At 33.8% G+C, this 139,983-nt stretch overlaps 18 protein-coding genes and 2 non-coding genes across 28 annotated transcripts; 6 read left to right on the top strand and 14 right to left on the bottom strand.

Annotated features, from left to right (window-relative positions):
- Nucleotides 1-2,952: 2,952 nt before the first annotated feature.
- LOC118062188 (ethylene-response factor C3) lies at nucleotides 2,953-4,268 on the bottom strand. Its single transcript, XM_035075904.2, has one exon. The coding sequence runs from the start codon at nucleotides 3,796-3,798 to the stop codon at nucleotides 3,112-3,114; it is 687 nt and encodes a 228-aa protein (XP_034931795.1). The 5' UTR covers nucleotides 3,799-4,268; the 3' UTR covers nucleotides 2,953-3,111.
- An 8,219-nt stretch (nucleotides 4,269-12,487) lies between these two features.
- LOC118062189 (ethylene-responsive transcription factor ERF098-like) lies at nucleotides 12,488-12,922 on the top strand. Its single transcript, XM_035075905.2, has one exon. The coding sequence runs from the start codon at nucleotides 12,488-12,490 to the stop codon at nucleotides 12,920-12,922; it is 435 nt and encodes a 144-aa protein (XP_034931796.1).
- A 4,246-nt stretch (nucleotides 12,923-17,168) lies between these two features.
- Nucleotides 17,169-17,615, bottom strand: LOC118062280 (ethylene-responsive transcription factor ERF098-like). The gene has a single exon (XM_035076006.1). It carries the CDS (start codon nucleotides 17,613-17,615, stop codon nucleotides 17,169-17,171), a length of 447 nt encoding a protein of 148 aa, XP_034931897.1.
- Nucleotides 17,616-19,451: 1,836 nt separating this feature from the next.
- On the bottom strand, nucleotides 19,452-22,699 carry LOC118062190 (hyoscyamine 6-dioxygenase). The gene is made up of 5 exons (XM_035075906.2): nucleotides 22,328-22,699; nucleotides 20,805-21,148; nucleotides 20,437-20,693; nucleotides 20,004-20,322; nucleotides 19,452-19,853 (listed from the first exon to the last, which is right to left on the bottom strand). Exons 2-5 carry the CDS (start codon nucleotides 21,012-21,014, stop codon nucleotides 19,605-19,607), a joined length of 1,035 nt encoding a protein of 344 aa, XP_034931797.1. The 5' UTR covers nucleotides 21,015-21,148; nucleotides 22,328-22,699; the 3' UTR covers nucleotides 19,452-19,604.
- A 4,313-nt stretch (nucleotides 22,700-27,012) lies between these two features.
- LOC118062192 (protein KINESIN LIGHT CHAIN-RELATED 2) lies at nucleotides 27,013-30,761 on the bottom strand. 2 transcript variants are annotated; one of them, XM_035075912.2, is made up of 3 exons: nucleotides 28,960-30,761; nucleotides 27,978-28,249; nucleotides 27,013-27,380 (listed from the first exon to the last, which is right to left on the bottom strand). In XM_035075912.2, exons 1-2 carry the CDS (start codon nucleotides 30,642-30,644, stop codon nucleotides 28,006-28,008), a joined length of 1,929 nt encoding a protein of 642 aa, XP_034931803.1. In that variant the 5' UTR covers nucleotides 30,645-30,761; the 3' UTR covers nucleotides 27,013-27,380; nucleotides 27,978-28,005. The 2 variants fall into 2 exon arrangements, with proteins under 2 accessions (XP_034931803.1, XP_034931798.1); XM_035075907.2 differs by lacking the exon at nucleotides 27,013-27,380 and having other exon boundaries at nucleotides 27,711-28,249.
- Nucleotides 30,762-31,684: 923 nt separating this feature from the next.
- LOC118062193 (autophagy-related protein 9) lies at nucleotides 31,685-38,168 on the bottom strand. Of its 4 annotated transcripts, XM_073409553.1 has the most exons (12): nucleotides 37,673-38,168; nucleotides 36,742-36,824; nucleotides 35,590-36,237; nucleotides 35,153-35,473; nucleotides 34,854-35,076; nucleotides 34,081-34,260; nucleotides 33,764-33,970; nucleotides 33,592-33,669; nucleotides 33,429-33,499; nucleotides 33,195-33,305; nucleotides 32,247-32,884; nucleotides 31,685-32,213 (listed from the first exon to the last, which is right to left on the bottom strand). In XM_073409553.1, exons 3-12 carry the CDS (start codon nucleotides 36,162-36,164, stop codon nucleotides 31,984-31,986), a joined length of 2,634 nt encoding a protein of 877 aa, XP_073265654.1. In that variant the 5' UTR covers nucleotides 36,165-36,237; nucleotides 36,742-36,824; nucleotides 37,673-38,168; the 3' UTR covers nucleotides 31,685-31,983. The 4 variants fall into 4 exon arrangements, with proteins under 4 accessions (XP_073265654.1, XP_034931804.1, XP_034931805.1 ...); XM_035075913.2 differs by having other exon boundaries at nucleotides 31,685-32,884; nucleotides 37,673-38,167; XM_035075914.2 differs by lacking the exon at nucleotides 37,673-38,168 and adding an exon at nucleotides 37,281-37,473 and having other exon boundaries at nucleotides 31,685-32,884.
- A 2,237-nt stretch (nucleotides 38,169-40,405) lies between these two features.
- LOC118062194 (CDT1-like protein a, chloroplastic) lies at nucleotides 40,406-44,054 on the top strand. The gene is made up of 7 exons (XM_035075917.2): nucleotides 40,406-41,150; nucleotides 41,239-41,358; nucleotides 41,447-41,684; nucleotides 42,102-42,731; nucleotides 42,955-43,156; nucleotides 43,242-43,332; nucleotides 43,505-44,054. The coding sequence occupies exons 1-7, from the start codon at nucleotides 40,546-40,548 to the stop codon at nucleotides 43,560-43,562; spliced, it is 1,944 nt and encodes a 647-aa protein (XP_034931808.1). The 5' UTR covers nucleotides 40,406-40,545; the 3' UTR covers nucleotides 43,563-44,054.
- A 135-nt stretch (nucleotides 44,055-44,189) lies between these two features.
- LOC118062281 (WAT1-related protein At4g08300) lies at nucleotides 44,190-45,606 on the bottom strand. Its single transcript, XM_035076007.2, has 6 exons — nucleotides 45,404-45,606; nucleotides 45,205-45,267; nucleotides 44,973-45,089; nucleotides 44,655-44,886; nucleotides 44,424-44,571; nucleotides 44,190-44,308 (listed from the first exon to the last, which is right to left on the bottom strand). Exons 1-6 carry the CDS (start codon nucleotides 45,604-45,606, stop codon nucleotides 44,190-44,192), a joined length of 882 nt encoding a protein of 293 aa, XP_034931898.2.
- Nucleotides 45,607-52,883: 7,277 nt separating this feature from the next.
- Nucleotides 52,884-59,193, top strand: LOC118062195 (transcription factor bHLH155). Of its 5 annotated transcripts, XM_035075918.2 has the most exons (11): nucleotides 52,886-53,834; nucleotides 54,029-54,199; nucleotides 54,449-54,533; nucleotides 54,707-54,748; nucleotides 55,270-55,329; nucleotides 56,123-56,242; nucleotides 56,579-57,643; nucleotides 57,754-57,855; nucleotides 58,237-58,368; nucleotides 58,494-58,619; nucleotides 58,806-59,193. In XM_035075918.2, exons 1-11 carry the CDS (start codon nucleotides 53,734-53,736, stop codon nucleotides 58,884-58,886), a joined length of 2,085 nt encoding a protein of 694 aa, XP_034931809.1. In that variant the 5' UTR covers nucleotides 52,886-53,733; the 3' UTR covers nucleotides 58,887-59,193. The 5 variants fall into 5 exon arrangements, with proteins under 5 accessions (XP_073265432.1, XP_034931809.1, XP_073265430.1 ...); XM_073409329.1 differs by lacking the exon at nucleotides 54,029-54,199; XM_035075919.2 differs by lacking the exon at nucleotides 54,707-54,748.
- Nucleotides 59,194-64,710: 5,517 nt separating this feature from the next.
- Nucleotides 64,711-66,544, bottom strand: LOC118062196 (1-aminocyclopropane-1-carboxylate oxidase homolog 12). The gene is made up of 3 exons (XM_035075920.2): nucleotides 65,831-66,544; nucleotides 65,407-65,728; nucleotides 64,711-65,083 (listed from the first exon to the last, which is right to left on the bottom strand). The coding sequence occupies exons 1-3, from the start codon at nucleotides 66,376-66,378 to the stop codon at nucleotides 64,829-64,831; spliced, it is 1,125 nt and encodes a 374-aa protein (XP_034931811.1). The 5' UTR covers nucleotides 66,379-66,544; the 3' UTR covers nucleotides 64,711-64,828.
- A 2,413-nt stretch (nucleotides 66,545-68,957) lies between these two features.
- LOC118062197 (uncharacterized) lies at nucleotides 68,958-71,511 on the bottom strand. Its single transcript, XM_035075921.2, has 5 exons — nucleotides 71,325-71,511; nucleotides 70,387-70,501; nucleotides 69,572-69,661; nucleotides 69,356-69,454; nucleotides 68,958-69,243 (listed from the first exon to the last, which is right to left on the bottom strand). The coding sequence occupies exons 1-5, from the start codon at nucleotides 71,390-71,392 to the stop codon at nucleotides 69,142-69,144; spliced, it is 474 nt and encodes a 157-aa protein (XP_034931812.1). The 5' UTR covers nucleotides 71,393-71,511; the 3' UTR covers nucleotides 68,958-69,141.
- A 3,029-nt stretch (nucleotides 71,512-74,540) lies between these two features.
- On the bottom strand, nucleotides 74,541-74,625 carry LOC118062303 (small nucleolar RNA Z102/R77). Its single transcript, XR_004689724.1, has one exon. It is a non-coding gene; the product is annotated as a small nucleolar RNA Z102/R77 (small nucleolar RNA).
- A 72-nt stretch (nucleotides 74,626-74,697) lies between these two features.
- Nucleotides 74,698-74,786, bottom strand: LOC118062304 (small nucleolar RNA Z102/R77). The gene has a single exon (XR_004689725.1). It is a non-coding gene; the product is annotated as a small nucleolar RNA Z102/R77 (small nucleolar RNA).
- Nucleotides 74,787-75,142: 356 nt separating this feature from the next.
- LOC118062198 (uncharacterized) lies at nucleotides 75,143-79,964 on the top strand. Its single transcript, XM_035075922.2, has 8 exons — nucleotides 75,143-75,396; nucleotides 75,474-75,749; nucleotides 75,901-76,100; nucleotides 76,204-76,554; nucleotides 76,681-76,881; nucleotides 77,043-77,113; nucleotides 78,002-78,141; nucleotides 79,532-79,964. Exons 1-8 carry the CDS (start codon nucleotides 75,357-75,359, stop codon nucleotides 79,888-79,890), a joined length of 1,638 nt encoding a protein of 545 aa, XP_034931813.1. The 5' UTR covers nucleotides 75,143-75,356; the 3' UTR covers nucleotides 79,891-79,964.
- An 8,604-nt stretch (nucleotides 79,965-88,568) lies between these two features.
- Nucleotides 88,569-90,394, bottom strand: LOC118062199 (LOB domain-containing protein 16). Its single transcript, XM_035075923.2, has 2 exons — nucleotides 89,758-90,394; nucleotides 88,569-89,255 (listed from the first exon to the last, which is right to left on the bottom strand). The coding sequence occupies exons 1-2, from the start codon at nucleotides 90,046-90,048 to the stop codon at nucleotides 88,905-88,907; spliced, it is 642 nt and encodes a 213-aa protein (XP_034931814.1). The 5' UTR covers nucleotides 90,049-90,394; the 3' UTR covers nucleotides 88,569-88,904.
- Nucleotides 90,395-93,938: 3,544 nt separating this feature from the next.
- On the bottom strand, nucleotides 93,939-97,087 carry LOC118062200 (deoxyhypusine hydroxylase). Its single transcript, XM_035075924.2, has 7 exons — nucleotides 96,774-97,087; nucleotides 96,105-96,238; nucleotides 95,771-96,009; nucleotides 95,551-95,689; nucleotides 95,139-95,265; nucleotides 94,438-94,556; nucleotides 93,939-94,345 (listed from the first exon to the last, which is right to left on the bottom strand). The coding sequence occupies exons 1-7, from the start codon at nucleotides 96,937-96,939 to the stop codon at nucleotides 94,310-94,312; spliced, it is 960 nt and encodes a 319-aa protein (XP_034931815.1). The 5' UTR covers nucleotides 96,940-97,087; the 3' UTR covers nucleotides 93,939-94,309.
- A 2,672-nt stretch (nucleotides 97,088-99,759) lies between these two features.
- On the top strand, nucleotides 99,760-103,625 carry LOC118062201 (bet1-like SNARE 1-1). The gene is made up of 6 exons (XM_035075925.2): nucleotides 99,760-99,833; nucleotides 100,044-100,124; nucleotides 102,124-102,274; nucleotides 102,996-103,052; nucleotides 103,130-103,189; nucleotides 103,336-103,625. Exons 2-6 carry the CDS (start codon nucleotides 100,111-100,113, stop codon nucleotides 103,423-103,425), a joined length of 372 nt encoding a protein of 123 aa, XP_034931816.1. The 5' UTR covers nucleotides 99,760-99,833; nucleotides 100,044-100,110; the 3' UTR covers nucleotides 103,426-103,625.
- Nucleotides 103,626-108,015: 4,390 nt separating this feature from the next.
- Nucleotides 108,016-109,277, bottom strand: LOC118062202 (protein LATE FLOWERING). The gene has a single exon (XM_073409001.1). It carries the CDS (start codon nucleotides 108,992-108,994, stop codon nucleotides 108,437-108,439), a length of 558 nt encoding a protein of 185 aa, XP_073265102.1. The 5' UTR covers nucleotides 108,995-109,277; the 3' UTR covers nucleotides 108,016-108,436.
- A 14,507-nt stretch (nucleotides 109,278-123,784) lies between these two features.
- LOC118062204 (F-box/kelch-repeat protein OR23) lies at nucleotides 123,785-126,819 on the top strand. The gene is made up of 2 exons (XM_035075928.2): nucleotides 123,785-124,081; nucleotides 126,367-126,819. The coding sequence occupies exons 1-2, from the start codon at nucleotides 123,903-123,905 to the stop codon at nucleotides 126,656-126,658; spliced, it is 471 nt and encodes a 156-aa protein (XP_034931819.1). The 5' UTR covers nucleotides 123,785-123,902; the 3' UTR covers nucleotides 126,659-126,819.
- A 9,177-nt stretch (nucleotides 126,820-135,996) lies between these two features.
- Nucleotides 135,997-138,423, bottom strand: LOC118062206 (transcription factor bHLH3). Its single transcript, XM_035075930.2, has 2 exons — nucleotides 138,106-138,423; nucleotides 135,997-137,845 (listed from the first exon to the last, which is right to left on the bottom strand). The coding sequence occupies exon 2, from the start codon at nucleotides 137,755-137,757 to the stop codon at nucleotides 136,243-136,245; it is 1,515 nt and encodes a 504-aa protein (XP_034931821.1). The 5' UTR covers nucleotides 137,758-137,845; nucleotides 138,106-138,423; the 3' UTR covers nucleotides 135,997-136,242.
- Between the last annotated feature and the right edge of the window lie 1,560 nt (nucleotides 138,424-139,983).

Genomic DNA, 139,983 nt, shown 5'->3' with positions numbered 1-139,983 from the left:
ATCTTCTGATTTGAGAACCAAGTGGTTTTATTATAGGGGACCGAGCTTAAAATTTTATTTTATCTTACCTAAATTAAGATAAGATTAAATTTGAATCTAAGACTATTTAGATATGTTTGATTAATTTATAAATAAAAAAAAAATAGTGTTTTAGTACAAAATCAATGTTTATTATAATTAATTTAACATGGGCTACAAGGCTGGTCAAGGCTTACACTTTTTTTATTTATTTATTTATTTATTTATTTATCATGAAGTCTCATCCCCTTTAATTATTAAGAACTCAAACGATCTGGCATAACAGAAGATGAAGAGGGAATGATTGATAGGGGACTCTCCTCTGTATATTCTCCGAATCCAAATAGCTAGCTAATTTACTAAGAGCGTGGACAAAAGAAGGAAAGTCATTTCCTAGGTGAATAATGTCACCGGATGTTATCCTAAAAAGTTGACCAAAAATATAATGGAATTTTTTAATATATGACTTTATTATTTGTAAATACTTTCTTTTTTAAAACCCTTACTCCATTGAGTTTTTTCTTGTAATTTTGGTTTCATATTAATTATTTTTATTATCCAAAAATGAAACTAGTATTGAATCATTACCGGTCTTAATCCTTAGCTCTTATAAATGAATAATAGAATCATTTAATATGTGATTTTATCTTTGTTATGTGTAAAATATTTTTATGATATAATAATTTTCTCATTACAATTTTATCTCTAAAAACAATCCATGATATATGAACAATCACTTAGCATATCCTAAAAGGTTGTCTTAACAAGTAATAAAAGCGAGATTAATGTATGACTCTTTATTTTATATGTTGTAACCCAAGATTTTACCCCATTTCTATATATATATTAAAAAAATTTAGAAAAATTCAAAAAAATATGTATTTTCAATAAATTTAGTTAATTTTAATAATTTTGGTATTTTTATTTAATTTTTATGTGTTTTAAAAATAAATCATAAAAATAAAAAATAAAATAAGGGACACTCTATTGCCCTTTGGATTCTTGTTCATATTGAAATTCTTCTGAAAACTTTTACCAACCAAAGAAATCTACTGCAGTAACCAAAACTGATTTGATCTACACAGATCCGGTTTGGATAATAATTTTTCCTCCTATATTATTTTTTTTCTTTCTTTTTTCTGAATGAATTTCTACTCCTCCTCTGATCAGTAGTTTCTTTTTTTTTTCTGATTTGAACGAGGGAGAATTTAGCTCACTGCTATAAGCGTACGAAGGAGTATCCTTTTGCCACAAACTGTTCATTTTGGGTCTTGCCACACACACACACTTTGGGCCTAGGCTTTTCTTTAAATAAACTAAAAAAGGGCAATGCCATGTTGGTTTTTGGGTCTCACTAGATTTGATTTACTTGAAATTTAAGTAAGTTAGCTAGTGGATCGCTATCCTTAATTAATATCCTGAAGTTTAAGATGAAAAAATTTATATTGAATCCTCCAAATTTTAATTTGAACTAAATTTACCGTGATATGCGATGTGTCGAATCAATTTTTTTTTAAAATGTTATAAAAATATAAAGGTATTCCTAACATATTTAAGGGTAAATTTTTTTAAAAAAATTCAACTACAAAAAATGATAAAAAAAAAATCTGTATCAATCAAGTTAACTTTTAAAATTTATGATTTTGATCATGAGATAAAATAATCCATGAAAATAAAAAATAACCTAAATTAAAAATTAAATAAAATTAAATAAACAAATTATTATTCCAATAAAGAGTAATTTGTGAAGAGGGACAAAGATTTCGCCTCCTCCATTCATTTTTGTTAATAGATGATAGCAATGGTCTCTTTGTATAGCTATTTTTTTTTACTGGCTATAAAATATCTTAATGAAGTTATCATTTTTTATAAAAAGAAAAAAAAAAAAAGGATAGCAATGGTTTGAAGTTCTTATTGCCATTCACAATAATTTGCAGCTTCTGGCCTATATTAACGAGACGTCAGAATTTTCTACGATTACTTCAAGCGAAGTCTGCTAATCTGCTTATAAAGTTTTGGTACCATCTCACTTGCTAGCTGCATATTTCATGGTCCGGCGGTGACCCACCTGATTTATATCATCTTTGTTTTGGTTTATTTGTCGTCCGAACTGTCATAGCTCAGCTTTGTTTGCATCCTATTTTCAGTCTTCTTCCCTTTAATTCAATGTATATATTGATTCTAATTCATTTTTTAAATCATATATAGGCAACAATTTTCACCAGCATAGTTATGGTAACTCATTGCACAATCCACTCAGAAGGGCATATAATAGCTATAGTAGTCTAATATTTGAGAGAAAAATCTTGTATCAATTTCCTTTTTTCACCAAAAAAAAAGTACGTGCTGTAATTTATAAAACAATTTGTATGATATTTTGAATTATCGAACACATTTCACCAGCATAGTTATATAGACACACACACACACCTCGCTACCAAAACAATGAGCGTGTAGGGCACATTGTTTTCTTTTCGACCAGGTAGAAGCAAACGAAGGGAGTTGAGAGGGAAAAGTCGTCACATAGGTTCACTTTAGTGATCAACATACAATATCAGATCTTTGATTTTGTCAAACTGGTCCATAAAATGGCCACTTAATTAACACCAGCTTGGATCTTAAAATGAACAAGTTCGTCAGAAAAGGAAAGAGATTTTTGATGCTTGCTTTGTTTGGACTTCGGAGTCATTTTTTGTATGTTTGCTGCCCTTCAAACTGCAGTAATTAATTGATGGGGAGGAGATAAAGGCAATTGTGCAGGGTGTTTTTTTTTTTTTTTTTTTTTTTTTTTAACATTCCATCATTTTCCACTTTATAGAGAGAATCTTGCTTACATTAGAAATAAAGTAGATTAAGAGAGATGACTATTATATCCACTATGCAGCCCATGGCTCCCTCGGCCTTCTAGTAAATGAAAAGGAAACAAACTTTACGTGGTGTTTAAAAATTAGGATTAACAAGGGATAAAAAAACTCATGCCACGACATACCCCTCTCCTCAACTTTGGAAAAAACAAAAAAAAAAAACTAGAGGTCTGAAAAGAAGAAAAGTATTGACAAATAAAGGAATTAAGGAGATGCTAACGGTCTGAATTCACCAAGAATTAGAACTGTCACATGAATTCAGAAGCTCTTCCAGGTAGTCAGCTCCCAAATCCTCCAAAACCACCACATTTTGTGGCCTAGAAAGAGGTACTTGATTCACTTTAGTTTTCCTACTCTTTGATTTTCTTCTCATGGAGTGTTTCCTCTTCAGTGCCACCACAGGCGAACACCCATCTTCACATCTATAATTCATGTCTTGAAGTGATTCTCTCACCATCTCCACCGGAAAATTGAGAACAGCCATCGAACCCCGCATGGAAAATGCTGCTTGATCATACGCCAAAGCAGCTGCCTCTGCACTGTCGAAGGTCCCTAGCCAAACCCTGATGCCATTCCTTGTAGAATCCCTTATCTCTGCAGCATACTTCCCCCATGGCCGCCTTCTAACCCCTCTGTAAGATTTCTCTCTCTTAGCCTCCTCCTCTTCTTTCGCATTTGAAGTCACTTCCTCTTCCTTGATTCCACTTGAGGAATTAGATTCTGAGGATTCCTTGGGCGCTCCATTGGCTAAAGCATTAAAAAGGACCATTTCCTCAGAGTCATTAGTGTTAAAGGGAAGTGAATTGCTCTGGAAAAGAAGTTCATCCCATGAAAATGAATCAAAAGAACCAAAAGAGCATTCAGGGGAGAAATCAGAATTTAGGTGTTGATCATGGTAAAACAAAGAAGATTCCATCTGAGATTTTTGATCGGACAATCAATTGATGGTCTATGACTTCTGGGTTTCGTTGCACTTGTTCCTAATTGGCAACCAAGTTTTTGTCTTGAAAATTTTCATCACCTAACTAACCCTATATATACCAGCAAAAAAGGGGGCGATTTGAACAAAGAAATAATTAAAAATAAACTTGGGAAAGATTTAAATAATTGAAATGATAAAATAAGCTCTAGTACATAGAGGATTATAGAGTATTTAATAGTAACAAGCAAGCAATGTAGTACAAGATTTGGAGTGGTGTTCTTGATCTTGTTAGTAATTGGGAGGACCAGATTAGGAAGGTTTAGAGTTTTTTAGGCACGTGAGTTTAGTGACGTACGGCGGCGGGGGTGGTCCCATAATCGCTCGTTCATGTCATCACCTTGCCGATGTCACCCGACCTTGTAGGCATTTCTAATTATCCTTTCCACGTGGCAGCATTTCTTCAAACAAAGTGGCAAGCTTTTCATCGTCATTGGATGTCTTGGACAGTTTAGCTTAGCATTGACAGTTGAATGTTTTTCACTGCTATACAAATCTTGAATTTTGAGTGGTTTTCTGGTACTTCATAGTTGTTTAGTTAAGTGATGTATATTGTCTCTCTCCACAATAACAATATATATATATATATATATATATATAGCTTACGTTCAAGTTTATAGTCTTAATGTTTTTTCCGGTATAGAAAATTACTCATTTTTATTACTTCAAGCATGAAATTAAGAAAACTTGAAGTTGAGGAAAAAGGGTGTGGATAAAATTTTATGAGATGAAAGATCACGATTTGAGGATTTTAGATTCAAAACTCAATTTGAGCCTCTTTTTAAGAGTTTTTTTTTTTTATTATTATTATTCAACGACAGGGACTTCTTCAAATTAGTACGTTTGTGTGTTAATTGATATTAATTTTTGTGGTTTCCAAATATTTTACTTCGATCATCTTCCTTGGAGCAGGTTTTACATGCGTGTGAGGGCATTTATGTAGACATTGTCGTGCATCACGAAAGCATTTCTGATGCAGTTTTTTCTGTACCACTCGTAGTGACTTGGGTCCCTCGTCCCTGAGAAACGATGGGAAAAGAAAAGGAAGTAGAGCTCTCAGCCAGAATTAACTCAGAGAGAGAGAGAGAGAGAGAAATGGTAGCCAGCTAGATCGGACAAATTCATATCCAAATCACATAAATTTAACCAACAAAACCATGACAAGAATTCAATTAACATACTGCAGTACCTCTTCATTACGGCATAAACAAGGATGGTGTTAAGAGTTTCGCACACTAACAAGAAATTAGAGGAGGATTCATGTGAAATTAAGGACAAATCTCCGCCTCTAATCGTTAATTATCGATGAAATGATGTGCAGATGCAAGTGTTATTAAAGTCAGGGTTTCTTGTGACAAGTTAAATTTGAAAAGACTGGCAATAAAGAGGACACGATATGAAGGATCCATACAATGTGTTACAGAGATTATACTGTACATTGATGACGGGGAGCAGATACAGCCCCCCTTTCGTGAGATTTCTTGAAACCTTTCAAGGCCTTTAAGAAGACAAGAAACTTTTTAATTAATGGAAATGGTTGAATTTTGAAAGTCCTCCAAAAAGAAAGGGTTGCTAAAGGTTGATGGAGACAACCATTTAATTTTCAGTCGAATTTATTATCCAAGGGATATCCCACGGCCACATATGAGGATATAAACAAGGTGTATTTACGTTGAAATTTATTCCAGGATGTTAACTAATTTTGCAAGGGGGCAGCAATCTATAGATAATATTAATTATTTTTTTCCTTCTTTATTTTTATCTTTTCTTCTTAATTCGTTTCATCTCTCTTTTAATTCACAGATCTTGAAATACAGAGTGGGAGAAGTATTCCAGTCTATATTTAGTAGTAGAAAAATTGATGAGTTGGATAAATAATTAATTTTTTAATTTAAGTTAATTTGATATATTTTTTTTATCATTAAAATATATGATGATTTAATATAAAAAAACTCAGATAATTGGTAAGTAGTCGCAAGTGATCATGTCTGGTAAGTTAGAATAAACGATAAACATGACAATAATAGGTGATATCTAATAAACCAAGTGACTTTTAGCTAATATCGAGTCACTTAGTTTATCAAACATGATCATCTGCTATCAATATAAAATAATACATATTAAATTAATATAAAATATTAATAAAATTATGTAGAGGCTTGGAAAAGTTTCTAGCAAGTGTTGAATTCAGACTCATTAGAGATGAGAAATAAATTTAAGTGTGTTTTCTGTATTCAAACATATTATTTTAATATTAAATTTCCCCATCATGTTTATGTTTCTTTTCCCTTTCAATATATTTCTTAAATCGTAAATTCTAATAAAAAAATTTATTAGTTTTTATTAGTTGTAAATCTAATAGAGTAAATATATTTTAAATGTTTAATTATATATAGAATAATTTGATATTTATAAAAACTAAAAATTAGTATAAAAAAATCTGATAAATAATAAAGTAATTTAATCGCTTATAAAATATATGAAAGGGTTTTTTTTTTAGTTTTATAAAAACTAAATTTAAACCAAATAGATAAGGTGCGCCAAAAGGCTAGAAATCAACCTTTATAGCACCCCTTTTCACTGTTGGATAAAAGTCAACATCCAAAATAAAACAAGATTTCAAACTTTTATTACAGGTATTATAAAACAATCATTCCTGTATAAATATCTAAAACTCAAATAACTATAAATATACATAGATTAAATAATATAATTAACATATTAAAATTTTATTTATAGAAAACTATTAATTGGAAATATAAGACTTAAATGAAGAAAATATTGATAACGATTTAAAAATAAACAGATAAAGAAATTTCTCCAACTGCAATGTCGGCTGTCACCGTCGCCATCATGGGCGGCTTGTAGTGTTGCTTTGAAGGGCCATTGCCCCTCAAAATTTACGAATATGCAATTTTATTAGTCCCTGTACATAATTTTTTTTTCATTATGATACTTTAAGAATATTTATTTCCTTACAATGATATTCAAACTTGGGCCTCCAAAAAAATGTATCAACGACCCATCCTTGGCCTCAACATGATGGCATAGCTATAAAACTCACCCCAATCCAAAATTAAAGTTACAGATTGGAAGGGTTAAACTATAAATTTGTAGGTGGACCAAAGTTTATTTAGACTTTTTAATAAAATAATTTTATTTTAAATATAAAAAATTAAAATAATTTTATTTTAAATAAAAAAAATTAAAAAAAAAACATTGGTCAAGTCACCTAGGCTTACAGGCAAAGCCAAGATTTTTTTAGGGTGGACAAGATTAGAAATATTTTTCCAAAGTGGAAAAAACTTAAATTTTACTACTTGTGGTCTTAAAATTTAAATTTTTCAAGGGGAAGCTAGGGGGAAAACAAAATCTGTGCAAGTGTTCCTTGGTCCTTCTTAGGTTGTAAGTTGATATAGTGAATCATTCAAGTTTAATTAGATTAATTTTTTAAGTGGTTCAAAAACAAACTTAACTTAAAAGTCTTGGGTTGATTCATTGAATAGGTTCGATAGCTATATATGATAAGGTTATGTTCGTGTTTCTTTATTTTATTATTTATGTTGTTATAATTTTTTTTTTGTAATTTTCACCATTTTTGTTATGGTGATAATAATATGATTTGGTCTCATTTTAGAAAAAGAGTTCAATTGTTATCACCGGACATATTCACTTAGAGTTTTCTTTTATATTGAGGCAGGGACGCCACGACTCAAGCTCTTAGTTTGAGTCCTTGTTTGCACTAAATTGATCATTGTTCTTCCACAAGGTTACGATGGAAGTCCTATCACGTGAGAGGGACACGTGTATCACAAACACCGTAGAGTGGTCCTTGCATAGCACATCTCTGGAGTCTGGACTACTCGGCAGCCATGCACTCACTTATCCTTTGGTGCCTAACGATTCATAGTACATAGTCACTTCTATCGCATTAGATTCCCAATTTTATTTTTTTTTAAAAAAAAATTCTATGGATTGTCACTGTTTCTTCATCAAAGCCTCACTAATGACTGGGTGCTGCATCTTGGAGTTTTTGTGACCAATCTCATTCAATGTTGCCGTCAGTCCGGCGCCGGCACCACAATCAACAGTCAAGCCTTGGATATATATGGTCGGAATTTCTTGTTTTGAAATAGATTTATATCGTCAGAATACTGGTACCAGTGCGGTCACTTTTGACACGTCCACCACCAGAATTATTTGAATTTAATGTTCAATTGTCCATGAGCAACAACTTGTATTATATAATACACCCAACTTGCTTGTTGGTGTCATTAATGCTAAGCCAGTATTCGTTCAAAGTCCGGCCGCCCTGCTCATATTATCAGAGCTTTAACCCCTTTCTTTATTTTTTTTCCCCTTTTATAAAGCGTAAATAATACAAAACATAAATATTTTTTAAAATGAAAAATAGTAATTCATTCAAAAAATATTGGCAAGTGTCATGTTCTGTGTCCTATTTCATTATCTTTCTGTCTAAGACCATTATATGAGTGATAATGCCAATTCCTCGCAACTTGTTTGGTGATGGGGCCGGAGGAATATTATTGTGAGCTCTTTTTTTGAGCAAGATGCATGAATCCGATACTTGAACCAATCATCTCCTTAAAAAAATGTTTCCTATATATACAACGTGTCTGAAATGTGAAAAGTGTTTGATTCATTGATTTTCCTCTGTTCATCCCTGTTTTCTTTCAAGCCATGGCAGTATGATTATTTTCCATTATTTTATTAATTTTGAGTAAGTGCAAATATCTTCAATTATTAGCCATACTTAGCGAATTACATGGAGAATTAAAGAAGAGCTGCCTAAGATAAATTTTTATTTTATAAAGTGAGTTGAAAGAGAAATGACAACTTAATCTTTATCCACACTAGATTTGCGAGTAATGACTAATTATACGAATTGGGCAAATTGAGTAGGGAAATAGGTTTTAACTTTTAACTCAATTATTTATCATGAATTTGTATATTAGCTATAATTACGAAATAAAAAAGAGATTGTGCGTAAATAGCTTAATCTTATCACCAAGTATCACCAAGTTGGTATCAATATTATTTCATGGTATATTTACAATACTCAACTTGAAATTAAAATGATTCAAGATTTAAATTATGAATCAAATGGATTAACTTGAATCAATCTAAGTTTTTTTAAAATTAATCAGGTTGAAAAATAAAGTATCATATCAATAAATTATTAAATTAATCTATAAAATAGATAAATCTTATAATTATTTTTTAATAACACCCCCTACCCAAAAAAAAAAAAACCAACAACATTCATATTACATTATGTCAAAAAATTATCTCAATTCAATAATTTAAATTTTTAGATGAGGTTCTAAAATATAATTTATATTATTTTTAATATATTAAAAAAAAAACAAGGACCACACCGACTCCTGACGACAATCACTTGCTTTATACAATACTACAGTCAATTGTATGCCCTAACGATGAATTAGGAAAACATCAACATTACTCATTAGGGTAGTTATTTTAAACATTAACTAATCTATCAAATGATCAGGCTGCCTACGATTCAGAATGCATAGCTTGTTTATAAAATTGATTTCTCAAACAAACCTTTTCAAGTAAAAGGAGGAAAAGAAAGAAAAAAGAAAAAGGAAAGGAAAGATGAGGGAATAGAATCTAGAGCCATATACAGCAGAATTAGGTGGACGTTTGGAACCGCACTAAAGTTATTTATGTGAAATGTCATAATAGAGTAATATTTTGAAAAACGAGGTTCAAATATATTTTTCAAAGCTATCAACTTATAGTTGACTGCACGTTTAACCATGTAATAATCATACTTTATGCCCTTTTATACGTGGGGACAACAAAATCAGGTTTGGTGTAAAATGGGGCACGTCATTTCAATAAAAGCTACTTGACTAAGTGCATGCACAGCACAGTCCCAAGGTAATCTAAGCATTAATAATTTTAAAAAAAAGAATTTCTTGGAGTTTCTAAAGAGTCGGGGGACTCTTCAAGCTCGAGAACTTGCCAAGAAATCTCTTCTGCTGTGTTTTTCTTTCGCCGTTCTTCTCATATCTGAGCACCTTCGTCAAATTTGCATCAAATTAATTCTGAAATTTATTCTAGCTAGCCTCTAATTACTAGAAGGGCATGCAAATCCGCTCTTTCTTGGAAGTTCCTTGGAGAGTAAGAGAAATGAAACACAGTCCTAGGGTTTCAGTCAAGGCAATCAAAATGGACCCTGGAAAAAAGTCTAGCAGAGGCCCCAGTAATGTCCCATTCATGAACGCATCTTATTCAGCAGTTGAATTTGTCGTCAAGTTTTCTTCACTTGGAATTCTATTACCGTTGCCATTATGAAGGTCTGAAAAATATTTTCCATGAGTATTATCAAGTAGATTTAACGGGTAGGAGGAGTTTGGGAAGACGGAGGAGAATATATGATCTTATTCTTTTTCACCAGCATAATGATATTTTACTTAATTTTTCACCACCATAATGATTAGACCCATCTGAAATTGATCAATTTAAACTAATCATTCAGTCCTTTTTGGATATATATATATATATATATATATATATATATGTTCCAATTTGATTGGGTTTTTTTTATAAATATATAACAGAACCGAAAAATGTTCACATCTAAAAAGTAAATGCAGGGGAGTTCTTTTTCCTGATGCTCATGATGAGTTTCTTTCTTTGGGCTCTTGAATAAGCAATTAGAGTTGCGGACTATAGTCTATTGTTGATCTCATTTTAATTGTAAATTTTACATTACAGTGGTGATTTTATTCGTAAATATTTTAAAATTATATTTTTTTACATATATTATCATTTTCTAATTTTTTTTATATGAGCAATAAGGGTTAAAGCCACCTGAAAATAAAAGGAGGCAAATTGCCCCCTTATTTTTTTTTTCAAAATATTTTTTTATATTAAAATATTAATATAACAACATATATCTTACAAAAAAAAAATTAAACAAAAAAAAAAGGAAAGTAGAAAATGATATGGCCAGAGAAAAATCATAACTTAGTGGGTTTATATCTCAACAGTTTCTATTTTTTTTATTATTTTTTTGTCAATTTCTTTGCGTATTCTTTGAAATAGATTGGTTCTCTATTTTTTTTTTTTCTTGATTTACTTGTAATTGACTATATTTTATATATATAATATTAAATACCCATTTTTTTGAAATTTTAGGATTGATATGATTCTTGAATTGTTAGTATCATTTTATTTTTAAACTCTCTAAATAAAAAATTTAATTGGAGTTATTTCACTTTTTTTTTCTTGCATTTTAAAATGAAAAAAAAACTGAAATTTTGTATCTAAATTTTAAAAACATGCTAACAGTCAAGCCCAGTCTAATCTCCAGCTAAAACCCTGGCAGAACTCTACCAGGCCCAAAATAGAATAATCTAAAAGCATACTTGATTCGAGCCACGTGTGATGTTACCATACGTTGAATTCATCAAAATTATTTGGGCCACGTGTGTGGCCATCACAAGTTGAGTTCATCGAACTTCTTGGGCTTGTCACCCAAAAACTTCCTTACATTCAGCCATCAACCTCGGAAGTAGCCTCAAGCTTTTATCCATGAAGATCAAGGAGCTAGCTAATTAATTTAACATATAGGTTTCTTCATAATGAGAGGAAGGGAATAGCTATGATTAAACATTGGTTAAAGATGCTTAGATAGCTAGTTATGATGTGTTTGGTACTGTAACGTAGTATTTTTTAAAAGTGCTTTGTGGTATTCTATACTTAGTGAAATTGTTATATATAGTTATATTAACATTGGTTTTTTCGTTTGAAAATTTATTAAAATTTAATTTTTTTTATATTATATATTAAAAAATATCAATTTAATATTTTTTCAACTATGAAACATACTTAAAAATAGAAAAAAAAAAGCACTATACTATCAAACAAATACTCATTGAGTATTCCAGAATATTGAATTTCAATTACTTATTATCACCGTTAATTTATTTTCAAATTTTAAATTGTAATTTGCGCAATAAGTGAATTTTGTAAATGGTAATGTAGTTTTATGGTATTAGGCAAATTGCTGTATCAAGAAAAGAACAAAAATCCATGGAAAATTCAAGAAATATTATTTTTTTTTAATATATTTTTTAAAATAAAACTATTACCACGGTAAAAAAACAACCCCCTCTTTCAAGAAATGGTATGGGAATGGACAAATTTTCCGCAACAACTTCTCAAACAAGACCAAAATCAAATATTGTTCTCGTGGTAGTAGAGGTTTTGTGCATGTAAGTGCTAATGATCAGCGCAGACTGAGTGGAACAAGTCCTTTCCGAACCACAGAAATTCTCACAGAATCCACCATCATGAACCTACGTTTTATTGTCTGCCCAAGTCCATTGAACATAAATCATGCAATAGTATATGCAGCTAGTGGTGCCAAAACGCACTTCCATGGAATTAAAAAAAGGACAAGCCTAATCCACATCTGCGTAGACCACGAAGTTTCCTAGAAACTACAAGATCCAACCGTCAAATAAGACTCGCATTGACCGTCGAATTCATGATTTATTTATAAGTTGCCTCCGAATTTGAAATCAAGCTCGACGTTCGTTACTTGGCTCCTCTTCACTTCGAACACAGAATGGAAACACGTCAAGGAGAGAAGAGCACCAAGAAGCAAGAGAGAGGACGGGGGGAGAATGCGTATAGGGGAATTCGCAGGCGACCTTGGGGTAAGTTCGCTGCCGAGATACGTGACCCAGGAAAGAACGGGGCACGTCGTTGGCTAGGAACATATGACACGGCGGAGGAGGCGGCTCGGGCATATGACCGGGCTGCTTTTGCCTTCCGGGGACATTTAGCCATTCTCAACTTCCCGAATGAATACCAACATCAGGATCCAAGCTCTGCCATGTCATTTGCTTCTTCATCTTCGTTCTCCACTGCCAATCCTGTGGATTATGGCCATGAAGCTTCCTCTACTGGCGGATCACAAGAGGTTATAGAGTTCGAGTATTTGGATAACAAGTTGTTGGAGGAGCTGCTGGGAACGAATGATCCCAGCAGGCAGCATTAGGGCCATTGATGAATGTGGATTGTCACTTTGCCATGTCACCCTTCAATGCAATTCTTTTGTTTTGTTCAATATTGTTTGAATCTAAAATGGAAATAAACATATTTCAATTGTTGTTTTGTTTGTCATTTGTAACAAAATTACGTTCCATGTCAAGTTATAAGCAACCCTCTCCCCCACCACTCAGAAGAATAAGACGAGCAAAAGAAGTGGTCTGAAACCAGGGACTTCAAAGAACATTGTTTAATTAGCATCTTCTTTCCTTTCCCTTCTCTGTTTCCGGTTATTTCATCTTATAAATGCTATTAATTTCTGTTCATACAATAATTAAAACTTGTTATAAAATTCATCTAATATTTATTTTTACATAATTAATATATATATATATATATATATATATACTTGTCATAAAATTCCATAATCCACGGTAACAAATCGTTCTTTCCATGCTTTGAATTTTCTCAACAAGCTAATTGGCAATCTTCTGAATTTTCTATGAGTACAAAATAATAATAAAAAAAATTTCCCTTATGAAATCTTTTCTCTCTCTCTCTCTCTCTCTCTCTCTCTATATATATATATATATATATATATATATATATATATATATATATATATATATTAAAACCACATAAAAAATTATAAAGTTTTGATGAATGGGATGATCAAGAAAATTTTTCCGTGCAAGAATGGATTTCAATTGCTTTGAATTTTCCTAATCAAACTAGATTTGGTCACAACAAAGATACATACATTTTAAAATCATGCAAGTATTAATAATTTATCATTCCATCACTTTAATTATTACTAAAACATCATGATTTTGTTAAAATAAGTTTTGATTTTAAACCAAATCCCCAAGATTAAAAGCCATTGAAATTGTGTTATTGATGAAAATAACACTAAATTATTGGTTAATCATGCATAAGAAAGGGTTTTGAAAAAAATAAATGAAACAAAACAAGTCAAAATCATGTAATTAAAACAATGTTTTTGGAAAAAACACATAGAACAAATGAAAAAACTCAACGTGAGTCCAAAATATGTGGCTCTCAGACCAGATCAAATATGGGCAAACCAAAAACACATATATGTTGGAAATCATTCAAAGATCAATAATCTAGTTTTCATTCACTTTGATTATCAATAAATCATCACGATTTGATCAAAATAGGTTTTGGTTTAAAACCAAAATTATAGGATCAAAAACCATTTAAACACATTAATGATATGAATAAACATTAGATTATTGGTTAATCATACTTAAGAAGGTGTACGTGCAAAGAAATAGACCAAAATTGGTTTAAATCTAGGGATTAAGGTAATGTTTTTTTTCAAGAACATGAAAAACATTGTTTAAATCTAAAAAAAAAAAAAAAAAAAACCCAATCATGCCTAGAAATTATAGCCACTACTAAGCCCAAAAATGAGTCTTTTTAGCTTCTAAAACATGCTCTTTTTTTTTTATGCTAATAAATCATAATACCATACACAAACATGTTTAAATAATAAAAAAAAAAACTAACAAAAATCATCAAAAGATCAAAATCAAACAAGATGTACCATATTTTAGTCATTAAACATTCAATTTTGAGTTTTCTCCTCAAATTAAATTTTCTTTGGTAATAGAGTCTTTATCAGTAAAAAATATAATGTTAAAATTTTTAATATTGCATATTTGATCTTTCTCAACCAGTATTTGATAATTTCTTAAGCGTTTTGATATACTCTTCTCACTAATATTTTTTTAAAAATTTTCTTCCAATATTTTATAATTTTTTGTATTTTCACTTTTTTCTTTATTTTTTATTTATTTATGTGGAGTCCCCCAAAATGGTAACAACACTTTCTCTTTTTCATTTTGGTTTTTTTTATCTCATACAAGGATGTCCACGGGTGAAAACATCAACTATTAACTAATGAATTAAAAAACACTCAATCAATACATTATTATAAGTTTAGACACTAGAACAAAAAAAAAAAAACTTAAAAAAAATTAAATAAATAAGAATAAAAGCAAAAAGCACTCAATTAGAAACAAACTTAAAAGTTCATGCATGTATGATAAAGTTCATGTCATCATGACGTGAGTCAATCCAACGTCCATGCCATAGTAGAATAGATGTAATCTAATAGAAATATTTGATTACAAAAATATTTAAAAACCCACATACTTCAATAACAAAAACAAAAACACTCAAATAAAAAAATGAAAATTTTAAGAATTAAAAATGTTTTTAACTCCATTTTACATCCATTGTACATGAATTGGGTTGGCCAGGATGGCCCAAACCTGTATCCAAAACACAATAATAACTTATAGCAATAAATCAAAAGTCTTTTATGATGGTGTGGAATGACACAAAAGGATCGATCAATTCAACCAATTCCAACTACTTTAAGATTAAGGCTACATCGTTGTTGTTGGTAGCGATGTCACATGATTACGTTTGGCTGATTGGTCATCATTCTTATGTTGCGAACATGTTTATGATATGATTATGATAATCTGAGGAGCAGATGATTTCACTGGGCCTTCGATCTAGTTTATGAATAACATTCCGTATTAACTATTTTTTTTTAATTATTAATATAAATATTTAGATTAATTTACATATATCTTAATTAATTTTATAAATTTTAAAATTAAAAACCACGTAATATTTTATTGCTATGAGGTTGGAGTTGGAGTACTAGCTAGGTTCTTTAAACGACAGAACCTGTGATATACCATATCGAAGGTGAGACATGCAGGCTAGCTAGATGCTTAGTTAATTTTGAATTATGTCATGGTACTGCGATCATATTGCCTCCCTTCAATTTTGTCATCGTAATTACGCCATCTTATGCTCATGTAACTCTTTTCTTTTTTTTTCCTCATCGGTGGGTAACTCTTACGATTTTGACTTTCTATTGCTTATGTAACTTGATAGCTAACCACTGTGCTTAATTAAGTTTTTGCTTTGTAGAATCTCAAGGTGGACCGTTGGTGTTTAAGTAGTTAATTTTGTTTAGCCTAAATGGAAATGTAAATGACATAATTTATTGGACATTGACACGCGGATGGCTGTAGATCCACACTACCATTAATTTGGCAATTGTTTGGTCCATGTAAGAACTTCTCTTTAAATATGAAATTCTGCTTTAATGTTGATCAATAAAGGTTCTTGCAATATTAAGAAATTAAGCAGTGGTTTAATCATTCCAGCGCCCAGCAAGATTAGGGACGTGCAATTAACAATATCAGCCTTGCAAGTTGCATCAAAATTAGCTTTCTGAAACATCCTTGGCTAGTGCCACGACAAGCGCCTAAAATTGTGGTAAGTCTACTGGTCCCAGAAGAATATCTAATCATATTTTTCTCAAGGTGGGGTTCGAGGAGCAGGATTTGGAGGGTGATTTTATTTTTTTTCCTCATGAATTGCTATTGGCACACCCATCGTGTGTAATGGCACAGCTTTTGTAATTTGGGAATTTTTTTTTATATAATAATCAAAGTGTATTTATAAAAAAAAATAGTTATTTAGAAGATGATCCCGAAAAGTGATTTGTGATTGACATGGAATTTACTAAAATCATGTTTAGCCTTGTGTGTAGTCAAGATTCAAGAGTAATAAGGCTATTTTGTGACATATATATGTTCTGTTCCCGATTGCTTTCTTTTGGTTTTATTGCTTTATCCCAACAGGCCCTCACTGAATTATTATCATTGCCTTTCATAGGCTTCATTTCGCTTATCAAAAAAAAAAAAAAATTTTAATTAATTTATAAACAATTGAGCTAATATATTTATCAGTCCTCATTTCTTCTAAATCGAATGATGTCTTCATATATTTATTAGTCTTCATTTCTTCTAAATCGATTTAAAAAAGAACTAGGGATTCATTATAAGAAAGAGCTAATATTCTAATAAAATTAGATCATATTAGTTAAAAATATTAAATGAATGGTTTTTATATTGCAATCATTTGAAGTGGTTATCGCAAGAATTATTATAAAATAAAAATAGAAAAATGATTATGAATTCTAAATGATTCTTAACAAGTGTTTAAAGTATTTGTTAGCCGACTCATGTAAGAAAAAACCTCTGGAACTCATGTTGTATTAGCTACATCATGTCCTTTAACATAACTGGTTATTAGGTAATGCCCCACCCCACCCGAAAAAAAGAAGCTCATAATTTCTTTAGGCGGGAAAGTAGTTCTTTCCTTTCATATGAATACATTAGTTTGGAATTTGATGGCAAGATTCACTCTGATTTCCTGGTATTTTCTTTCTCAAAATCAAGAAGGTCCTCCAGTAACTTGTCATCCAAGTACTCAATCTCAAAGACTATTTTGTCTTGTTCTGTCCCACTTCTTTCGGCATTCTGTGGCATTGAAGAAGATGACAAGGATGATGATAACAATGGTGATAACGATGAGGAAGAGGAAGCTATATCAGAATCAACCTTAGTTATAGGATATTCCCCAGGGAAGTTGAGGATCGCTAAACGGCCCCTCATTGAATATGCAGCCCTGTCATAAGCCCTTGCAGCCTCTTCTGCTGTGCTAAAAGTCCCTAGCCATAACCTTGCTCCACGCCTTGTTGAGTCACGTATCTCCGCTGCAAATTTCCCCCACGGCCGCCTCCTAACGCCTCTGTGTCTAACTTCTTCTCCTTGCTGATTGACCTTTCCTACATTAGGATCATCCATCGTTGTCTAGATTGTTGAATGAATATGCAAGTGCTAGCTTCGACTCTTAGCGTTTATATTGAGTGGCAAATGCACTTCACCAATTCTGATAAAACAAATTATTAATAAACAGTCCATGGATGTGAACTTATTCAACTGCCAAAGATATGACGGGGATTGATTTTGGCAGTTCAACGTATATGGGTGATGCAGCTGATGATGGCTTCAGCTGAGAGGAGAGGATCACTCCTCTTTTTTCTTTTTCACTTTTGGCATATATTTGTCCAGATCTCAAAGTAAAATAATGAGGTTGGTGGGTTAGGTCATGTAGATTTTGTTCAATTCACTGGTTTCTCAGATTATTCATGTTTTTTACCCTTTTCTAAGAGCTAATTTAATATTAGTGTTTCTTAATCAATTGTTTCTAATTACTGAGAATGGAATAAGTTAAACACAAAACAGATTCTCCTTTCTAAGTATTTTAACGTAAACAAAATTATTTCTTTTAAAAAAAAGTTAAACATTACTATAAAAATAAAAAACGCCGAGGGAATATTGTACATTAATATAGAAAGGCTTACTTATTCAATAAAGTGAAACTTGACAAGAAATGAAACCAAAACGAAGTTGACGCTACTGGATAAAGGCTAGTTGAGGTCAGTGGTTTACATGACTGAATTTATAGGGTCTGCTGAAATTAATGAAATTAGAGAAAGAAGCTGTGTTTATAATTGAATGAAAAGAAGAACTGGAGAGAGGAGAGAGAGCGTGCCCGATAAATTAATGAAATTAAAAGAAAACGTCGTAAGAAGATCACTTTAGCAACCCTCCATTAAACATGAGGGAGTTCAATGAAGACCAGAATGTGTGCAATTTACAAGTCGTGAAGCAAAAATGGTGAAAATGCTATGTCGTTAGTGATTGAAGGAGAAAGAGCGGAGCACAGAGACAATGGCTAGAGATGAAGAACACTGCTCTCTTTTCCCGCTACTTCACACTAATCTAACGAGTTGAACAGTGCTCGCCGGTGCATCCACGTTCATATGCTTTACCGGAGCGAATAACTAGCTAGCAATTTATCTTTTTCATCCGGGGGTGATGTGAAAGGTTTCATAGCAATATTGCATAGCTCCAGTACTACACTCCCTCTTGCTGTGTCATCCAAAAACTCCAAATGGAAAAGTATCAAAATCCCACCAGAGGTTTCGAAAGTTCCAAAATCCCCACTCAAATTGTAAACTTTTAGGAGTTTATATATATATATAGCCCCCCAAAATAAAAACTACATATTCCGGGCTTCCAACGTTACAACTCTGAAATGTTCCATGCTTGCACTGAACAAGATATCACCAAACAGGCCCTTATAATAACCCTCCCCAAATTTTATATTCCCGTCGAGCCCACTCATTATATGACCAGAATAAGCCCAGCTGCTGTTTGTGTCAGTTTTGTTATTTTTTTTTAATATTTCTAGATTTTATGTTATTTTCATACTTTGTAGTTTTTCTATTAGTGTTTTTTTTTTTTTTTTTTTTTTAGCGATTATGAATTTTTTTCTTGTTAAGGCCGGTCGGTCTGAGATATATTTAAAGACTTGTGAACTTTTTAGGAAGGGCCGAACTTGTTAGACTTTATTTTTAAAAATCAAATTAAATATTTAAATTTCACGTACAACTTAAATTCAATTCATGATTTATTACATTTCTTATATTTAAAATAAAATGCTAAACATGCAACTTAGAAAATATATTATCACTTAAACAAAACTTAATTCTTATTCTTTTAAGTAATTTCAGTGTGAGGGCATGCTCCATCAACCAAATAAAAATAAATCTTAAATTAGATCGCGAAGAGTAATTAAAATACTTACCGGATTTTTTATTCAACGGTGCACAAATTATTATTTATTTTATTGATACATGAGTGAAACATACTTCAAAAAAAACAGGTAAAGGACAAAGATAGATGACCATCTCAGCCTACATTTGTCTTTCTTGCACCAACAACTGGTCAAGCTCGAAGCTTAAAATGTTCCAATGCATCATCATCGCTACCATTCCTGGTAATGTAGTTGCGAAGAAATTCTATGTACTGAAAGGCTCTAAAGACTTGAGGATTGCTTGCGTTGACAAGAGCTTTCGCAGGCTCTATCATGATGTCATCACTAGGATTAAAAAAGAAGGCAGCACTTGTCCGAGCAGTCCTTGAATTTGTCACAGCTCGATGTTCAACACTTTTCAGCTTGTTGTTGCTCATAATCTATAGCACAACACCAACTAAGATTTTTCAGAAAATATAATCCAGAGAATTGCTTAATTGACTTCAAGTCACTCTTAACATCGCTTTTTTTATGATAAAAAAAACAGTAATTAAAACAGTACTTTTATTATATATACGATCGAGGTGTACCTGCAACTGGTAGCCTATGTTAACCACGAATGCATTAGGAACAGGTTCAACACCAATCCATTCATTATCCTTGAAGATTTGAAGCCCACAAACATCATCTTGGAGTAAAATGGTTATGAGATTTGGATCACAGTGTTTAGATAATCCCAGAGCTAAACTTGGGTCTGGGCATGGCGGGTAATGATTGACTGACAGAGTCGTAACTTCACCTAGCTTCCCCTCAAAATACCCGGACTCTAGCCCTAGTCCTTCACAAACCAGCTCCAATATTCTTGGTGCCAACTTCGTCACTTCAGCTGCATAACTCCCAACGATCTGTCTGTGAAAGTTATGAAGGTAAACTTAATATGGAGAATTTACAATTACTTTCCTGCATGCAGTTGTGGGACGAAGATTGACATAATTAATTGATATGTGGGATTAATTACTTTACCGGTATCTAGTTGGCTTTACCGGCCAGTCAAGAATGCATTTCTCCAGAGGATGGCAGTCGTGTTTTAAATTGTCACGCCATAAGTGAATATCTTCGGTGGCATAAATTAAGCTACTCGGGTACAGTTTACAGTGCTTTTTTGATCTTGCGTCCTCGGTGTAGAATATTGCCTTGTCCTCCGCAGGCAGCTCAAAGAATTCCTTAAACATTCTCATTGTGTCTTTCATCAGATCTTCAGGAACTCCATGATTGACCACCTGTGATTTTATGATTGCAAATATGTCATTACATTCATATTCACGAGCTAGATTAACATTTTGAGGCATAATCAATGATTAAATCAGAGATAAATTATTGTTTGTACCAACCTGAAAAAATCCAAACTCTTGGCTTGCCTTCAAAATCTTCTGTGAAATAGCTGCTCTATTGTCACCCGCTGCTTCATCGAGATCTATTACGGGCACGAACTTGCATGCAGAAACAGGGAGCTTCCCCGGTCGTTTTTCTGGTGGGAAAATATACTTCTCCGGCAACGACTTGATCTGAACTTGATTGTAGTTCGAGATGAGCTTCTCCATTAATTACAACGTGAAATTTTTTGTTGTAAGACAACAACTATAAGTTTGATGATTTGTGGAGAAATAGCTTAGCGGTGCCTCTACCTTAAAGCATTGTGCGCCTTATATAAGGTCTTGTACCTGGCGGCTAGCTTCTGTACGTAGCAATGAAGGAAAAGAAAACACGACAGAATTATTATTATTATTATTATTATTATTATTATTATTATTATTATTATTATTATTATTATATACTAGTTAAGAACCTGTATACCATTGAGACAATTATATACAAGTTAGAAAAGGTGATTAAAAGTACTTTTGAAAGCATTTTGTAGAAAAATACTGAAGTAATTCAAGATCATACTCGCGGTACTTCCTGTTCAATTCACTAGTGAATGAAGCCAAATGTATTATTTAACAATTATCATTGAAAATTTTATGATTTAAGTGATTTAGAAAAATAAAAAAATCTATGAAAAATAAAATTGAAAATCATATCAATTTCAATATCAATATATATCATATTACACGTGATTTCATTTAAATAAATGAGATATGGGGAGTGGTGAATATTTTTAAAATACTAGAATATTTTTTCTGTTTTCAATATTGTGAAGACTTGTATATAATCGAAAGCTTTAATGGGCTTATCATGAACGAGCATGCAAGGAATTATGCATGCATGTTGCAGACACCAGCACAATCCAAAAGCTCAAATCATCTTATTAATTCGTGTAGTTCTTTTCTCATTAATTTCACATTTACATACATATGTAACTCAACAATATTTATATCTTCTCACGTATGAGTCTTTCCACATTAAATAAAATTCCTCCTAGCAATAACACAAGTACAGCAATTGAATCTCCCTTCTTCATAAACCATTGAATTATGCATCCGTCTTTATTTATTTACTCTTCGAAATATTATTAATAAAAATAAATACAAGCTTTTCCAAGTCATCTAGATGGTCTCTAGATAAAAAAAATTGGCGATGCTTAGACAAAAGCAGAATGTTTTACATCGAAGTCCACATTAACTGGCTGCGGTGGAACTGGAGTTGTGTCCTATGCAGGAGGCTGCTTTCAAGAGAATGCATTTAAATCCCTTGACCCATTCCCTTGGACAGCAACTTTTTTTTACCAATTTCTATTACATTTTCAATTCAAACAACAAAAACGGGAGAAAAAAATATATATTGTTGTGATATCACTATTATATGTAATTATTCTATTTTATTTATTATATTTTATTCAGCAGAAAAAATATGTACTTTTCAAAAAAGATAAAACGATTATTCACAATATTTGAAAAGATAAGACTAGAATTACCTCGAAGCAGCAGAATAAAGAACTTGGTATTTTCTAGATTCAAGGCCGTGATAAAGCTGGCCGTAAGGTTCTTCTCATCACCGGCAAGCACTTCCCTGGTAAGGACAACATGCAGTTTACTTGAGGTATTTTTGGGGATTTATTTCTCTCTTTTTGCTGTAAAAGTAACCTTTTTTGTGGGGTTTTAGCTCGGGAGGTGAGCGGTGAGGTGTTGAAAGAATACTTGGAGGAGAAAATATATCCAAAATTAGAAGAAAAGCCATTTTCGGTGGTGTATATGCACACGGATGTTCAAAGGAGTGAGAATCTCCCTGGGATTTCGACCCTTCGATCAATTTACGAGGATATTCCTATCAAAGTCAAGAATCATCTTGAATCTATTCACTTTTTGCATCCGGGCCTTCAAGAGTGGCTCTTTCTTGCCACTCTTGGTCATTTTCTCTTCAGTGGAGAGTAAGATAATAAGAGTCTTGCCTTTTCTGAGGTTCCCCTCATAGCCTTTTTGACCAAGCTCCACTCACATGGAAAGTGCTTAAGGTTTTGGTGCATGATTCATGGGTGCTTGGCAGGTGTTAATTGCTGGATTAAATCCCCAAAAATACCTCAAGTAAACTGCATGTTGTCCTTACCAGGGAAGTGCTTGCCTGTGATGAGAAGAACCTTACGGCCAGCTTTATCACGGCCTTGAATCTTGAAAATACCCAAGTAAACAATGATGATTGGGATTAAATGATTAAAAATATTTGGTCTCCCTTTATGAATTACAAAAAAGATCATAATTTGCAAGAAGAAATCAGTTAACTAAAACATATAACAAAATAAGATTTCATTATATACAATGTCATTTGTATCTTATCAAGTTAGCATGCCAAGATAATTGCATGAACAAGCATGTGGGAAAGAACTTTCATAAGATGTGATGATGTCTTTTTAGCATTGCATAAGAGAGCTAAGTAGTTAAGCAATCTTTGTAAACAACAAGTTTAAAAATATTGTTGCATGTACTTTTATTATTTATTTATATAATTTAAATATTACTCAATATTCAATTGAATTTATTATTACATGTAATTTTTTTTGGAAGATTATAAAAAGAAGATGATTTCAAAGTATAAAACGGATCAGAAAAATCATCATTTATTTAATGAAGTAATTTGGTGTGTTGTTTCAAGAGAAGTTATAAAGGGTAGGGTATATATTGCATCTCATATGTTAAAGTCTATAATCAATACGAGTTTTCTTTCACATCTTTACTCGATAAAGTCATCATATCCTAATTCATTTTATCAAGTATTGCAAAAAAAAAAAAAGATGATTTTATTTTTAAAATGAAAGAACATATAGATTCCATGAAAAAATATCTTATTAATAATTTTAAATACCATGGTAAAATATTAAATATAAACCAAAATATGCCAACACCTATAGCCCCATTAATGCCATCGCTTGTTGTCTCATTGTCTTCACATATAATGACATTTATAGATACCATATTTTTACTAATATATCAAACTAAGTTTCGACCAGTATATTATGGTTCATTTATACAATAAGCTTAATGATTGTATTTTTTTTATTGTATTATAATTTATTTTTATTAATGTAAGTTTAACTGAATTTCCAATTATATTCTAATTCTATTTTTATTTTACATATTTTTATTGATAAAGTAATTTTAAATATTAATATATATTGTTTATATATATATTCTACTGCTTTCAAAATATCCATAAAAAATTGATAAATCAGGAAAATTTTCTTCAAGATGCAAAACTTTTTTCTCTGACTTGAAAATTAAATACTCTGATTTGATTGGATAGCAGTACAATAAATTGCTCCAGATTGAGCATTAGTTTAGGACTTCTGCATCTAGAAGTTTGAAGCCTATATGACTGGATGCTGCTGGTCTACGACGCTACCTAATTAATTAGTTAATCGGTAGATAAAATCAAGTGTCATTATTCCATAAAGAATTTCCCATAAGAGAAAAAGGGTGGCTTGAGATTGAATTTCAGTTGATCCAATGGTCAATGGATATAAAAATTAATTAATGCAGTTGCCTAAATTAAGCTGGATATGTGCACGTAGACCCGTGCATCTTTTCTTCATGCTATAACTAGCAAAATAAATTCAAGTAATTAAGCCTAGTGCACTGCAATAATAGGCTTTCTTCTTCTCATGTTAACAGTTTTTTATCAAAAGTCTCTCGTTGATCCTTAAACAATTACCACAACCAAAACTGGGTAGAAAATGTTTTAAAAAATAATAACCTATTATATTTTAGAATCTCACTAACAGTTTAAACCAATGGAAATTAAAATGATTTTTTAACATGATATTAAAATCATAATATTAAATAATCATGAGTTCGAATCTCATTATTCTTATTTTTTATATAGACTAGCTCTGAGATGGTATCTTTTGCTTAGCCTACAGCTAATTAACAACTTAATTAAAAAGACTCCTGAGTGGACAAATTATTGTCTTGATCATATAAATATGATAATTAAGGATTTATTTGAGTATTGCAACGACTCTTTCCCTTCGAAGAGAGAGTAGTTTTGCGGTCACAGCAAAGCTCAAGCCTATTTACTGCATGATGAGAGGAAAGGGTGACTCGTCTGAAGAAAGAACAAGCTCAATAAGGAGGTGGAATGGCTCTGAGTAGCAGTTAACTGCTTCATTTTGACCTGTTTTAATTAGTGGAAATTAAGTATTTTATTAAGATTCAATGAGTTAATTACCTGTGTGATTAGAGAGAAACACAAAGTAAAAATTAATTAACATGTGTGGCCCTGGCATCAACTTCCTGGCAAGTTATGAAGACAATATTGGATGTTTTGGATTCGGCTTGTTGCGAGTTCTTGTCTCGACTCGGGACAAAAGTTAAAATATACTTATTTTATTAAATAAAATATTAGTAATACTTATTCTCTGAAGAAAAGTAATATTAGGGCTACGGAGAGGAAAAAGAAATGGCAACTGTCTTGACACTGACCCACGGTATAGTTTTCTACAATGAGTTTTTCCAAACGTTTTTTTTCTTCGGGAAACAAATGTAATAGTTTTTTAAATGATTTTTGTTTTCCTTAAATAAATGGATTGTTTTTCAAATTAATTTAATTGGGTGATCAATATATCTAATACCAGGATTATAGATTGTAATTAGATATATTCAAATATAATTTATTTTTTTATTAATATGAATGAATATCTAGACTAGTTTACACACACTTTAATTATTTTTATGAGTTTTAAAGTTAATAACTATATAAGTTTTCAATGATATTATATTAACAATTATAAAATTTAAACTTAAAATTATAGAAAAAACAAACCATTTAATTTTAATTTTTTATTGCTAAAACAACTATCAGATAGTTAGATTCAAATATAATTAATTATACATAATAAACATCCCTTATGCATGCAAACCACGACACAAGGTACTAGTAATTACGCCGCCAAGGAGATTGTCGCTATTGCTGGTCAAATAATTATTTTTGTTATTCGGCCACCTGCTTCGAAATTCATCAATAGAGAGGCAAAACAGAGACTAATCAATTGTATTTGGGAGAACAATCAATGAGTCAAGTCATAGTTTTTTTTTTTTTTTTTTTTGCCTTGTGTAGTAAGGTTCTTTTCAAAGTCTTGCTAGTGGAAACTGGACAGACTATTAACCAATAATAATACTTGAAATATCTTTATTCTTTCACTTTATTGAGAATTTACATTCAAAAGATTTAATCAATTTTATTAATTGAAATGTTGACATGAAGTTGGATTTAGTGGACACTATTTTCGTATTTTCTATTTTTTTATATAGAAATAATAACATTTGAAGTTATATTATTAATTTAATCAATTAAGGCCAAACAGAGGTTCGAAAAGTAATAGGCGGACCCGTATAAAATAAAAAAAGAATAAAAAACTATTTAATTTATTTCCCAAAAAAAAAAAAAAAAAAACCTCTATCTACAATCCAAGAATCAGTGAGTTGTACTTAATTCCCTATTGTCTCGTCCTTGTGATCCCAAAAACAATTTAATTGTTCCTTAACTAGCATCGATCATCTTCAATTATGTAGTGTTTTTTTTTTTCAATAATACTTTTTTTTTCATTGAATATTTCCATCTTGCTTGCTTCTATTTTTTCTTTTTAGATAATCATCAAAAGAATATTAAAAAGACTATAAAGTCAATAGCCGAAGCAATATACAGGAAAAGAGCAAAACAGAGAAAAAAAAAAAAAAACAGACTTAAAGTAACAAAGAAAGATAATAAAAAAAATAAAAAATAAAATCAATGTTGATATGCTACAACAAAAACAAAGAAAAAAAAAGAGGAGAAGCTAAATAAAAAATAACTAATTAAAATTTCTTATTACACCATAATTTGATGTCGGCAACAAATCTTAAAAAATCATTTCTTGTATAAGTAAAGTTTAAATCTAAAAAATACAACTAAATAACAACCCGATGAAGGATGGTAAACAAACAATTAAACAAGCTTATAATTCTCTCTTTAAAAACATTATTATTCCTCAACAATTAAATATTAGTCTCCAAGTTAATCTTTGAAACTTGCACTTACCTTATATCATTTCGGACCTCTACAGTACCAGTGAGTCTAGTGTGCTCGGGTATTACTTCCTTATCCATTATTCTTCTATTTATTAAAATAAGATTAATCTGAAAATAATATAAAACTGATGAAGGGCTTAATTTATAAATGAGTTTTAAAATACAAAGATTAAACATACAAGTTTTGGAATCATGAGGACTAATTAATTAATTAGCCAATCTTTTGTTCGGGTGGTGTCATGAAACGACTCCATAATAGTCGTTAAACGATGTACAGCCCAGCCCAAACCCAGTGAGGATAGACATTACACAGAGCCAACCCACGTCCCATTGTGGCCTATTGCATCATCATCATCATCACGATCTTCCAAGTGAAAATTTTATACTACAGTAACCACGTATAATCCCCTCCGTCTCAATTGCAACCCTTGCTCAGCAAGCATCATTCCATGTGCTATTGCCTCAGCAAAGCTACATAAAATTCACAAAGTAGTGCAGACACTAGAATAAAACAACTTCACATCATAGCCAGATGAAACTCCAGAGATTCTAACAGCTACAATTTCTCATCCTCTAATGGTTTTTAGGGTCCAACTGATCACAAAGGAACAGACTGAAAACTCAAAGTCACCAATACTCAATATTTAGAGGCATACGTGGAATAATCATATTAAGTTAGGTAAAAGTTGTTAACGATAATGGCGACACTACATGGAAAGCATGATTAAGCCTCCATTTAACATGGATTTATGCAGGGGCGAGATAACTTTACAAGTTTGTTTGAAGAAGGAACTTGGTGGATGAAAAACAAAATAGAGTAATTTCAGTCTTTATCAGGCAAACACAACCAAAGAAAAGCACGCATCCCCAAAACCAATTTCGTATGAAACTGTGTCTGTGTTGCTTAAATAACTAGAATTATACAAGTACATGTGAAAATAAGGGGAACAAAAAAAGCACCACAGATAGCAATAATAAATTATCATATCCACTTGTAAGAGAAAAAGCTAACCGGAAAAAGAAAAGAATGGCTGGAAAGAGAAAAGCTAACCAGAAGCAGAGATGTACCTAAGTGCTGGATGTTTATCAGACTACGTTATGCTTGTTTGATTCTGGCTGAGAGGGATGTCATGATGTAAGTTTCTTCGTTTTTTCCAGAGGGGCTACTGTGAGGCAAGGGCAAGGCTTTTGTAGGAAGCTGATTTGTGGATGCATCACGAGCTTTTGTCTTTAGTTGTTCCCGAATTCGACGGGCTTCCATTAGCATATCATGTGCACTTGGTCCATGACTTTCCCAGGCATCTATTGCTCGCTGCTGGAATTCAATGGCAAGGGTATAGCTGCAATATCCAAGAAAAAGTTTTTAGAAACTATGAAATTCTACTTTGAGATCGAAATCTAAAACAAAACAACCTTAGATGACACTAAATTCCATGCCATTTGCAAGCTGCCCCGATGAATGAATGAATGCATGCATGCTGACATGACATGCTTAATTGCACCAGAAGTATTAACTTTAATTACCACCATAAGTAATAACACAATCAACTGTTCCAGATTCTTCATAAAAAAGTAAATTCATACTACTATAAACCTTACCCACAAATGATATGACGATAAAAATGTATTTTTTTATCTACCAAAATTGAAAAAGATAATAATTTATTAACTCGCTTGTGTAACAGTTGAGTCAATAGAGAATGTTCTAATTTGGCTTGTTGAAGGCTTTTGAGAAGGTAGATAGTGGAGAGCCAGAGGTCCGGATGAAAAAGAAATATTGAGCACTTGCTCAAAATCAAAATTTCTTGCATATTCACATGCCCTTTGAGAAGTGCATGCATTCTTGCATACTCACATGCTCGGCCTGCCATGTATGATTTTTTTTTACTTTATAAAGGCTTCATGAAGAGGAAGACAGCATCAAACCACTCATTTTAGTCAACATAACAGATGTGGAATAGCAACCCAATAATGATTTTCTCAATGAATCAAAAGACATGCGCTTGCAATAAAATCAGGAACCAGGAACTGAGGACATATTAATTCTTACCTTCCCATGGCACTATATGCTTTCGAGAGATTCTGGTATGCCTCAATTGAATCTGCATGATGAGGACCAAGAGCTGCATCCATGATGTCCTTTGCAACTGCAAACATCTGTGCAGCTGACTGTGGTCTATCCAATTCCAAATACGCCGCCCCCAAATTGTTGTAGACATATCCAATTCCAAAATGTTTGGACCCAAAGCTCTCCTTCAACATTTCAGCAGCACTCTCCAAGTAAGGAATTGCCTGAGTCACCTTACCTGTCAACAGAAGTAACCACCCAATTCTAGCAGAAACACTTCCTTCTGAATGCTGTTCTTGTGGGAGCTTCTCGAGCATAGACTGTGTTCTCTTTAGCAATGAAATTGCCGTTTCAAACTCATTCATATTCTCATATAGCATTGCTATCTCTGAGTATGCCTCAGCAACTTCAACTGGAGAAGCTGTTTCTTTCTTGTCAAGAATTCCACAGGCAATTTCCAGACACCTCTTTGCATCTGCAATCTTTTCTAGATGACATAGTGCCTTTGCCATAGAGATGAACACTAATGCTCGAGTCCCGCCATCTTTCTCTGTCTGCTGGACAACACCCTTCAAAGTATTAATAGCCTCATCATACTTGCCCAATGCAATCTGCATATTAGCAGCATCGATCTCAGCATGAAGCAATTCTGATCGTAGACCCCAACTCTTCAAAACCTTCTGTGACAGCACATTCTGCTCCAATGCCTTGTCATGTTCCTCCAACCCACTATATATGACCCCGAGAAGCTTCCTATCATATGCAACCTCCACAGAATAATCCCCAAGTCCACTCTTATGTATATCCAATGCCTTCAAACCAAACGGCAAAGCCTCATTGAAATTCAAAACTGCAACATAAGCCTCTGCCAGTTCCCTATTTGCCACACCCAATTCTTTACTGCCTTTATCCATAGTCATTTCCTTGATCTCTAAACACTTCTTAAGATTATCTATGGCCTCCTCTCTCCTCCCCATCGCAGTCTTCACATTTGATAACTCAAGCAGCACAGCATGCAACACTGGCCTAATATCCTCAACATTAGTAGTCCCCTCCTCCTCCAGCCTACCCAGTATCCTCTTTGCCCTATTTAAATACCCTAAACTATCATTAAACCTTTTTAAACTATAACTAACAGAACCCATTAATTGTAAAGTCATAGCAACAAGAAAACTAGGCTTATCATCACCAATATCAAGAACTTTCAAAGCTCTAGTAGCAAAAGTTAAAGCCTTTTCAGGGTCCTCACCTTGTTGGTCAAGTTTAAGACCAATTTTCAATAAAGCCAAACCAAGTTCTCTCTCATCAAAACAAGCCTCCATATCTTTAAAAGCTTCGAGCATGCCCTCAACTGTCGCTGCAGACTCAAAAGCCTCTTCAATTTGAGATTTTTCCTTGATTTTCTTCTGCCTAGAGGAGATTTGAGGAGTTGTTTCAACAAGGGTACCACTATTTCGAGATGGGTTTGCTTGGGATTGGTGGGGCTTGATAATAAGGCCATTGGTTTTGGTGCAGGATTTGAGATTATTGGTAGGTGAATGAAGTGAGAAGTAGGAGGGTGTGTTTGTGGTGTTAGATGATAAGTAGTTTCTGGTGAGAAGAGGGGTTAGTGTTTTAGGTTTTTGGCGAGTAAGATGAGAGAGAAGTAAGATTGAAGCTCTTTTCATGGTGGGAAGTTTTGTGAAAAATGGTTTCTTTTTTGTTTTGATCTTGGTTTCAAATTCAATTGCTTAAACCTTAAAACCCTTGCACCGCACCAAAACCCTTTCGAAGATGTCTTGTTTCCCTTTCCCCCTGTCTTGTCTGTTGACAGCATATATAGAAGAGGGGTAGATGGAAAGAGGCTCCTTTTGCTTATTAGCATATTTAAAAAAAAAAAAAAAAAAAACAATATATATACTCACACACACATACAGAAAGAATAACAGGTGAAATAATATAGTTTTTATATATTATAATTGAAAAATATAATATTTATAGTTTATTCTATTCGTGATATTCAGAAAAAATATATATTAAACAGAGAGAGAAAAAATTATTAAATAAAAAGGAGAGGAGAAAAAAAAAACTCCAAGATATATCTAAATTTTAATTACAACACCATCAATATTACCAAAAAAAAATTAAATAAGATGAACTCAACAAAAATAAATATAAATATCACTAATAATATCCTGAGTGAGCTATATTTATCATCAAAGTAACGATAATAACAAATACAGTTGAGTCACTACTTAGTGATTTTATTAGTATTGTTAGATTTATTTTTTTGAAATCTTTTCAATAACATGTTTCAATTGTAACTTTAATATGTCTTTTTAAAAAAAAATTATTTCTCCTCTCTCTTCTATTTAATATTTTTTTAAAATAAGCTATAAATATCATGTTTCTTTCTCAATCACTCACATGTACAAATTATATTATTTTACCAATTATTATTTTAATTATGCTATTACAACTTACTATGCTAATTTTAAAATAAAAATTCATGAAAAGAAAAGAAGGATTCTTTGTGTCGTGTTGAAGAACTGTTTCGATCTGAGGTATTAAAGTAGAATCAGGGGTTAAATGAGTTAATTCAAATTGATTATAAAACCATCCCTAAACAATATTATTTCAAAATTAAAAAAAAAATATTTAAAACAACATCATTTATATATATTTTTTAAATATTTCAAAAAAACTTGTCAAATTGAAGAAACGAATCTTATATGCAACTGCAAAGAAATTGACTAGTTGATTAGAATGGGATTTGGAATGTATCAATGGATTGCATTTGTTTTTACAGTTTCAGGAGGCTTGCAGTGACATAGGAGTCTGTTACCTTCCAAATTGGGACGAGGCCTACTTGAGAATCTAACCTCGTGATGAATCTTATGTACAACAAAGAATACATGGTTTCCTCTTTACACACAGAAGAAATTACAGTCCATCTTCGGAAACCCATATGCATTCCGCAAATCTAAAAACAAGAACCCCTCAAACTGCTGAAGAGGTAATGGACTCTCAAAAGCTAGGGGGCTCTCGAAATGCAGGGGGTGTGTCAGGTGGTCTGCTATAAATGTCATCAAAAAGAAGACTCACACTCCTTCCCGCTTCAATGTCATCATCCAAATAAGTGGTCCGGGCCAACCTGTTCGTGCTTCTCCAGTCCAAGTGTTGCTCATGGTCCTCTAAGCTTTTTTCCGATAAATTATCGTAGTGATTTTCAGAAGCATAGCGGTTGAAATCAGGAGGCTCGAGAAAACTCGCTTGGTGGAAATCCGGAGGCTCGAGAAAACTTGCTTGGTGGAAATCAGGAGGCTCGAGAAAACTTGCTTGGGGCTGCGCACCAAATGGGCCACTTCTTGCCCACCAATGGCTCCTAGTAGAATGTGCAAGGTTGCTGGAGTCATGATGTTGAAGCACACTTTCCTGGAAGAACGGGGCAGACGTAGAAGCACCCAAATGAGACTCTGAACGGTCCTGGTAATTGTGACCCCAGAACTCTTCATCATATCTTGCTTCATTTTGTTCCAAGTTGGATGGCGTCCAATAATCCCTGGAATGCTGTTGCTCAGCTGCTTCAAATGGTACTGCTGTGGCATCTTTCGTGTTGTTAGTTGAACTATGAGGTCGAGAAGTATAATACCAATCAAGAAGATAAGGATGATTCCTATGATCTATATCAAGTAGCCACAAAGAACCCAGCTGAAAACCGGGAGTATTAAATGGCATTTCCCTTGAAAAAGGAATGTTTCTATCACCGGGGCCTCTGAAACCGGGGCTCCCTCGCCACATTCTAGGAGAAGAGTGCGTGTGTCTAGCTCCCTGTCCTTGCAAATTTTGGTCCCTAAAAGTTCTAAGATTTAATAGAAACTGCTTTCCCTGAATGTTGGGTTCCCATGAAGCATAGCTACTCTGAAAACTGCAAAATACAACGATGCAAGATGAGGAGCAAACACAGGGAACAATTAAAACAAAACTACCAGCAGGCACCTTGCAAGGCTTACAAGGGTTTATTTCAATTTCCAAGAGAGGACATAACAGTGGCAAATTTACAAAATAGTGATTAACATGCCCAGAATGACTAGTTCCCTTTAAGGAACAAATACAACAGCATCTCATCCTGAGAATTTTGTTGTGCGTGTAAAGCAAGCACAAGGACAGTAACACAAGGTTTCAAAAAGCTTATCAAATTGAAGAAAGAATCGACAATTAAAATGCTAAAATCATACCTCAAAAATGATTTCTCCATCTTCCCCTGACAACTCCTCTGGGAGCGAGGTGCATTGTAGGGTGAGCCATAATTGCTATTTCCATGGTTTTGAAAATCAAAAGCACTAAAACTGTGACAGGTCAATAAAGTCAAGGATTGAATACCGTCAATGTTAAGAAACAAAGCTAAAATATGGTTTCGTATCTAATTCCTTAAGGTTTCAGAATTTTTAATATAAGAACATGTGACTCACCTGCAAACATGGCCAACACCTTCAACATCCACTGTGAAATCTGCAATGAACTGTAAGATGTCATCCACGCGCTGCAAAAAATCACAACAAACCAGCTTGAAATTAGCCAACTATATGTCAGCTATAACTAGATAAACAGTCTATCAGGAGATGAAATGGATACCTTTGGGACAACAAATAAAAGCAAGAATGGAGTGAGGAAAATAGAAGCCATCTCCTCAAGTAACATCATTCCAGTATACTGCATAAAAACCATAAAACAGTTAAAATGGATCAACACTGCATCATTAGGGAGGTCTCATTTCATATAAATGCATGAATTTCATCTGCATTACCTGAAATAAGGTTTCAAACTCCATACGGACCCTCTCAGTATTTTCTCTGCCCCGCCATTTCTTTGGCATATAATGTGTGTGCTGGACCACCATAGACATTGCCCCTTCTTGATCAAGGACCTGGAGCTCTTCTGTAACAGCAGCCCGGCTGATAGCTGTTATAGTTCCAAAAACAGCAGCATACCAAAGCAAGTTGCGCCCGAATATCTGCAGAATTTAAAAGACTATCATGAAACATACACATTATCATCAATTATGACTGCCAATTTTGTATTATTTAGTATCTTTTTAAGATAGTATAAGTGCGAGTATATTACATGGCCCTCTAGCAAAGATTCCTCCAGAAATGCAATGATGATCAGGATAGCAGCAAAGCCTCCAGAGACAAAAGAGATGAACTTTGCGATTATTGAAATAATAGGTGAAGGGAACTGCTTTAAATAATCTGAAGCATGCATCGCACTGCTACTGATCCGATGCTTGAACAAATGGTCAGCCTGCAACATAAATACATGCCATCTTAATTATAGAAGTGTTCAGGGAGGTGGATTCATATCTGAGAAATGATTTCAAAAATTGCTAGTACCCTCATTCTTTTATTGAAATAAAGCTACATTATGGAAATGGACTCTCATCTCGTGCATGAAAATGACAAATAGAAGAAAGTTTTCTTGTAACAAAATAAATCTAGCAATCTAACATGCCAGAAACAAATTAATAGATTTAAACAGGCATAGCCCTCGTTCATCCAATAATTAACAAAACCCAACAATATCTTGCTTCTGTTCATTACAATGCCATCAAATAAATCAAGCACTGTTTCATACTCATGAGAAAAATGTGTTATCAGAAAAAAACACATCCTCTTCTGACTAGAAGCAATATTACAAAACCACCAAAATATGTTCATCTTATCAAGAGGTTTTGCTAGTTTAATAAAAATATAAGACGCAAGATTTGAAAAATAACTAGAACACATTCAGAAATTTGCACTCGACAGATATCCTTGCCAACATTTCAGAAGCAAGCAGATTGATTATGAAAAGTTTTGTTCGAACATAATGTCAAGAGAGAGAGAGATAGTTTGTACCTCGTTGAATTCTCTAAAAATCCACCGTGACAAATTTGACCATCTTCGAGATGATGCTGTGCTTGGATGATTATAAAATTGTTCAGCATGCCTTAGGAAGAGATACACCAGCATGAATATAACAAGAAATGGTGCAAGGACAAGCATTGCAAGCCCAACTACCATAAGTCTTTTCTTTAATGCATTAGGATTATAAATGAAATCCCTCCTAACACAAAAGTTCCTGCAGAAGTACATTCTAATGAGAATATGCTAAATAATCAACATTTAAACAGGAAGTCACGTGAAATTAAACATACCGATCAAACATGCTCTGTAATATGCACCAATTTAAGGTCCACTCAAGGGGCTTTGTGAGTATTAGGCGATGCTGCATTCCATTTGAACCTGTCCTGACAGTTGGGCCAACACCTGGAATCCACAGGGAGATTGGAAAAGCAAGCACTCCTTTGTTGAGCATTCCAATCAAGTAGTTCTCTTTCCGCATCAATCGCATCATGATGTCATGAGCAGTAAGGTCCTTAACCACACACAGTTGTTGTGAATGTTGCAACTGAACAACCTGTTCAAGAACTGTAGCCCATGACATGGTTTGAATTTCATTGTCCGTGACATGGAGACTGCAAAAAGATAATATTTTTTCTATTATTGAAATACAATGAAAAGTTAATAAAAAAGAAAACATCTGTACTGAAGTAAACTTCCAACAAAAATTTTCACAGATTAGATCAGCCACCTGTTATAATAGAAGTGCCGGATACCAAGAATGTCCCTCAATTGAGCGAAAAACCTCAAGAAACAGAAGATCCAGTATATAGAAAATAACCCCAAATATCCAACAATGATAGCTTTTGAAAGCGTTAGAGGGGTTAATGGGTGCAGATGGAGAGCTTCTTTAGCAAGATCACAAGGCTTGATTCCAGATTCAACTGCATCCATCCCACACTTAGCATTACGAAGACCATTCCAATCAACATATAATAAAAAAAATCCTGAGAAACCGATGGTGAAACCCATGCTAAAAAGCTCAACTATCCACTTTATAATACTACACCAAAGCCCTTTCTCGCAATAGTAATTGTATAATCTTTCAAAGAACAGGTCCAAATCAGCAATTGGTTCCACATTCAAGCTCTCGCCATTAAGAAGCCCTGAAGGGCTCTCGCAACCAGGACTTGGCACCCTTCTATAGTCAGACAATTCAATCTCTGGTGGAACATCGTCAAGCAAGCGGTTTGACAAAGATGATTCACCACGCCATTTCCACTTAAATATGCTCAGAGCATTAAAATTTTGTCCACTGAACATCATATTCACAAGCACTTACAGTAGGCAAAAAGAGCCAGTCCATTCCCCAAACTGCATTAATGGTTAAGGCAAAGCTCTGGAAATGAAAGGAAAAAAAAAAAGGATCAGACTAGACATGCCTTATATAGCTACTTTAAAACATCCTCTGTTTCCTCAGTAATCAGCTAATATTCAAAACTTGAGAAACTAGAGAAGTTGCATCACAAACCATGCCGCTTCTACTACACTCAACTAAAAAATGCATTTACACAACCACATATCTTCCACTTCTCATTCGTCAAATGTCACTGAGAAAACAAAGAAAAAAAAATCTTCTGGGAGGAAAAGAAGGGGCAGGGGTGATGGAAGAAATTTTCCACCAATATTACCAATGCACCATATTAATCAGAATGAAGATGAGCACAACAAAGAATGTGTTGTTGAAACATAATGAAATTATACAATCATTCTGAAAGTATTCTTACATCTTCAGTATCCTAAATCTATTAAGACCCACTGAAACAAACATTTTTAATTAATGGGTAATAAAACATTATCAAATAGTCCCACATAGTTCATAGCGTTTTGATCAAGTAACTACCTGTTCATCTGCCAAAACTCAAGCCCTACAAGGCAATCAATTTTCACCCAGTTCTACAATACAAACAAGGGCTTCACTGCTGCCTGTAAAAGCAGCACCAAAATGATCTTGATCAGTCTGCTAATGAAAACACACGTAAATGCATACAAAAATGTGAATTTTATAGATAAAAACAATATGGAAGGCCACTAATCCAGTGAAAGAGAGGGAGTTTAATAAGGAGTTCAAAACTAATCAAGGCATCTACTAAGAGCAAGTAAAAACCAAGATCAACTCCCTTTATTTCCCAAGACATGGTCTAGTTTCATCTCCTTTTGTACCATATATAAAAGCTGCAAAAGGGATTTTTCACTCTTTAACAAATGCCAGAAATACATGATCTCTCTGGAGGCATTGCTTTGCTTCTACAACTACTTAATTCAAGTGCACTATCTTTGCTATCCCCGCTGTTCCCTTTAGTTAATTAATTAATAACAATAAAAGCTACGACCAAGAAAATCAAATTTAGCAAGAGAAAAAAGAATAGTGAAATCACTAACCACTTAAAATCTCTAATGGAACCCTCCAATTCAATATGCAAACAAAAAGTCACAAACTTTTAAACTGAAAATAAATACCACTTAGAGCAAAACCCAGAAAGGAAAAACCAAAATTAATCGGATAAAAATTCACGAAAAATGGAGATGGGCAATCTTTATCTGATCATATAATCACTATATTGAGTAAAAAAAAAACAAATTGCTAAATCTGGATTAAATTACTGCAGCTTAATCCCAGCTGTCCAATGTCCATATTGATTAGCAAATCAAACAAAACATTCACATCATTAACTGAAAAAAAACAACTAAAATTCATGTTGTACGATATCATTATCACGTTAAAGGACAAAAAAAATTGATTCGAATCGAGATAAGACAAAACACGAAATTACCTGGAAACCCAGAAAAGAATAATGATATGACCGAAGGGTGGAAAAAATCAAGAAAAGGGTGAGGATTCAGTAAGGTCTACAATAAGAAACTGCACTGAAATATTTTGTTTTGTCAAAAAGAATTGAAAGACAGAAGAAAACAGGAAAAGGGAGAGGGAGAGGGAGGGAGGGAGATTGCTTGTTTGGGTTGCGTGGTTCTTTCTTGAGGGAATTGAAATTCAATTGGGAATTTTTTATATTTTAATTTTAAATTGTTATTGAGAAATGGTAATGTGAAAGGGTAATTTAGAAAGCTTTTTGGGCTTCTTCTGTCTCTGTCTCTGTCTCTGTCTCTATCTCTGCTTTTGTTATTACTTGAGATGGATGTTAAAAACGCAGTGGCAGTGAAGGTAAAAAAGCCTCCTCCGTGGTGGATTGAGCAGGAGGAGGTGGAGGAGAGGAGGAGACACAACTTTACAAGAAAGCAACAACTGGTACTTCCGCCTTTACTTCATGGACTGGGTAATTAGTTAGTTCCAATTTCTTGGTGACCAGGTTTCATCAATTATTTATTTGGACATTGGATTTAGAGGTTGTTTGGTTGCGCAGCGGTAGTATTTTTTAAAAAAAATTAAAATAATATTTTTTTATTTTTTAAATTTATTTGTAATATTAATATATCAAACAATATAAAAAATTATTTTAAATAAAAAAATTATTTTTTAAAAAAAAAAATAGTTTTTAACTGCCTTAGTGGTCCACATTAAAATCCAAAAGACAGACACTTTTCTTTTACTATATTATATATTACAATTATAATTTAGAGAAAAATACGGCTTCACGAATAAATATAATTAAGTAAAAAGAAGTTGTCTGTATATTCTTAGTTTCTCTTTATTATTTTTAAATAAGTGTTAAATTAAATTTAAATCATTTAATACTTTAATTTAATTAAAATGCGAATGAAAATAAAACCAAAAACAAAACAAAATTTTAAAGTTGGATCAAATTAGTGTGGATTTGATGACAAGATAGATATATTTTGTTTTTGCAAATGTATATTTAAATTAAAAAAATATACTGAGTTTTAACATTTTTTTTTTATAATTTCACATATTTATATAAAAGCTATTCAATTATAAATAATAAATATACTTATAAAAAACTTTATTGTTATTACAAGCCGAAATTTATTATTATTACAAGTTATAGTTCTCGCATTGTTGGACAATACTTTATGAAATTTATTTTTGTAATTACATGATGATTAAAATAGGTATGTATAAAAAAAAATATTTTGTAATTAAAATTACTCTTATTCATGTAATTTATTTTTTATAATGATAAGTTTTTTTTTTTTATTACAGCATGGTTTATTAAAAAAAATAACGAGAATTAAAAAAAAATCATAGAATTCTAATAATTTGAGTAAAAAAAATATTAAACTTTTTAGTAGTCAAAATATAGACAAACTTATCACTTCTTCTCCTGTACAAAGAGACTGAAACGTGATAAAAATTAATTTCTTAAAGGATCAAGGGAAAAGGAGAAAAAAGGTGACACGTAAAAGAAAACGTCAAAGACCAACGTGTTTTTGTTGTTTTAATTGATCAATCAAAGGGAGAGCCCAGTCGTGACGATCTTCGATTCCCGGTCCACGAGTCCAGGGTGATTTTAGCTGAGTTTGAAAAGAGAACGAGTTATGCTGAGTTACTGGCGTGAGTGGCTGCCGCCACATTTACCACCTCACAAGATGTTCGAAGAAGTCACGCATTCAAAGTTTGATTTCACTTGCCAAAGCCAAAGACGTCTCAATTTCGCAGGTTCATCCGCCTGCTGAGTCCTAATAATAGTTCACCGGCAGCCGTGCATGGAGGGACTCAGGGGTGCAGCCCTATAGTCTCTTCTTTAACTAGCCGTGCATGGAGGGACGCAGGGGTGCAGCCCTATAGTCTCTTCTTTAACTTTGTTCTGGTGCACACGGTAAAAAACGAAACATAAGCTGGATCCTCCAAAAAGCAAGCAACTTCAGCGGCATCACTAGCAAGGATAGAGCATATTCCGGGAGGAGTAACGTGCCACAACTGCGATATCTTCGTGTTTAAGATTACGGTTAGAATATATTTTGAAAAATTTAATTATTTTTTTATTTGTAAATTGTTTTGATGTGTTAATAATAAAAATAAATTTTAAAAAATAAAAAAAATAATTTAATACATTTCAAATTGATACATACTTTAAAAATTAACATTTAATATACTCGTAAATATGTAATTAATCTGTCTTCATTGAGAGAATTTAATACAGGAGGATTTAAAAATTGTTTTTCTAATTCTTTTTTTATTTAGAAAAAGAATTATTTGCTTTCCTTTATTTTTAGGTTTTGTAGTTTATTTAGATTAATATTTTGATTTATTTAAGAAATTATAGACAAATTATTTAAGAAAAATATTCAACAAAGGATGAGAAGGCTAACTGAATCACTCAAAGTCTTGACTTATCGATCACCCATAGTTTTTTCTAAACTACGTTACAAAAATCAAATTAAAATCAACATATATATATATATATATATATATATAATTTAGGGGGGAAACTGGGTAACCGATTAACAAGGTAACGGGTAAAAAATTCAAAGTATCCGCAATATAATCTTAATAAATAAAAAACTGAAGAGGAAAAAAAATTAGTTCAAGACAGGAAATATAAAATAATTTTAAATAATTCAAGAAATTCTCTATTATGACTTTTTTTTTATCTAAATTATCCGAATGTGACTTGGGATGAACGAGCAAAATTACACGTGCAACTTTACTTTTTAAGCACGAGGACGTGTCACATGCACGACCGTCCAAGTGAATGGCCCTTTCGTCTTTTCCTCGTCCCCAGTTTAAATGATTCGTCGTTTCCACCATCTAGCCAAACGACATGTAGTAGACAGAGGGGTCAAGAAAGAAAAACCGCGGGAGGCAACGGACCAGCTTGGCGGGAAGTATCACGTGGCAAAGCTCCACCTCAGCAATTCCCGCCAAGAAAAACCCCTAATACTACTAGCCTGCCCTCCACCTTCCCCATCGTCCTCCTCCTCTCCTAAGTCTGCAAATCTCTCTTCACACTCAAAATCAACAAGAAGAAGCACGGCAGCAATGAACTCCCTTCTATACTCGCCAAACCCTTCTTCAAAATCCAAGAAACCTAAACTAGATTCTGAATCATCATCTTTAACCCCAAAATCTAAGCCTTCAAACTCAACAATCGCCACTCAAACCCCAACACAGCAATCCCAACTCCCTTCCCGCCTCCGCAACCGCCGTCTCGCCCTCTCCTTAAAAGAAGTCCGTCACATCGCCTCTCAAGACCATGGAACCAATCAAACCAAGTCCGCTCGAAGACAGATCGCGTCTTGGCCTGAGGATTCCACCACCGATACCACCACAAGTAAACAACCCAAGCCCAGAAAGAATCAGTCTCGTGATGGGCACAATAAAATCCCCGATAAGTAAGTTTTTTGGGTCGTTTTTTGAATTTCTTTTCAAATTTGTAGTGATTTCTGCTAAATGTTTTCTTTTTGTTTAAAACTTGTTAAGGTATGAAATGCTGGGTGAGTTTTTTGATAACTTGGATAGCTCGATCCGGTTGTTGCGTATGAAGGGCTCGATGTCTACTTTCTCTAACATTTCCCCAAAAATTGAGTCTTTAACAGACAGGTACTACTGATTACTGTACTGTCTTTTTTTTTTTTTTTATTTTTTCATTTTGTAATTGTATATTTTAATTGTAATTGTTATTTTTTAGGAGGTTTACGCATAAACATTTGGCGCAATTGAAGTATATTATGCCAGAGGCAATTGAGATAAAGAGGGTGCTCAAGTTTGATGAGCAAACCAGCTGTATGAAGCCGGATCTTCAAGTTACTGTAAATGCTGATGCAATTCAATGTGATAATGGCAAGTCGAAAACTGAAAGTGAGAAAATATATTTAAGGAAGGTCTTCCGCTCAAGACTTGTGGATTTTTATAGAGACCATCCTCAGGTTTTTTCTGTTTTTTGTGCCTTTGTTTATGTTGTTTGTGCTTAAAATTCATGTTATGAATGTATAACTCGGTTCAAGTTTAAGATGAATGTGCTTCTCTCTTTCGCTCTTTGTTTTTGTTTTTTTTAATTGACATCCATTACACTGTGATTTTGATGATGTTTTTGTGATGTGTGATTTGCATTTTGGGAAGTGGCTTTTGATCAGCTTGTCATATTCTTGTAATATAATGTGATTGAATGTACTGAGGAAGCCACTGATTAGAATATTACTGACAGCCTTTATGATTTGCCCCTAGCTAAGAGTTGCTTTGAGTTGTATGAAACTGAGTTAGTTGGTTGCTGTCTTACTTGATTCAATGTACTTCTGTTTATAAATTCTGATTGATGTGTTAACAGTGCTTTTCCATGGCTTCAGGGTGATGATATTCCAGAGGAAATGCTCCCAGAGCCATTCAATCGCTCGCCATTGCTGGCAGGAACCCCAGCAATCGAAGAAGAGAAACCAGCAATGGCATCACTTTTATCCCGAAGTTTCCAGAGGCGCTTCTCCCTAAAAGGTTCAAAAATTGAAGCAGAAAACAGCCTCCAAAGATCAGTTTCCTCGGCTTTAGAGCCATGCCCCAGCAAAATCTCTTCCAATAAGAGAGCTAGTTATTCTGCTCCATCACCAGCCAAAGTGTCTTCCACACCTACCTGCGACCAAGATTGTTTATCTGCAACACCAAGCAAAGTGAAAGATGCCATGAATGATGGAGATGATTCTCCCATAAAGATGGCCAGTGACCAATCAACTCCTGCAAAACTTGCTTTAACTCCAGCTGCTTTGTTATCTACCACACCTGCATTGCATCAGCATAAAAGATGCATGAGCCCATATTATGATGGTTCTTCTAATTCACCAGACAAGCTTGTTAGGCGTCCACCCAGCAGGTCACTGATATTTGAAACTCCAGTCAAGCATGCTATGGATGAACAAAGAGAGACAGGGGGTGTATCAGATGATGATGATATCTTGAAAATTTTCCCTGAGAGTCTTCTGCAATCGGTAAGCTGATCCTGAATTCTCAATCATTTTCACCTGTCTGTCTGTGAACATTACAGGCTATTGATACATCTTAGCTGTTGTCTTTGATTGACTGCATACATTTTTATTTTGATATTTAAATTAATCTCCAGGGTTTCTGTTTTCTTGGATTCAATAGTTGTGCTTTGAATTCAAACGAGACATTTAATGCTGTGATTGGTAGTAATCATTGTTGCTTCTGCAGATACGAGAGAAAGAACAGAAGGCTAAAGAAGAGCGAGATCCTGCAATCTCACAAGCAAAGAAGCGGCAGCAAATGATCGCCTGCCTTCCTAAGCTCTTCAACAAGATTCATTTCTTGTTTCAGTCAATGAGACAATCAGTTCTCACAAAAGAGGAGCTCACACACAAGATAATTGCAAGCCACTCTGATATTGCTGATAGAAGTAAGCAAGGAGTTTCCTGTCAAAAACCATTAGATGTATTTCAGAACACCACATTAAGCTAACTCATTTTGTGTTTTGTATGCAGGAGAAGTTGATGAGCAGCTAAACTTGTTGCTTGAACTCGTTCCTGAATGGATTTCTGAGAAATTGGCATCTAGTGGGGATTCGCTCTTTCGGTAAGCCTTGCAAACAATTCATTCTTTCTCCTTGCTTTGAGAATTTTCCAATTGTAACTGAGAGTACATTGAAACTCAATAATTGGTTTTCATAGAAAATAAGCATGATAATACGCTGTTCAAACTGAAGCTTTTCAAGCTGTTAATGCCACAATCTAATCTCATGTTGCAGGATCAACAAAATGTACAGTCCAGAAACTGTACGAGCGCGTCTTGAAGAAGCCAAGTGAGAAAGAGAACTCGATGTCTTTTGAATTCATAGCAAGAAACATGATGAGGGACTGTGTCCAAATTCTCCCACTTCTGTTGGCTATTCCTGAATGCCCTAATTTATGATATGCTAGCCGATGTTTGTATAAAAGTTAAGGTAGTTTAGATGTCTGTGAATGATTAATTTGCTAACCAAATTGCAAGATAATGAAATCCTCTTTTTTTGCAACCGCAATTTTTTCCTTTCTAGTAGCCGCAAGTGTAATATACCTTTTGCAGTTGATCTATTTAACAAAACTACTATGGAGACAACTTCAGCAATGATTGTAGAACTCCATTGTAATAACATTCTGCAAAAGTTTACTGATTAAGATTGGATTAGAGAGTTTGCAATAACATTCACTGTACTAGTTGTTTGGGGATATCGATACTCACTTGGAAATATCGAAAAACTTGTTAACTAATTGCTGTAGAAAATGATTATTAGTGCTCAACAAACGAGCTTTGATTTATTTGCTATGTCATTCGTTTCCTGCATCATGATCTGAGTATTGTAGGACTCGTTTGTATCAGTCCCAATTCTCGATTTATTTCTCAACTTCCTGTTTGACTAGTGTGTTCTGCTGAACTTTCCACTGCTAACTGGCTTAACTTTTCCTCATCATAAGTGGAAAGAGGTGGTTCTTGGGACTTGTTTCGATCTCGCTCATTTTCTTTTCCCCACAGCAGCATGTGAAGTCCGATGATAACAACTCCTCTCGATATGCTGATTTAGCCAAAGATAAATTAGGGACAGTCCCCTGTTTCCAAACTATGAAATTATATTCACCTCGTTCTTTTTTTTATCTAATAATTGTGAAATAAAATATAATTTTACCTACCTGCTTGCAACTCTTCACCAAAAAGAAAGTAAGCCAGGATTGCCACCATTACAGTTGCAAGAGGACTAAACATGGTCAAAAAGACTGCCTCTCTTTCTTTGTTGCACCATAATTGAATGAGGACCGTCAAGCCACAACTAATGACTCCCTGCCATTGATGATTAATATCTTGACTTAACATGGTTTCTTGCAAGCTAGTTTAATAATCCGTAAAGCTGTTCATGGATGAACTTGCAGCATATATGATGGACCAGAATATAATGCTGGATCAGAAGCTCCACGCAAAGACCCCTTCACCCAGTTTTGTTGAGCATGATTACTTCTGACATGGATTGGTGCACCCTGCAAGCTTTGCACCTCAGGTCCTTTGTATAAAGTGATGGTCAAGACCCCAGCCAACGATAGTAACGTTCCGACAATTTTAGCTATTCCTCGAGGGTTCCTTAAATCGACAATCTCCAACCTACATGAAATGAAAGCACTCTTCGTGTCAGAATCAGGATAGATATGATTTCTGGTCTTCGGTTATACGGGTTTTGAAGTCCCCACCTGAGTATAATTGCAATTATGAAAGTCATGGAGAGAACGGTATTGTTCATTGAGGCAACAAAAGTAGGAGAAGTGTATTTCAAGCTTGCAAAGTACATGTTAATTGTTAAGCTGGCCCTGGCTTTCATCAAAAGAGAGTACTGTAGGTCCTTTTTCTTTTCTCACAAAGACAAAAAAATTTTTTTTGTTTCGTTTTTGCTTTGTGTTGAAGCATAAGGATTGCCCTTCATACCCTAGAAGAGAAAGCACAAATATCTCCAGAAACAACACAATTGTTAGCTTTGGCCTCGCTTTTCTGCAGGAAAACGAAAATCATATTTAAGCAAAATGCGTTCGGTAGCATAATTTCATACAATAAACCAGCTGGTATCCACTGTATAGCTAATACCTTTGCAATTTATCTGGTGGGTGTATGCATGTGTGTGATGCACCTTTCAAGAAAATATGCAAGAGGAAACATCACTAAGCTGCCTACGATATATCGGTATGTAGCGAAGACACGAGGGTTCATCCCATGATTGAAGACAGCTTCTGCAATGGTGTAGAGAAATAAATAGCCAATTTGGGCCAAAATCATGAGAAGATGTGGCATGAATCTGGAGTAAATGATCCTGACTGCATTTAAAATCGCCATGGATCTTGAGTCTGTACACATATTTTTCCTCGTTTTTCCTTGTTTATATTTGAAGGACAAAATGCATCTATCATCTATGCTCGTGTTTATGGATGGAAGAATACCAACTATGCTTACACATTTTCTAGAACCATTTACTTTATGAAATTCCAGCTCAGAAAATTGACTGCAATCTAGTGGGATTGAGAGAAAAAAAGATGATATACTTGTTCTGTGTTCTTGACATGAACTGCTCAATATATGCTCGTTACAGTAATAAAAAGTAGGTGCATGCTTCCGAAATATCCAAGCCATAAGCTAACTATGTTCTGATGAATTCCTCGGCGAAAGCAGCTTCGTGTTTCTGATATGGACTTATCACACACACAGGTATTTTAAATCTTTTTATTAATCAAAACAGTCTTTTTGAGTTTTTTTTTTTAAATTAAAAATAAACATTGTTATGAAAAAAATAAATTATGTTGATATACCGATAATTCATGGATTAACTTAAGTAGTGTTTGGAATTGTAACAGGGTTATTTTTTAAATTATTTTTTTGTTTGAAAAATATATTATAATAATATTTATTTTATTTTTAAAAAATTTTAAATATATAAAAATAATGTTAGAAATAATAATAAAAAAATTACTGTAAAGCAAAAAAAAAAAATATATATATATATATATATATATATATAAAACACGGCTAAAACGTGCTTTTAAAAACCGGCTTATAGCCACGATAACAGCTGTAAACTAAGGAACTCTTTATCTTACATTGGGCCTCGATATCTCGTGGGCCTTTTTGTTTTATCTTAGCCTGTAGCCTTTTCAGCCGAGGTGCAGGCCCTGCAGCAACCTAAAATCCCACGATTCAACAAATACATGCATGTTATAAGAAAATTAATTAAAAAAAAAAAAAGGCAAAAGTTTTGCTTAAAGACCTGCTTTTCGTGTTCCCAGTTATAAGAGAGACAGTAAGAAATAAGAACAATTTATCTCATCTTAAGAAACATTTAATGGGTTTGAAGCTATGACTTGCCTTACCATCGGCCAAACATTAAATTGCATGTTAAGTATTCCAGTAATTTTCATGATTATAATTTAAAAAGAAAATTTATAAATTATATATTTTTTTTAATTAAGATTCTAAAAACCAATTTTCAGTGGGATTCATATAAAATTAGGATGTATATTGATTACTAAATATTTTCAAAATTGGATTAATAATTAAATACAGTTTCAACCATAAGTCATTACATTACTTAATGAACATATATACAAGCATTTTTTTTTTTTTTTTACATGTATACGAGTTAACATAAAATCAAGGGCATTGTTTGTTTTTTATATTTGAGAGAGTACTGGTTATTAGCCTATAACCCATTTGGGATTGCGTTTGAAAAACACTTTTCAAAAAAAATTGAATTTTTTTTTTTGCTCGGAATTAATATGTTTTTAATATTTTTCAAATCATTTTGATGTGCTGATCTCAAAAATAATTTTTTAAAAAATAAAATAACATTATTGGCATACTTTTCTAAATGAAAAACACTTTGAAAAGTAATCCACAACCATACTCCCAAACACGCTGACTATGATGATGATTTAATGAAGTTTTTTTATTATGTTTTGATGATAACATTGAATATTGATGTCATTAATTAAGTAGTATGTTATATGTCAATGATAAAACATTGATTTGGTATAGTTTTGATAAATGCATGCACATGTTCATACATATAAGTATGTTATATCATGATATATGCCATGAAGCTTTTGAACACCATGCTATGATGCTCAAGTGATTTAATAGGTCATGTCAATATACTATATTAAACATACTTGTGTAACACATGCATTTGTTAAGCAAAACACAATTTATGCTCTCTCTCTATAAATATATGTGTGTGTGTGTGTTGTGCATACTTTTACAATGATTTAGATAGATTTATAACATCTATGAAATCATTAAACAAGTTGTTTCTTAAAATAACTGGTTTGTTTCTAGAAAATTTCCAAAAATTCTTGGGGTTCTTCGAAACAATCTGATAGATTTTAAAAGGATATAATCGATTCTAAAAACAGTCTCATTGATTCTCTAACAATCAGAAAAATATGTTTAACAACTAGTTTCATTTCTAATCTTATAAATAGCCCTTCCCTTGGCCAAAAAAAAATGTGGAACTCTTAAAGTAAGAATTTAAGCATACTCTTTCTAAAAAACAACTTATAACACTCTTGTTTTACTTGTAATCATAAAAGACAAGGTTAAGTATGAATCGGCAAAAATCTTCCAATATAGTTTAATTATTATTCCAATCAACTTTACTAAAGAGTAAATAGTAGAAAGTGTAAATGAAACTTTAAACACTTGGAAAAAGACTCTTAGTGAATAAATTGAGAGCGGTTTAATACTTGTCATTTAAGAAATAATGATGAAATGTTTTATAGTCTTTAACCCACAAAAAGATCAGGGACAACAATTTAATTCTAAACTTGTAAGAGGATTGAGTTTGATCTTGCACCCGCAAAAAGATCGTGTAATGATTTGGTCTCATCTATTAAAAAAACCGATGTGTGATGGTGAAACTCTTGAATGGAAATTCAAGGAGAGGAGTTGGTGATTTATTGGACATCTATAAAACTTGATGCATTTTCTCTAAACTCTAACTCTTTAATTATAGTATTTATATGGTTTTTAGTTCCAATATTAGATTGAATGTTTAGAAGTACATACTATTAGATAAAAAAAAAAATTCTTAAATTGTAATTTTATTTTACATATCTAACCTATCCTTCCTCTAATGTTCACCCAAACTATTTTTTCAGGGTGTTTACTTTTTATTTGACATATGCACGAGATAACATAAAATTGACGGTATTATTATTATTTCTATTTAAAGGGGTACTAGAACATTGTATATATATAAAAAAAGGCAGCCCCAAAAAATGATTTTGGAAGTGGATAGCACTTGAAGCTTGCCTCCGACCAGCGTTTGTTTGATGGCTATATTTTCCTACTAATGTCGTGGAATGCTTCATTTTGATTGAGAAAAAGGCCAAGAAGAAGGAATAAACAAAAGGAAAAATATTATTGGATATAATAGTGGGTAGCTACTACCCTACTTTGTGCAGTCTATTGAGTGACTAAGGCCACTAAGCCCACCTTATCTTCCAAGTGTACAAATTAGATTCAGCAACTAATCTTACCGGACTTACTTGAGGCTGCAAATCGTTCTGTAATATTTGTTTTTTTGAAGAAAATAAACAAATAATTTGAAGAAAAAAATAAAAAAAATTTAGTGTGCCTTTTTCCCATGGTGGGTAGAAAGCTCTTCTATGGGTTGCGTCATTTTGATATCAAAACAATAAACGAAAGACTATTATCCTTCTATTAAATAAGATTATTGCATATAAAATTTAATTTGATATTTTGTTATTAAATGTTTTTTTGATTCTTAAAAAAGCCTATAACTTCTTAAATAAACTTAAAAACCAACTTCGACAAATTAAAAAATCAAGAAATAAAAGGAAGTAAACTTAAAATTCGTTAGGCAGATTATTCTACACAAACTAGATGTTTTTTTTTTTTTTTTGGGTTGAGCCTCGTTTCATCTTTCCGTGAATATACTAATATAGCATGCAGGCATGATTCCTTGAAACATCTTTGAGCTTTGGATTTTTCCTGACAACTTTATTACTCAAGATCATGGCCTGATTCGGCCAATAACTTGAATAGATTGCATTGATTTCATGATCTTAACATTCACTCAGAGATTAACCTTTTTAACGACAAGAACACACAGGGGCCTGGACTGGTATTGCCCCGTTAATTACGATGATCACATCACACGAAACAAAAGTCGAACAAGTAGAAGACGACAGGCTACATAGCTTCTGGCTTATACCTCTGGTTCTATGTACTTAATCTAGAAAAAGCCGATGGCTTTTTACCCCAAATCAGAGCCATTAAAACGTAGTCAATGACGTTAATGGCTTGCAGCCAAGAAACCACCTGTGAATCTCGAATCTCGATCACATGCGCACATCTTTCTTAATCTTTTCATTAACTAAGATAATTTGCATTCGCCTGAGGAATTCAATTCTGCCAGACTAATCATGAACCTGCATATATTTTATAGAAGCAGTGGTGAAAGGGGCTTTACCGGCGAGAATCCCTTTTGGTGCTAATGATCATTAGATTCCCTCCCTTAGATTTCTTGGGGCCACTGTTAGTCTGTAAGTAATGAACTGGGTTAAGAAGGGGTGGCGCAAAAAAATGAATCCGCCATAGTTGAGGGCAAGTTGACTCTTGGTGAAAGGTTGCAACTTTTCTTCTTTACAATCCTTGTTTCCTAACGAGGAAGGACATAGTTTATTCAGGTAATGGCCACTAGTGTCACATATGCATCATATGCAGGAACAATGTACTTGAAAATGGGTCTTCCATTTTCACGCCCGACTATATTGACTGGGAGATCATGCAAAGTGAGAAAGATATCAACCCAGCACTCATGAGGGTGAAGACCAGCGAGTCACCCTCCTGGATTACATGTTTGTGAAAAGCTAAGCTACAAGATCTACTTGGGATGATTTGGTTCCCAATCCTCCTCTGAGAGAGAGTAGAGAAAGAAGATCAAGGAAAGGGATGGGATGGTAGAAATGATAAAAAGGTGACCTCGCAGTTCAAACGCAAAAATGGAAGAAACAACTAATTAAAACCTGCAACGCCATTAATTGCACCATTACATCATATTTACCTCATTTGGGAATGAGACCATGTAGCGGGCTGGCTGGTTTGTTTATATAATTTTCATGTTTTGATATTAAATTTTTTAAAAAATATATAAAAAACCATATTTTAACATATTTTTGTTTTTAAAAAATACTTTTATGAAAACAACATGGATCATATTACGAAACACACATTTATCGATGGGGTTTAATCATTCTTGTTTGTCCTTTAGTATTCATGATCCCACTCATCTCCTTACTGTTCTACATACATTGGAAAATGACATATCGTTTTGCATCACTATAGAGCTCAGCTTAATTATTCATGGAGAATTCCAGTTGACTTTGTTCTATAAGCATCTTTGAGTGAAAAAGAAAGAAAGAAAAAGAAAGCCTAAGCAGCTCCAGTGAAAAATTATAAACTGTTCAAAGCATTTCGTGAATCTTTTTGCTGTCAAATTAAGAAAGACAATGGTCAAAAATTTACATCATGATTTAGATAAGTTGCAGTATTGACCCTGATAGAATTTCTTAGGAAAGAGATAGATGAGTGGTGAACAGGCAGTCCTCTTTGAATCTCTGCTGGACATTTCGAACCCAGTTGTTCATAGGCCATTATTATTCATGTTGAACCAAAAAGATTGCGAATTCAAGACTTTAATTTATTCCACGCAAAAAAAAAAATCAATTTAATGAACTCAATTAATATTAGAAAAACATTTTAAAAGATATTGATTTAATTTTTTATGTACAAAAATAACTTGCAAAATATATAAAAATAATTACAGCATCAAACGGTCATTTACTTGGATAAAAAAGAGAAAAAAAAAATCAAAACGTAATCTAAACATTGGCTAGGGAGAGAATAAAGCATGACATATGACAAGTAACCATAAAAGATAGAGATGTACACGATAGAGTAAAACCATGATTATGCCTAATAAACTTGCTAGTGAAATAGGGTGAACTCTCTTGATATGCTTCCGACAAATAAAATCTTTAAGATCAAAGTAAAAACAACGGTAGGTGATTGTTTTGGATTGTTGATAATGGGATGATTTTTATTTGTATTTTTTCTGTTCATGATCAACAAATATATGGCCCCCAGCTCCAATCCCTAATAACTAGAACGACGTGAAAAAAGAAATAAATAAATAATAGAAAATGATTAGAAATCAATGGCAATAATAATCACTCATAGATCCCACTGTTAGAACACAAAATCATGGGATTCGGACAATGATGTTGAGCTGGTATGGCGCAGGAAACATTATTTCATGAATATGTCATGAGATCATTATAAACAATTAAAATCACAATGGAGCCGCCTGGACAAAATTGGATGAATGCTTCTTCTTCTTTTTTTTTTTTTTTCTTTTTTCCCTATAGATTGCTGGGGTTATTTAGTGAAAGCTTTAATAAATCCTGAATTTGTAGAGTTTTTTCATATTTCATATATAAAATTACTTTCTACTTTTATTACACCTAACTTGATCTCGTTCTAGGATTCGGCCAACTTGTTCTTAACCCTAATATGATATTAAAAAAATCAACCCAATTTGGTTTTATAAATTGATTTAGGATTCGGCCGATTTGTCCTTAACCCCAACTTGATGTTAAAGGAAATCAACCTGATTTGATCTCGCGAATTAATCTAGGATACGATCGACACTTCCTTAACCCCAACCTGATGTTAAAGAAATCAACCCGACCTAGTTTCGCAGATTAATTTAGAATTCGGCTGACTTGTCCTTGACCCCAACCTGATATTAGAGGAAATAGAGTTTATTGATGGGTCGACCGGATAAACAACCTGGTTTGATTTCTTGTTATAATAAAAAAGAAACAGTAAATACAAGATCCCTAAACTAGTTCTTCAACGAGCAATTGAGCAACAACAGGGGAGTGGTGGAATAAAAAGAAGAGCCCTCAATCAATCTGAGAATCGAAATTCAATCCCAATCTTTATTTATTTTGTTGTTGAAACTCATACAATGTGAATGGGGACAACGGCAAGAGAGGGGTGCGGTAGGTGTCACAACTTTTTTGGCAATAAAATGATTGTTGAAAAGGGGCATGAGAGGGGTAAGTTTATTGGGTTTAAAAATGGTGATCGAGAGATGTATGGGGGAGGAAGAAAGAAAGAAAGAGAAGAACTCCTCCAAGAACATGAAATTGTATAGAAAGATAAGAAGCATTTTCTTCACAAGGGCATCATTTTGTTGGCCATAAAATGACACAACCTAGAAAGTGTACTCATAGCATTACCCATTTTTGGTTGATCGTCCATCCATAAATATTACCCCTCCAAACTCTAATCTCCCCTGTGTGTGAAAAAAATGGCAGCAACCACTAGGGAGAGGTTTGAAGTGCGCATCATGATGCGTAGGATAAGAGATGATGATGCCCTTGCGCACAGCACCAAGGCGTGAAACGACGCCTAGGTGTCACCGTTTTGCACTCTTTCTTTCTCCTCTCAAGAAAGCTAAAGTGAACAGGGTGGTGCGCCAAATAGCGGCTGCTGCTAGTTTTACTATATATGAATGTATATAAAAATCTTAGCACCAGAAAAGAAAAACTAAAGCCTTTGAAGCCCCCCTCTCTCTCCCTCCCCTTTGTTTCCAAGAAAAGAGTTATAAAAGGGGAAAGAAAAACTCTTTACACTCTTTATATATCTTTGCAATGAAAAAGCTTTGAATTTCTTAACCTCATCAATTCTTATTTCTCCTAGCTTAAAAGATTCGAACTTTACTTTGTTTTTTTCAAGAATCTGAAACAAACCCTTGATTTCCCTGTTCCTTTTCTCTACTGTCCAGGGTTCATTGGGATCAAATTCTGTGTGTGAAAATCAGAAAATCATTTTCCAATTCAGTGAGTGGTTTTTCAAAATTAAGGTCAGGATTTGAGTGTGATCCATGTCGTCCGATATAAGCTAGTCCTTTACTTCAAACTTCCCATTTTCATTTGGCTTGATTTTTGAGAGAGATTGAATTCTGTTTTATTAATTTCATGGCTAAATACACTGAATGTTGCTCTTTTGAAATCTTTGTTTCTGATCTTGAAAGTTTCAAGCTTTATTGCTTCTGCTGTTTGAACTTGTGAGCTTTTTAAGGGTTTCTATTTTTTCTGAATTGGGTGTTAGTGAGTTAAAAGGGGGGTGGTGTATGAGTGAGGGAATGGGTAGAGATCGTCTGCTTTTGGCTACAGTAGGACCACCGATAAAAGCAAGAGCTGGGTTAAGGAGAAAACAGGCAGGAAGAGGATCTTACAGAGGAAGCTAGGTAAGGTGAAATTAGGGTTTTTGTTTTGAGGGTGAGGATTTTGTTTCACTGACAAAGTTGGGTTCTTGGTGGTGGAATTTGCACCGAGGAGCCTTTGAGTTAGGAATTTTGAGAGGGGAGGGGGAAGGATGGGGATGGTTACTGACTTGCATAATACTTTGAGGAGCCTCTGCTTCAATACTGATTGGAATTATGCTGTTTTTTGGAAGCTTAAACATCGTGCTCGCATGTAAGTTACTTCGAATTTTGCTTCAATTTTGTTCCATTTTAGTTACCTGTAGTGATTGTGATTTTATGCAGTTAGTTTATAATTTAGTGATGTTTAGCATTTGTTTTTTATTGGTCACTTGTTTGAGGGGAGAGCTTATGAGTAAGATTGTTCCTTGAATCTCATTCTTTTTAAAAAATATATATATTTAATAGGGTGTTAACTTGGGAAGATGGCTACTATGATAATTGTGAGCAACATGATGCTTTAGAGAACAAGTGCTTCAGGCAGACACAAGAAAATTTGCATGGTGGGCATTATCCACGTGACCCGCTTGGATTGGCTGTGGCAAAGATGTCTTACCATGTATACTCTCTCGGGGAAGGGTATGAGTTATTTCACTGATAGACTCTTTTCCTTTGTATTTTTAATTGTCAATGCTGTGTTAGTGGAGGTTTTATTCAAGCATACTTCATTTTAGTTGCTCTCCTTTCAAATTCAGCATGTTTTGTTTTTTATCCGCACGTAAACAATTAATAAAGCAAAATTTAATTTGGAAACGTTTGGTCTGTGACTTTTGAAATATTCCTGTGCATATCGTCATGTTTGAGTTGGATTCATGCTTGGTTTTGCAGGATTGTTGGACAGGTGGCAGTCAGTGGAAAACATCAGTGGATCTTTGCAGATAAACATGTTACTAATTCCTTTTCATCATATGAGGTGAGGGTTATCCTTGAAATGAAATAGTAGATATGCTATTTTGTACATTCCCATTGGAAAATGTAACAATGTCTTTTCACTTAAGCATCATTCTTTTGGTTTAATGTCTCTGTTATCAAATCTTACTCTTATTCTTTTTTTTTTTTTTTTTTTTTTGTGGGTGGGATTTTCAGTTCTCTGATGGCTGGCAAAGTCAGTTTTCTGCTGGGATCAGGGTATGCTTGCGTTATTTTTCTTTTTATGTTTTATTGTTCATAATGACATAGGATGAAAGGCTTTGCGGGGACTGAATAACAATATAACTTCATCTAATTTCTTTGTTACATTGCTAGTTTTATGGTTCTTGTCTGTAAGCAAGACTCCAGGGACAGGATACTGAATCCACTGCTTTAAATATTTCCATATTGACCATAAAAAGTGATCACTAAACTAATATTACATCATATGCGTGAATGAGATATACACTGATGGATTGTTTGGCCTTGTTCACTCATGAGTCATGATTGCCTGGCTCATTTTGTTGAGATTGATATAAGTGGACACAACCTGTAATTTCTATTGAATTCTGACCAGGTAATGTTAGATATAATTGAGGTTTTCTTGTCCTATGGTGACTGTGGATTGATTTCTCTGAATATTTGGGTTTCCAGCACTTGTGTTTTTGCTTCTTTTCTGATGTTGTTATATTAATGAGATTGATTTATATTAATGGGATTGTTTTTGTTTTTCTCCACAGACCATTGTTGTTGTGGCTGTTGTTCCGTATGGAGTTGTACAGCTTGGCTCTTTGAATAAAGTAAGAAAATTTCTGATTAACTTGTTATTCACTATCGAGCACATGCATGTTTATTGATTGCTTGAACTAAATTGATGTTAGCAGTGTTTTCTATGAGATCCATTGAAATATACAATGTAATTCTGCCCTGGTTGAGATCCTCATTTTTAGATTCTACTAGGCTGTTGGAAGCAGTCACAATCAGAGTCATAGGATGACATATGTAATTGTTTTGCAGAGACCAAGGGGTGGCATTTATTTTATGTTCAAGGTTTTCTCAAGATAAAAAATCAACAGAGGGTCTAGTTATGACTCGATCCCCCAATAATGCCCAGGCTAATATTTGTCAAAGTTGTAGCAAGAGATGCTTTTGGGATTATCAAATTTGATTTATCTACTCTAGACCTCTCTCCCATGCCCCTAATATTTGATTTGGAGCATGACTGCCCCACCCAAAAGTTAATGCACCCATTAGCCTGAGCTGCTTGCATTCCAGTTTAACACTCCCCTAAGACATGGGGATACCCACAAACCATGCTAGCCAGCCATGTGTAACTGGCTCTGTTACCATTTGTAACGTCATAAGCTCATCATCCAAAATTACTAGCTTGCACTCTTAATTGGTATTGGAATTGGGGTGTGTTAAATTTAAAAATATCTTGCAAAATTGAGTTTCTTGAAGTTATTTTCATCATCAAATGGTTGATGTAATTGCATGCTAATGTGTTCAATTCTGCTCCAATTTTTATAATTTTTTCATCTAAACATCATTGCCATCTAAATTTGCTTCTCTATTCACATTTGGGTTGAGCAGGTTATTGAGGATGTGAATTTGGTGACGCATATTAAAGATGTCTTTTTTGCGCTTCAAGATTCCGCAGTCTCACATATTACTAGTCCATCACAACATAGTATGGAGAATGCATTATGTCTGGTAACTCTCTCTTTCTCTCTCTCTGTGGGTGTGGGTGTGCGTGCCTGTCTGTCTGTCTCTGTGTGCGCGCGCGCGCGCGCGCGCGCGCGCGCCCGCACTCACTTCTTGAAGTAGAACTGTCTCGACAGATTGAATGTAAGAGGTTTTGGTAATACTAAAACACTCCCCTTTCTCAGCCAGATTTACCTATTTGGCTTCAAGGTTTTCCTGATAGTTTATGTAGTTATAAATGAAGATACAAAGAAAGAACCAAATGACTTGTTGCCTGTGTTGTATTATTGACAAAACCAAAGTTATATCTCTTCTTACATTTCTTCTCTTCCTGGTATTCATCAGAAAACAACTGCTGAATTGAAAAATAAACAAGAAGTGCTTGAAATATCAACACCAACAAATGATGAAAGCATCGATTTACATAATCTGAAATCAAATGCCACCTATTTGGATCACCGGAGTCAACTAGGGATGAATATAATCAGTGATCAGATGTTTGGAGGGGAGACTAGTGTCTGGAAAGATCTAGGTCGGGGACCAGAGCACAATACGACAATGCATTCAAATAGTTTTATGAAGGAGAATGTTAGTCTATCTGATCTTGTACTTCCAAATGAAAAGCTTGGAGCTGATCTTGCAGGCTTCCCTGCAGACCTCTTTGACTCTACCATTTGTGATAGAGATAAGTCAGATAGCATTAATCTTCGTCCAAATGTGGTGTTGAATGCACCTGAATCTTCAGACATAACATTCAAAAGGGATTTGGAGAAGAAACTGGACTATCCAGCTGAATCAACTCACTTCAACTCCTCGGACACATTATTTAAGTTCTCTGCTGGCTGCGAGTTGCTTGAAGCGCTAGGACCATCTTTCTTGAACAGGTGTATGCCCTTTGATTATCAAACAGGGAAGAGTGAAGCTGGAAATATTTTTGAGATGCCAGAGGGGATGAGTAGTAGCCAGATGACATTTGACTTTGGCTCAGAGAATCTTTTAGAAGCAGTAGTAGGCAATGTTTGCCATAGTGGCAGTGATGTTAAAAGTGAGAAATCAGGTTGTAAATCAGTGCAGTCTCTGTTAACAGCTGAGAAATTGCCTGAGCCCTCTATCCAGACTAAGCATATCATGAATTCAGCAGGTTATTCAATTAAGCAGTCCTCTGTTGTTGAAGAGGATGTACATAATTTATCTAACTCAACAGAAGTGTGTGGTGGAATGTCTTCCAAAGGATTTTCATCAACTTGTCCAAGTACCTATAGTGAGCAGTTGGATAGGCGATCAGAATCAGCTAAGAACAACAAAAAAAGGGCTAAACCTGGTGAAAATTGCAGGCCTCGGCCAAGGGACAGACAACTGATCCAAGATCGCATCAAGGAGCTGAGAGAGCTTGTGCCCAATGGATCAAAGGTAACTTTTCCATGGTCTAGCTTAATTTTTGACAGTCTAGTAGTCACATTTCCTATTCAGGAAAATCTTTTGCATGACATGTTCTGAATATTTTGTTATAAATTGTGCAGTGCAGTATAGATTCGTTGCTGGAGCGCACAATCAAGCACATGCTCTTCCTAGAAAACATTACAAAGCATGCTGACAAGCTCAATAAATGTGCTGAACCGAAGGTAGGGGCTGACACATGTTCCCTGCAAAGGCCCTGTTTCTGTTTATGTGCTCAGCGACTTGCTCAACCTCCTTCATATGTTTACTCATGGAAATTTAAAATTCTCAACCCTCCATTCATGTTTGCTTTCTATAAGGAATTTACACCAATAAATGCAAATTTGTAAATTATGCTTTTCTATCTATCAGTTGATAGTATAATTATGGTTCAATGTTGAGTACCATGCTTCAGTCTGGAGTCTTTGTTGCCGGGTGTTTTTTATCAACTTAATGTTTAATAATCAGCAACTTGAACTATACAATTTCATGGGGAGAGCATATCATGTTATTCTGTTCTATTATTGTTTTACTGCTTACATGTATCTGAATGGCTGAATTTGCAGATGCATCAGAAGGGAACAGATGCCTCCAATTATGAACAGGGTTCGAGCTGGGCAGTGGAAGTGGGAGGCCATCTAAAGGTCTCATCAATAATAGTAGAAAATCTAAACAAAAATGGACAGATGCTTGTAGAGGTAAATACATGTTGGATCTGTAAATTTCAAGCTAGGTCCATTATTGTTTCAGGCTTGCAGCCATGTATTTGTCATTGGTTTTGTTTATTTCTGAATATTTAGAAGTATCCATTTGATCCATGCAGATGTTATGCGAGGAATGCAGTCATTTTCTTGAGATAGCAGAGGCTATCAGAAGTTTAGGTCTGACAATATTGAAAGGAATTACAGAAGTGCACGGTGAGAAGACATGGATATGTTTCGTGGTTGAGGTATGTTTGAATCTTCTGGATTAATTATCTGTTACAAGGGGAACAATGATTTCTTTCAGTACATCTGAGTTATATATCAAAGCGATGAGTTCTAACATTTATAGATCTGAGCCTTCTCTATCCAACAGACTGCAGTGTTGTTTATTTTTTTGTTTTTTAAGCCGTTTTGCATTTTGAATCATTCAGGGGCAGAACAACAAAATTATGCATAGAATGGATATCCTATGGTCACTCGTGCAAATATTGCAGCCCAAGACAACAAACTAATCAAGAACAAAGGCTGGTCAGCTCTTGCAGCTTGTTGTATTGCTTCTGTGTAAAATAGTGAGTGATTTGTGATCTTTGATTGACATTTTTTTTTTTGCATGTGTTTCGATTCCCATTTGTATCTCCACTATCAAAAATGAAAAGTGGGGAGGAGGAAAAGGAAAGCTATTATTTCTGGAAGAGCCCTCTATTTTTTCATTTGAGAATTTGTGGGTTGTTTTCTTATTTCCAGTGCACACAAACCTATTATTTGTTTGCAAATTCCGTCGTGTAATAATATATATAGTGAGCAATTGGCAGTGTTTAATCTCTCGTTCTTTCCTAGTCGCATCCATCTCATTCTTTAATCGTCAAAACATTTGAAAATTTATCTGTAGTCATTATATTGCCGTAAAAGAGCTTGTTAAAAGGAGTAGACAACAGATAAATGAACAGACTAATTGATGTTAGGTGATTGTTTAACTTTATAGATGGATTTGCTCTGGTCATATAATAATTTGGAGCAACTCTGCTGAATGGTGGATGTGCCAACGTACAAGTTCATCCACCCAATCAAAATATTACAGATGGATCTAGTTTCCAAGCCCTTTTCTTCTATGGAAATTGTGAAGCAACCAGCAGTGCTTATGCTCGTTTAAAATGCGGTAGGGCGGGCTTTCCATCTGATCCTTTGGACTTGTAGTTATCCATAAATTCAGCAAATTGAATTTCCCTGTACTTGGTCTGCTTGTCAGATAGAAGCTCCTTTATCGCCTTTTCTGGTTTATATTTAGCCGTTCTACTTGGATAGAGAAAACATGGAAGTGATGCCCGGGCTCCTACCCCTCCAACCTGTACTCTCTGCTCCACACTTTTGAATTTATCATTGCTGATAATCTTCGTGAACAAATGAGCTAAAAATCATTAAATCTACATGAGCATGTTTTCTTGTAGGGTTGATCATTTTTGTCTAACCACAAATTTATCCTGCGCTATGAATTTGCCGCATACTATGATCACCACTGCATACTCCGTTCAAATGAGGGCTGCAATTATTTTTTCTGGGAGAAGAAAATAATGGAAGAACTAAGTTTGTCACGAGTGATGTGTTTCATTTTGAGCTTCTAGGTTTTAAGTGCATTATAATAGAAGTGAGGATTGTCTGGACTAATATCCAGATGATGCCATTCCTACTTGTCAGAGGGTTGCATCTTTGATCTGACTCAGACGGAGATATTGCTCTAACTATTCAAAACGATTAGGGGAACATCAATCCATTCATTTTGATCAGCAACAACTTGAAGGTCACCCATGTTGTCTTGAAGGAGTTGTCAAGAAAGACTGGTTCGAATGCTTAGGTGTGCCTGGTGTCAAGATCGGCTCAGGGGAAGCTGGTAATAGTGGCACACCAAGGATTGAGTTTCCATGCATCTATGCTTGAAAGGTAGTGTCTTTAGGCAGTCTGAACATGTGTTTGATACAGTCACTAACTGCCTCCTTGCAAAACAAAATTAAATACATCACAAATCTTAGTGTTTGGCTATTTTCATTTATTTTATGTTTCCATCGTGGTCTCTTCAACCTAAATTGTTTCTGTTTTTTCTGTATCTATCTTCTATGTTCTGAAACATTAACCAAACACTTTGTGTTTTGATACCTAGTTCACAGTTAAGAAAAATACAGAAGAAAAAAAGAGCAGTTTGTTTAGAGGCAGTAGCATTGACTTTAAAAGTGATAAATCAGTGAAGCCTCTATAATTGACAGCTGAGAGAACCGGAGCTTTCCAGCCAAACCAGCACAGTGTCCTCGGCTGTATATTTTACTTGTCGAGGGAGGACTCGTGGAGCTGCTAGAAATTAACAGAAGAGAATGGTGGAATGTTTCCAACTAATCTATGAAAGGATTTTCATGAACTTGTCCAAGCAAGTGTAGTGAACTGTAGTTGGATAAGCAGTAAAAATCAGCTAAAAACTAAAGGCCTTCACAGGATCTAGGTTTTTTAGACGCAAATGGCTTCTATTATGTTAATTACAGAGAAGATGGATTACATTTTCATGAAATTGAGAATTTGCGGCAAGCATGGAGAAGGGGTCTCATTTGCCAATTTAAAACGAGAAAGGTTTGAGCTGCCATCTAAAGCCCTGGACCTGACATAGGCCTTATATTCAGCTATTAGTTTCCCTATATATTGGCCCGTATGGTTTAGAATTATAATTATATTGGCCCGTATGGTTTGAGCTGCCATCTGATGCTTTTCGAATCTCATTCACTACCTCCAGTCTTGGACCGCTTTCAAGACCTTCAAAGTCAATTACTGGAATCTGAAGGCCGGTAATAATGCTAGTCAGCTCGGATGATGGATTTTGCACATTCTCCGGTGGATGGACAAAAAACCTGGGGATTTTTTTGTCACACCAGCTTCAACTAGTCCTTGTAACACCGGCTTTTGTTTCGCCAAATGCCTTCACTTAATTCCTTAGCCCTATCGTAGCTGGGCCAATGATCTTCAGGTTATGAATTCACAGCAGGCTTCCATTCTGGCAACAATATTGGGTTGTGAATACCAGCGAGAACCGAGCCTAGAGGCTTCTAAATAGAGCACTTAGGACCTAGTGGATGTTCAAGAATAAAGGGAAAAAAAAATATGAAGGTGCTATTAGACAGTCCAGAGGCAAAGATATCAATCTTTGTGCCAACTTTTCTTGACCTGTCACTAACGTCTTGTTCTTGAGATAGAGCAACACATGTAGGCTGTAGCATGAGCAAATATATCCTTGATTTCCTCCACCTGTTAGACCTATACAGAAAACATCTTTCGTTTGTATATTTGGTGGCCTGTCCTTGTTAATTAAAGAACGAGTTTTACTGTTCAAGGGTTGAGAGTTGGATTTTTCTCGTCAGAAACAAAACAAGACATCCTGAGTACCCAACAATTGAATCAAGAAGGAGCTAGGAATTTTTATTGGGTTGATAGTCTGATGTTCTCCTTTCACATTCTGGAAAATAAGCGTGGAAGTCATACTGAGATTTATATGAGAAGTGCTGGGTGTTTTATATACTGAGATTTAAGATTCCAAACAATTTTGTGTTTGGTTTGTCTAGAATCTCAGATTTCTGGGAATGCGAGCGAGAAATATTATGTTAATTTGGTTTATATTTAGCAATCTCACATATAACGCAGGAAGGTTGCATTCCTGGTGGGAAAGCTACATTTCTGGCTATCGGAGAATCCTGATGGCAAACTGCGCCATGATCTTTTCAAGTTGATCTCAAAAAACGAAGCATTCTATACCCTTTTCCGTTCCCATTTTACAGCATTTCAGAGATTTACAAGTCAAACATATGCTCTGCAACAAATCTTACAGACGCTTACACCTACTGAAGCCCTTTTCATTAAATATAATATCATAGTGCTAACCTAATTATTGCAGACAAATTAATATTATTAAGGATTGCAGGATAGATTTCAGTGAGCTGTTGCGACAAGACATGTATGGACTCAGAAAAGTTGACAATTGAGGAAAATTTTGTTTACACTTAAAAGAAAACGATAGAGTTGACAATATCGATCGTATGATGCGATGGGTAAAGAAAGATAATATACTAGTTGTCGTAACATCCAAGGAATCAGAGATAAAATATTTTTATCTTCAGTGCCAGTTGATCAAATCTAATGAATGTGTTGGAAATTTTGGTTAATTTTCATAACGCAACTAAATATAATTTCAAACACAAAATCAAATTATGCTGAAAAATACACAACATACAAAAACTATATACCTCAGTACAAGAATTCTAATGAAATATTCTTAAAAGAGAGAATAGTGGTGAAACTAGAGTTTTTTTTATAAGAGGATAAATTGCTAATAAATACTATATGATTTTTATTTGAATTTGATTGAGTTACATGACTTGAAACTTTGAATGATTATTCATCTTACGCTTGAAATACTTGTATAGTGACATGTTAATTTAATAGATGAACCTGCTATTGTTTATATGTATATAATTAGTGTCTACATAATAATTAACACAACTATACAATAATAAAATCAGTTGAGTTACACAATAATTTTAAATCTTTCATATAAAATTCATAGCAAAATACATATCAATTTATCAAAACTCATTTCAATTCATATCTATATGTATATAATAAATATGTTGATTAAATTATACTTAATTATTTCTAGACACACATAAAAAAGTTATATGAACCCACTAAGTCAAATATGTGAAACAAGTTTTAATACTATATTTTAGTTTCAAACAAGAAAAAATAATTAGAAAGAAAAGTGTAACTTATGGGATTTAAACCCATGCCTCTCCTAACTCCAAACATCTTATTAATAATTAATTACAAACAAATTTTTGATATAAAATGACAAAATATATATATATATATATATATATATTATAAAGTAAGAGACCTCAATTAAATAAGTATTTCGTAATTATAGTGAATTAAGAGATTTTAGTTAAATAATTTCAATAATCTACTTTATCAATACAAAAGATGCCAATAATAGTGGTTTTGCATGAACATTAATTTATTTATTTATAATAAAAAAAGAAACATTTAATTGAAATATATATTAAAATATAAGTAAACAATAATTTTTGTATTAAACCCTCACTAAACTATTATATTAATATTCTAATATTAAAAATATTTTTTTAAAAAAAATTAAGGATGCAACCGCTCCTGTTTGTATTTATGTTGAGCCACTGAGAGAGGATTTCATCAAAAAATTGATAACTTAAGATCGTGAAAGAAGAAGCCTTGATAAATGGACTATTCAAGATTTAGATGGAATATGATTTACTTGAAAAAGGGAATATTTAAAAAAAAATATTTTTTACTTGAAAAAATGATTTAAAATTATTATTATTATTTTTAAATTTCATTACATTAAAATTATATAAAAAAAAAATATGAGTTTAATATATTTTTTTTAAAAGTGAAGCGCGCGCGCACTGCCAAATATCAATCATCGTTTATTTTACTTTTGGTCAAACTGGAGACTCCACGATGGAAAATACCCATAAAATGATGCAATGAAAATAACAGAGAGGTAAAATGGCTCAGTATTTTGTCTATTAGCGCAGCATTACATGGTAACAAAATTCAAAAGGCCAATTTTCCTCTTCGTTTCCTTAAACCTAAAAGGAAACAAGTCTCCACTACAACAACGCCATCTCTCCCTGTTGGAAGTCTCTGTAACTGTACAACAACACTCTCAACATCCAAAGGTGTTTTCTTCAACAATCGAAACCATGATTACGTTGAGAACTTGAGTATTCGATAATGGAAGTTTGGCAACAATCATGTCATCAACTCATTGAATTACCATCCCTAACTTCAAGAATCATTATCCACCGGCCCACGCACGCTGCCTGATGTTCCAAGTCAAGCCCTTGGTGCTCATTGGTCACCACGGGACCGTTTTTAAACATTTGCAGCTGAGCAGCTCCATTTACATGATTAGAAAGAAGTTTGAGTTTTGACAAATCTTTGTGGGTTTCAAACACAAACGTTTAAAAACGGGTTTCGAGCTTAAGTAGCTTGTGGGATTTGAGCTAGGAAACTCCTGTATTAGTCATAGTTAGAGGGTCTGCAAATCTGGAGGGTTCTGGCCTGTGTATCATTCTTTAATTTTGTTAAATTCTGGAGAAAGAAAAGAAGGAAAATTTGCCAGCTAGCTTATAAACACACTGTTAAGTTCAATAATCAGTCAGCTATTGTGAGTAATATTCAAATGTAAAACCTTTGATTAAGGGACAGTAACCAGATATTGATCATCTTTAATTGTCGGCCAACCAAAAGTGCCATAAAATGATCTGGTGATGAAAATGAAAGAAGATGTTGGAGACAATCTTTATGGAAATTAATTCGATTGGTTATTACAAAAAAGATGGGCTTAAGTTTGAGCAAATTTGCGAGGCAACAGACATGGGGTCATTCATGCCTGTTTGAAATGACAAAGGGTTGGAGTACCATCTAATCCTTTGGACCTGAAGAAAGCCAGGAACTCAGCAATATGAGTTTCCCTGTACATGGGCACATTGTCATCAGACACAAGCTCCTTTATTGCTCCATAAGGTTTAAATTTATTTGCTGTGCTTGGATAGAAAAAGCATGCTACTGATGTTCGTGATCCCTCCTGCCCAACAAGAACCCTATGCTCCACACTCTTGAACTTGTCATTGGTGATCAGCTACATACAATAGCAAGAAAGCAGATTTAAGGTCAATGAACTGTCAAATTATATTTTGGAATGGACAGATCAATTCATTTCTCAGTTATTTCGGGTTTTAAATGGGTTGCAAAGAATTATCGGGTGCGTGCATGTGGATGGAGGTAGTTCAAGTCTTTGTAGGAAATTAACTGCTCTTTCCAAAATGCTACAGAACCCTATCAAGACTAGTTTTTTCCCCCTAGCATTTCTGTTCCTTCTAGTTTGCCTCTGATTGTCCAATTGCAAATGTAGCCACGCAAGGAAAAAAAAAAAAAAAGAGTTAAAAAAACAAGGAATTTTACCTGCATGAAGTCCCCAATATTTACTACTAGAGCTCCCTGTAAAGGAGGGACATCGACCCATTGAGTTTGGTTGCGAACTTGGAGGCCACCCGTGTTGTCTTGCAGGAGAATAGTCATTAAAGATGGGTCTCTATGCTTGGTGGCACCCAACGTCAGGTCTGGCTCGGGACAAGCCGGGTAATAGTGGCACACTAACGATTCAGTTTCCATGCATTCTATGCTTGAGAGGTAATCGCTAGGGAGGCCGAGTGCCTCTGATATTAGTTCAGACAGTGTCTTCTTCATTTGGATCATGTGTCTGATGTATTGACTGACTTCTTCTCTGCAAGCCAATTTATTTCAATCTGATATATAGTAAGAGTTTCCTTAAAGAGATGAATATATAGACAAGACAGTTTCGGGTTATGTTGCACATTTACAGTACCTGAAAGTTTCAGGAAAGAGTTCAGGGTCCAGTTTACCATCTTGGAAATCAAATGCTATTGTATCCCTCCAATTTGCTGGTGCCCTGTTGACAAGGAGATCGCCATTGCAGAAGAACCTCACTGGCTGCTTACGGTCACGTGAATAAAACTCCATCTTCACATCTCGGTGTTGCTCGTGGAATCGTCTCACACCAGCTAACATATCATCCAAGACACTAACAGGAATCCCGTGGTTAACCATTTGAAAGAATCCCCATATTTCTGACGCTTTGCGAATCTCATTGACCACCTCTGATCGTCTGCAACTTTCAAAGTGCTCGAAGTTTATAACTGGAACCTGAAGTCCCAGATGGATGCTGTCGGATGACGACTTCTGCACATCCTCCGGTGGGTGGATAAAAAACCTGGGGATTTTTGTTACTCCGGAGTCTACCAGTCCCTTAACACCTGCCTTTGTTTCATCAAATGCCTTCACTGCCTTACCCTTGTCATAGCTGGACTCATCTTGGAGAAAGGAATCTGCAGCCACTGGAATCAGGAGTTCCATGTTTTGAGAAAAAATGGGTGGTTACTGGCGAGAGGAACTTGCGTCTAAATAGAGCACTTAGTGGTGGCAATTCAAGAATAAAGAAAATGATGCTCATGGTGAATGGTGGAAACGGTAAGAGTGATGCGTTTGTGTAAGCAAGCAAATGTGACAAGAGGCCTACACACCAAGACATAACCCTTTTTTGACATTTCTTTTTGAAATCTTATTCTTGAGAAGTAACAGCACAAGTAGGAAGGCACGTCCTTTCCCTCACTGTTTGGCCTCAAAATGCCGATAGCGATGCATCTTTCTTTGGAATATCTGCCCTTGTTAGATCTCTAGTTTTCCACAAAAATAAACAAGAATTCCCTGCCCAATAATTGAACCTACGTCAGAGCTAGGATTTTCATGTTAAAGCCAGGATAGAGTGCGAAATTACTTAAAAACACTCGATACATTCAGCTCATGGGAAACCTATACAAAAAGATGGGAAAAATCAGTTGTAGACCTCCCAAAACATGGCAAGCTTGGGAGCAAATTTCTTTGTATAAATCAAAATCTAGGTATGCCCAGCTCCTCACCACCTCTCCTAACACCTGAGGGCAACCTCCGATCTCAAGATTAGATTTCAATAAACGTGCCGTTTGCAAAGAATGCGAATAACAAATCCTGTTATCTTCAGCATATTCATGGCATAAACACAAGTGTTAAAAGTAAGTATTTGGTATTATGATAGTTTTATAATTTTATAGCTTCAAGAACAAAAAAATCTTAATGGGACCCATGTAGATATGTTATAGATGAGGTTTAATCAAATACAATTTCAACCATATACATATTTCGACCATATACATGGTCTAACAGGTCTAAAGACCCGTTTGTTTTTATAGTTAAAAAATATTTTTTTTAAATGACTTTTCTTTTAAATTATTTTTTTCTTGATACTTATAGCCTTTAGTATGTTGATATTAAAAATAATTTTTTAAAAAAATAAAAAAAATATATTATTTTAATATATTTATAAACAAAAAACACTTAAAAAAATTACCGCTAATATCAAATGGGCTCAGAAACAAGATGTTTGGGACAGCAATAAAAATTTATTTTCAAAATTTTTTTAAAATAAATTTGTAACGTCCAAACAATTTAAAAACACTTAATAAAAATAATTTAAAATTAAAAGAAAAAGAAAAAAAAAAACAGTTAAATCGCACTCCATGTCATCATTTAAGAAAAGCATAGTAACAGGAAAATGACCTTATGATGAAGCATGGACCACGTTTCACATCTCTTTTTGCAGATTCCAGTTTACAGTACATACCAGATTTACATATCAATTATCAAGCATATACGTAGCAGCTAGTCATAAAACGCTACCTGAGCACGCGTTTTCCATTGGAGCTAAATTATTACTGAAGCTAAATTATTACTGACAAATCCTATTAAAAACCAAACAAAGGATTTCGAAAAGATTTGATGAGCTCTGACAATATATGCATAAAGACTTGGGACAACCATTTTTCCATGTCGAAAATCGTAGCAGCACGATGGTGGCATTCATTCGATGCAAATTATTGGGGGGAGGCTGCTCTAACATACAAGGGCATTATTAAAAAGAGACTTGAACAAGCAGACAAAAAAGGGAGAAGATATGAAGGAAACAGGCAATCCCCTCGTTTGGTTTCTGGAGATAGTTGTGTTTAGGGGCCAAATTATCACAGGATCTCCATAGAACATACACGGCTACACCAGAAGAAACTCAGAATAAGAACAACCATTTGAAGGGCAATGACAATAAAACAGGTAAAATGAAAACGAAACAACGGCTTCCTCGCTAACAAAGGGCCAAACTCACAAACATCAGCATGCTAGCCTTCCACAGGACAACAGGGAAAAAAATCCCCTAACCAGCCATCCATGAGGAACACAGGAAGGATACTTTTTCAGCAAATTGACCAATTCCTTATCAACCTGACACGGCGAGCAATGCATTTCAAAACCAACACCAAGAAAAAAGTCGGGCACAATGAGTGGTAATCGCCCAAAATTCCAAAGCCCGAAGAGATCTGAATAGTTAATATGTAGTTTGTAATGGATTTCAGTGTATCTAACTACAGGATATGATTATACTAACAACTGTGACCTTAGAAGTCGATTGAAGTAACACTTGTTGTACTCGAAACTACTAACCTTTTCCACAGCTATTCTTTCACTATTCAAAAAAATAAAATAACCCAAGTCAAGCCAAGTAGTAAAAATAACAATCTTCTTCAGAAGCCACAAAATAAACGCTGGAATAACATGGAGGAGAAATTTATGAAAATAAGAAAGTCAAGTCCCATTCATATGGCTCCAGCGACATCTTGTACCACTTTTGTTTTATCTCATAGTCCTTTCTTTCACTAAATAGCTGGAGTTATTATCATGGCACACAGGGACCAGTACTATCATGGACCACGGCTAACACATGTACGTTTGACCTCATCAAACATAGACTGGTCCCATGACCTCCTTCAATATGGCATATAAACACCTCTAAATATCATACTAGGAACAACTAAAAAAGGAAAAGCATAAAATAACACATCCCCATGAAATACAAGGGAGAAAAACACCACACAGGTTCTTTTTTTTTTTTCTAAAATAAATAGATAAGAAGCCTCTTAAAACATACATGGAGGATCTTGGTAAAGTACATAATGTTTAATGAACAAAACAACAATAGCTCCTATTAGCTCCTTACTGAAAAAGAGATACCTACCAACTGATAGCCAATTGTTTCTAAACAGTTTTAGTTTTAGGAACCTTCTTCTTGTGCTGTCTCCTGGGAAATGAGTTCTTCATCCCAATGAAAAACAGTAGTGCTCCATAGAGAGCCATATTCTATATAGAAAGAATGAAAAGTAATTTAAAACTGTTTAAACCATGCAGAAAGCAAAACAATATTGACTATCATACAGAACAGAAACATTGTACAGAATCAGCTAAATCTAACCTGTGTAAATTTGATGAAAAGTTGATTAAACTCTTTCTCCTCACTGTCATAGTTGTAGAAATCATATAGGATTGGAATTGCAATCAGCTGATGTATAATCTGGAACAAGAAAGGACCTCAATATTCACTACAAGAGTATGTGATACACCATTTCTAATAGCTATAACCATAAGAAAAACCAAAAAGTCAAATACACAGCATGTTTCTTGTACCAACCAGCAGGTAGGCTCCTAGAGAGCTGCCAATGATAAAAAGGATGCCTCCAGTGCCCTTGAGAAATATAGCAGCACTGACTAAATGTTTGATCTGCATATAAACATATCAATTAAGATTACAAAACAATAAATCGATATACAGATACAAACTGGGAGTGTGGGACATTCTAGTTGCAAGTAAAAATCATTAATCATGGGTGTGTATCTTTGCATGGCTACAAAGGTTGCCCGTACAAGTCCTATTCCTCAGGTATCTAGTATATAATGATTTTCCAGAGTGCCAAAATGGACGCCCATTGTTCGATAATGCAAAACAGTCCTAAGAATTCAACAGGTCACCATTAATTTAAGCCATTTAATCATTGCCTTACAATCACTAGACCAGTTTGAGATGTGTGCATGCAAACACACAGGAGGTATGCTAAGAATTTAGTATTAGTTATTTTGCCAGCTCTCTTTACAACCTTGATTTTGAACTTGCTTGAAATACTACCAAAATGTTCTAACAAGCAAAGTTTTTGTGTTCTAATAAGCAGGGTTCTGTCATATGGTGTGTTGTGACAGAGAGGCTCTGCTTCACCAAACAGCATGCTCATGATATTCCACCTTGAAATCCAAGATGCCAAACTAACCCATTGCCATAACTAAAGAAAGCTCACAAAAAAGAAGAGAAAAGCAATCATTAAACACTAAACTTCAAGATAAGTCTCCGCCTCTCATTTCAGTTTTTATTTTTCAAAATTTGTTATCTTGCTAATACACCTATTATCTTTCTCTCAAATCATTCAATGGCATGTGCATATGAGAGATCCTCACTTCAATTTCCGGTACTTGTATGCCGGCGTGAGATTGCACATGACTGGTAAACACACCAAACTTTGGTTTCAGTGCCTTCGCAGCCGGTCCTCCATCAACCCCAAATTCATTGAACCTGGAATCGAGGAAAGATTATAACAAAATATCATCTGAAGAATCCTTTTACCAAAAACAAGAAAATGAGGTACCCGTCATTTCACAAACAAAAGATCGTAACTGCTTCAACAGCATCAAATGCTTTGTTACAATTTTTTTTCCCAAACAAAAGGAAGATACAATGCCACATTCAAGGAATCAAAAGCTTAATGCTGGTTCTTCAAATCAATATATCCAAGAAAACTGTAATTAAATTTCTCAATCTTGCATCCTAAAAGAAAAGAATAAAATTCTTAACAGAAAACTAATGCCAAGCCAAATAACAAATCTTGTCAATATGCAACTTATGCCGTGTCTCCAAAAAAGTAAGCGGGCTAGCACAAAATGTTGACCCGCACATGAAAAATAAAAAGACAGGGCAAATGCATAAACTAATTAGCATCCACCCAAAACCTCAATTCTATTCTGGTCATGATTTCAGCAGTGATTTTATTTTTCGATGCATTTACTAATAAATCCAAAGACCACATAACTTTTTCCTTCACAAATACTACATATTTAGTAAACAAAAAAAAAAATTATTAATTCAAATAAATTACATATAAATGCTTCAACTCATTAGTAATGCAAATTAAGTTTCTTAGTTAGCTGCAAACTACTAAAATTACAAAAGAAGTTTAAGAGGAAATGAAAGTGCAGATCTATCTGTTTAGTGTTAGATTTAAAACCCAAGGCTAAACAGATCCAAATCGAATTGATGATGATGATGATGATGATGATGGGAGGAGTAGAGCAGAAAATTTATCAAGATTGTACAAAAATGGAAAGGAAAAGAGAGTTACTCTTGGTAAGCGGAGAGTATGAAAACAGAGGCAAAGAGGACTCGTCCAAGAAATGACGTGAAAGCCATTTGGTGCTTTGTTGTCAGGGAGAGGGACAGAGTAAGAGACGCAGTGAATCTCTCTGTCTCTGTTTTTGCTTTGCTTCGGGACAGGCAAAGAGAGACTTGAGGGAATTTTTTTTTTTTAGAGAAATAAATAATTAATACATCAAGAAAAATATTAAAAAAATAAAAGGTAAATATGAAGAGGATCTTACATTTTAAGACATGCCATTGGATTTGTTTATATTTACGAGTTAAACGGGTTGTTGTCTCCGAGTTGGATGTGAAGGAAGGGCAAGAAGGAGATTTTGATCTGGAGATTCTAAAGGTTACTTTTTATGCAGGGTAAATTAATACAATAACCCTCGAGATTTTGAAAAATATTGCATAAATTAATCTATTTTGTAACTTAAAATGGATTGGAGTGATTTTAAAATATTGAGAAAATTTTCATGTAATGTTTAAATGACTTTAAGAATGTTTTTTTAAGAATGAGCATTTTATAAGTTAAATCAATAAATTAAAAATTGATTAAAAAAATGGATTAATGTTAGGTTTTAAATAAGAATATAAAACAACCTCTTGATTGAAAATAGTATTTGGTTCATTATTTTTTTTATTGTAATTATTTTTTCATAAAAGATTCCTGTTAATTTGAAGTTTTTGTGTTTGAAAAATTTATAAAAAAAATATCATTTTATTTCTTTTTTTTTAATTAGTAAGATACTTGAATTAAATTGTTATTTTATTATATTATCATTATTGTTATTATTATTACTGTATAAATTCAGCCTCCTAAATTATTAAATTTCGTCATTTATATCTAAGTTGTCATTTATATTCTATACAATAAATCTTTTATTTTCCAAGATAATAACCAAACTTCACCGAAGATAATATTTTAACGCGGGACACTAGTTATTATTTTTATACCATGATTATTTTTATTATAATATTTATTTAATTGTTGAGATTTGCGAGGATTTGTTATTTTTTAAATACTAATGCTGATTGGATTTTATTAGTTAGATAAATTTTAATTATGAATTATTTTTTTATAAATTATTTTAAGTTTAGTTGTGAATCTTTTTCAATAAATAATTTTAGGTTTAAAATTAATATAAATAAAAATATTTATTTTATTTCGAGATTTACATTCAAACCATTATTCAGATTTTATAAAACACTAGAATTTTTCATGTGTGTATTTAGAAGCGTAGTTGTGGTTGCTTTTCATATGCCAATAATATTTTTTTATTTTTTAAAAATTATTTTTAAAAATAACACATCAAAATAATTTGAAAACATTAAAAATATATTAATTCAAAACAAAAAAATTAAAACTTTTTAAAAATACTTTTAAAATTCAGTATTCAGTGCCAACTGCCAAACACGCTACCTTGAAAGGCAATACGAAAAACCCTACCATATAAATCCGATTGACAGGAGCATACCGTCGAAGACTTAACTGAGCAAGTGGATCAACCATGATGGGTAAGCACAAATAAGGATCGTGACAAGGAGAGAGACTTGCTTGGACAGTTACCTCGGGCAAGTCTAACCTCATATATATATTCTTGAAAAAATCCACTTAAATAACCAAGTGTCTATATAAAAGGTGTTGGTGAGGACAAATATTATGGAATCTTAGGGCTCTATCAGACCAAGATAGACCATGATCTAAAAAACAAAAATCAATTAATGCGACTAAAGGTCACTATAAGCTAGAACCTTTCTTACAACAAAGATAATTTGTGCAAACATGATGGAGATGATGAAGATACTGTTAGAGATGAAGGACAAACATATTTTAGTATAAAAATGTTACAATAATCAAAGATTGCAGAGGATTAAAAACGAAACAGGTTATTTTATACTCCATGTAATATAAATAATAACATGTTTGATTTTATTATTGATAGATAATTGCCATATATTTCTAAAACAATAAATTGCAATTAGAAGCACATCTCAAACCATATAAAATCATATAATCATATGGATTAAATATGTAGGAGATAAAAGGGCAGCTCATATATATAAAGTATTTCCATTGAAAAACAAAGAGATGAGATTTATTGTGATATAGTATATCTAAATGCATGTAGTTTAAAATTCAACAGATTTTAGTGGTGTATGCAGATACTACATACTTAGGTAGAGATAATTTGTATAAGGTTAATAAAGATAGTGTGAATTATGCACTTGTATCTTTGAAAATGGAACTCGAATCCAAAGCTTTTAAGGTAGAGGAGGAGCAACTTGAGGCACCAATTGTTTTGAGTTGATAATAAAAAAAAGGTGAAAAAAGTGTATATTCCCTAATCATACACCCTTAGATTTTCGGTTCGAGCAACAAATGTTCTTAATGGGGAATTAATTGCTCTAATTATAAAGTTTGTTTTCAAAAAAGCAACAAAGTCCCAATTATCAACATTTTTAGAAGAGTAACTTGAAGTCACTAAACATGCTAAAAATTCTTTTAACGAACTTGAAATTACGACCTTTAGCATAATCGATAAATTTAAGCATTGTCCAAGAAAATAACTAGCCAGTAGCAACTCACAAAGAATCAACCCCACTATCTTCCCAATCTTCACAAGGCATTAAACCACAAACCTAATTAAGTGGGTGAGAGCAAGTGAAAACCTTCCATAATAGTTATTAAGCGGGTAGGTTTCAGCATGTCAATGCAGCCTCCTCGCATTTTTCTGGAATGTTACCATCAAGTTAAAAATTCTTGTTTCGTCAGTGTTGATAACCGCGTCCACGGAAGTTAATCAACGTCTAATTCGATTAAAAAACTGGCATCAAGAACATCATATCAGAACAGATATCTAGGCTCGAATATCATATTTCATGTGATCTCCCGCAGACCCAGATAACCAAGGCAACACTGACAAAATTGTTCGGTCAACAATGAAGAAAGCACATTGATTTATTTTTGCTGCCTTGAACATATATGTTAGACAGCGGATTTACGGAACAGTCCCTTGCCAAATTACGACGAGCTAAGTAAGCAACGGAACACGCATGAATTTTTCAAAATTGAAATCAAATGACCCAGACATAACATATTGAGTATCAAACCATATATCCATACAATACATAGATATTAAATTTTATCAAACTGTAAAAGCCAAATGAAGAACAAAGAGCAATGAAATTGCCGAGAGAATGATCAGATAGAGCTAATACAATGATGCCATCATGGCGGCAAGATCAAACCAATAGGGAAACAAATAATCATCATTTCATTCTCTTAAGAACCCCATTATAGAATCTAAAATAAAATAAAAAAATTAATTGATATAAAGCAGAGATGTGGAAGAGAATGATCAGATAGAGCTAATACAAAGTCGACGCCATCATCACGGCAATCAAACCAATAGGGAAACATATCATAATCATCACCTCATTCTCCTCCACCAAATCATACGAAAAATAAATAAAATAAAAAATTCTATTGCATTCCTATTTACTTCATCAAATTGTGATTACAGTGTCAAGAACACTGTAGGGAAGGTGAATTCTGTTGTTGAGCAAGGGTGAGACGGAAAGCGGCGAGAATTTATAATGTGGAAGAGGGTTGTGTATTGAAGCAAACCCTAAACCCTAAAGATAGTCATTTATAGAGAGGAGAGATCAGGGTCTGCCAGGCTGTCATTTTAGTCCGTCAATCGAAGGTGAAGCCCACAGCCCATAAGCACTCGAAGACCCACAGTAACCAAGTCCATCTGATTAATTTCTTAGTGACCATAACACCCTCCTATCTGTATCATAATAGCAAAACCAACCATCTCTCTTCAAAAACTGAACACGCTAGCTTCCGTACATCTTCCACGTCTCCTCCAGCTGCTTCCTTACCGCTTGCTTAGTTATATCCAAATCGAGCTTTCGCCGTCACATAGTTAGCGATCTTCAGCTAAGAACGTGCCTCTTGTCACAATCAAGCTGCCTCTATCATGCCCTGACCGCCGCCGCCGCAAGAATGGCAAACCGATACCTAAAACGCCTTTCCCACGACATGTGTACGTTACAACTGAACCCCGTCTCCCTATTTTTTTCGAATTACTGAAATTTAACAATTTTTTTTGTCTATCGACAGACTGTAGCAATAATATATTGAGAAGGCAACAAACATGCAGGAAGTTTCTGTATGGTGTTATAAACAGGAGCCAATCAGAAATGTCAAAATCAGAAAAATCAGCTCAAGTATCTTCTCCTTCTTCTTCAAAGACTAATAATAAATCTGGAGGTGAACTTAGCAATTACAGCTCTGGTGATGACGATTTGAGTGATAATAAGGGGAAAATAGAGCTTGCTTGGCTTACTAAAGCTCTTGAACCTGCTCTCCAGTTATGCAGGTGGGCTCTCTCTACAGGTCTGTTAGTTAATTAGCACTTTAATTTAGATATGATTTTCTGTTGTAATAATAATAGGAATAAAGTTTTTTTTTAAGAAAAAAAAATTGATGTAGATAGTGGGAGTTGAGGGTCATTGATTTTTTTTTTTTTTAATTTTGGTTTTTGTAGGGAATGGGGTTGGAAATAAAATTCCAGCGAGTACTCGATCGGTTTCGGAAATAATTGCTAGCATTCAGCGGAGCAAGATTCCCATTGAAGGTTGGAGTTTGAGTGATCTCACGATAGGATTGTATCTAATTTATCTGCGTCAGGCGTCATTAAATATTTTTGAGGATGTTAAGGGAGTTGAAGTTTCTTCGGAGTCGATAGTAATTTCTAAAACCTTTGTTGCCGAGGAATCTATTTTGTGTGCTTGATGTTAAACGTATTGTTCTTTCTTGTACTTATGTCAGTCATTTTTTTGTGATATAGGTACATGATCTTATCTATCATGTTGAGCTAGCAAAAGGTTGTTATAAGGATTGTCCATCTGGACTTGTAAGGAATAGCATGATCCGTGAAAACAATGTTCTTAAGTTTGTAAAAAGTTCTAGTGTCATGAGGCCTGGATATTACATTGCCATTGATCCTAGAAAGAAACTAGTAATTCTTGGAATTCGTGGAACTCATACTGTCTATGACCTTATCACTGATATTGTTTCCTCGAGTGATGGAGAAGTCACATTTGAAGGCTATTCAACCCACTTCGGCACAACTGAAGCTGCTCGTTGGTTTCTTAGTCATGAGATGGGAACCATAAGGAAATGCTTAGAGAAATACGAGGTGGTGAAAAGTTAACTCTTTCCTTCCCTTTTCTAGGGGGCAATTTACTGTTACATCAGGTTTCTTTCTCTTGTTTTTTTTTTTCCCATTAAGAAAGCTGTCATGGTGAAACTAATTGATCTACAGGGATTTAGATTAAGGTTGGTGGGACATTCTCTTGGAGCTGCAACAGCTTCTTTGCTAGCAATCATGCTCCGTAAAAAGTCACCTAAGGAACTTGGTTTTAGCCCTCACATTGTTACTGCTGTTGGCTATGCAAGTCCACCCTGTGTCTCCAAAGAACTTGCTGAAAGTTGCTCTGATTTTGTTATAAACGTAGTAATGAAGGTGGGCTGATGCACTTGATTCTCTGTCATTTGTGTTCTTCACGCGAAGCCTTTTCCCTTCCTAGAAAAAAGGATAAAGGATCTTTCATTTTCCTGCTCCTTGATTTTAATGTTGTCTCTTATTTTCATTTGTTAGTGTTTCTCAATTTCCTTTTTTTGCAGGATGACATCATACCTAGATTAAGTGCAGCTTCTCTGGAAAGACTGAGAAATGAAATTCTTCAAACTGATTGGTAAGTATGCTTATGCTGACAACTTGAAGGGAAAAAATGCAGTAGATACATGCACTCTATGGACTAGCTTAGAGTATCAATTAGAAGGAATAGAAATCAACTGGACTCATCATGCAAGTGTGTAGAAAGTGCACGTCCATTTGCTTAGTTATGGGAGTTGTGAGCTTTCAGAATTCAATTATTTAGGGTTCAAAAATTGGAAATTAAGATTGTTGACTTTGGGAACATCTTAGGAATTTTGAATGCATAAGTAAATCCCATCACTACTCTCTTCAGGTTAGATGAAATGATGATTCGTATACATCCCTGCTGTCTGAACTATCTTTGCATTTCTTGTCAATTTTATGATGAAAGAATAGGTGTAATCTTATTGTGGGGATATTTGGGATGGGTTGGGAAACTAGTTTCTAGAATCTACTTTTATGATCTTTCTCATGTATGGATTGTTGATTTGCAGAACTGCACAGAACCTGAATTGGCAGCATATCATTTCGAAAAAGGAAAAAAATTCCCTTGATTTGTAATTTAGTCTACACCATATGAGAATTTTGACACAACAAAGAGAAGTGAGGGTTGTCAATTATTGGCTATAGTGGGGATCCAAAATTGTTACCAAGTTACATGCATAAGGAATGGGGTCCTTGGGAGGTTGAAGTTTGTCCACTCTGTCAGTTGCATTTCATTTGTTCATCTGTAGTTTCTTTTAATGATCTTCCTAAAATCTGAGCATTAAATGAGTTCATAGGTACCAATTTAGATGAATATCGCAAGTCTATGAACATATTGTTTTTAGCAATATTACTTGATTCATGTAGTTTTCTTTTAAGTAATTGAAGTTCCTTTCTGTTAACAATTTTGCATCCACTTTATTCTTTGCTTTTTGTACAGGATGAGTGTGGTTGAGAAGGAGGACTGGAAGAGTGTGATAGGTTTGGTCACAAATGCAAAGCAGGTTGTCACTTCTATTCAGGATGTAGCTCAGAAACTTGCTGATTATGCTAAATTTGGTAGCAATAAAAATTCTCCTGGTAAGACCATCCTGCTCTGTCCTAACTCTGGACTGTTGGGAAAACCTTTGTCTCTTGAAGGATATCAATTGTATTTTTAAGATTGGTATCAAATGATCTGGTAATCTTTCTTACACTAGGCAGAGTTTTAGGAGTTCGCATTGTCTATTTGTTGCAAGCTTGAATTTGGGGAATTTAGCATTTAGTAAAACTTTAAAAGAATGGTATAGAGGCATGTAGATTTCTTTGTGGGCAAAAATGGGGATGCAGATAGACTACCTGGACTTCCAACAAAGCACATTGCCCCACAGTATACAGTCACATCTAGAGGGGGCCCATCACTGCACCTATGTTATGACTGAAGCTCAGAGTTTTTCCATGGAGTTGGGTTCTAACACTTGGCGGTAAGACTTAAACCCAATCACTGAGTGAGGATATTGAAGGCCCGTATCACTGAACCAAGAAGTTGTTGGTGTTTTATAGATTTTTTAGGGTTCAATTTTAGTTTTTTTTTTTTTTTTTTTTTGTCTGTTTGGCCTGGAAACTGGACACGAGAATTTCTGTCAGCTGTTGGTTAGGTGTTTGGAATGCTCTTTGATTGGTTTATTTGATGCCAAGAGCAGAAAATTATGTTGTTATTGAGGATTGGTAATGATTAAGCGGTGCAGAAATATTTTGGAGTTGAATAAAGCGAGAAAAGAGGGTTTGGAGGCTGCCTGGGTGCTGTGATCATTTGTAGTACCCAGAGGCACTGAATTAGCTGAATTTGGGAATTTATGTTGCTATTTGACAAAAAATAAGGGTTTTTTAGAGAGGCACATATAGAAGTAAGGGTGGATTTCTTGAGAAGTTGCGACAGTTTCAGAATAATGCAGAAGGTTTTGAAGAAAAGTATGCAGGTGGAGGAGGAAGGTCACTTGATAAGAGAAAAGCATGAAACTGCCAAAATCAATATTAGATGAAAAGACCTTCTAAGTTTCCTTTCCTTGGCATTATCTTCTTATTGTACAAACTAACATTCCATGATAAATTCAAATTCTTCAACAGAGATTTATTTCGAACCAAGATTTCAGAATGATGCCTAGGCTGGTTGTTTTTTTTCAGAACTTTGTTTATATTTGGCGGTTTTTGTTTAATCTGTCTCACATGTGTCCCACTGCAGTTGATAGTAGTAGTCTTATGGAACGTAACAATGTTGGAGAAGCCATGTAGAACAGCCTGTCTATTCTTCTGGAGCTCATTTTAATTTTAGAACCCATGTGAAAGAACACATGAATGAGCTCCTCTTGTCATCCCTTTAGCTACAAGAATATTTTAATCCATAACAATTGAGATAATTTCATGATCGCATACACTTTATTCTCGCCTCCCTCCCTATAAAGTTGCTGACTTTTGCTTCTCTTTTCGACAGATGGTTCCATCACAAGAGAATCCCACGCTATCCCTGCAGCCCCTTCAACTTCCAAAGCTACTACAGAAAATGCTGTTATCCCTGAAAAGGAACGAAATGCCAATGCATTGCCGGAGGAGTTGTTTGTTCCTGGGAGCGTTTACTATCTAAAGAGGGACATCAACACTGATGCTCACACTATCAGTGACAGAGGCATGGAGCTTTTCACGCTCTGGAAGAGGCATCCAGGTGAACATTTCCAGAGGATAGTCCTCCCCGGCAACATCATTTCCGACCATAAATGTGATAGCCATTACTATGCTCTCAGAGATGTGCTTAAAGGTTTGCCTGGTACCAATAATGAAAGCATTTTCAAATAATTAATGTTGCAGTAACGTTGTGTAATAAAAAAAATAAATGTTGTCAATCAGAAGTTAATTTTAGATCTGCATAATTATAGAGGCAATTTTGAGAATTTAAATCCTGTTTTTCTCAAGAGTTGCAGCATTGTGGTTCCTTGGTTTATTTCAGTTAGGGGCTATTCTCTTGAACATTCATGGACTGACAGGGACTAAATCCATAACTCTTCCAAATAGAACCGGAAACCATTTGCCTGTGACAATCCCCAATCCCCTCTGAGCCACCCGATGCCTGTCTGAATCCTGCACTTGTTTTCTCTTGGGAGCATGCTACACTTTTTTTTTTTATTATTATTATTAATATAGTTATCTAGGCCAGTTTGCACATGCCTTAATTAATTTCACGGGTTCTAAAATTAATAATTATGTAAGCTTCCAATGACCCTGAGAGAACTTGAACTCGTGATTATTGAGAAACAAATTAAGACCTAACTAGTTGAACTATTTCTAGGGTTGTTATTATTGCTAAATTATTTTTTTAATTAATATAGATGTTCAAATCAGCTTGTGCACACATTAACTAATTACACGGGCTCTAAAGTTAATGATCATATAAACCTTTAGTGATTTTAAAATTTTAAAAACTCGAATTGATAATTTATAAAAAGTAAACCTAAAGCTTAATTAGTTGATCTGCACCTCATATTTTTATTATAATAATTATTTGAGCTATTTTTTTTTTTAGTTTAACGTGGGTGTCCGGGCCAGCTTGCGCGCACCTCGACTAATCCCACGGGCCCTGAAGTTAACGACCATGTAAACCTTCAGTGACCATCATATGAGCAACCTAGGGCTCGAACCTGAGACCACAGAGGGAGCAAACCTCTTAGTCAGTTGAGCTACACTTGTTTTCAAGGGTTGTGGTTCTCTTTTATTCTCAGCACAGGCCGAGTCAAGAACAATGATCCACCTTCGAACTTAACCACCACAAAACGATCTCTTCTTTTCCTTTATTATTTTCCTTCATGTTTTGAAGAAGCCGAACAAACTGTTTATGGATAATAGCTTGAGCAACCTCGGAAACTAGTTTCGCACATTTTCTAATTTCTCCTACTTTGAGACCCATTTTAAACTAACTAGGAGGGCCTTGCATAGGCCGTCACTTATCATACTCGATCATTCTTATATCTTAAGCCCAATAGCCGAACAAACTGTTTATAGATCAACTTTGCTTGAAGCTAATAAGACACTTGTGTGGTAGTTCTTATTTTATATCTAATAAAACAAAATTTTGATTACTCAAATAAATTGTCTTTTACACTATTTTTATATATAATTGTGTTTTAAATCTTTGTAGCTTTTTTTTATCTAATTATATTAAAAAAATTGATTAGATGTAGCTAAAATAATGTTAATTTATTTTGCATTTAAAAACTTAACTCTTGATAATTTTAATCAAACATATTTTTTTTAAAATCTATTTATTTAAAAAACCACAAAAAAAATATTATTTTAAAACCTGTTTATTTTTTTAAAAATCACGCTGCAAAAGCTAATAGAACGTCAAATATACATTAAATGCATGTATGGCTAACCTCTTGATTGGTTGCATCATCAAATAATATTTTAATGTATGTTTGATATTATGTTAGTTTTTATAGTTAATATAACAAAATAAATTTTTAAAAAAATTATAAATTTATATTTTTTCTTGTATTTAAGTTTTTACTATAATTTGAGATGGATTTAGACTCTATAAATATTCTTCATGATAAATAAATTTAAAAATTATGGTTAAAATAAAAGCATTTCTAATTGCAACCAACCCGAAACCCAAAATACACATTTGTGATATGATATGGTTAGAAAATTGTGGCCAATATAAATAACAGAACATGGTTTTTTTTTTTTTTTTTTTTTTTTTCCCGCAAATGAAAAGGCAGTTACGTTACATGTAATGACATCTTCTTCCGCTACAATCAACCGGCTAAGGTTGCACGTGCGTGCAAATTCTCATAGGTCAACACTTTGGGTCTGTTTCATCTTTTAATAATAGCTTTGGTAATTGGTACTATTCAAAGCCATATAATAATAATAATAATAATAATAATAAATCTAACATAAATATGAAAAACGATCCCTCACCGTTAAAACAAAACCCTCACTGTTGCTTATTATACATGTGCATGCGTGTATAACAAGTAAAGTTATTAAATTAGTTTTGGTGTTCATGGAAAGATTCAAATTAATTTAAATATAATATTATTTTAATTATTTTAAATTTTTTAAAATATAAAAAATTAAAATATATTTTAATATAGTTGACCAAATGATATGAGATAAACTCTAACTCAATTTAATATAAAACTTAATTTGGTTTAAAATTCAAATTAATTAATAACCTAATTGGTTTGTTAAAATATATTAAAAATAATTTAAATTTTTTTTTAATATCAATACATTAAAATTATAAAATAATATCTAAAAAATATTTTATTTAATATTTTTTTTAGGAACAATTTAAAAAAACCACATTTTTTTTAATGTGTGTATTTTTTTTTAGTAAATTGACACATCATAGACATTTGTCTTGCTGTCGTGTGAATGAAAATTGCTTTACAGCAAATCAATCGTACCATAAGTCAGGTGGTCCACTTTATTTCTATACACTTACGAAAATTTTGATGAAAAAAAAATTCGAGCCATCTTGATTTTCTTGGTGAATGTTCCCCCTCTGTACCTTTCCTTTTTTTTTTTTTGTTTTTTTTTTTTTTGAGGGTAGACCCTTGCTTGAATAATTAACATTTCTAAAATTTAAATTATCGTAAAAAATAATTTTAAATTTAGCTACATCCCACTATCTAATTCCCAAATATTAGTGCCATATATACTTGGAAATTACAACACTTCACATAGAATTTTGTCTGCCACCAATTCTTTAAATCATTTTGGAGGGTATTTGATCTCCATTTGTACTGGTATTAAAAATAAATTAAAAAAAATAAAAAAATATTATTTTTTAATTAAAAAATATTTTAAAAAGTGACCATCACAAACACCTCTTTTTACACTATTTTTAAAGAGACAAAACTAATAGCAGGAGGAATAAGTGGTGGTCATGGCTCCATCATAGTCAGCATGCCCTCCTCCCCTTTAGAAGAGAGGCCATTGAAAAGAAGAGAGAGCACATAGCTTCTTCTTTTCTTTTTCTTTTTCTTTAAATAATCAATTAAATTTAGTGGTCGTGTGTAAGGGAAGTGGAGTTCTTGTTTCTTGCCTTCACTTTTTTGGCTCTCAAGTAGCTTTCTTGAGACATAGCTCTCTTGAACTCACAATCAACCAATTATTATCCATTTAATTAATTGATGGGATACCTTTCGAATAATATGATCATCACTTTGTTAAGTGCAAGTAGAGGAATTTATGTAAAATAACATTTTCTTTTTTCTTTCACTTTTTTCTTTTTGTTTGTGTTCAATTGTCCAATGTTGGGGGCTGAAGTGTGGAAGATGTTACACGGTGCTTGACTATAATGGCTCTAACTTATAGTATACACTTCTGCATTTCTCTCGAGGTCACGGCCATGGGCTCGAAGAAAATGGGATTTGATTAATAATATCCAATGCGGCTTGACCAAGTGTGTTCTTCTTATTATGGTTTTTAAAATACTAATCAACACCAATTAAGATTATTGTTTTTTTAAATGTATTATTTTTTCTTTAGTTTTTAGGTTCTTGGACACTTTGTTGCACAGTTCCAGGATGGGGATTTTTTACATTTTATCTGCCACTTGAAACCAACTTCTGTCTTGTCATTGCTATAAAAAAAATTGAAATAATCATATATGAACAACTCATAGATGATTAAGTTCAATGGTTGGTTAGTTTAAAATTGAAATAAATACAAAATTATACATCTCTTTATCATTCTTGTAAAGCATAACACCAATTAAGGAAGCAATAGCCATTTTTACCGTTGTTTTGTCTCACGTTAGATATATTTTTTATGTAAAAAATATACATGCATAATTTTTTTAATATAGAAGGGTGAATCAAAATATTTAATCTTGTTAGATAAGATATTTATCCAGTTATTTTTACTATATTTATTTATTAAATATTTTTTTATTCAATCAAATGATAATAAAAATAAACCAGTAATTTGAACTATAGACTTGGCTGGATTAAATAATTTTTTTATCTCTTAAATATATACTAAATTAATATATATTAAGAGATAAAAAATTATTTAATCTAGTTGACTATATATATATATAAAGGGAACGGAAATTGTCCACCCCTATTTTTTTGAAAAAATAAAAAATATATAAACGACATGTTCTTTATGAGCTTAAATTTCAGCTATTAATGTGGTTGTTGAAAAATAGAGCAGCATTTTTTTTTTTCTAAAAACCTAATTTTCAAGCCATTTCAATCTAAAAAACCTCACTAACATCTTTGGAAACACTCACAAACCAACTCATTAACCTTAAAAAAAAAGGTTCAAAAATCCAAAATTAAATCAAGTTAGATTTATTTTTCTCGATTTAAATATGTTTTTTAAGCTATATTGAGGCTAAAAAATACTACCATCAGACTCATCTCTTTCAAAGAATCCATGGAAAAAAAAATCTATTTTTGGTAATTATAAATAAATTGAACAAAAACTTTCTCTTCCATCGCTAGAATTTAATGAACCTCTTCTCTCTAATCGGGGAGTGAAAAATAATACATATAAATTTATGTATCAAAAGTGATTTTTTTGAAATTTAAAGGGATCTATACTGTATAAATTATGTTATTTTTAAAATTTGAAAATTTAAATATATTTGTCATGAAATCTCTGCATGTCATTCATGTTTGACATTTTTTTTTTATTTTAATATATTTCCTTTCAATTCCACCATTGTTTAAAAAATAAAAGCAATTGGCTTTCAATGAAGATCAAACACCTTAAAACATTTTGAGGACCAAAATAAATTATTAAAAAATAAACATAAAGTTCACATTATTTTGCTAGTGTATGAACAGTAGCCATCAACAGTAAAAAAAAAACCTACTTGCCGAAGAGTTTCATAGCACGTTTTTAATAATAGCTAATGGCATTGCACCACAACATTAATCCCCAACAGAGGTTCTATACATTCTATCTATTATAGCTGAAGAGATTCAATACATAGAGAGCATTATGGACGTAGATGTTTTGAATCCAAGAAATGAAGATTATCCTTGAATGTTCTATCCAATGAGGTCGCCTCGTATTTTCTCGAGTAGGAAGCTTGATTAGAAAACGACCTTGAGCAGTGGATGCCAAGCTCTACAGGGAGGTGGTGGAGCACTCAATATATAGCCCTCCTCAATACACAGTGCTATCTTCTTTTTCCCCTCCGAGCAACATCTAAATCTTGTTTTTTCTCGTTTCTCCTGGACGATTGAGCCTTTCTCAATCAATCTATGGAGCCCGAAGGCTGCTTTTCCAATAGAGCAGCCGGTGGAATGATGAGAGGATCGATCCGGCATTCATACATACCGCCATAGTCGAAAAGGCGTGTTTCTATTTACTAGAAGTGAGAAAAAAACAAAAAAAATCAAACCAAACCCTAAAAAAATATTCAGCTTTGTTTGGGTTTGGTTCTAAAAAAAAAAAATTGACCTAACTAATCCGCTTCAGTTTGAAACCCGAACCCATAAAACCCTAGTCATTAAATATGCATAACAATTTCTCCAGGGCCTCTGTTTTGGAAGTGCTACAGTCTGTTAATTTGGATTTCATTCTATTTGATTAATTGTATTGTATTATTGGGTATAGAATTTATGATTTGGTGTGTTTTTTTGTTAGATGTGTTTTAATTGCAATAAAAAATCTCATTTAGCTTCGGTGAATTACAATATCTTTTTTTTTCACCATGGTGTGGAGCTTTGGGGCACAAAATCATGGTTTTACCAATTTAGAATAAAAATAAATCGAACCAAAACCCATCAATTTGAACTTATTTTTAGTTCAATTCAGTTCTAAATATATAATATTTTTTTATTTTGGTTTTTTTTATATATAAAATATCAAATTAAATTAAACTAAATAAAAAATAATAACACATTTTCAATGATTTTGGAGAAAGAGAAACGTATAAAAAATACACGCCCCATCCTTTAATGATAGTGGAGAAAGAGATACGTAGAAGTAATATACCTCATATGCCCAAACCATCCCTATACTCTACTTGGTGTATAGTTTTGAAATTCTATCTGGTAGGTTGATCTGGGACTCAATTGATCCGGGACTAGAATCGGGCCTGGTTGAAAAAAAACAAGGAAAAAAAAAACCCTGCATGACCCAGCTGACTTGGTGGGTTAACCCTACAAGACCCGGTCAAAACCGGCTATAAACATTTGATTTTTTATTTTTTTTTTACTAAAATAATGTTATTTTGATTTTTTTAAAAAAAAATTAATCCAACCAACCCGGTGATCGGACCAAAACCCGAAACCCGGACCTTAAACCGGGCGGGTCTTAAACTATGAATTGGTGTTCTATCCTTAAGCTCCACGTCGTAGAGTTGAAGATGAACATTTTTTCTTTTATCCAGAAGTCACCACCCTTATCCCTTATGCAGCACTTCATCATCTGATCATTTCTCCTTCACTATATATTCTATAATTATTCAAACATTTATTATTCTTATTATTTTTATTATCTATTTGATATTAAAAGATACAGTTTTCATGTTTACCTACTAGATATTAGAGTTTTTCTATTTTAACTCAATTGAAAAGGAATTTCTCTTTAGATTTTCATATTTATATTATTAATAGATATTAAAAAATAATAATAAAATAATCTCTTTTTTTCCTTCTTTTTAATGTGAACTTTTTTTAAAAAACCGTTCTTGTAGGAAGTGCTAGGAAATGCCGCATATAAAAGGAAAACTAATATATATATATATATATATATATATATATATATACAAGTAAAAACTTGTTTTCCTCCTTGGAAGGAAATGCTGAAGAATGCCACGTTTCAAATCAATAACTTTCAAGTGAGGTGAGCTTTTTTTAATGCCGTATAAAATAAAACTTGCATTAACATTAATATCCTCATATTCTCAGTAAGAGACTCCTCCTTCCTCACTTGTATATACTTGTATAAGAATAAGAAAAATACATTTAACCCCCAGTACAAAAAGACAAAAAATTCAAAGTATAAAGGCAATATATTCTTTTAATGATTCTGGTAAGACGTTTACAAAATATTTTTAATATTTATCATACATGAATTAAGAATAAACATTATTATTTTTAAAATTTATCATTTATTTATTACAATAAATCACTTTAAAATTACGGACTTAACTATCCAAGTATCTTAAAATTCTAAAAGAAAAAAAAAAAAAAAACCTGACTTGCAAAGATCTAGACCCCTGTCACTAACCCTCTACTCTTTTATTTACAAAGATTAAAAATTAACATCAACCTATTATTATTTATTATCTAAATACTAAAAAAACTCAATTTCCTTGGCATTTTGGAATATGTAGCATCATGCCTCTCCCATGGAAGGTCCTCTATCTGCCCTTTGGAACAATCAATATTTAAGGTGCAATACTTTTATCTTCCTTAACGGTTGTAATCTTGTAATTACATCTGCTCAATAATCAATCTCCGATATGGATTAACAATCACTCGTCGTCGTCGTCGTCTCCTCCTCCTCCTCCTCTTCGTCTTCTTCTTCGCCGCTTAACATTATTTATAGAATTTGGAGAACAGAGCAACTCCTTCATCTCCAATGGGTTTGATAAAAAGGTGTCAAAGCTAGCTACTTACTCATGATGTAGCCTAATGCATCTCCTTGAGGGAACACTTTGTCTACATATATGGAAACAAGCTCATAGTTTGTATCTATTAAAATCATAAAAGAGTATTTCAGTCAGGTAAACTTGCTTATTAGGACATACAGACCCTCCGCAAGTGGGTCCTTAAACACAAGGGTGCTGTCCTTAAACACTACGATCATGGCAATCTCACCTCCTCTCTAATCTCCAATCCCCATATCCTGAGATGAAGTTTTCCAAGTCATAATTAATTGGAAGTGACAATAAGGACAGTCAGGACCAATTCTCTTGACCATGAAGAAGATAGATTATCCTTGGGATCCCAACTACTAAGTCATTAGCTAGCTATTTTGATTTATTAGCACAAAAAAACTTAAGATTTTAATAAAATAATACAATTGTCAAAAGTTTTTAGTCCAATAACTCAATTTATGATTGTTGCGGTTTTAAAATACATCATATAAATAAATGTCAAGTTTATAAAACACCTATGACATTAAAAAAAATTAAGATTTAATTCCATGAATACATAAGTTATGATTGAGAATCACGGCATATTAAAATCTTGCTATTTAGGCAAATTTTTTTCAAATTATGTATTCGGTCAATATCTTTAATTTAATGTGTTCATTAAAAAAAAAAAAAAAACTAATTTAAACCATATTGCCATCTAGAACACCTACAGAAAAGACAAAAGAAGGTTCAAATTTGTATCTATATACATCTTAATTAATTTATCCCCCAGTAATAGGTGAAGAATTTAGAACATTTGCTCCAAATTATAATAATACATTGATAAGCAAAACTAAACTGGAAGAACATGTACAGGACAATTATCCTCATTAATTATTGCTGTATAATAATAATTAAATTATCTTCAAAAATTAAGTTAACCACTCTAGCTGGCCAGTAGAATTAAATTAAGTTGTCCTCCAAGAATATAAAACACAAGATGACTAAATTAAATATTAGCAGTAGCTTTTGACAGGGGGAGGTAGCAGATAATAGAGTTTTCATTTCCAGGCTGTTACAATTTGAGTGATATTGTTCTGATTGAACAGAAGGGATATGCCTCTGTTAGCTAGGCTTATGATGATCAAAACTGAAGTATCTTTAGAGGGTCGTCTCAGTATATATACATGATCTTCCATGCGATGAGCTAACGCGGAAATTAGAGAAACATGATGGTATCCATGGTGAATTAATGTCAGTTCCTCATCATTCTAAGTGCCAGTGCTTGAAGCTCACCCAGATCGCTGTTGCATGGCCTCTTGACCTTTGCACGAGGTTGGAATGCAAACTCCTCTCTGCTTTGTGTATCTTGCATATTCATCATCCCACGATCAATATTGTGGCTGATGAGGTCAACTGAATCGAGTGAGCTTTGTGGAGAGATTGGATTGATGTAATTTGGATGAGTTGGAAGTGATGGCACCCCAGATATGTGATTTCCTTGCCACTGATGGTGAATATTCTCTGCATTAATGCGTGGTGAATCGATTAGATTTTGTGCTAGTTGAGCCTTCACTTGCATCAACTGTGCTTGCAAACATGCAACCTACAAAACAAGAAGAGTTGCCAAAAGTTAGAACTTTTCCTTAATTTGTACAGAAATACTGTATCTCTAGAGATATGACCCAGCTGCATGATTTGGGACTCACACGGCAAGACCCATCCCCTATCATCAACAAGGAAAAAAAAACTTGGTGGGTTTAATTTAGAAAGAAATTCTTTAAATAAAGATTCTGAGCTTACAGTAAGAATTGAACATTCAGGCGTAGCTTTCAATTAAAAAGAAAAAAAAATCATGAAAAAACACTGTATAATGCATTGATTTTCAAAGAAAATCATAAATCCTAGTGGGAATAAAAAACTAGACTTTTTTCTTCTTTTTCCACGATCCCTTTTCCAGCAAAAAAATGAAAAATAAAACACAGTCAAGAACGGAGAATCTTGTACCATCTATGATCCATGGTATGCTTGAAAAACATATGAAAAAAAGGAGAGGACGGTATTCTATATGAATGGTGAATATGCTATATATAAAGATTTTCAGAAACCTGTTGTTGCAAGGCAAAAATATGGGCAACACATCCATAAACGGGGTCTCTGATCCTTGCTTGAGCTTCATAGGCGATAGTGACAACCGCCTCACAGCGTTCAGCAACCGGGACATGCAACAACAACTTCGATACATTACTAGCACCAAAAACCTTATGAATGGCTGCAAATCGAGCAGGGCCTTGTTCAGAGCAAAAATAAGGCGCAAAAATACAATCGGACGCACATTTTCTCCGGAGAAACTTGCATGCTCCACAAGGGGAGCCAGTGCCAGTCCCTGATGATGCCATGATGAGAGAAACAAAGAGAGGAGAGAATCTTCTTCAAGTTTTTTTTTTTAAAAAAAAAGAAAGAAAGAAGAAGAAGGCACACGAGCACACTAGGAAATGGTGCAAAACAAAATGAGGCTAATGTGTGTGGCAAGGTTAGCTAGGGGATCAAGTGTGGTGGGGACTTTAGGATTAAGGGACATAAAGGATCTCTTATAAGAGGAGTGAATGGGAGACATTGAAGACCATCATGCACGGTTTTCAGGGAACATTTATTAATGGGTTTATGCAAATATGAGGTTTCTATTTTATTGCCATCTTATGATCATTTTATTAATTAAAAAACATTTATTAATCATAGCTTGCTTTTGAAATTTCCTACTCCTACTTTTTCAAGCTTGATTTTTGGGAGTTTTGCTTACCAAGTTTTTTTATTTTTCCGCCGAACGCCGCACCTGGGAACTGCTGCTCTTTGTCGCTTTGTGGCTGTGTTTACTCAAGCCTCCACCGCCGGTGATTGTTTACGACACTATACTAATAATTTAAGTCATCTTGAGTGATTAACTATAGACTAGTGTATGTTGAAGGGACAAATCTTTGATTACTTGCAAGCTTCTAGTTTTGAAAGTAAGTTGTCGTAGCAGTAGTTTAATAGGAGATGACTGGCTCCGAATTATAATCGGTGGACATTGACGTTAGTTTATGTACACCATGCCCATTTGTTTATTATCACTTGGTTGCCTAGAGAAGCAAAGCTGACTTTTTGTTACCTATGGAAACTAGGGTTCTCCTGTTGATCATGTCATGGAATTCGTGCTCCCCTGCCTAAAGAGTGTTTCAGTCCTAGAAAAGTTGAAGTGAAAGTAGCGTGTGTTTACCCTCGCGGATGATGCTTCGATTCATCACAAGAGACAAGCATGATGCCTCTCTAAAGAGGCAACAGTTGCTACTTTGGAACGAGCCCATCATTTTCTTTTTATATAAATGTTGTTATTGGAGCTGGTAATCGAAAAATCAAATGAAAAAGCAAAATCCCTCGACTCCAAGCACGATGCTATAGCGATTCATGATGTTATGTCACATGTGTTGCATTGATTACATTTTCTTGAGAGCACAGATGCTCTATAATCCGTCAATAAAACTTCAGTCGAGCATGCTCATGGTTTCAAGTTCAGCTACGGGCATTGCCTTGACAGCCTTTTGTGATTTGCCCCGCCATTTCCATTGCTCCTCCGGTCATGTTAACCCGGTGGTCATCCTCCAAAATCGAAGTGAAGCATGTTCTTGACAACGATTTACAGCTCAAGGTGTTGAGCAATTAAGACGTAGCTTGTTGTGGAGAGAATATGCAAAGCATTATTGCCCCTGCATCAGCACATGTGAAAGAGCTCCACTGCATAAAGTCGAACATTTAACAAATTTGTCCAACAAGAAGGTGAGGAACACATCCTCACAACAATGAACAACCAGCTGGAGAGAGATGGGGAAGAGCATGGAAATGGCGCAAGGACCAGCCAGCCACGTCCCTCTAAACAACATAAAATTAATTATGCCCATCATGTAAAGCAAAGGGGGCAGCTTGAAGGATTCGTCACCCTAACAAAGGAAAAGTACATACCCTATCATGTTTCTTACCTCAGCTTTGTCACTGCATCACAGCTTCCTTGCCACATTTCAGACAATTTGGGAATCAACATGACAAATCTTTCCATCTTCTAGTCTCTCTACCATGACATAATCATCATTCATTTTGGATTCCATTTCTCACATCATCCTTGCACATGGCACACATGCAAGCTTTAAGAGTTTAACCAACGCACAGACCTCTATTCTAAACGCAAAAATCTCCCACCTTTTTCCTCGTTAATTCTTGAATTTCTGAGATGGAGATTTGAGCTGAACTCAAAACTTGTTCCCTTTCAATAAAGTTAATTCTGCATATGCGATCGTATTTCGAAAATCATATAGTTAGATTTTCGAGATTATTAGCCAATATTTTTTCCTCTTTTATGCTCACGGGATAGTTTGGGACATCTACCCCTCTTCTTGGACGAGGGTGACATTGCATGAAAGCGGAAACTTCCAAATTTATAGTTCTGCTTCTCCATATTACTCGTGTGGCTGGACATCCACCTCTGTATTAAAGCTTCCCTTTAATCCTTGGTAGACGCTTATAGAGAACCCAAAATTGATCGACTGTTTTACCTTGATGACGCTCGTTACAAAGGGCCACAGACCACATGCACCTGTGCTCAGACACTAAAATTTTTGGGATGGTCTTGGTCCTGCTAAGAATTTTGCTTTCCGAGAGAGCAATTGCAGGACTAAATTTTGAACATTACTACTACCTACAGCTCTGTACTTGAGGCCTGGGTGCTTGTTTACTTGCATCCCAGCATAGTACTCACAAAACCTTCATGCAACGAGGGAAAAACTCATGGATAGCAAAACAGGGCAGCCCATAAAGAGTTGAATATATAATACCAATGCCCATAATCTGTTGTATTTAAACAATTTGACATATTCATAATCTATGGTTGGAGACACCATTTACACATGCAAAACACCCAAGTTGATGGATCTCCAGCAAACCCCAAAATGAGATCTCATCAAGACCCTTTTCATGGTATCCAAAATGGTTTTCATGTGAGAATTTTTTACTACTGCATATCATTATATTCTCAAAAGACATGGAAACATTCCTTCCTCGTCTTCTCTTGTGATGAAACCTCACCTTCAACAAGAACTGCATTTTAACATGTCAAGAAAACCATTTTTTTTTAAGACTGCTCGGTATATGGGCATTGAAAGGCATAATCATATGAAAATCATCAAGTAATTGTAAAGATCATTCATCATTAAAAGTCTGCCTTAAGCATTACTGGTTTCAATTACTTGGCAATGCCCATATAACCTCTCTGATACAGCAGTAAAAGACCTTGATTCGATCATTTCGATTAAGTTCTACAATAGTCAATCAAATTCTAGAATTTTAATCTACATCAAGCTTCCATACAAAAAAAAAAACTTTATTCACGAGATATATCATTTAATTAATTAGATATTGAAGATCGAGTCTAAATCTGAAACAGAAACAGCAATGGGATCAGCAGTAGGATTTTAAAATTTCTAGTTTGCCAAGCAGAAGCAATGAGAACCAAGATGAGATAGATGGAACTTACTTAATCTGTATTATAAACAATGTACTCATTGTACATCAGCTCAGAGGCTTGACATTCAAAGTCACTAGTTTGCCACAAGGTACGATGAAATTATTCCTCCACTTAGTGAATTCTGACTCCTGAGGTACTTTCTTGCCATGCACTTTTGTAGAGTGCTTTCCCTCAGGTGGTTTTTCCATATAATGTGACAATAAATAAAGTTTCGGTTCTTATTCAGAAAAGAGGAAAAAAATCAAAAGGAAGATTGGATGTGTCAATATTTTCCCGCAAGCCACATTTGAGAATATTGGGCGAGTAAAGCAAGTTCACTACCACAGAGAATCCTGCAGGAAAAGCTGTCATTATGCCATCTAAATCAGAAACCATACAGCAAGTTGAACGAGGGTAATTGCGCCAAATTTGCAAGCACATGGAAGTGTGTTTTGAGTCTTGAAAGTAGGTACTTCATGCAACAAAGGTTAAGGGTAAGGATCTCTAGGACCCCACCTTCACGTCCATTACAGGTTAATGGTCATGCTATTGCATGTTGAATGAGTGCATGCACAATGTCAGTGGCCGACTCAAATCAAGCAAGAGGACTAACATATGTGCACACACAGACACATACTAACACATATAAATCATGGGATGTGAACTCACCATTGCCTTCTTCAGCTCGTAGACCTCCCCTTGGGCAACTTCACTGAGAAGCCTTAGTCCCACTGGATTTTTCTTATCAGTATAAGGAGATTTCAGGCTAAATAAAATTTTCGTTATACATGAAAAGAATAGTGTTTGCTAAAATCATCAGCACACATCTCCTGACAAACACAGGAGAAAGCGCCAAAAGGTTGCAAGATGGAGATGGAGTAAAAAAGGTAATCTCAGTAGTTTGTAAAAAAGGTGAACAAAATCATATTCCCAAGCAACCAGAGATTATATGACCCCCAATATAAATAAATCAGCAAGGCCATGGCCCCAGAAAGTACGAGTCTCTGTATGACCCATGACATTCTTCCTAGCTTACAATCCCACAAAGACTGCCTACTCGTTGACGAGATAAAAAACAAAACTGGTACAGTGTAGGAGTAGTGAAGTTGGCATGAAGAAGTGCGGTTAATTTAAGCTTGTGCTAGAGGGTCTTGCATGAAGAGGTACTGCAAGGAAGAGAATTACAGAGTCATTTCTTCTAAAGTATGCTAACTAGCAAATATAATGCATTTCTGATGTTTAATTTTCAAAAGCATACCTCAAATGATTTTCCTGATCTTTCAAATTCTAGCATGCTCAGAGCAACTTCACAGCTTTGTGCAACAAGAGGCTCAGAATCCTTTGAGAATTCCTCAAGAAGTGCAACACTTTTCTCATCTATGAGAGAGTCAGAATAAAAACCTAATTAGAGTAGCCAGACTGAATATAGTCTAGCTTTCAAAGGTCACATTGTGCACAAACATACAGGCAAAAGTCGAATGATAATTACATAGCATATTGAGTGAAAAAGGACAAGATTTATCACAAGTTACACAGCCCCAACTAGGACAGTTAAGTATAGGAAATAGAAATAGAAGTACACAATCTTCACATATAGACATAAAAAAAAATAGCTGCCTTTTTTTTCCCCTTCTCTTTTTTAATAGAAAATAATCTCGTGTTTATGTGAAATTAACAGCTATCATCACCCACACATAATTGCAAGGAATTGCTTTCGCAAGAACAATCATAAGATTCTCTCTTCAACCTCAAGCAATATTCATAGATTGTTACTCCAAAGGGTGTTATGACAGAGCATCGTTAACTTATCCAACAACAATGAATTCCATGCTTTTATATATCTTCTACAACCATTTCATAGATTTTAAACTAAAATAATTTTCTATCCATTTTTGCTGGATCTTGATCATAATAAGAAGAATCACAAAAACACAACAGAAATAAGATCAAATGATGTACCTGCAATGGAACCAAGAGCTTCTGCAGCCTCATGCCTGACCATTGGATGCTCATTTGCATTTCTTAGTATTCTACAAAGTGCAGCTGAAGCAGCTTTGTTTTGCAATTGGCCCAAAACATAAGCAACCTGAAAACTATAGAAAAGTGTTTGAGAAAAGAAACAAGAAAAAAAAAACATATTTAAGTTATAGCACCATTATAATCCCAAATAAATTTCAGAATGGAAGAACTAATTAGTGATTCTCATTAGACACTATTACTATTTACCAAAGTAAAACTCTCACCAATTATCAGACATCTGAGTTTCCACTAGAACATATCATAATTACATATGCATATTCACTCCAAAGGATGACGCAAGACAAGTCACAATGAGCATAATCATAACTTGGTTTAAGAAAGCTCAATAAACCTCATGCTTAAGCAGTGCACTATTTGCAGCCAAAGAATCAACTATAGCAGAAACAGCTCCATCCCCACCATGATTCCGAAGTGCAAAAAGAGCACTGTAGCGCTCATACATGCCTCTTTTTTCATCCAGAAGAAATCCCCTGAAAAGTCAATTGAGTTCGGTCAGCAATCTAACCAAATATAGTACGTATGGAAAAGGTTCTAATCCATAAACAAAATACCTCAGCTCATCAACAGAAGAGCTTAAAGAAGATGGTGCGGCTGGGTCAACAGACAGGAAGGGTGATTTTTCAGCCACAGATGATCCATCAACAGTGCTTGTTGTAGCATTCATTTCCTCAATTCGCTTGAGAGCCAGTTCACAAGTTTCTCTAACCTCCTGAGCCGGATCAGCAGTCAAGCTATTCTTCAAAAGAGGTACAATACTCTCTAAACCAATTGCACCAAGAGCTTCGGCAGCCTGTAAATATAACAGTGAAAACAACATGGAAAAAATCAGTACCATCAACAATATAACAAAGAAAAAAACGATGCTACACATTGATGTTAACACACCTCATGGCGAACAATAGGATGCAAAGAAAGATCATTTAGAACTGCTTCCAGAGCAGGGATAGCTTCAGCATCTTGCATTTGACCCAACGCAAATGCAGCCTCATGTGCCAGCAAATTTGAAGAATCCCTTGTTGCTGAAGATGAAAGTAAAAAAGAAAAAAAAATTATTTAACCACAAATTTAACTTAAAAATAAAAAAATTCTACTTCTTCAGGGGGGAAAAACCAAGAAGAAAAACTTCAGATTTAGATAGAAAATTTATCAGCAAGTTAACAAGTTGAAATTATCAAACTTTCTCGCCTATAATTTATTCCGCCCATCACTCATCCATTATCAAGTAGTAAGGGAGAACCAACTTAAGCATAATCTACACACACACACGCACTAGAAAAACAAGGACAGCAACTTTCTTTCGTCGAGCAATTGTTGGGCAAAACGAAGCCACCTAAACAATGACACGCTCCAAGAACTCAAATTCCATAATCAGATGTTTTCTTCTAACATAAATCAACATAATTTGTTTCCAGAAAGCCCAACCAAGCGACTCATAAGACACCTTTCAATGGTTAACTAAGCATCAAAATCATAAGACACCTTTCAATGGTTAACTAAGCATCAAAATCCGAAACAAAGGCAAAATTAATAAAAAAACAAGAGGAAGATAGGAACCATGAATGAGGGCGTTGCGGGGTCCAGGGCCCTTGAGATTACGGAGAGAGAAGAGAGCTCTAAAGCGTTCGTGGATAGGCTGGCTTTGGTCGAGCAACCGATCAAAAAGAAATTGCTCCAAGTTGGACCGGGAATCTGTTGGGATGGTTGCTTTCAATGAACCCATGAGATAGCGGTGGTGCTAAGCGGCTGTTCTGGAGTTGTCTTTGTTGCAGTGGCACCACCAAGCCACGCAGAATTACAAGAATCCGCCGCTAATTCTTTTGCAAACTTGCAAAAATACGTTGGTTTTTTTTTTTGTATTTATATAAGTTGCTTGGGCCATTTTTATATAAGTTGAGTGACAATTCACCGCATTCCTGGGGCAGATTTAGGTGGAATAATGTTTGTAAATTAATAAAAATTAATAATTTCTCTTAAAAAATTACAACATAATAAATAAATTTATTTTAAAATTTAAAAAAAATCATAAAAACCTTAGATGTCCATATTCAATTGCTATGCCTCAAGAACTTAAAGGAAAACTAGCTTTAGAGTTTTAATGATAATTCACTACTAATCACAAGTCATTCATTGATATTCTTCAACATTGGTCAGTTGCGGGTTATATTTTCTTTTTTAGCTATCCTTTTCTTCTTCTTCTTCTTTTTCTATAGAATGTTGTATCTAGAATGTTTTTAGATGCATTTATGTAATTTTACCCTGGCACTTTCCAGTGTTTGGATGTGAAAAATAATTTGAATTAATTTTGTATAATTTTTTTTTTTACCAGAAACATAGCTTATTTTATAAAATATAACTATATATGAGAAATATTGTGGGTTGTAAATTTTTTTTTACGGGTAAAGACAATTTCCCTTTATTATCCCACTATATATCATAAACATCAAGAGAAAAATATAATAAATAATAAAAAAAAAACTATCAAGTTATGTTTATTAGAGGGTTCTACTTTATTAATTTGTGTTCCAAAGTTCCCCTCTCCCCATTCCCCTCTCTCGGTTTAGTTCCCCATTCCCCCTTCTCGATTCAGTTCTTTTAATTTTTCATTTTTTTCTTTTCCCCTGATTTTGTTCTCCCCAATTCTTGATGTAAAATATGATATGAAAAAAATATTATTTTTGTTATATTTTCAATGATAAAAAAAAACATTTTTAAAAAACAACCGTTTCCTTTATCACAATCACAAACACTATCTTAGTCAAATAATTTATGCTTTTTTATGATATACTTCACACATAATTGTGTTTCAAATTTTAGTTTTGTAAAAGCTAGAATAACTTTTTTTTTTATTATTATTGTTTTACATTTAAAAATCCATCTCATGATAGTTTCATCCAAAACATATGTTTTTAAATCTAATTTTTTAAAATCATAATTAAAAATATTTTAATTTTTTTTAAAAAAAAATTATAACCACAAAAGCTATTATAATACCAAACGCACATTAATAGAAAGGTTGAACTCATGTTCACACATTGTAACTAAATTCACGTATTGAGTCCAATCAAAGCCCTTACAAAAATTCAAATTTTCCAATAGTGTTTAAGATTTTGGTAATGATTGCTTTTTAAAATATTTTTTATTTAAAAATGCATTAAAATAATACTTTTTTATTTTTTAAAATTTATTTTTGATATCAAGATATAAAAAAGATCTAAAATTATATATATATATATATATATATATATATATATATATATATAATTTAAAGCAAACAAATTCTAAAAATTCTAAAATTATTTTTCAAAAGCAAAAACAAACACACTCCTCATAAGTGAACAACAATATGCAAGCCAAGTCCAAACCACTCTCAACACCGAGTTTTTTTTCTTAAAGAGAAAAACGTAAAACGGATTTGAGTATTTTTGTACTTTAGCACTTTTTTTAAAAAATGAATAAAATAATATAGTACAAAAAATATATTTTTTAAAATAGTACAATTTAGAGAGTCGCAAGCGTGATATGTGACTCTCCAATTCTAAAAATAAGTTGACACGATTTACAATAAAAAGAGTAGAGAGAGAAAAACAAGGAAAGAAAAAGAAAAAAAATCTCGAAGACACTAAAACTTCAATGATAATACCACATATATAGTTGAAAAGATATTGATGAGACAAATCTAACGACATTAAGAAAGGTCACAAACAATGATAAAAATGGGCCACACGTTCCATTCAAATGTGTCGGAGCTCGTTTGCTTTCATACAACTCATCCAGTCCACTTTGAGCACTGTTAGTGATGTTATTGCATTCGTTTCATCGAGATTTTTTTTAATGTATTGGTGATATCACTACCAAAGCTTCGATGTGTCTCTGGTTCCTTTTATTTTTAGTTTTTATCTTTTCCTCTCTCCTCTCAAATTATATAAGGAGAGCGGAGAGAAAAAGAACAAAGAAAAAAAAAATCTTAGATGTACGCTAAAACTCCGATGATGATAGAACTTACACCGTTGGAAATATTTCGATGAGATGAATTCAACAATATCAAGAAAGATTACCAACGGTGACCGAAATAAGTCATACAAGTTGTCTAAAGTCAAATGAGCCCCAACTTATTGAGATGACTCGTGTGACTTATTTTGTTCACTATCGGCGACATTTTTTTAATGTTGTTAGATTAATCTCGTCAATTTTTTTAATAATATTGGTGGTGTTCTCATCAAATTTTTGGTGTTTTCATGGTCTTTTTTATTTTATTTTCTTGTTTTTCTCTCTCCACCCTTTTATATCTTTTTATTATAAATTGTACCGGTCTATTTTTAAAATTGAAGAGAATCAACAGATGACAGTCACCAGTCACCAGTCACCAGTCACATATACCTTATATAACTCTTTAAATTATGCTATTTTTTAAAATATATTTTTATTTTTTTTAAAGTGCTTAAGTAAAAAATAAGAAACTCAAAAATGGATTTATCCATTTTCTGATTAAACGACCAAAATTGATGACATCATCAGTGGCTCGCACCCCTCCATCTATCTGTCCTTAGCCGTATAAATAAAATTCCCAGCTATCTCCATCGCCTCTTTTTCCTTCCTTCCCAATTCACTCCAAAGGTAAGTTTCGTCTTGTTTTCACTCTCTTAATTTTCCATGTTATGTTCATTATCAGATCTGTACTCTCTCTCTCGCGCTCGATCTCACTCATTCCTGATCAATCTGTTATAACTCCGTGAATCTCAACTGCAACTCGACTTTTAAATCTGTCTAGATCTGATATTTTCAATCTCAGTGCCGTTATTTATTTTTTGAATAATTGAGTTGCAGCATCTTCAAAAGCTGTGTGAGATTGTTGCTGTGAGAGAAGAAGAGAAGGTACTGTGAACTTGAAGCCATGAATTCGAGGAGGTTAGTTGTATTCCGATTCCGATGTTTGGTGCAATTTTGCTAGATATCTGATTTGATACTTATATTAATATACATAGTAAATGTATTCTTTATTTAGAATAGAGGACGATTTGTTAGCCAAATTGTGTATGCGAATGCTGCTGTCTAGAAAAAAATAATTGTAGTAAATTAAGAAATGAGGAGCTGGGATTGAATGAGATGGATGAGTGCTTGAGGTTCCAGGTTATGTTGAGATAATTGGTTTGTGGAGTACTGGTGTGTGCTTATTCATCAATTTACATACACGCGCACGCGCGCACATATACATACATACACAGACACATATGTATATGTATGTACGGGAGAGCCGCATTACAAAGTAATACAGGACAATGATAATACATGAAAAGCATACGTGAGCAAAACTAAAAGAAGCTTAGCAATTCTATTCTTCACAAAATTCTAGAAATTCACTACTCGCTTTTAGTAAGTTTGTAATGAATTGATTGAATGATCAGTTGAGCTTTTTTCCGCATGGATCCGCCTTTTTGTCTCCTGTCGAATTACATAAATACAGGAGCACTGAGCCAACCTTAGGACAGTAGCAGCAAAACCTCTTTTTGCAGATTTCTCTTTGTGTAGTAAAGTTCAATAACCCAATCTACAACAGGCCAGTCAAATACCACGTACCAATAAAATATTCCTCCATACCTCTTTGATAGCAGCACAAGTGAAAAACAACTGATCTCTGTTTTCTGGACTTTGATGACACATATCATGGACATTCGAAGTACTCCCTGTTCTTAGCTGTCTAGTTTTGGTGGTGAGCCTGTTCAGCAAGGCTAACCATGCTATGAAGCTATGCCTTGGTATGTGCAAACTACCCCATACTAATTTATACCAGTCTACTCTTGCTTGCTTCTCCCTGATGTGGTCCCATAAAGATTCCACACTAATGGAAGAGCTTAGCTGCCATGAAATACCGTCTTTATTGTTAGATCAAGGACAAATAACACCACAAACAGCATCCCGGATATTCACCATAGTATCTGATCTCGCACGAGGACAGTGTCAATTTCCTGGGAGTCATGTGTTGTGTGATGCTGTAACCAGCAGTAAAATAATTTCTGTTAAATTCTTGAAGATGGAACTCGTATTTTAGTTTGTTTGATAACTAGAATGTGGTGTTTTTTTTTAAGTGGATTAGCCTGGGTTAGGAAAATCCTTTAAACTCAGATGAATGTTGTATTTTATTATCATCACAAACTCTGGTCACTTGGCAGTATAAATTTGAGTAACCCCTCCCTCTCTTTCTAAGGTTATCCTTGTTATTAGTATCTAGATACTGGCCACTTTCTTTCATTCAGGGTTTACTTTATAAAACTAATTTATTCCTGCACATAATACTGCTGAGTGTGCTGTTACAGAAAAGCCTTCAATGTTGTCTAATATGTAAAAGATTTAGTTCTAGATTATGCATTGACTTTGTTTTTGTTAGTGATGAAAACCTTCCTGGAAACTTATGCTATGGAAAATGTCGGAGTGAGATGATTTTCCATAAAATGAATTTTTGTAACGACATGCAGATATAAAATCATTTTTGTAATGGGCTTTACATTATGTGCCCCATCACACACTAAAAAAAATGATAAAACATGCACTGCAATTCTAGTCATTAATTATCTGTTCCCCCCTTTTGCTTACCATAATTAATTTCTCCTTTTGATTTTTCTTTGTGATACAAGTCATTGTTCTAATATATTTGTTCTTGAAAAAGCTATGCATTTCTTTTGGTTCCTGTATAACTGAAGACACATGTTACTAGTTAAGCCTGATACAATTTCCTTGCAACTTGATTGTGGAGACTGAAACGTAACTTCATCTATCAACTGCCCTCCTAATTTACATGAGTTACTCCTACTATTGGAGGAGGCTGCCCATATTTATTTGGCTAATGTGTTTGTGCCATAGTGGTATTACCTTGACATTCAGCATCATACTAGAAACCTTTTCTGCACAGGGACATCCGTAACAATAGAGCTGCTCTTTTTGATGGAATTGAGGAGGGTGGCATCAGAGCCTCATCCTCTTACTCTTCCCATGAGATTGATGAGCAAGATAATGAAAGAGCTTTGGAAGGATTGCAAGATAGAGTCATTCTGCTGAAGAGAGTGAGTTTTCTCAGCTAGTAAAGTAGCTTGTCAGTCAATTGATAGGAGTATCGCAATATTGTTATCTGGCTAATTTATGCTGCTTTCTGGATGTTGAGACCTGGAACACATGAGAGAGAAACAAGTGAAAGCTTTATCTCACTGTCTCTGGCTGCAAAGCTTCTCAGAATATTCCTGAATTCTCGTTTTTCTGGTTTTCAGGAATCTGAATGCAGTAATGATGAGAGTATGGCAATGTTATTATTAGGCTAATTTATGCTCTGCTTTTTCAATGTTGAGACCTAAGAACATGAGAGGGAAAATAAGTGAGAGCCTTGTCCCACCAGTCCCTGTAGTTGCAAAGCTTTCTGAATTTTCCTAAATTTGTTCTCTGGTTTCTCAGCAATCTGAAGTCAGTAATTTTGAGTAATATTGTTAAAGATAATATGTTAATGCTTTTAGATATCAAGCATAATTAGCCTTTCTTGAAAATCATCTTGTGTTTTCTAGGAAGAATGGTGTTATGATCTCTAAATTACATGTTAGCATGCCCTACCAACATGTTGAGCTTTTTATTCAGTTCAAATTGAAATGGCTAGGTGTCAAAAGCTTGATCCAGTATCTGGAATTAAAATTTAAGCTGAAATTATTGTTGTGCTGGTAGAGCTCGTATAATTTCATTTGTCCATGAACTACGTTTCTTAAACTTCCGAGCATATTTTAATGCATTTTAATTATGCAGCTGTCAGGTGATATAAATGAAGAGGTGGACAACCATAATCTTATGCTAGACAGAATGGTATATATACTGCAGCCTGGGCTTTCTTTTTTTATTCTGTTTTTGTTGTTATAATAATGTGATACTGTTTGCATTAGGGCAATGATATGGATTCTTCCAGGGGAGTGCTGTCAGGAACCATGGATCGCTTTAAGATGGTATGTAAATTAGATGATTTTTTCCCCTCCTTTTACTTCTCATAGTAATTGCAGATTCTACTCTTTTGGGTATCCTTCTTATACATGTTTTCTTGCTGAACACCTTTCTTGTAATGGCCGACTGATGGCTAGTTTGTTTTACATAGGTATTTGAAACCAAATCAAGCCGTAGAATGTTTACACTCGTGGCATCATTTGTGGTCCTATTCCTAATTATATACTATCTCACTAGGTAATATTCCTCTGATGGATTTGGTATAGCTGTGGGCCTTATGTTAGAACCCGGGATTACCCCATTTAACGTTTTTACTATAATCAATGTTCCTGCTTGTGATAGACTCACCCAGGCATGCTTTGTGTAAAGATGTTTCATGTCTTAAACGTGTGTTGAATTCATGGAATGGATGTAAAGTCTTTGCTCGTGTTTTTGTTTTCAGTTGCATGAAATCAGCCAGTTGCATAATCTTATGAGGTAAAACACTTGACCACAAAGATAGTGTTTGATATTGCGATAAAAATTATTTTTTAAAGTGTTTTTTGTTTTGAAATACATCAAAATAATTTTATTTTTTTAAAAAAAGTTATTTTTAATATTAGTATATTAAAATATCATAAAACACTAAAAAAAAATTAAATTAAAAAAAAATCTAAAAAAATTAAAAATCACGATGGTGGTTAATTACCGTAACGTTTGGCTCTTTTTTGAATTAGGGCAGCTTGACTAACCGAACCAATTATGTTTAGCGGACATGCCATGCCTTGGCATGTTCAAAGCAGCTTTTAAATCTTATTGCTCCGTTACGAACCTCTCCCCTATCCTGTTATCAACCTTTTTGAAGCTTTGGCGATTGCAACACGGGTATCAATCCAACTACTCTAGCTTTCATGGAAGCCAAAAATGGCAAAAATCACGACTCACGAAGCAGCAGGAAAACAGCTGTACGCCATGGCAGCTGCAGACCTCTAAAATGTAATTAAAAGCTAGGTGGACCGATGAGGTATGCAATTTGGAGTCTGGTATTTGTCCCTTGGTGTTATTGTTGAAATACATCACTATGTAATAATCAACAAAGATATCAGTGCCGGAGATAAAAGAAGCAAAAGATTTGTCTTTCCTTCCGTTATGAAACCAGGTGGACGGATTTCAAGCAATGCCTCCCAGCTAATCCGCCATGATTATAGCCTATTTTACAGGCATTTATTTGTCAGTCCAGTCTTCTTCGTTATACATCAGTGTCATCATCTTACGTCTTCAGTGGTTGAAAAATTAAAACGGCGTTTCATTTGTTTTTTATTCAATACAATATTTCAATGTCATAAAAAAATCAGATGCTCAAAAGACAACGGTGAAAAAAAAATTATAAAATGATGCATCTGGAAATCAAACCCTGGTCTGTACTTTTGGGTATTTAGAAGTGACAAGGGTTGTTTTAAAAATGTTTTTTTTAAAAAATATATTAAAATAATATTTTTTTATAAAAAATATTTTTAATATCAGCATATTAAAATACTAAAAAATATATATATTTTTTAATTTTTATAAAATATTATTTCAAATGCAAATCCCAAACAGCATCTTTTTTTTGCACTTGACCTCTTGTGCTAGTCATTCACAGCTTAAGACCTGAATTGCGAAATTTAATCATTTTGGATTGCCCCCCTGGAAAAAAAAAACTGGGATTTGACCTTGCTGTTTTTGAGACATAACTACGTTTATGGGAACAAGGAAACACATAATTAATCACCTACTCTTTTTATTCGGTGATCAACTGTTGTTTTGGACATTTATCTCTGATATATACTTGTAATATTTTATCATACACGTCTAGAAGTTCACAGCTATCCCAAAAAAAAATAAAAAAAATTGATATGGTCCAAGATGACGAGCTAGCTGTATATGGCGAGCTCGGTCTAATATTCATTAGCCTGCAGTTTGAGAGGCTGAAAGAGTCGTATATACCCGCAACGTCCGCCTAGCCAGGCATGATAAATACTAATTTCTAAGCTGATGGCCGTACACAGTCTCCATGGTCTTTGGTTACGAGGCTAATATTCATTTGGTTAATAATCTTACAGAATAAGGTGAGAAAACATGTGACTTTGTGATTTAGATCTGATTATCTCATGTTGAGAGGAGCTGTTAAGTTTTAGATGTTCTTGATGATTTATTTTAAACAACTGTGACGATTTAGATCTTCGATTGCCTTTGTATTTTATATCTTTTTTTTGTTCACTTTAATCAAGCGTTGTTATACTTTTCTGTGTGTGTATATATTTATGTATATACACACACACACATGCTGCATAAAAAGATTATTTCTATTTTTTTTCATTTTATCTAGCAATTTCATCCAGCTACCCGATTAAAGAATATTAGATATATAGCTCGTACAACATAAAAAAAGATGTTAAGGGTATTTATAACTTGAATCAACCCGAGTTAACGAATAAAAAACCTAAAATATGAAGATCAAAATAATCTCATAGAAAAAAAAAACAGAAAGAATAATAAAGCTCAAAGCTCAATTACTTAGGTAGTGTTTGACATTGTAATAGTGTTTACTTTTTAAAGTGTTTTTTTTTGAATACATCAAAATAATATTATTATTATATATTTTAAAAATTCAATTCTAACATAGCATATAAAAAAAAAATTTTCTTGAAAAGCGCTACCTTGCTGCAATAACAAACGATATCTTAATGTTAAAGATGAAATTGAAAAAAAAAAAAAAAAAACTAGAGAAAAAACTCGGGTCAATCTAGTTAACTAGGCTAACCTATGATCCGCGTCATGAAATCGAATAAAAAATTAAATAGTTTAAAAAGAACCTAGAAAAGGACCGAAGTTATATCAATTAAAAAAAGTAAAAAAAAAACCCAAGTAAACCCATGTTAGCTCGACGAACCCGTGATAACCACACATAAAATAAAGAAAAAAAAAATCACAAAACTCAAGGCCTAATGCAAAAAAAATAAAATAAAATAATGACCAAATTTGGTAAAAAAAAATGAAATAAAATGTCTAGGCACAGAAAAAAAAAAACTTCAAAAAAAATTAAAAACAAAATAAATAAATTAAAAAAATAATAACCAAAATTAAAATAAACAACAACTCGAAGACATATTTGATTTTTAGAAGGTCTAATGCGAAAATCAAGGTGTGGAGAGAAAAAAAGAGAGGAAAAGAAAAAAATTCACTGCGATCAATCGCACCTCTTTCCATTTACACGTGCATACCACAATGTAGAGGACAATGCACTGCTTCCAACACCATCTTGGATGGTGACATTTGAACACCTAAATCGTTGCATGCAGTGTCCAAATAGTATTGGTGCCTCTCACTTGGCACACACCAATAACTTTTTAGTTTTTAATTATTTTTATGTATATTCAAATCTAATTGTCCCTAAAAAACTACATTGAAAAGACTCAATTGACCCTAACCTCAATTTTTTTTTTAGAAATGTAAGGGTAATATTATTATTTAACTGTGCATTTGAAGGTTAAAAATAGCAAAAAACCCTTATACTTCAGCTTTAATTTTTTTTTTTTTTTTTAACTTTCAAGATATGGAAGTTATTATACAGTTTAATTTAAAATGTACAAGGACTTATTTAACCTTAGTTAATATGATAACAATAAATAAATCCCATTGAAAATACCTTTATACCTTAAAACCATGTTATTTGAGTTTTTTTAAGTAAGGCAAAACAAATATTTTTACTGCTCAATCTATAGTAAAGTGTATCTTGGTACATAATAAATAAATGACGCCTCTGATTTTTTTTTTTTTTTGTAATTTTGCATATATAATCCACTATTATGTTGTTGTAATTAGTAATTTGTAAACCATCATTTACTCTAAAAAATGACACAAAGCTAAATAGTCCAATTATGAGGAGAAACAAGATGCTAGAATAAAAAAAGTTCATGAAATCTCCATGATCTATCCAATTTACTAGAAACATAATCGGATTTAAAGATGAAATTTCTAAAAAAAAAGTACTTTTCTTTTCTTTTCTTTTTCTTGAGTTAACGAGATCAGAATTTTTATTAATAATTTAAAAGAGTTTACACAAGCCAACAATGGCAATATATACAGCAAAATCACCTTGACAAAGGAAAATAGTGCACTGAAACACATCAAGATATTTACCAACCTAGAGATATAGCAAATTAAATCAGATGATAATCAGAGAGCTTCAGTGAAACTGGCACGTAATAACCACAGTGAGAATATTTCCCAAAGGTTAATGAGACTAACGCGAAGGCATCTTTAACCATGGATTCAGATGGTGGAAGACTGAAACCTTTGGGAATAAATTACTTACTTCCATAGTAAGCATTTTGGATAAGAAAATAATAAATGCTTCTGGAATTTCTGCGCTCTAGTTCATGGCTTCATGCATAAGCATGCATATATATAAAATCTAAACACATGTGCATACATGCACAGCTCATTCAATCACAAAGGAATCTATCTAGCCCTTGCATATATATGAAGAGGCACCTTTAAGTTCACCAGAAAACCTTTCTATTAATGAATAAAGTAGCTATAATTTAGAATTAGTTCTCAGCAACTTCACAGCTTAACTGAAACATTTCTAAGTAAGTCTTTTGCAGTGAATAAAGTAGCTAGGATAATAGGACAGCACTTCATATAAGGTGGGTTATCCTTCTTAATTTCCAGTATTCCTTCCACCTTTAACGAAGCAATTAGGGTTTCTAGCAACTTTAACTTGCTATATATAAGTTAAATCTTGTCATGAACATTGGCATTTAATGGGAATTCATTGTAGGGTAATAAGGAATAGAGCTTCATGAAATAATGCGAAAGTTTATTAAGTACTGTTTAAATATTACATCTTAAATTGATAACACATGTAAAGCAAAGAAATCTTACAGAACCCTAAATGAATCTAGGGTTATTGGATACTAAATGAAGGAGAGACAAAACCACCTTCAACATCAGTAGTAACCTGCAATTGATGATCTTAGAATGAGCCAGTACTCCCCCTCATCCTTCTTTGAGGTACCAGAGAAAGACAAACGTTGCTTCTCCCTAGCTCTACAAATGTCTTTCTAGGTACATCAATTGCCACAAACATATATTCCATAAATCTAGTACTTACTAAAGCAAACTAATTAAACATCATAAATGCTTTGCACTCGCTTGAAACATTGAAAAATCCACAGCTTTACAATAAATTAAACACAGCAATTAAGTTGAAATACCTAGATAGAATATTATGGATCATGACCAAGTCTAAGCTCCAAATCCAAATCATCATCTGCTTCACTGCCGTCTTCTATTTTTTCTTTGGTATTATCATCTACACGGGATGGGTCGATTTGCTGGCTTAGACTCCCTCTCCAAACATCTTCTCCGATTGGATACAAATGCTGTGGAGTTTGTGCATAGAAATCACCATTGTGTTGTTGTGCATATGGGGATCCTATGCCCCATGTCGAGGATAACGGAAAAAATGTTTGGTAATTCGTATGTACCTCGTGAGGTGTAGGATAGTGAGCTGGGTAACTTTGAAGGGGAGGGTAGCCTCGAAAACTGGGAAAATCCTCATCAGCTTTGCTTGAAAAGGAAGGAACTGAGCTAGGCCTTGACTTGGCTCTATCTTTCCTATGAATATTCATATGTCCTCCCAGAGCCTGAGCAGTAGTAAAGCCTCTCTTGCAAAAAACACACTCATAGGACCGGCCGGTGCCTGTATCTTGATAGGATCGTTCGGTAATTTCTTCGTCGCTTGAGCTCTTCGAGTCTTCATCATGTTGGTTTGATGATTCCATGATATAGAAATTCTAAAAATTCCACTTGAAATAGTGGGAACGCTTAGTGAGCAAGGAAGACGAAGGGTAGATGATGATATATTACAGAGAGGGAAAGGTTTAGGGGGGTGGGAGACAAGAGACAAATAAAGGACATAGGCATTTCCTAAGTGATGAATTCTAGTGAAGGTATTTTGAGAGAGAAAAGTCTTAGATTTTTGCTAGGAGATCGTTTCTGTTAGCCGGCTGCAGCTAGAGCTAGTGGATCCATCTTTTACAGGCACAGTTATTTTTTTATCGATGATTCTCCCTGAGCTGTCCCCTCATTACAGCTTTTGTAGCTTTCATCTATGTTGGCTTTGTTAACGCGGCCATAATTTTGTCATTTCTGTACACATAGCATAGCATAGCGTAGCATATTATATACACATATATTTGCAAATCTATATACTTTTCTAACACTTGTTAATTATCTATTCACACTGGGGCATAAATTTCTTCCGGGGCCTGCCGACCATCAAAGGCAATTTGTCACATCTAATATGTTACGTACCGATCGAAGGAAGGAAAACTTGATTTCTTGAATAAATCAAGACGATATCTGTCTATCGAGAGCATAAACATATATGCAAAAAGTTAGAAGTCCATCGAGGTGACTCCATCACCAATTATTAAGCTCTTTTGGATAGTCACTTCAGTTAATTTCTTGTATTATACTTCTTGCCAAAGAAATACATATTCAACTAGCTAGTTACATATATAGCTACGAGACTTGATTGGAGCTAATCCGGTCCTTGAACAGAGTATGTAGTTGATTTAATTAACTTTTAATATTTAAAATAAAAATCTTAAGCAGATATCATTTCAAGTTTTATAATTAATTAGCGCTAAAGAGCGAAATTGAAGGAGCTTTCTGGTGCCTACTAGCTCGTGAAAGCAAGCCAGTTTCCGCATTGATTGATTTGACTAAAGGGCGAAACATATTCTCTGAAATTTCAGGCACCATACTGATGATGTTTTTTTTTCACGGTGGTCAAGTCAACCATTATTTACATTGCCTGGTCTCAAAATAGTCGTTGAAGGCAAGTATAACACAAGAAAAAGGTTTTCTGTCTTTGAACCCAGCCTATGCTACACGACCGAACTTGCATTTCACATATTGCAGAGGAAAGATGTAGGAAACTTCCTAGAAGAATATATGATGAACAAGAACAGTGTACTTTTGTAGTTTACACCTTGTCTTTAAGCATCGGCCATAGGCGCATAACTAATGGAAAACACATCACCTTTATGTCACCACACAGTCAACATCACATCAATATGATAACCCCAGGTGAGCTATTCAAAATCATAAATTTCATAGATTTGAAGATTTTGTAATCATCATGAGCTGCTCAATTTATTCGGTACGTAGGGTAGAGCAATTTTGAGACGCTAATCATTAGTCACGGCGGTGCTAGCTTGCCATGAAATTATGCCACAACTATAATGAATCATGGGTATATACAACATGAATCACTTGTGCTAGCTTTAGGCTGATTAATCTCAGTTGGAATGCATGAAGAATGCTCCAAAAAGTCTTGGCTTTTACCTGGAGGTGATAGCATGTGCAGGCCGAAACGTTTTCTTTACCTTTCTTTTTCTTATTATTTTAAATCTAGAGGTAAATATTGTAGTTTGCTTGGAAAATGGCAGCACTGAGATTGGTGGGACGTACGCCTGATCGTTAAATAAAACAGCATCTTACATCAGTCTTGATGACAATATGAATTTCACAGGTGGAAGCAAGGGAATTATCTATTGGCCACCGGTGAGGAAAATGGCATTGGCACCTCAAAAACTAAGAACAACTTGTCATTTCAATGACTAGATGGACAAAACATCCCACTCAAGTCTCCTTTTAAATTGGCAAGGAGTAGGATGGGAGATTTGTAATCTTCTCTTGATCGAAAAAGGATCCAATCGAACGTTTGATTTTCTTTTGCCTGATGTATGGGCGACGTCAAAAAGGAAAACGGTGGTTCAAAAGAACAGAAACAGACAGAACACTTAGAGCTGGTTGTGTTATTGGTACGAGAAATGAGGTTGCTCTTAATTAGGGCATTGAACTTGACTAAGTCTCTCTAGTGTATGCCAAGAAAAATGCAAGAGGAAGAGTTTGGGCAGTAAAGACATGGACTGTATCATGGACGACAACTACGTGAGTGCTTACCACTTACTTCTATTTTCTCTACCAAATCACCCGTCTTTTAGTTCCATTCATTGGAAGATGTAACCATGAGAATAAGATTTTTGGAGCTTTGCGAATGTTGCTTGTGAGACCCAGTGTGATTCTGAGAATTCAAATTAATGCTTTAATTTATCGTTGTTATTCTACCAGCAAAAAAAAAAAAAAAAAAAAACTTTAGAAGGCGGCCTTTATTTCCCTTTCTCCTCAACTCGTTTCAAGAAAAGATCCAAGCACATAAATCTGACATTTTTATTTGGAAATTACACGAATTTTTAGATGGGAGGAGCTATTTTTTTTTTTTTCAAAACTCGTGAGAATACATACTCAATGACAATAGCAACGACAACAAAGCCTAATCAATCTTATACAAATCAACGTAGTGTATAACAAAAAATAGAAAATCTCTTTGTTTTACAAAATCTGAATAATATGAAGTCTGCCCTTAATAATACATAATGTTATTTGTATATTGACTAGAGCCAACCACTCTATATATAGGAAAATTCAAATAAAACTCTTAGATCTACTTAAGAAAATAAATATGAAAATAACTAGAAAATAATTCAAAATTCAAAAAATAGCATCTTCTAAATCTGATTTAAGGGGTTTTCCGATCTCGGTTGATTTAAGAGAGTTGATTCTTATATATATATATATAATATATATATATGTAAAATCTTTTAATAAAATTTATAGTTGAGTAATTAAAATTTCACCCCAATTCAACTATTTATAAATATAGTGTTTGTTTGGAAGTGTAGTAAATGTTGATTTTCAAAGTATTTTTTGCTTGGAAATGCATTAGAATAATATTTTTTTTTAAATTTATTTTTAATATTAACACATGAAAATGATATAAAAACACAAATAAATTTAATTTAAAATTTTAAAAAAAAAATCTCAATTTTTTTTTTAAAACATCATCCAACCTGAAGAATTGGATGAGATTGAGAGCATATATATATATATATATATATATAGTGACATGGAATATTTTGCGCAGAAAAAGTAAGAAAGGAAAATCAAAGCATTCATGAATTGAAACTAATGAAAACAGAAGCTTGGACGGTAATCTACGTGCCGACCCACAGGGTCAAACACGTAGATGCACATCAAGACGGTCAATCAGATTGAAGAACTAATTTGAATGGGCCTCTGGTCAATTATCTTGAATTGTAAAAACATTTTCAATTTTTCAAAATAGACCGCTTTTCTGGAATCTAAATTAAAGTAAACTTCAATTGTTCAAAGTGGAGCAGTAATTTTTTAATATTGAAAAAAGCCGCCCTCCTCCATCATGCAGATATGTAAAATATTAGCTACAGGGTCATTTTACAGTTAAATAGAATAATAGGATATATCAAACAATTATTTTAATTCAATAATTTAAATTGTTAAGTAAAATTTTAAGATATGATTTATATTATTCTTTAACACACTCCTTCAAATAAAACCCTTTGAACTTAAAACATGTACAAATTCGTTTTACATTGTATTTAATTTTTTATCAAATAACCAAGAATAATGAGATCCGAACTCGTGATTTCATTAAGACTCTGATACCATGTCAAAGAATCATCTCAACTCAATAGTTTAAGCTGTTAGATGAGATCTCAGGATATGATTTATATTATTCTCTAATAAGATAATGTTTATTTATCATTGTTTGCTTTTGTTTTTTAAATTAATTTTTTATATAAAAAAATATATTTAATAAATATTTTTTTAAAATATTTTTTAATGATTTTAATGTGTTGATATTAAAAATAAAAAAAATTATTTTAATATATTTTTAATTAAAAAATATTATATATTATATTACCAAACATACTCTTAACTCTTAATAGATTAAATTTATTTTTGAAATTAAATCATTTGTGACGCGAATTTATGAATATCTTACTTCTTATTGGAAGCTTGAATCATAATGGTCAAGGACGGAACACCATTAAAGAAACTCATCTTACTAATTGTTGATGCAAGTCATTAGGTCAACATTACATTTTGATGACGACAGTGAGGCTGCAAAAGAGAAAAGATAAAAGATGGAGAGTGGAGTACAAAAACTAGTGGGGGCCAAGGCCTTGCTGATTTGGTATCTTGGGCCATTCTAATTAAGACTATGAATGGACCTTGCCCATCTTTTCTTGTCTGGAAATTAGCAGCACAACAACAAGCGCGTGTGAGTTTCATTCAAAAATATATTAAGATAATAGTTATTATTTTTAAAATTTATTTTTAATATTAATATATCAAAAAAATATGAAATAAAAAAAATAAAATAAAGGTAAAGAGAAAAAAAATAAAATTTAAATTAAAAAAAAATTCAATTTTTTTAAAAAATATTTTTGAAACGCAAAAATAAACACTTTTAATTTATTTGATTTTTATTTTCTTACTATTATATATAAAGCTAAAATAAATCATTGTTTTCCTATATATTTTGTACGGTGAAACTACTAATTTTTCTTTTAAGATCAATTTCATTAAGCTAGGTCTAAAGGTTTTTTTTATCTTTTAAATTTGGTTTTTATTTTTTTAATTATTATTATTTTTTATTTTTAGATTATTTTAATTTTTTTTTTTACAATTTAATCCTTGTGTTTTTTTTCCTATCAAATATAATATATATTTTTTGTTATTATTGCTATTTTTTTACCTTGCAAGATTTTGTTATATATTTTGGTTGCAGGTTTAACAGGTTAACTCAGGTTGAACTCAAGTCATTTTTATTTACTTTTTATGAGGTTATCCTATTTTTATAACTCGGGTCACGGATTTGGTAGAATAACTCAAGTTAAACTTTTTTTTTTAATTAATATTTTTTTAATTTTGTTATAATTTGTTTTGATTTGTTTCATATGATGTTATTATAGCTTCATGATCCAGGTTCCAGGTTGAGGATTTAATAGGTTAACCTAGATTGGTCTGGATGGATTCAATATTAATGAGAAAAGAAGATAATTTTCAGAACAAAGTAATATGGAGTTAAACATGATTAAAACTTTATCAAATGAATAATTAATTAATAAATTTTTAAAATTAGAGGAACCATCTAATTTATTTTTCAGAATTAAAGAGATTAATTTATAATTTACTCCCTTAACTAGAATTAATCATCGGTACCAGAAGATATAATCATACAAGGCCAAGTTTCTTTCTTCTTCTTTTTTTTTTTTTGAACAAAGAAAGACAGGTTGAATAGCAAGACTTTCGGCGAGTTAAAAATTGAGGAGAAAGCATGAATGGCTGAGGATCGTGACGGCAGCTTAACCTCCTTCATCCCATTCACTATTTTCTTTCACTAAAACGTGCACTTTGGCAGGCTCTAATCTACACCGCCATGTCCATTTTACTTACCTCATCTCCTGTTCTATACTGACAGTACTTCAGAGTTGAAATCTGTTCATGCTTTGAATTTAATGATCTCTGCTTCCTTTTCATCCAGTCTCATCACTTTACTATTTACGAAGAGATCGGTGGAATTAAGTCATTTTCTTTAGGTATACAGAACAAACTTCGTGTTTCTTGTGTCGAGGAAAGGTCATCTCATGTCACTGGCACAGACAATGGCAGGAACATGCGAAGGGTCAGATGCTGGTAATGTAACTCTTTGAATCATTTGACAAAGGCAATGGATCGGACAGCCCAAGTGTTAATGCAAAGGAAACTTAATTAAGAGGTTTAATTCAATAAGATGTGCTCATCATGAATTAATCTTTAATTAACGAGGTCATTAATTAGTCTATGCTCACCAAATTTCGACCAAATTAAGGAATGGATTGTGAGAGGCTCACCTACTTCTGCACTCTACATTGCCAACCGAAATTGTTTTCTATGGAGTTTTGAGTGGATATCCACGCAGTAATTGAAGAGAATAAATGAGCATTTGCAGGGAGGAAAATAATATAAAAATAGAAGTAAACAGTTTTGTGTTAATTATTGATCAAGGCAAACATTCACCTAATTAAATCCTCCTCATCTTCCTTAATTACGAATTATATGTGAACAATGAGAGATGCATCTCAACAACTTCATCTTCAACTATGTTACAGTTAACCTAATCAGCAAGGACAAGCCCACCCTAAACTAATCATGAAGTTTAGGATTAAAAACAGACAATTGATTTCTAAGCTGAATGTAATTAAAGCCATACCTAAACAGCATTAATGCATGGTAGATTACATGGACGACAATGATCATAACTGACAACAGACAAGACCAAAAAGGGTTCTCAGCTATAGTATCTGTCAAGTATGGTGTAAGAAAATCCTCGCAGAAGACCGTCTCCCTTCAAATTAGCCTGCGTCTGAGAATATTTCATACAAATCATGGTAGATGATATGGAGGTGCAAGAGACCGGCTAGAAATAAACCCAAGATCCAGCTAGCTACTAGATAGTGTGAGCTTAGAGTAAACATTGATACTTAATTTTATACTTAAAGGCCAAGTCGAAGCTCCAAATCCAAAACCTCCTTCGGATCTTCGCACCCCATTTCCATGTCCAAGTTAATAATCTCACTTCTCCTCAAAACTTCGAGTTGATCACATTCTTGTGCGAAATTTTTCTTCAATTCTCCAACCCCGAACACAGCTCCTGCATTGCTTTTCTTCTTTGTTAAATCTTTAACTTCATGACATTCAACTATGGATTTCTTTTCTCGGCAACAAGGTGAAGAGAAAGAGCTCAGGTATGGAGAATGATCATGAGTGTGATAATCAGGGTACGGCAATAACTTAGATGACGAAGAAAGTAAATGATCGGGGTTAGGATTACTAGTAGGGTACTTTGGACATTTAAAAAACCAAGAAGGTAGCTGTCTCAGCTTGGCTCTATCTCTCCTGTGAACGTTCATATGGCCCCCAAGTGCTTGAGCAGAGATGAATTGTCTCTTGCAAAAGCTGCATGAGTAGTTTCTTTGAGGCCATGAAAAAACGCTTGAATGCTCTCCCTTAAAGATCGCGTTGTTCTTCTCCCATTTGTCTTTAACCGTGCTGCTTCCCTGTGGATATTTCTTGACCATGGCTAGATGTATACCTTCTGTTTCAATACAACCTCAAAAGACCAAACAACAAGAACATTTAGTTTATCTAGCTCAGAAGGTGAGAGAAAGCTCAATGAAGTGAGAAATGCTGTTGTTTCATATTGAAGCTGTCGAAGTAATTATAAGCCAGAAACTGAAAATCCCATCAATGAAAGTATACTCACCTGCAGATGTCTGCTGCTATATTTGGATAATACTTGAACATATGTAAATAGAAAACTCAGTGTGAAGTGTTGTTCTTTTTTGCTAAATCGAGGGGAGATCGAGTGGATGGTTCTTGCTCTTATAGAATTATATAAACCATCTCTACTTAAGCTTCCTGGTTCTTTTATATTGTATAAAAATTTTAATAACCAAACAGTTATGAATTTAAATTTCATTATCGTTATTTATTTAATAAAAATTAAGCAAAAAATAATATGGTTCTATGTAAATTTTAGTTTCGAGTGGTTTTTATTTGGAAATATATGCTAAAAATAATATAAATCATATCTTAAAATCTTACCTAACAGCTTGTAATATAATCAAAACTTGCATCAATAAAAAGAGTTAAATTATAGATCAAAGAGAAGATTTAATGATCCAAGACTAAAATATTTGTTTTCTTTTATCAATTTAAAATGTATGCTCTCTACCCTTACCTTTTAATTAAGTTTTTACTTGCATATTAAGGTTATTAAGAATATTAAAGTTATTAAGAAATGTTTAAGAAATATGGTTTTTTGATATTTGATTTTTTAATCATTTTTAAAGAGTGAGTGTTATACTAATAAAGTCTTAGATTGATACGAAATCATTGGAAGTGATTTTATATATTTTTACTAGATTAATTTGGAGTAATAGTAAAATTGAAAAAAAATGATAAATTTGCAACTTTATGCCACTGAAAATTGGCCTTCTAATCAGCGTTATGGTTGGAATTTAGTATCTAGTTATAATATGCCATGAATTATTTGATTTAACATTTCATCCTAAATTAGAGTTTTGGATTAAGATTCATGATCATTGAAAGTAGATTACTTGAATCTATAATTTTTAGATTTATAAAATTTCTTTTTTTCTTTATTATTGTAAAGAGAACAGAATTCAAAGACAACTAATAATTAGGCACACTCCTTAGCAAATGGCGTGGTAGAAAAAAAGAATCACACATAAAAAGAGATGGCATATAGTATACTTAAAGGTAAATGCTTTCTAATAATTTTTGGCTGAAGTTATCAATACAAAAGCCTATTTCCTCAATGTTTTCCAATAAAAGTAGCTCAAAATCAAACTTCATTTGAAGCTTGACATAACCATAAACCAGAAGTCAGCTAGCTAAAAGTTTTTAGCTACATTGCCTATAATCTTGTTTCCTCCTAAGAAAAAGACAAGTTTGTGAAGAAAGGGGAGAAACACATTTTTTATTGGTTACAATGATAAGTTTATAGACTTTTGACTTTTCAATCTTTAAAAGAATCAATTGTTACTTTCAAGAGATGTTATTTTTTATCATATAGTAGTACGAGAATGAGAATAAAATACCAATTAAGTACTTGCAACATTTGAATTTCTTAAAGCTTCAAGTTAGCTTTGTGTTTCCAAAATAACTTCTCAGAATGGAGGCTAACTCAACTTCTTAAATTGAAGGTAGCTCATCGAAGATCTATTTTCACGATGATGATTCAAATCCAAACTTACCTCTAACAAGGTATTGGTCATTAAGTGATATTTATAATTCATGTAATGTTGCTTTTTTAACTTGTGAACCACAATGTTTTAAAAAGGCTGTAAACGAAGAAGCATAGAGAAAGGCTATGAATAAAGAGCCAAACTTGGAAGTTAGTGATGTCAAGATATCAAAGGCTCTGCTTCAGCCAGCCACCTGTCAAAGAAAATAGAGAATATAATGGTTAGCAAGTTTGTTAATACAGTTAGACGATTAATGAATTCTGTTACTGTTGAGTAGAATACGTAACCAAGCTTCTCACCTTCTGTTAATATAAAATGAATGTAACAGTGCTGGGAATGTAAGCAGAGAATAATACACGAAACATTTTCTTCTTCCCTCTGCATTGCAGCATCTTTTCTCTAATTCTGTTCCTTCTTGTTATCTCTGTAACAATTCTTACTAGCTTATCATGTACAGAGCTTAAGATTGTTAATCATTTCTCTCTTCTAATATCTTGCTAATCTTGTGTTTCTGGCATTTATTATCTTCCTTATTAAAACCAATTCTTTCATAATAATCAATCTGCCTATCATCTGTTTGATATATTGTCAAACTGAAAGAAATTCTTCTTCAACTCTCTTCTCAAATATGTGATTCTCTTCCTCTCTATCTCTTGAACTCTAAAAAAAAAAATGGTGACTACTTCTCAACTTCAAGCTTCTAATATCTTGCTAATCTCTGTTTTGGCATTATTTATAGCCTTATTAAACCAATTCTTTCATATAATCAATCTGCCTATCATCTATTTGATATATTGTCAAACTGAAAAGTTCTTCTTCAAATCTTCAACTTCCTGCAAGATTCTTCCTTCTCAATCCTTGATTCTCTTCTTTTCTATCTCTTGCACTCTAAAAATGTTCCTTCTGATCTCGCTGCCTCCGTCTTTCTTCCTTTTTCTCCTGGCGTAATATGGTGTACTCTTCAAGCATAGAAAGAAGGTGGATACCATCATATAAGAATTCAGTGCCTCTCTCGCTTTCCCATGTCATGGTTTTGGAAGCCAAAGCCTCCACCATACCTGGCATTTTATTAACCAAATTGCGAGCTTTCTCAGCACGCTTGAGAGTCAGATGAGTATCTCTCCCAGCATTGTATCGATTGTCATCCATGTTATATTCCTCAAGCCAACTCTCCTCTTCACATGCAGTCAACCATTTCTCAACCTTTTCAAGTATTTCTTTCCTGCTAAAAGATTCCTCTTAACATTAGCAATTTGAAGCTCAATTTGCTCAAGTATACTCGCCATGTTTCCAGATTCTATGGCTTCAAAGCATATTCTCTGTAGATCAGTTTGCTGATATACTAACTAAAGGTCTGTCCATTCTTTTATTTCGGCGTCACTGTTCCATCTTATGCTTGGCTCCTTCAAGGCTCTGCGATTGAAGGGGAATGTGTCAAGAATCAAGGCTCTGCTTCAGCCAGCCACCTTCAAAGAAAATGAGGAATATAATGAGAATATAATGCAAGTTGTTATAATACTTAGAACCGAGTTTTAATGAATTCTGTATTATTTATTTGAGTAGAATACCATGTTGACTATTAAATGAATGCAACACGTGGCTGGGAAATGTAAGCAGAGAATAATATACATCACAAGAAACATCCTTCGCTTCTGCAAAGCATATATAAATCTCTAGCACTTCTTTTTTTTCCTTAGTACTACATCAGTGAGTACTTCTAAAGAAAGAAAAAAGAAAAATTGGCTTTTTGGGCAAGAATGATTTTACAAAACTAAATATAATAAATATAATCAAGAAATATCAGAAGTTTTTACAAAACAAGACGAGGACTTGAAAGACTACACAATAAACTAGAAATTACCGTTCACACATCTTTGTTGCTCAATGCCACAAAAATTGTTTTCATCAATTATAATTAGCAGGCTTGCAACGTGATCCAAATTAAAGAAAAAGAATTGGAGGAAGGTTTTTCTGAGTAAACTCCAGCTAGCTATGTTGATGTGTGCTGAAGGAAAAGAAGACAAGGTTTGTTGCTCTTTACATGTTCAAACATAGCCAAAGGCATTTTTATATATAATTTCATCATCAAATAGGAAAGATGTTCATGAGCCATCATCATTTTATGTTACAGAAAGCTTAAGTAATGGTTTTTTTTTTGATCTTGATCAGCAAGTATAAAAGAAGATTCTTGTTGAAATTTGGCTCAATAAAATATAAATATATAAAATAAAAAAAATCACCATTAAAATTGATAATATATATATTATATATATAATATATACTATATAATAATAAATATATTATAGTTGCCAAATTCAAGGAAAATTCTTATAAATTACAAATTATAGAGTGAGTATTAAATAGTATTTTTGTATTTTAAAATATCCTCAAATAGAGTTTATCTTTCTGTTTTTCCTAGACCTTGAAACTACTGGGTCTCTAGGTTTCTCAATATAAAGAGTTATTTCTCAATATTCCTTAAATAGCAGTTTTCTTTTTCTTTTTATGACTGCATCATATATAAAAAAAAAATAATAATAATAACAAAACTTTGTACTAGCTTGAGCTGGCAGCTCTCTACTAAGTATTATTTTCAAGTATAACATTCCTTCTCCGCCATTTTTCCAACATTAACAAGTGGATTTACAGCGCGCGCAGGACACAGAATGTTTCACTGCCAAGCCTGCGGTCAAGTCAAAATATTATAAATGGCTCTGCATCTATCTTCAATAGCGTGTTTTTAAAATTTTAATTATTTTTATTAAAAAATTAAATTTTTGATATCAAAATAATTTTTAAAAATAAAAAATAGTATTATTTTAATATATTCTTAAACCAAATAAATAACTTTAAAGCCCACAACTAATCATGTTTGCAATGTCAAATTAAACTGTAAAAGGAAGCAGCAATGGTCATGGTAATAACCAGATCAACATAAAAAGGAAGAAGATTACGATTACGTACGCATATAACTATATATTATATAGATATATTCCTATTTTATATTCTACAAAAGTGGTGAAAAAATATTTTTTTATTATTGAAATTAATATATTTTTAGTATTTTTAAAATATATTTTAGTTTCTGATATTATAAATATATTATAAAAAATAAAATAAACTATTTAATATAGTTTTAAACCAAAATTTATCCATCCAATATAAGATACAAAAAATCCATTCCTCAGGCGTCAAGCCAAAGCTATCAGGGGAGCCCGGTGTAATCCCAAGCCAGAGAAGAGAGTTGAGTATTTTGCCAACTGGAATTTTGTACTAGATTTTCTTTATGTTGTTCTCTGAATACTGGTTGGGGACATAGTAGTTAAACCGGACTCTCCGGAATAAGAACTTCGAGTTATAGCTCGGACAAAAAGTTTAACCTACTAAAATATTCAAAAGTACATGCGTGTTTGATAAAAATGTTTCTTTAAAAAGAGTTAATGGATTTTTCTAGATCAGCGATTGTAAATTAAGCTTGGGCTTTGATTTAATTACAGCAGGTCAACCTCTCACTTTTATTTATTTCTTAGAGACTCCGCCTGGGCGGGGGGCTGGAAGTACACCCAGCCCAGGCTAATGTCCAGAGTTGAGCAAAATTTAGATTGTCAACATGTCATTGGCCCACGTGGAAACCTTGCTGATAAAAAAAAACCAACTAACATACAGCTAGACTTCACTTCGGGATCTTCTGCTTTTAGTTGCGGCTGAAAATTAATTTTATTTTTAAGTTTTATGTTTTAAAATATATATTTTGAAGAATTAATATGTTTTAGATGTTTTTATAATAATTCTATTTTGATACATTGATATATTAAAAAATAAGATTTTTTTAAAAAATTAAAAAATATATTATTAATGATATTGTCTTGAATAAAAATTATATTTAAAAAATAATTATCTTAACAGGAAACAATTTCTATATTAAAATTCAAATCTTTAAGTTATTAAATAAAAAAACATTTTTTTTTAACATCAATAAAAACTTATTTTTAACATATATTTATGGGTTTCTAGCATATTGGCACGACGGGAATCTGTTAATAGGATATAATTTGAATAGGTTTCATTTATATTATTAAATTTGATTTATTTTCAATAGTTGAATATAGATCCTATTTCATAATTTAATATCCTGTCTATATAAATTAACATCATTCAGATTATTTTAAATTTAATATGTGGCTCTATTAGGGATGCATGTTAGAAAGATATTCAAAAATTAACAACAGTAATGGATTTGTGTTATTTTTCTTTTTAATCATGGAAATCTTATAAAATGTTTTAGGGTAAAATGAAACTACTATATTATAAAATTATTAAAAATAATGTTTTAAAACAAATAACATACGGATGAATTCTTGCATTGGTTATACAATTTATTTTTTTTTTAAAATGTACTAGACAAATATGTATATTATAACCGCAGTGCCAATATTGTTTAAATTTAATAATATATTAAAATAATTTTTTATATTCTTATATAAATATGAATATATTAAAGTAATATAAAACATATAAAAATATCAATTTAATATATTTTTTTTTCAAATATAAGAACAACTAAAGGACTAGAAATACACTTAATATTTATGTTTATTTAGTTTGTGATGAAATAATATATATTTTTTATGATCATAACTTGTTTTTAAAATATAAAAATAAATATAAAAAAATTAGATTTATTTATTTTTTTCAAATAAAACGAGATAAGGAAAAAACACAAAACCCAAATCCAAAAACAATCTGTTAATCTATTATCTCCTCTCTCCACAGCAAGCACCAAAAACCGAACGCTGGATTCCACGTGTCAAGAAACACAGAAGGTCAAATCCAGAAAAAAGGCAAATCACCGCTGGCACTTTCCTACAAAAGTTTTCATTGCGGATTAATTAGTAAATGCTCCTTGATCAACAACAACATGCTTATAGACTGCTGCCACTTCGTGCTTGCAGGCAAGCAGCCACCATAAACCACATCCCACACAACCCCCCTTCTTTTCCTCCATCGCGGATTTCCAAACACACTGCCTCAGCTTTATCATCTCCAGATCCTGCAAGAATAGAGTTTTATTTATATCATTTATTTTTATTAATATTTGAAAAAGAAAGAAGAAAGAGAAAATGGCCTCCATCTGCTTCATCGTCATCAATGCTTCAAATTAATGAAAACCCAAAACCCTAATCCAGGTATTCCAAAGCGACATCGCTTGCACAAATTCCTGTCAATGATGCCCGTACTCGCACCATTCAGATCGGCATCGAAACCCACTTGCAAATCATGGCAACACTCTCTTCTCTCCTCATACCAATAAGCCCTATTTTTTACCTCCGCCACCATCTCCCGCCACTCCAACCACCCTCTTTAAATAATCTTCCCCGCAGGATTCCAATCATGGCTCTTTGCCTTAGCCTATTCGATCCGCAAAACCTCTCTTTGGCGTCCACGTCCCACCCATGCCCGTGTAACCCTGCACGGTTTTACGGCTCTGTAATTTCACTTCGGTTTCGATGGGCCCTAATCTCTATGTCCGTCGGGGTGGGTCCCCCTCTTCGACACCCGCGTCTTACCCCATCGAGCGCTCCTTCTCCAACATCGTCTGTTTTTTTTCGGTTTAATTTTGTTGATTTCGCTGTGGGAGAAACTGTGTCCGATGATTTCCCCGCGTGGATTCATTTTTGCTTGTGTGGCGCTTCCTGATTTGGGACCAAATAATTTGTGGCTGGAGGAGGGTCGAGGCATTACGTGGTTTGGTGCGCGCGGGGAGTAGGATAATCTTTCCGGTGGAAGAGGTATGATGTTGGGAAAGATGACTGTGGGTGGCACATAGACGGGTTGCCGAAGATAACACAAGGGCACGGCGTGTGCGGGGTTTTTGAGTGGGAATCGGGAGGAAAAGGAGTTTTGGGTAGTGGGAGGGTATGGAGAGTCGAGGACGATTTCGGGGATTTTTCCTGTAGATGAGTATTACAAGGATGCCGTTGTGATGGATCTGGAGAAGAATGGATGTGGGAAATGGAGGGAAGTTGGGGATATGTGGGGTGTTGCGGGGAGAGGGAGGCTCGGGAAGATTGTTGTTGTTGAGGAGGAGGCTGAAGCTGAGGGCTTGGGAGTGAATCAGGGTCGCCCTGTTGTCTTCATGCTTGATGGGGATGAGATTTTCAGGTGAGTCATTATAATGTTTTTCCTGTCATTGTGGTGAAGATATTTGTATTGTTAGTGTTTATTCTGTCTTCGAAGTGAGAGTTGCTAACTGTTGAGTTGAAGTAATTAGCTAAGTCACTTGCATTTCTAGTTAGGGTTTATGCTATACTTGACGTTGCTGTTAGATGCATTTCTATTAGTAATTTAGCTGTTTTGGCTATACAGAAGCAGCAACACTTCACTCCATTTAATGAACTAAAGAAGGCATGTTTAAACAAGTAGATTGTTTTAAGTAAGTAGATTGTTTAAGTAGACATGTAAAACTATTGCGGCAACATAGATCCATTGGAAACCCTTATTAGTAAAGGGAAAACGGTTTTCCAAACTTGTGAACCAGCTGGAAAAGCCCTTTCATTGCTTGTACGTAGAATTTGGACTCTGTCGTTGCAACATGTGCATGGGATACTTCTAGATTTCCATGTATCGTGTCTCTGAGGCCAGCTGGCCACAGGGTTCTGGTGGACTAAACCTTATAAATTTTGCACGTGGTTATTAGATTGCCAAATATGCCAGCATAATCAATAACATACTATAGACGTGTTATGTGTTTTTCTAGTGTTTGTATCCTCCAATGTCATTGTATTCTATCTTGTGCATTTCAGTTACTTTAATTTTCAAGAGATATTTTAAAAAATTCTACAAACTCAATAACCCTCGTATTCCATTACAGATTGCACAAAACAAGAATGAATACTAATTAGGATCAATCAAGAATCTTCATGAATTATTGACACATTGCATGCTAACAAGAGTAGGTTATATATATATATTGGAGTGCGTTATTAGCAATTGCAGTTGGGATTAATATTATCTGATTATAATAAGTCTTGGTCGCTGATTAATGTGGGGATGCTTAGCTAGGTAATGCAGAGACTAATACATATGGTTCTGTAAATGGCAGTCTATCACAGGTATTCTAGTCTTCTTAGGTTCTTTTATTGTGTGTTTTTTAAGTAGCAAGCATTAGTTTTTGGTAGAATTTTCTTAAAAATTTAAAACTGCTGTTAAGACCATTACCCGTGCTAAAATACAGTCCTGCTGAAGCAGCCTTGCAATTCAAAGTAGTCTCAGCAAAACAAATTTGAAAACCATTGCTTCCAATTTCCAAGTACCCTTAGATATATCAGAGTGCCCCTCCCCTCTGTTAATGAGACAGCCTTATGCATTATTCAAATGAAACATGTAATGGCATATTCCTTCTTTTCTTTCCCAAGAAAAACAATAAACTTGCCGTGTCCCTTTGGCAATGTGAGAGAAATGTATGTTCTGGTGTCAGAATTTTAATTGAAATTCATTTGCATTGAATTATTTGAAATGTAAAATATTATGTGTAGGATGTTAGTTGAAGTGTTTATTAGCATCTTCCTTTTAAGGTAGTTCTATCTTTCATATAGGAGATGATTCAGGTTGATATGTGTTGCATTAGGCTATAAATGTTGATCTGTGCTCACTCCACTCACCATTTAATGATCCAGCTAGTGTTTCCACTGTACCTTCACCCTCTCTTAAGTTACAAAATGTGGTGAAGCTTAGAAGCTATTTCTCTCTTTTTCTCAGCATTGGGGACGGTTGCTTTTGCACATGTACATGGACTATTGTGTACACACACATCTATATATTTGTTTCTTAGACATATTTGTGTATATGTCTTAATGATCAAATAAATAGTAACTTTCTATCTTGGGAGTTTTGGAATTCACTTGTTAATTCTATACTAATTCATCTTGTCAAGGCTAGTAAGAATGTATAATGGAATGATTAGAACAACTGCAGCATCTATTTTCAGGTGTTTTCAAATGTGATGTGACCATGTTTATTGAAGGGTATAGATCCTTCATTCTGATCAACTCTCTTCTATTACTGTGTCATTGAAATTTGGTTTGATTGTTATGTTAATGGTAGTGGAATGGTTATTTGAAGTCCTTGATAGGTTGAGATTACCTTGTTTATATGATCGACTTAGTAGTAAGGCAGCTTTGTTTTTGATAAGTTCTGGTGAAAACGAAATGCTAATGAATAAATATGGGTTGCTATTTTTATGTGTCTGTAACGGTAGATCATTTGAGGGCTTCTGTCTAATTTTGCAATAAAGTATGCAATCCTGTGTTAAATGTGGCCACTAACAAGCGAAAAGACTGGTAGTGCATGCATTTATGGCATGGGTTACAAAATGATTTATTTATTTATTTTGGATGTTCCCTAGGAGTCGGTGATGCTAACTAATTCATGTGTTCCTCGTATTGCAGATATGACATGGCTTCAAACTCTTGGCAGAAAGAGTCCAGTGTACCTCGAAAAGCTCCTTACAACTCCTCATTCGGTTTTGTTGTGTTGGACGGTGAGCTACATGTAATGACTCCAGTGCAAGGAGGTGATTTGATGGAAACTCGAAGGTCACGACAGCAGAAGAGGGGAGGAACACTTTTAGCTCAAATCTATCATCCTAAGATGAAGACATGGAGATCAGTTGTTACAGAACCACCATTCTATTACCCGTTGGATTTCAAGACTGCAATAATGTGCAGCATCCAGCTTTAGACAATTACATGTTGTGATTATCATAGTTACAGCTACCCGATATCTGTAATAGATGTGTTACCTGAGTTCCTGAACCTTGTACTTTACTCATAGCATATGGTGTTTAGCCAATGTACAGATTGATGAAATGCCGCACAGCACCAATAAATTCTATGCAAATACAGCGTTTTTTTTAACATAAATATGTAGAATGTATAAAAGCAACAGTGTTGTTGAGCTTCTGTAAAGGTAAAGATGGTCTAATAGTTTTTGGTTTTGGGGCAGGCTCACTGGCTCTTGCATCCTAACGAATTTTCTGCTGAAAAAGTCTCGACCCTTGAGGGCATTCAATGTTCATTTCGAAAGACCTGCGAACTGATGGTTTTTTTCTCGTGGCTTGTGTGAATTTCCTAGTGCTGAAGCACAGATAGATTTGCATATGCATGTGACGTGTGAACATTAGGATTGCCTCGTACGCAAGCAAACCCAAGCCTTTCCTTTCCTTTTGAACAGTTCGGTTCTGCAGTCAAGAGTCAAAAGCCCGCGTAATCCATTATCAACTGGAAACGAAAAATCAAGTCATGCAGGTGCATTGGCATTGAGAGCCCATACCTCCATAAGGATGGAGGGTGCCACCCTACAAAATTTACATAATTTATACGTAATTAGAATAGTTTATAAGGTTGCATTAAAAAAAAATTAGCAAAAAATATATATTCATGTAATAGGTAATTATTTGGTAATGTTATTAAATCTTACATAATATGTTAACATGAAAACTCCCGGTTTTACTTTTTTTCTAGTCTAGATTTAAAATTAAATCGTATAAAAGTTATTTTTACATGATCTAGTCGACCTGACTAGTAAAAAATATAGTTAGATTTTAAAAAAAAATATTCAAACCAAATTCTTTGATTTGAGTATGATATATTCAATCGACTCAAATTTCATAGTTTAAACTATCAAATTCACGATTCGTATGATGAATTTCATTGGATTTAAAATAATTTTTTATTTAATTATATAATAATAAAAATGAACGCTAGTAAAATCGACCACAAATCAAATATCGCGATGTTTATTTGAGATTGCGATAACCTTATAGAAAATAAATTAAAATAATTTATGAAGAATAATTAAAAATAAGTAAATATTAAATGATAAATTTGATAAATAAAAGATGAAAATGAAAAAAAAAAGTGCTAAATGCATGCGGGGAAAAAAACCACCTTCACTGTTCATATCATATAAACAGCGAAGGAGCACCCTAAAACTTAATTTTATCATCAAGTATATTGTTTTAGTCTCACTGAAGATATGACAGATGCCCAACGTATATATATTAGACTTGAGATTCCATGTTCATTTGAATCCTGAGAGGGAAGGGGACGGGTGTGGGATATAAGAATGGGAAAAGCTTCCACTGCTTGGACGGAGAAACATGTCTGTTCTATCACATTGGATTGTTCGGTTTGATCAATTTTTTCTAGCTTGTTTACAGAAGTTCTGTTGATTATGGTTTGATATAAGATCATATATTTAATCCACGTTACTCGTATAGCCAGCAAAAAGAAGAGATAATTTTTATTCTATGAAATATTTTTAGTAAGAAGATAAATAGTGTCGGGAAACACGTATAATGGAATGATCCAAAAATAAAATATAATTAGAGAAAGCCTCATAATTAAAGAAAATTGATATTTATTCAAGTTTTTTTAAAAATAGTCAAATTAATTCCTTTGTTTTCTTGTGTAACATCATCAGTTATACATTATTTTTACATCACAGCCGAACTTAACTTGAAATGGTTGCTCCAAACAAATAATAATAAAAAAAAACATATAATCAAGGGATAAGGAGGCTATAAGGATTGACCATTAAGCCTCATCATCTCCATTTCTGGCGATTAAAAGAAAGAAAACGTTAAGAAACTTGAACATGTTCACGGATGTTCTTAGAAATGGAAGAATCCACGGCATGTTTGGAAAATGCAGGAGGTGAACGTGCAACACTCCCAGCTATATTCATCCCTTTCAATTTGCAAGACCCGGGGGCTCCTTTAGGTATGTAAGTGCATGGATTGGGACCTGATGGCGTCACTGGACCTTTTGGGAGGGACTGCAACAGCAACCCCTCTTGCTTTAGCAATTGGTATCCTAATGGCCTCGTTGCACCAGGTTGAAGAGAAGCTGAAAGAATCGATAAAATGAAAAAAATGATGAACGTGCTTTCCCTGTGACAGAACCCCATCTCTTACAAAATTACCAGAACGTTGTTCTTGAAGCTTTTCTCTTTTCCCTCCTCTATTCACCTGAATGCGGTATCTTCTTGAGATGGAGGGAAATCAGCTCTTGATTTGGTGCGGCAATGAGAATTAATGTTCTCATAAATATATAAACAGAGAGCCCCAACCTTTGCTATAAGTTTGCCCGTTAAATACTTCTGAGTTTGACCTAGCCATGGGTTTGAAGGTTGAAAATAGTGTTAGAATTGATCAACATCCGTTAGCTTAGACCCCAGATTTACTGTCATGCAAACCGAGGAAAAGTTTCTGTTCATGTAAAATTGAATTTAAATCGGTGAACCAGAATCTACACGACTGCGCGCAAACAGTGGTTTTGAATATTTTGAGTTCTTTTTAATGCTGCTCTTAATTAATTATTAAATGGATGTTGCATGAGGTTTTTTTTCATTAAAACTATGAATTCTTTCATCCGTAGATGGATTTTTTTATAATACAAGTAAAAGCAAAAAAGAAATTTAAAATTACGTACATGGGTTTTTTCCCCCTAAGTAAATAGAATTATCATATAGTTTAATAGATCATTTAATTGATGCATGAAGTTATTTAAATAGTATAGATAAGAAGAAAACAACAAGGATTGATACATTATAATTTCGATGACTAGAAAGTTGACTAAAATAGCCTAGGATTTAAATATTATGGTTTATTCTTTTTTTTAAAATAATACTCTGAAAATATATACGTCAGAAGATGTGAGCACAGTTTTTGTTGATCCAGACAATTGCGACCTGAGCCCCAATCCATCAACGGAAACTTTGAAATTCACACTTGGAAAAGGATTCAAACTTGCGCAGCATTGACAAAAAACAAAAAAAAAATGGATAAAAACTTATAATTGATGTTTAGGGCATGATCCCTGTAAGCTATGCTAGTATTAGCATACCTTTATTTTCTGGTAAGTTTGAATTTTGCCAAGTAATTGCAGATGCAACAAGTGTAGAGGAATTTGTCTGTAGCTTTGGGGACGGTTGCTTTTGCACATGTACATGGACTATTGTGTACACACACATCTATATATTTGTTTTTCTTATACATATTTGTGTATGAGTCTTAATGATCAAATAAATAGTAACTTTCTATCTTGGGAGTTTTGGAATTCACTTGTTAATTCTATACTAATTCATCTTGTCAAGGCTAGTAAGAATGTATAATGGAATGATTAACACAGCTACAACATCTATTTTCAGGTGTTTTTAAATGTGATGTGACCATGTTTATTGAAGGGTATAGATCCTTCATTCTGATCAACTCTCTTTTATTACCGTGTCATTGAAATTTGGTTTAATTGTTATGTTAATGGTAGTGGAATGGTTATTTGAAGTCCTTGATAGGTTGAGATTACCTTGTTCATATGATCGACTTAGTAGTAAGGCAGCTTTGTTTTTGATAAGTTCTGGTGAAAACGAAATGTTAATGAATAAATATGGGTTGCTATTTTTATGTGTCTGTAACGGTAGATCATTTGAGGGCTTCTGTCTAATTTTGCAATAAAGTATGCAATCTTGTGTTAAATGTGGCCACTAACAAGAGTTGAGAATAGTGGAATGTGTTGGGTTGTGTCTTAGCCAACCTTCCTATTTATATAGAGGCAGTAGAACACTGCAGTAACTGTAATGATTACAACATCCTATATTAGAATCCTATTCTGATAGATACATGAGTAACTGTAATGATTACAACATCTTATATTAGAATCCTATTCTATAATATACCCCCTCAAGCTGAGGGTGGGGGATGAACCTGAAGCTTGAATCGAAAAGCATTAAAGGATGCAACAAGAAGCGATTTAGTGAAGACATCGGCAAGTTGATCTCGAGAGGGAATAAAACGAATCTGAATTTCTTTCTTGGCAACACGGTCACGGACAAAGTGATAATCCACTTCAACATGCTTAGTACGAGCATGGAAGATAGGATTTGCTGAGAGATAGATAGCACCAAGATTATCACACCAAATGGTAGGGGCAGAGACTGAGGGAACCTGCAAATCTGTTACAAGTATTGAAGCCAAATGACTTCGGCGGTACCATCAGCAAGGGCTTTATACTCAGCCTCAGTAGAGGAGCGAGCAACAGTGCGTTGCTTGCTGGATTTCCAAGAAATCGACGTCTGACTAAAAAAGACAAGATAGCCGCCCGTAGATTTGCGATCATCAATACTACCAGCCCAATCTGCATCTGTAAAGCCATGTAGAGCAAAAGAGGAGCCTCGAGTGATATGGAAACAATAAGATGCCGTACTTTTAAGATAGCGTAAAATACGTTTGACAGCAGCCCAATGAGAATCTGTAGGAGCATGCATAAACTGACAGACTTTGTTAACAGCAAAGCATATATCTGGACGGGTGAAGGTAAGATATTAAAGAGCACCCACGATTTGACGAAATCGTGTAGGATCAAAGAATGAATGATCCGATAATAAAATGACTTTCGAAGGGGAGACTGGAGTATCAACTGGTTTGCAGGAAGTCATACCAGCTCGGGTGAGGATGTCACGAATATATTTATGTTGACGCAGCATTAAACCCATACTGGTAGACTGAACTTCAATACCCAGAAAGTAGTGAACAACACCTAAGTCACGAAGCTTGAACTCAGAGTTGAGTAACTGTATAAGGTGATGGAGCATAGCAAAGTTGCTACCCGTGAGCAGAATATCATCAACATACACCAGGAGATAAAAGATATTAGTACCATCAGATAAGATAAACAGGGAGGTGTCACCCTTGGAAGCTCGGAAACCGATGGAGAGCAAAAAATCACTTAGACGAGTGTACCATGCTCTCGGTGCCTGTTTCAAACCATACAATAATTTGTGCAATCTGCACACATGAGATGGAAGAGAAGAGTCAACGAAACCTAGAGGCTGTTTCATGCAGACCTCTTCAGTAAGAACACCATTGAGGAAGGTATTATGAATATCAAGCTGATGAATCTTCCAATTTCGCGAAACCGCAATAGAGAAAACCAATCGGACAGTGACCTGCTTAATAACTGGACTGAAGGTTTCAGAATAATCAATACATTCCTGCTGGGTAAAACCTCTAGCAACAAGGCGCGCTTTATAGCTTTCAATACTACCATCAACACGACGTTTGATCCGATATATCCATCTACTGCCAACAACGTTCATCGAAGGATGAAATGGAACCACCATTTATGAAGACATGGAGATCACTTGTTACAAAACCACCATTCTATTACCCGTTGGATTTCAAGACTGCAATAATGTGCACCATCCAGCTTTAGACAATTACATTTTGTGATTATCATAGTTACAGCTACCCGATATCTGTAATAGATGTGTTACCTGAGTTCCTGAACCTCGTACTTTACTCATAGCATATGGTGTTTAGCCAATGTACAGATTGATGAAATGCCGCACAGCACCAATAAATTCTATGCAAATACAGCGTTTTTTTTAACATAAATATGTAGAATGTATAAAAGCAACAGTGTTGTTGAGCTTCTGTAAAGGTAAAGATGGTCTAATAGTTTTTGGTTTTGGGGCAGGCTCACTGGCTCTTGCATCCTAACGAATTTTCTGCTGAAAAAGTCTCGACCCTTGAGGGCATTCAATGTTCATCTCGAAAGACCTGCGAACTGATGGTTTTTTTCTCGTGGCTTGTGTGAATTTCCTAGTGCTGAAGCACAGATAGATTTGCGTATGCATGTGACGTGTGAACATTAGGATTGCCTCGTACGCAAGCAAACCCAAGCCTTTCCTTTCCTTTTGAACAGTTCGGTTCTGCAGTCAAGAGTCAAAGGCCCGCGTAATCCATTGTCAACTGGAAACGAAAAATCAAGTCATGCAGGTGCATTGGAATTGAGAGTAACCCGCCCATACCTCCATAAGGATGGAGGGTGCCACCCTACAAAATTTACATAATTTATACATAATTAGAATAGTTTATACGGTTGCATTAAAAAAAATTAGCAAAAAATATATATTCATGTAGTGGGTAATTATTTGGTACTGTTATTAAACCGTAACTAATATGTTAACCTGAAAACTCCTTGTTCTACTTTTTTTTCTAGTCTAAATTTAAAATTAAAATCGTATGGGAGTTCTTTTACATGATCTAGTCGACTTGTCTAGTAAAAATATGGTTAAACATTAAAAAAATATTCAAACCAAATTCTTTGATTTGAGTATGACATATTCAGTCGACTCAAATTTCACGATTTAACCCATCAAATTCACGATTCATATGATGAACTCCATTTGGTTTAAAAATATTATTTATTTTTTAATTAATTTTTACTTAATTATATAATAATAAAAATAAATATTTGTAAAATAGAGCACAAACCAAATATCACGATGTTTATTTGAAATTTTGATAACCTTATAAAAAAAATTAAATAATTTATGAAGAATAATTAAAAATAAGTAAATATTAAATGATAAATTTGATAAATAAAAGATGAAAATGAAAGAAAAAAGTGCGAAATGCATGCAAAAAAAAAAACCGCCTCCTTCACTGTTCATATCTTATAAACAGCGAAGGAGCACCCTAAAACTTTTAGCATCGAGTATATAGTTTCAGTCTCACTGAAGATATGACAGATGCCCCACGTATATATATTAGACTTGAGATTCCATGTTCATTTGAATCCTGAGAGGGAAGGGGACGGGTGGGATATAAGAATGGGAAAAGCTTCCACTGCTTGGACGGAGAAACATGTCTGTTCTTATCACATTGGATTGTTCGTTTTGATCAATTTTTTCTAGCTTGTTTACGGAAGTTCTGTTGATTATGGTTTGATATAAGATCATATATTTAATCCATGTTTACTCGTATAGCCAGCAAAAAGAAGAGAGAATTTTTATTCTATGAAATATTTTTAGTAAAAAGATAAATAGTGTCGAGAAACACGTAATAATGGAATGATCCAAAAATAAAATATAATTAGAGAAAGCCTCATAATTAAAGAAAATTGATATTTATTCAAGTTTTTTTTAAAATAGTCAAATTAATTCCTTTGTTTTCTTGTGTAACATCATCAGTTATACATTATTTTTACATCACAGCCGAACTTAACTTGAAATGGTTGCTCCAAACAAATAATAATAAAAAAAACATATAATCAAGGGATAAGGAGGCTATAAGGATTGATCATTAAGCCTCATCATCTCCATTTCTGGCGATTAAAAGAAAGAAAACGTTAAGAAACTTGAACATGTTCACGGATGTTCTTAGAAATGGAAGAATCCACGGCATGTTTGGAAAATGCAGGAGGTGAACGTGCAACACTCCCAGCTATATTCATCCCTTTCAATTTGCAAGACCCGGGGGCTCCTTTAGGTATGTAAGTGCATGGATTGGGACCTGATGGCGTCACTGGACCTCTTGGGAGGGACTGCAACAGCAACCCCTCTTGCTTTAGCAATTGGTATCCTAATGGCCTCGTTGCACCAGGTTGAAGAGAAGCTGAAAGAATCGATAAAATGAAAAAAATGATGAACGTGCTTTCCCTGTGACAGAACCCCATCTCTTACAAAATTACCAGAACGTTGTTCTTGAAGCTTTTCTCTTTTCCCTCCTCTATTCACCTGAATGCGGTATCTTCTTGAGATGGAGGGAAATCAGCTCTTGATTTGGTGCAGCAATGAGAATTAATGGTCTCATATATATATAAACAGAGAGCCCCAATTAATTTGCTATAAGTTTGCCCGTTAAATAGTTCTGCGTTTGACCTAGCCATGGGTTTGAAGGTTGAAAAGTGTTAGAATTGATCAACATCCGTTAGCTTAGACCCCAGATTTACTGTCATGCAAACCGAGGAAGAGTTTCTGTTCTATAAGTTGATCCCCCCAAAAAAAATTTCGTTATCAAAGGCCAACAATATTCAAGGAATTCAAAATCATAATAAGATTATAAATTAATTTAATTTGCAGCATTATAGTTAAGCTAAATGCAAGCCTTACTTTGGCGTGGGAAAAAGGCACGACTCGCTCAAAAGGTTCGAGGTTTTCTTTATCATTGAATTCCAAATTGGAGAACCATAAGTTGTAAAATTGAATTCAAATCGGTGAACCAGAATCTACACGACTGCAAACAGTGGGTTTGAATATTTGGATTTCTTTTTAATGCTGCTCTTAATTAATTATTAAATGGATGTTGCTTGAGGTTTTTTTTCATTAAAACTATGAATTCTTTCATCCATAGATGGATTTTTTATAATACAAGTAAAAGCAAAAAAGAAATTTAAAATTACATGGGTTTTTTTCCCCTAAGTAAATAGAAATATCATATAGTTTAATAGATCATTTAATTGACGCATGAAGTTATTTAAATAGTATAGATAAAAAGAAAACAACAAGGATTGATAGGTTATAATTTCGATGACTAGAAAGTTGACTAAAATAGCCTAGGATTTAAAGATTATGATTTTTTTTTTTTTAAATAACACTCTGAAAATATAGCCGCGAAGCAAAAGAAAGATTTCATAGGCCAACATGTTTTGTTACATACACGTGCAGGACACGCAAATCGCTGGTGAGGGTCCCCTGTCGACGCCACCATCTCTTCGGCTTTTTTAACCAGAAAAACAAGGGTTATCGTGTTGTTCTTCGAAGAGAAAGAGGGAGTAAGATGATAATTACTGTAACCAATTCCTTATCTATGTTAACGTGAAGAATAAATATGGAAATCACATAATAGGAATCATAGAATATTTAGTTTCCTGATTAGCCTTACTTGATTGTAGATTGTCCATGATTATTTAGTGTAATGAGCTTTTCCTAATTAGTCTCTGTATAGGCTATATATATAAGAGCCTCTTCTGCTCTTATTGGCATACTGAAATAAAATCAAATATATTCTTCCTCAGTTCAACAATCTAATCAGATTCAATGAAATGCACTTCAATCTTGATGCAGTTATGTAAACACATTTTCATCTCAGGCAATATCAGTTTCCATTCAATTTTTGATGCCTCGGGTCCGTCTTCGTTGCACAGCACAGCATCATTTGTTTCCACCATTTCAAGCAATGTTCTGAAAGTAAGGTCCGATACTTTGAAGTCCTCAAGATGCAAAGGAGAATCACATTGAAAAAAGAAAATGGTCGGACCAACGTAATGGGATAGCACAGACTGTTTCGCTTTAATCATGTCCAAATTCCCAGCTGGAGCTTACCTGAGGGATATTTTCAAAGTTTCCCCCTAGACTTGCTACAGAGTGAACAGTGACTGGTAGCTCTATCTTCGAACTTAACTATAGGAGCTAATTCATCGGTACAAACTCTAATTTTCGAGGACTATGTCTGATGGTATAAATAAAAACATACAGATAGATCATTTAGAAAGTGCAGCCTCTAGCTTCTCCTTCAACTGATCAGCAGCACCACCTTGCGTCCGGATAGAGAAAGTGTGAACAATCTTATCACCCTCCACGGACACGTTGCAGTCTTGAGCAGTGATTTGATGTTCTCTGAATGTTTCTATGAAGGTAGAAACGGGGTGAGACTCCATAGGGCAGCTTGCCCTCACAACTGCGTCATCCTGTCTAGGCTGAAAATCAATCTCTGGCACTGGCAACTGCTTTTGATTATTGTTTACCACCCCCCTTTCAGTTTCTAAAACCCTAATCTTCTTCTGGAGATCAGTGATAAAGGTAATGGCATCTCCAAGCAGAGAGGCCTTGTCCATTTTAGAGATATTGGGAACAACAGCTCTTAATGCATAAAATCTCTGATTGAGCTTTTCCCTCCTCTGTCGCTCTGCTTCCACATGATTCAGTGGCTCTTCTCTTCCATTGGCAGGCTTTCTTCCTCTCTTCCTTGGTTTCCTCTCATCACCCGGAGGAGACAAGTCATCCTTCGGCTGCTCCAAACCACCCACCAATGTTTCAGCATTGAAACCCACAATGGTTTGGTTCACATGCGGAAACAGTTTTGCTTCACTCTTATCACTAGGGTGCCCACTAAAAGTACTTCCATAATCTTGATCCGTACTCATTGGTTGCATTGCATAAGGTTCTGAGGTGAAAATCAGTTCATCTTCAACCTTGGGGGAAAAGTTAATGCTAATTGATCGTGATTTTGAGCTACCCAAACTCAGTTCACGGCCAAAAATTTTTGGAGCTGCCTTTGCCTGTGCAGTATTAGAAGCCCCAAAGATGCTTCTTGCCTTCTCCACAAAATCATGCTGTTCAGGAATTGATTTGACTGAACCAAGCTCCAGAACTCCAGATTTAACAGGCAAAAACACTACTGTTTGGAACCCAGCTGATCTTGCTAAAACTGATCTCAATTGATAATGACCTAAACAGCCAGGCATGCCCAACGCCCAAATTGATCTACCAGACTGGTATGCCTCTCCGGGGCCATATGTTGAATCACACCGAAATGTAAAATACATTGAGGTTAAGTAAAACATCTCCACATCTGAAACCTCATCCAAACTGACTGCAAAATTATCGTCGTCTGATCCATTAAAGCACATATGCAGTTTTTGAAGCACACGCTTCTTCACCTCTTTTCTCTTCTCAGCTCCCTCCGATTGGCCATCCCCACTAGAGCTTCCATCTCCAATCCCCTGGCCCTTCGGGTCCCGGCAAATTCCATCACCCCAGACCAATATAGACCCACCAGTTTTCAAGCCAGATGCATGCCAGAAAATCGCATAATTCCAATTGAAACCTTCGACAAGCTGGACAAGACCCTGCTGCACACCCAAACTAACAGGTGGCGAAACCAAATCATTCAATAATTTTTTGGAAGCCGACGTTATCAAGAATTCACAGGCCTCAACACCCAACACTGATTCCACCATACCCTTTTCTCCATTCACCCAAGATTTCTCGCCCATGTTTGTCTCACTCTCAAACCAACCTCAAGCTTCTCAAAAACTTGTATCCTACACAAATCCTGCTCCCATTCCGATATTCAAACCACTCCTAATCCATAAATCCCCCAGTTTAAAAGTAAAAATAAATAAATAAGTAAAATACAAGGCTTGGATTCTCAGCAGACTTTAAAGATCACACAAACTCAACAGAACAACAAGTTTCACATAAAGCAAAATGTCTGTTTACAAAAACTAAAAAAAAAAGCTTACTAGGAAGATAAGATCTTGACCCTATTTCTACAACACAACAAGTTGTCTGGTTACAGACAGTCTACAAATACTTGTCTAAACGTAGAGTAGGGAACTCACCTATGTATGTGGGCTTGTCTTTTCGAGAATTTTCAGCTTCCAAAGATTCCTCAGTTTCACCTGTCTGAAGATTTTCACGGTGTTTCGGATTCAAGATTAGATCTGCTGATAGGGTCGTCTTTTCCTTCTTTTTTTATTCGTTATTTCAGTGGCTGTAATAACTAATAAGGTTGTGGTGTGCTCAAGTTACGCGTGGGTCACTTTTGCTTTTTGACGTTCTGCCACATGCGAGGCACGTTGTTAGGGTTAATCGCTAATCCTCCTGCTAGCGGAGCCACTGGTTTTTTTTCAAAGAAAAGAGCAAAAGGGCAGTTATAAGAGCCCAGAGCCGTGAGGTAATGCCGTAATGGAGTATGTTCAAAGAAACCCAGATAAGCTCCGTCCCGTTTTAGTCGTCCGGCATCTGTTACTCATATTTGTCAACCCCTTAAAAGAAACCATACAGGGTCATTAGGGCAAAAAACACAAGGGCCGGGATGATTATATTTATAAATATTTTGTATGCTCAAAGCCATTGTAATGTTTTTAGTAACATTGTTTCGAATGAGTTTTATAATCTTAATTAATTTAATAATATAATTGAAAAAATAATTATAATAAAAAACCAATGAATAATTAATTTGCACTATTATAAAAAATATCATTTAAATATTATTAAATATCTTAATGATTTTATTTAATATTAAAAAAAATATATGAAAATGAGATGATCTGATATATAAAAAAAATAAAATAAATTTATAGCTCAATCACAATCAAAGCAAACAATAAAAAATGAACTGAAAAAAAAATAATTAAAAAAAAAAAAATAAAAACTTGACTCAAATAATTAAATATTAAAAAATATTTTAGAACTCGTTTTCTATAATATTTTAAACATAAAAAATAATTAATTTTTTTAAAATTTATTTTACATGAAAATTACTTTTTTTAAAAAAAAATATTTTCTATAAACAGGACTTAAATTGAATGTTTGAAGACCCCCTTTGCAACCGGAAAGTAACGGAGTAGAGGATGGATTTGGTGGTACAGTTATGAATTTGTCATGAGCCGGCAGCGGGTGGTGTCGGAATGAGAGCGCCACCATTCGGGGCTGCTGTGCTGGTTGCACACTGCTTGCTTTTTATTTATTTATTTCCGAAGATTTGTATCTGATGCTTAGCTGGGTTCTTGCTTAGACATACAGGCCTAGGCCTTTTTAGTTGATATTGTACCTGTTTTATGGGCTGGGCTTCCATGGCTTGGTTAGTTGGCTCATATAACGTTTGTTACGCTTATGTTAAATTGAACCTGGGGTAACGGTACTTCTCAAGAATTCAAGATTCGACTCTCCAAGCCCTAGACCCGATTTTTTTAGAGGCTTTTGGATTATAATTGTTTATTAAAATATTTTTTATTTAAAAATATATAAAATAATATTTTTTTTAATTTTTTAAAAATTATTTTTTGATATTAATATATTAAAATCATATAAAAATAAAAAAAAATCTTAATTTAAAGAAAAAACAATATTTTAATATAAACCGAGCCAATTCAAAAAAAACCGAGTCCAAAACAAAAAATCAAGTCAAATAAAAAAAATCGAACCGAACTGGTTGGTTTTTTTAAATTCTAATCGGTTTTTTTTGCAATTTGATTTTTTTCAGCTATTTTTTTATATTTTAATTTACAATTTTTTTTTTAGTTTTTTTTGCTCATAGCAACATTCAACTTTGGTTACTTACCATAGAATGCGAGCAACACAATTAATTTGGCCTTACATATCTTGTGATTATCTATAAAATACAAGAAAGGAAAGCTTCTTATTGATGTGTCATGACAACAAGAGCCGTCTCTTTGATGCATTTTTATTTACTATATAAAAAAAATATATATGAA

Source organism: Populus alba, chromosome 5, assembly GCF_005239225.2.
Source record: "Populus alba chromosome 5, ASM523922v2, whole genome shotgun sequence".
NCBI lineage: Eukaryota > Viridiplantae > Streptophyta > Magnoliopsida > Malpighiales > Salicaceae > Populus > Populus alba.
The sequence above is the reverse complement of the archived record's forward strand: the minus strand, read 5'-3'. Positions and strand labels throughout refer to the sequence as shown.

Excerpts from the sequence above, each read along its gene's own strand:
- LOC118062188 (XM_035075904.2), bottom strand. The coding sequence starts at position 3,798 with ATGGAATCTTCTTTGTTTTACCATGATCAACACCTAAATTCTGATTTC.
- LOC118062189 (XM_035075905.2), top strand. The coding sequence starts at position 12,488 with ATGGAAACACGTCAAGGAGAGAAGAGCACCAAGAAGCAAGAGAGAGGA.
- LOC118062280 (XM_035076006.1), bottom strand. The coding sequence starts at position 17,615 with ATGGATGATCCTAATGTAGGAAAGGTCAATCAGCAAGGAGAAGAAGTT.
- LOC118062190 (XM_035075906.2), bottom strand. The coding sequence starts at position 21,014 with ATGGAGAAGCTCATCTCGAACTACAATCAAGTTCAGATCAAGTCGTTG. Across the intron at positions 20,694-20,804 it reads AAGAGTTTGGATTTTTTCAG|GTGGTCAATCATGGAGTTCC; the intron begins GTTGGTACAAAC and ends ATAAAATCACAG. Across the intron at positions 19,854-20,003 it reads ACATAGGCTACCAGTTGCAG|ATTATGAGCAACAACAAGCT; the intron begins GTACACCTCGAT and ends GTTGTGCTATAG.
- LOC118062192 (XM_035075912.2), bottom strand. The coding sequence starts at position 30,644 with ATGAAAAGAGCTTCAATCTTACTTCTCTCTCATCTTACTCGCCAAAAA. Across the intron at positions 28,250-28,959 it reads GCATATAGTGCCATGGGAAG|CTATACCCTTGCCATTGAAT; the intron begins GTAAGAATTAAT and ends TGGATATTGCAG.
- LOC118062193 (XM_035075913.2), bottom strand. The coding sequence starts at position 36,164 with ATGATGTTCAGTGGACAAAATTTTAATGCTCTGAGCATATTTAAGTGG. Across the intron at positions 33,670-33,763 it reads AGTTTGAAACCTTATTTCAG|TATACTGGAATGATGTTACT; the intron begins GTAATGCAGATG and ends GTTTTTATGCAG. Across the intron at positions 33,500-33,591 it reads TTTTATTTGTTGTCCCAAAG|CGCGTGGATGACATCTTACA; the intron begins GTATCCATTTCA and ends GATTTTTTGCAG.
- LOC118062194 (XM_035075917.2), top strand. The coding sequence starts at position 40,546 with ATGATTCGTCGTTTCCACCATCTAGCCAAACGACATGTAGTAGACAGA. Across the intron at positions 41,685-42,101 it reads TTTATAGAGACCATCCTCAG|GGTGATGATATTCCAGAGGA; the intron begins GTTTTTTCTGTT and ends CCATGGCTTCAG. Across the intron at positions 43,157-43,241 it reads CTCTGATATTGCTGATAGAA|GAGAAGTTGATGAGCAGCTA; the intron begins GTAAGCAAGGAG and ends TTTTGTATGCAG.
- LOC118062281 (XM_035076007.2), bottom strand. The coding sequence starts at position 45,606 with ATGGCGATTTTAAATGCAGTCAGGATCATTTACTCCAGATTCATGCCA. Across the intron at positions 45,268-45,403 it reads CTTGCATATTTTCTTGAAAG|AAAAGCGAGGCCAAAGCTAA; the intron begins GTGCATCACACA and ends GTTTTCCTGCAG. Across the intron at positions 45,090-45,204 it reads TTTGTGCTTTCTCTTCTAGG|GGCCAGCTTAACAATTAACA; the intron begins GTATGAAGGGCA and ends GATGAAAGCCAG.
- LOC118062195 (XM_035075918.2), top strand. The coding sequence starts at position 53,734 with ATGGGGATGGTTACTGACTTGCATAATACTTTGAGGAGCCTCTGCTTC. Across the intron at positions 53,835-54,028 it reads CTTAAACATCGTGCTCGCAT|GGTGTTAACTTGGGAAGATG; the intron begins GTAAGTTACTTC and ends TATATTTAATAG. Across the intron at positions 56,243-56,578 it reads TGGAGAATGCATTATGTCTG|AAAACAACTGCTGAATTGAA; the intron begins GTAACTCTCTCT and ends GGTATTCATCAG.
- LOC118062196 (XM_035075920.2), bottom strand. The coding sequence starts at position 66,378 with ATGGAACTCCTGATTCCAGTGGCTGCAGATTCCTTTCTCCAAGATGAG. Across the intron at positions 65,729-65,830 it reads CTCTTTCCTGAAACTTTCAG|AGAAGAAGTCAGTCAATACA; the intron begins GTACTGTAAATG and ends ATTGGCTTGCAG. Across the intron at positions 65,084-65,406 it reads ATATTGGGGACTTCATGCAG|CTGATCACCAATGACAAGTT; the intron begins GTAAAATTCCTT and ends TATTGTATGTAG.
- LOC118062197 (XM_035075921.2), bottom strand. The coding sequence starts at position 71,392 with ATGGCTTTCACGTCATTTCTTGGACGAGTCCTCTTTGCCTCTGTTTTC. Across the intron at positions 70,502-71,324 it reads ATACTCTCCGCTTACCAAGA|GTTCAATGAATTTGGGGTTG; the intron begins GTAACTCTCTTT and ends CCTCGATTCCAG. Across the intron at positions 69,244-69,355 it reads TTTTCATCAAATTTACACAG|AATATGGCTCTCTATGGAGC; the intron begins GTTAGATTTAGC and ends CTTTCTATATAG.
- LOC118062198 (XM_035075922.2), top strand. The coding sequence starts at position 75,357 with ATGGCAAACCGATACCTAAAACGCCTTTCCCACGACATGT. Across the intron at positions 75,397-75,473 it reads ACGCCTTTCCCACGACATGT|ACTGTAGCAATAATATATTG; the intron begins GTACGTTACAAC and ends GTCTATCGACAG. Across the intron at positions 76,555-76,680 it reads AATGCTTAGAGAAATACGAG|GGATTTAGATTAAGGTTGGT; the intron begins GTGGTGAAAAGT and ends ATTGATCTACAG.
- LOC118062199 (XM_035075923.2), bottom strand. The coding sequence starts at position 90,048 with ATGGCATCATCAGGGACTGGCACTGGCTCCCCTTGTGGAGCATGCAAG. Across the intron at positions 89,256-89,757 it reads TTTTTGCCTTGCAACAACAG|GTTGCATGTTTGCAAGCACA; the intron begins GTTTCTGAAAAT and ends CTTGTTTTGTAG.
- LOC118062200 (XM_035075924.2), bottom strand. The coding sequence starts at position 96,939 with ATGGGTTCATTGAAAGCAACCATCCCAACAGATTCCCGGTCCAACTTG. Across the intron at positions 96,239-96,773 it reads CCGCAACGCCCTCATTCATG|CAACAAGGGATTCTTCAAAT; the intron begins GTTCCTATCTTC and ends TTTCATCTTCAG. Across the intron at positions 95,690-95,770 it reads TCTTCTGTTGATGAGCTGAG|GGGATTTCTTCTGGATGAAA; the intron begins GTATTTTGTTTA and ends TTGACTTTTCAG.
- LOC118062201 (XM_035075925.2), top strand. Across the intron at positions 102,275-102,995 it reads GAGTCATTCTGCTGAAGAGA|CTGTCAGGTGATATAAATGA; the intron begins GTGAGTTTTCTC and ends TTAATTATGCAG. Across the intron at positions 103,053-103,129 it reads ATCTTATGCTAGACAGAATG|GGCAATGATATGGATTCTTC; the intron begins GTATATATACTG and ends TGTTTGCATTAG.
- LOC118062202 (XM_073409001.1), bottom strand. The coding sequence starts at position 108,994 with ATGGAATCATCAAACCAACATGATGAAGACTCGAAGAGCTCAAGCGAC.
- LOC118062204 (XM_035075928.2), top strand. The coding sequence starts at position 123,903 with ATGGATCTGGAGAAGAATGGATGTGGGAAATGGAGGGAAGTTGGGGAT. Across the intron at positions 124,082-126,366 it reads GATGGGGATGAGATTTTCAG|ATATGACATGGCTTCAAACT; the intron begins GTGAGTCATTAT and ends CTCGTATTGCAG.
- LOC118062206 (XM_035075930.2), bottom strand. The coding sequence starts at position 137,757 with ATGGGCGAGAAATCTTGGGTGAATGGAGAAAAGGGTATGGTGGAATCA.